This window comes from Mercenaria mercenaria, chromosome 8 (assembly GCF_021730395.1).
Source record: "Mercenaria mercenaria strain notata chromosome 8, MADL_Memer_1, whole genome shotgun sequence".
NCBI lineage: Eukaryota > Metazoa > Mollusca > Bivalvia > Venerida > Veneridae > Mercenaria > Mercenaria mercenaria.
The window spans coordinates 57808992-57953170 of NC_069368.1; the positions used below are offsets into that span (position 1 = coordinate 57808992).

The 144179-nt window shown below is 33.0% G+C and overlaps 1 protein-coding gene across 5 annotated transcripts; it reads right to left on the bottom strand.

Annotated features, from left to right (window-relative positions):
• Window positions 1–43966: 43966 nt before the first annotated feature.
• On the bottom strand, window positions 43967–118818 carry LOC123566289 (zwei Ig domain protein zig-8-like). Of its 5 annotated transcripts, XR_008372071.1 has the most exons (9): window positions 118408–118811; window positions 115565–116141; window positions 58319–58443; window positions 56940–57159; window positions 50501–50524; window positions 48670–48969; window positions 47977–48006; window positions 45239–46832; window positions 43967–45156 (listed from the first exon to the last, which is right to left on the bottom strand). XR_008372071.1 is itself a non-coding variant. In XM_045360244.2 (8 exons), exons 2-8 carry the CDS (start codon window positions 115662–115664, stop codon window positions 46711–46713), a joined length of 918 nt encoding a protein of 305 aa, XP_045216179.1. In that variant the 5' UTR covers window positions 115665–116141; window positions 118408–118818; the 3' UTR covers window positions 43967–46710. The 5 variants fall into 5 exon arrangements, 4 of the variants coding, with proteins under 4 accessions (XP_045216179.1, XP_045216178.1, XP_045216176.1 ...); XM_045360244.2 differs by having other exon boundaries at window positions 43967–46832; window positions 47977–48003; window positions 118408–118818; XM_045360243.2 differs by having other exon boundaries at window positions 43967–46832; window positions 118614–118811.
• Between the last annotated feature and the right edge of the window lie 25361 nt (window positions 118819–144179).

Consider the following 144179-nt stretch of genomic DNA (forward strand, 5'->3'; position numbering starts at 1 on the left):
ACTGTCGGTTGGACTTAAATTTTATGTATCGGACAAACTATTGGACAAAAGGATGATAACACTGACACCCGTCGTTGAGCCTTTATTTATTTGTCTCAATGGAAATTCAGTCTTTGTGTTTTAACAATGACGATAAATTGCTACAATTGATAACAATATTTCAATTAAGCCACTAGCAAAAACATATAAAACTGTTTCAGAATTCAAGCGTTTTTTCCATATCTGCTACAAAGCCATATGTTTTAATAATTAATGCAATGTATATTCATAGAAATAGGAAAACGACACACGAGGGTTGTTTAATTATTCAACCAGCAGTTGATAAAATAAATGTCCGTTTCATCTTTTCAAATTTCATCTATTCTAATAAGCAAATATTGTCAGTTTTTTTTTATTGGAAGGTCGGCGCATGCGCATAAATGAAAACATAAAATTTTAGAGCTATTGAAAAAAATTAAATTTCTTCAGAAATTGACTTTTAAAACTTCATTATTTTTTAACTGCAGTTTTAATTCATCGTTGTAAACACCTTGTCATTCAACGTATGCAGAAAAAGACGCTATTATATCAAAATTGACAGTTTTTACTACTGTCGGTGTAGTCAGGCGTTTGGAAGTATTTTGACAATACGCCTGGGTGATATAGATAATTCTATTACTGGTGTAGATGTTGACAATGGATCCCACTTTTGGTATGAAACTGTGTGTAATCTCCGCTCTCTACAGCGAGAATCAGCGACAAACAGAACTGACTTGTTCTTTTTTGAATAATAAAACTGACCATTTAATACAGCCAAATGAGATCTCTCGGCAGATACAGCAATGTGATAGTATTTTACCTGGTGACTCTTTCGTTCTTTTTCTTTATGATAAAAATGTATTATAATAGGTATTTAAAATATAGAACTTCAAGAAACTGGGAAAAGTTTAGGAAATATAGGAACCTTGTAAATACACTCAAAAAACAATCTGTTAATAAATATTTTCAAGAGAGATGTATAGGTGGTAGCAAATCTGCTGATTTTTGGAGCACAATACAAACATATATGTCTAAAAAATGCTTGTCTGAAAAGCCTAAAATAATATTGAATGAAAATGTAAAAATGGTTTCAGATAATTTGGAAGTTTCAGAATTTTTGAATGATTTTTTTACTAATGTGACTGAAGATATTGGTAAGGATTATGTATTTGACCCAAAACACCATCCAAGTCTAAACAAAAACAAAGAACATTTTTTAAACCAGATAGCTTTAATTTTGAGCATACCAGTCAAACCAAAGTTGCCAAAATTATAGACAAATTTAATAATAAAAAATGCTACTGGAGCTGACAAAATTTCTGTAAAATTGTTAAAATTTGGCAAACAAGCTCTTGTTGAACCTATTACAAACTTGGTTAATTTTTCTATTTCCACTAGCTCCTTCCCAGGCAAATTAAAACAGGCCCATGTAACACCATTTTTTTAAAGAAAAATGATGCTCTACTCAAAAACTAACTACAGTCCAGTAAGTTTATTACCTATCCCATCAAAGATTTTTGAAAAAGTATTATATGAACAGCTCACTGTCTATTTTGAACTTTATATAATTATGCTGACGACAATGCTTTGTCATTCCATTCTCCAAATTTCAGTGAAGTTATTCATGTCCTTCAAAATTAAAGTAATGTCCTTATTGACTGGTTTAGAGTGAACAAAATGCAAGCTAATCCAGACAAATTCCAAGCTATAGCAGTTGGCAAGAATTCCTTCCTTAAAAGCCCTGTTTTCCAAATTGGCAATAGCAGCATAACCTGTGGAGATACTGTTAAGCTCCTAGGTATAGATGTTGACTATAAACTAAATTTTGTCACATTGGTAAAAGAATAGGTAAAAATTTAAATAAGCCCAACAAATTGACCATTTCCCACACTTTTATTTTATGGAATTTTAATTTGTGCCCAACGGCTTCGCATTTTTGCTTTGAAAACAGTACTAACAAACTGGAAAAACTGCAAGAAAGGGCACTGAGATTGTTTACGATGACTATTTATCCTCCTATTCTGATTTATTGCATAAAGTAAAATTGCTTTCCTTACATATAAGAAGAATGCGTATAATGGCTGTTGAAACATTCAAAATTCTAAATGGTCTTGCCCCCGTGGTTTTCTCTGATTTAGTTGTAAAAAAGAATTCTTCAATAAACTTTAGATATTCTAATATTTTACAAGTACATGTACCTGGAGTTAACACTACAACTTATGGTAAGCACTCCTACAGATATGCTGTTCCTGGGTTATGGAAATCTCTCCTAGATGATTATAGATCCTGTACTAACTATAGTCATTTCAAAAATCTTTTACACTCATGGGATGGCTTAATTTGTAAATGTTCCTGCTGCTCCTGTGTTATGGAACTCTCTCCCAGATGATTATAGATCCTGTACTAACTATAGTCAGTTTAAAAATTTTATACACTCATGGGATGGCTCAATTTGTAAATGTTCCTGCTGCTCCTGTGTTATGGAACTCTCTCCCAGTACTAACTATAGTCAGTTTAAAAATCTTATACACTCATGGGATGGCTCAATTTGTAAATGCTCATGTGGGGGCATAACACAGACACAGCATAAAGTTAAGTGCATGTTTGGCATCGTGTATTCTCAAGCTTAAGTTTGCTTTGTTCCGTTTCATTTTATTTTTGTTCTCATGCTTTATATACAAGCTTTGATTTTGATTTTGCTTTTGTAAGTCTGTTTACTGCTGTTGTGTTTGCTGTATATGGTTAAATTTTGTCTTCCAGTATTTGATTCAGCTAATTAACTCCTGCTCTCATTTGCATTTATATATTATACCTTGCTTAAGTTCATGTTTAGTTTAAATTTATGTTTATAATGATTATAAACCTTTGATAAAACTAATCTAACATGTAACTATGTACTATTTGCGTTGAGTGTGAAGTACTTTTATGATAGCAACCTTGCCTATCTGTTGAAAAGTATAATAATAACATTTATATGATTGTGGTTATATGTTTAATTCTTAAACTTATATACTTTTTAATCATAATATATAAATCTGTAATTCTTATTTGGCATTCAATAAATGATTATTGAATTACTCTATGAAAAAGATGCTAATCATTTCATTTCAAATCTGATCTTAGTGATATTCTGATTTTTTAAGATATTTTAAGTATGGCACCTTTACCCCATATTCCTGGTCTCCTTGTAACTAACTCTTCTTTTAAGCAGTTTTAAACCAAAGTTGTTAGAACTAGCATGCTTCTAATAGATTTTATGTTGTAAATTATCCTTTCTTATTTGTAGCCTATTCACTTTTGTTAACCTACACTTGTTATATACTCGGTTAAAAAAGCTCATCAGAGCTTATGTTACTTGTAATTGTCTTGCCAACTCAAATTAAATCTTACCTTGTCTTATCTTGTCTTATTTAACAAGAAAATACTATATTGTATTAGTACTCGCAGCTGGTTCCACGTAATGAATAAATATTTGGAATATTAAGAGTGTGTTTTAACAAGGCCTTGTAATCAACTCAAGGTTTGTCGGATTACATACGACACGCAATAGCTGTTACTAAGCTGCTTTTCTGAAAGTACATGTTTATGTTTATAGACTCTCTGATAACTTGATCACTTTGCAATGTTTTTAACAAATACACGTCCAAACTACGCTGCATTTCAGTGCCGTAAAATATTTTGTGGTAAATAAAAAAATTATACCAGATATATAACAATTTATTGATATCTCAAATAATGTGAATGCTGGTATACTACATTGAAGTGCACGTGCTAGAATGTCCAATAAATGGTATAGTAATTGTGATTATGTAGAAAATAGCATATGTCACGTTTTATTGACCAAAGGCTGGACGGCAAACTACTATTTAAATCAGTTTAACCCCTGCATGCGTTTTGCAGTTTTAACGTTAAACCTTTTAGGTCAAGTCTTAAAACTAAGAGTAACAAACAAGCATTCAAATGTTGTTAAATGGCTGGTCTAATCCACGGAATTTTAAGAAATTACCGATACACTAAATTATATTTTATCGAATTCACATTTACGTCGGTGTCTTGCAAGTGCAGTTCTCTACTCGTATGTCTTGTCGCATTTACACTTTTGGTCTCTCTGCTCATGTTTACCTTGCTTATGATCCTTGATGGCGACCCTAGAACCGAGTACTTTCTTACAAATGTCACATTTGATTTTTTCTGGATTATTTCTACTGTAACGAAAGGCTTGTTTTGTAGAAAAATTTCTTTGAACACAGTCTGCACTGAAACTGCATGATGTCATTGTGTTTATTCATATGCCCTCAAAATGTTCCTTATTCAACATGACCTTTCACATACTGGGCATTTGAAGAACTCTTTACCTTCATGAATAATTTTCCTATATAGTGATAAGGACTCTCACTGGACATGGTTTTTGAACAATATTTACAAATATAAGGCATGTTATTGTGTACAGTACGTAGGTTATTAAGATGTACTAAGTTTTGTCACACACGTCACATGTGAATTTCTTTTTTTCATGCACGGCCTTTTAATGACGAGACAAATGTCCACGAAATTTAGAGGAAAAATCACATCGGTCGCATTTCTACTTTATGTTGATGTCGTATCTACTGGGGGAGCCAATGCATCTTGCAGCGAAGCCGATGCTACTTTGTTTGAAGTCGTTTCCAATTGCTGCGAATACAACACTGTATCAGAGTTTGATTTGGCTGGATTGTTGTTTTCGTCTGCATCCAAGTCTATTGATATGTTCATTGATATGTCTGTCTCGTCCTGGAATGAAACATCCATCATCAAATCCGTATCTGTAGCCTGAAATAGTAAATTATAAAATATGTTTTCTCGGTGCACAATGGGTGGCATTCGCGCTCGTCTATTTATGGTGACATGCGAGAAACTAATACATGTAATTAGGTGTAATGGTCATGCGAGTTATTAAACAAGCTGTACAAAATTCAATAATAAACCTATAGATTAGGTTTGATGTTTGAAAAAGTATTGTTTACTGTAAACATCACTGATATTACCACATAAACGAAATCCGACAAACATTCAAATGAACATTTTGAGGAAAAGCTCAACAAAAATGCATCTGAATGCAATGTATGTATAATGGAGCACCTTGTTTACATGTCTAAATTGCGTAATACGACACACGGAATGACGCATAAAATGATTGGAAAGCTTCCGGTCAAACACAAATAATAAACTGGCAATTGTCAAGAAAAGCAGTGTAAGTTCCCAAAATATGTCAATATTTTCTTAAGACACTTTTACTTTTCTAAACCACACCCCATAAAAAACATAGTAAGACAGTTTTATGTTTGGATTTTTGAAGATTCACACCAGCGTCCATATCTCAACAAGGTCATGTGACATTTTCTTTCTGCGCACCTGTCAATTAGGAAATATCTGTCTGGAATGTGCGCATTTCTAATTTCCGATATTGTGAAAGTAAGTCAAAAATGGATACTCGAATTAAAAATATTTGTAGCAATAATATTTTTGGTTGTCTAGTTATGAAAGATCACAGACTGTTCCTTTATGATGCCTTACTGAAATATTTATTGCAGTTAAGTAAACATTAAATTTTGTGCCAATAAGGAGGTTTTCAGCGAAATACAGAATGAAAAATGAAAACTTCTCTTAAAAACATTATGTTTGTTTTTGTTCCCCACATTCCTTGTATTCTAAACAGAAGTATCAGTTCTGTGGACCTGATGTCCGAAAGAAATATGTTTTGATCGGAAATGATAAATTCCTTTTGATTTTTACAAGTTTTTGGAATATCCTGAAGGTGCGCCATTTTACATTACCGAGGCTCTGGCGTAATATGATATAAGTATGTCAAGTTTTCTTCCAGAAGCGGAAGGTGATTCGATGCTTGTTCCAACAGTAAATACGTATACATATTTTCGCAAAAAAAGTATCTTTTGTTATTTGAAATAATGTTTTATTGCACATGTACGAATTTTCTTTAGAAAAGTCCATTGATTCCATAAGTTCTCCATATTCCGAGGGGATATTTTCTTTTAAGCATACTTTTAACAGAAATCGTTGTAAAAGACACGCACAGAAACATTTATAGAGCTCTACTGGTGGTCTAAACAGGTATTATTTATATAGGATATCAGCCGATTAAAGTGAGTATATCTGAAATGCAGGTAATAAGATTCTCTGTATCTGCATAAGTATAAAAGGTAAATGTTAATAAATTAAAGTAAAATTATGATCACAGAAAGGTCTTCCCCATGGCTTAGTTTAGCTAAATGTGCTGTGTTTGTATGTACTAATTAATTTTGCCCGTGCTGTCGTCACATCTGTCATCTAGTATTTTTCCTAATGCAAAAGTTACGTGTGAGATGTCTCCTGATACTGTGAATTATTTTGCACTGACGTATGCTCTGACATATCGATACCGCCAACAATTAACTTGCTAGTACGTATTAGCTTAAACAGAAACCACATTCTAATCGATCCTTGGCCAAACACCAAAACAAGTACAAAGACTCTGCCTCAAAATTACACCGAATTGAATATTTTCCTTTAGGATCCTCCCTTTCCAAATCCAAAGACTAATGAGGCAAACATCTTTTCAAGGGAAACGCTTGAAGTAACATGAAATGAAATCCAATTAGCCGCAAAACAAGCGACATCACTAATCTAATTTCGTGATTGTTTATCGTTACATTTGTTGATAGGTAAACTAATTTGTACATACTACATATTTAGAGCTTTTAGGCATAAAAAATAGAGAAAAGTGGAAACTTCACAGGTAGCTCAACACGACAAAAACGAAAATGTTGCAGGCTCGGTTTGATTGAGCCTGTTCATGGACGGTAGTGGAAAAGCAGGCTACCGTCGACGCCCTCTAGCCCTAGCCCCGGGTTGAGCAGAACTCAACATTTAAACATGCTAAAAGTACAAAAAGCAATTTAGAGACATCCGCAGATGTATTCAAACGGCGGTGAACATGGAACATTCAATGATACACAAGCTGAGGCGTGTAATTCAATGAAGAGCGGCGTTTGGTCCCCAGATAAAGTAAAGGGTTTGCCCCAAACGAGAAAACAATGGGCAGAACTAAACAAACTGGAATTTAGGAAGGGGATCTGAGGTTATGGAGCCTGCGTATCACAGGAACTGTCAAAAGACAAAATTAAAAAGCAGGCACCATATCCAAGGGGTGATTATACAATATCCAAGGCTATGAAAGCGGGAGTATTGGAACCACCCAGGCCGAAATGGTCATATTGAGAAACTAAACAGTACCAATAACACGACATAAAAGTCGTGCTGAAAGATCTGAGAAGATCGAAATATAACAGCCCTGATTGAATGTACGGGGAGACATTTTACGGCCGCCACATGGCACAAACAACGCTGATGTGATAATAAAATGGAGAAAAGTAGAAACTTCACAGGTCGCTCAACACGACAAAAACGAAAATGTTGCAGGCTCGGTTTGATTGAGCCAACCCTGCAATCATATGCCATTATTATAACGAAAATTGACTCAACTTATAGGTATTTTTTATTTTGAACAGCTCGGCATATAGTGTCAAAACACACACAAGTTAAGCAACATAATGTTTATAGATGCCCGTGGAGCTTATCCGACATTCATATACACCAGTGTGTTTTGGCTTGACGTCTGTGAAGGGTAAATTCCATTTATACTCAGCGGGATATATATCAGCCTGACTGATACTTATCTACGTTGCTGGTGTAAATGTTGCTGTCAATGTCAATGGATTCTCCTCCGAGGCTTTTCCGACACCACCTGGTTTATAACAAAACATTATTAGAGTCATGATACAAATATCGCCCAACTGAAAAAGCACTTTATTCTAAATTAGGTTTTAGAAGAATAATACATATCTTTCAGTGACTATATCGAGCCAAAGTTTAAGGACTATTATGTTTCATGTTGCAAAATATATTTAGTTAAGCATATCGTATCTTTTTAAAGCATTATCTTGTTTGGCAAATGTTCTCCAGGTGAAAAAATTATACAAAGACAAAAGACCAGCAGGAAAGGTCACATTCAAAGATCGCAGGCTCCTTTGAACACTCTCTATATGGATTTCTTGGTGGTTGTAAATGTGTAAACGTATATATAGTCAGAGCGCATGTGACTATTATTAATCATACCATCGAGAAACTTACAGCAAAAACATATATGAAGCAGAAAACAGCCGAGTACCGCCTTGGAACGGTCAGGTGCAATATCACCGATAAGGACTGGAGTCTGCTATTATTTTCTTGGTTGCGTTCTATGTTAAGAGATTTTATCAACTGTCACATCAGCAGTCTTTATCAGCCTTGTGGTGGCTGTAGGCCTCGGACTTGGACGTGTTATTATAGTGTCTGGTCCTTTAGGATTAAGAAGTGCATTTAGATGTATAACAAAATTCGGCTTATAATAAGTGGATGTGGCATTGTTGCACATATCAGTACCTCTCATGAACAGAGAGAGAGTCAAACCGAGTCTGCTATTATTTTGCCTTGCTGTGTTCTTTTTTCAAAGGGTTTTCTTATCGATTTTATTTTTTCAAACGAGTTTACTGGCGCCAAAACTTTATCAAATTCTGCATTATAAGTTTATTCTCTGCCAGATGAATCCCTTACATGAGTAACAGTAACCACACGATTACATTGTAAAACGCAACAATGCTCAAGATATATACAAAATAACAACTAGAAGCGTAAACATTTTACTCGATGATTTCGCAGACTGAAGCTAGTGCATAAACGGAAACGCCATCAAGGACACGACAAAACTGGACTAGGGACAAGTATCAAACTTGTTTATCCAAAGAGAGGAATTGAAGAGCTAGTTGCCAGGGAAGTCTCAACCTGTCCATCATCAAAAAGTGCAGTGACAAAATATGTAAGGGAAGAATACTAAACATGCAGTAATTCTCCGAATAATGTGATCACATCCTATTGCTATAAAAGAGTACTAATTCAGTAACGACTTCCAAATGTTTTTACTATTCCAAGCACAATGTTGACACATAGATTGTCTCAATCAGTATTGAGTACTTCATTATTTAATGAAGTACTTTCCTGATTTGTATTTATTGGAATATCAAACAGGAAGCAAATGTGCAAATCATATGCATCTTTATATAAATGCGTGTTTTATATCACGTTTAATAAATAGTGGGGGATTGGTTTATTGATAATTTCATTAACTGCATTTTTAATATTATAAATAAATGTACATTGTGCAGAATGGTCTTAACTAATAAAGCGGAATACGGTTGAAAAGTAGTATGTAGAGTTTTGTCGCAAAAGGAATGTTTTTATTTCACTGTGATGTATCACTTAAGAGCTCTTTATATGCAAAATTAATTTCGGAATATTCCTTTCGTCTGTCTGCTTACCATTCTAGGTCTGAGAATTTGAATGTGACACATTAACTCTTCGCTCTGGTACGTTTGGCGGTGTCCGCAGAAATCGTGGAATGGTTTGACGTGTTGTAATTGCAGAGGTAACTGAATATGAACAAAGCAGTTTCTTATTAATTAATTTATGTGCGGAACCCGACGAATATGTAAATTTCTTTATTAGAAATTGACAGTTTAATAAACTATAGTTTCATTCTTGTCGTTATCTTCAATTCCTTAATAATTTTAATCATACAGACATTGATATTATACACTTTGTGTTCAAACAAAAATAATTCTTTGTACTATTTGCTAGACACATATTGCACTGTTTCTTAACTTGAACTTTGTAAAGCACCTGTTTACATTTTCTGAACAGTTGTTTTATAAGTAAATCGATTCATTTTACTGTGTGTTGGTTACATCGTAACTTTACAACACCTAATGTGAGAATAGCGAGATTAGGTACAATAAAACAACCGAAACTTGCAGCGGTTCTCTTTATTGTGTAGTCTTCTCCTGCAACTATCATACATTATTTATAACACCTTTTTTGAAGAAGTAAGAAAAGATATTAAGATATCTTTTAGGCTACCATGTTGTTGCTTATTTATTTCGCTTTACATACCTGCATAACTAATATCAATTATTATTTACTCTGTCTACGATGGATTTTGAGCGCTGGTGAGACAAAATAGGGCTTATCCATTCCAATAGTTTAATGTCATAAATGTCTAAATTTGCAATTTATCACCAAGATTATCACACTGATAAAAGAATAAAGTATAGCATGCATTAACTATTACAATTATTTGCACAAACAACAAGTTGGAACATTATTGAAGTTACACGGAACGATAACTTGAGCAAGGTTTAAAATCTTCAAGGTTTCGTACATATCGGATGACCTACTTGTATTTATATTACAAGCAATAAGGAATGATGAAGACAAGAGAATAACTCTTGTATAACTTTTTTAAAAAGAAATGTATATAACTAAAGCAGTAGGTTAAAAGCTAGCTTTGAGTGCTCCTTTAAGATGTCATCTGCCACTGCGGGCATTGATCCAAGCATTGGCTATTACCTATATAAATGACAGACCTGTCACAAGCCAGCTGTGTCAAATGAACACATTTTAAATCTTAAGTGGAATATTGAATAAAAAGAATTTTTATCGGTACTAGTATTATGTTATTTTTGACCAAATGCGAAAACTATGTAAAGCATCCACATAAATAATTGAATGAATATATAACTGTTCTGTATAATGAGCCATGAAGTTCGATCAAAACTTTTGTTCATTTTATAAAACGTGAATGTGTACAAAATATATTTGTAGACATTTGCTGTTTACTGAATTTGATTAATTAGATTTTGATCAATTATCAGCGAAGCGTCTATTTTCTCTGTGACCCTGATTATTAATTATGCAGTAACGAATGTGTAAAATAAATACTGGCATTCAGTGGCTTGAATGGTAGCAAATAAAGGATTTGTGTGAACAATTACGTGGTTAGTGCGGTCAAATTTATCACATGGATCACGTGTTTATACTATAAGTACATGTTACGAAAATAAATATGTCTGGCATTCCCAGACATTATCAATCCACAGTACGTTTTGTGTTCAGTTCAGACATAGAGTTAAATCCTTAAACTGTCATATCTCATCTGACACAAATAAGCAGGAAGGAATCTGAAACATGATGTAGGAAAATGCTAATAAATATATTTTTAGCAACATAAAAAAAAGAACATCTAGCCGTGGGTTAAAGAATAACGTGTACATGTGTTATATGTAGCCATTTTCCTCCCTTGGAATGGGATTCAGCTAAATCAAGTGATTAATTAATAATAGATGATGAGTGCTGGAGGTGCTATTCAATATTATTTCAATCTCTTATGGAATGAGGCAACATATGACAGTGATGATCATATAATACAACTATATACTGATGTGGCGGACAATATGTAGTTGCCTTGACCTGCATGAGAGCAACATTTCCTATGTCAATAATACGTTCAATCAGGTCACTAAACGTTATATTTTTAATAACCAAAATAAAAAAAAACATATTATATTCCTATAGTTAAATGTCCTTTTTCGCGACTTAAAATTCCCTTTTGATGCCGAGAAAAGTCACTATTAGTTTTCCGGGTCGTTATCTGCTTTTGCGGAACCGCGCGTGCAGTGTTCTAGACAAGGGTAACAAGACTATTTCAACAGTAATATAACTTATAATAACGATTAAAATATATGTTGAAAAATTAACAGACCTAATTAGTACATAATTGCCTTCATATCTTGGATAACCTAAATATAAAATTCTGAACGCCACTGTCGGAATAATGGTTTATATCTATATTCTTCTCTTCCCCTCAGCAGCATGGCTTTATGTTTTGATACATGTTTGCTTCAATTGTTAAATTATGTATCTGTTGTAATATCGTTACAAAACTCGCTTACAATTTTTTATTTAAAACTAATGCTTCGCGTTTTCCCTACACTACAGCCGAGTTATTGTGCCCATCAATAATTTAGATGACAAGAAGGAAAATGGCATGTGTTTCTGAAAATATACGAGCGGCAAATCCGATGAACAACTTTTTAATTTGGTGAGGCCTAATCTATGAACAGCTATGCTATGTACACGAGCCGAAAACATACGAGTAAGACCACCGTAATTCACATCGTTTTGAAACAAATTTTAACGCATAAGTTTAAATCAAGTTTTATGATGTGTTACATGTACAAGCTTATTTAAGTTACCGTTACGGTAATCTTGAAAACATATAACTGATTACCTTAACAACAGGGTGTGAAAAACATGCATTTATATACGTATCAATTATCTTTTCATCTATGCGTTAATGACATTTGCTTGTACATGTTGTAGAAATGTTTAGTATTCACATCATGACAAACTTGGGAGAGAATTACGATAAAAACGATATAGTTTAATGAATATAGTAACGTTATACGTAGCTGAGAAACAATTCAATAAATCAGTCAAGTTTTCAGACCATTACATGATTGCTAATGCAATGATCAGGCAAAAGCAGGAATGTATTAAAACATGTTAATATCTCAGTTAACTTCACTATTTGCATACTTTTGATCACAGAAGTTGTTATCTAAATGTAGCAAGTCTGGATTGGAAACATTACTAAGCTTTAGCTGTTACGATCAATATCTTTCTTAACTAACAGTGTTTTCATGTCATGTCTGAGTACTTCGCAGTAACACGAATTATTGTGAACGACAAGAAATGCTGATTGACAAGATAAACACGCCAACATCGTGTACACGACATGACATGGATTTTGTGGATGATTTTATCGCGAATTATCGCCTTAATGATATAGACAGTATACGAAAAATGTTTATAAAAATAAAGAATCTTTTATAAACAACTGTTGACTTTAAGAAACTGTACGTGTCATTGGTCATCACATGTACTTAAATTCAATTTCGTTGTGGATACTAAAATATTACGTTTAAAACTATTCCCGTGACGCAATAAACAAAAGCAAACAAGCTATACGTTACCAAGCAATGTGCACGTATTCCTAACAAAATCGCAAAATCTTTTATCACAATAGGTATAAGATATTTCAAAATTTAAAACAATACCGATAATATGAAATTCAGGTCCGATAACAAGATTGCATACCATTTGACAGTTGATCGTTCGTCGAATCCTGTGTTTATACAAAATATTTATTTATAATTATTGCATGAAGGAAAATATCAGTGTACTACAGTAATCGAACGATAATTTGATATTTGGCAACACACGCAGTCGACCGTACCACTTTAGGTAAATTACGCATAGACGATATGGATTAGTATCTCAAACTGAGACTCGTAAACGAAGAACTGTATTAGCGCAATGCGTTAGGCCGCTAGGTATGACACCCGAGGTCCGGAGTACGATACTGGATTGAAGTAAACATTTTTTTTTACTTTTTGTTTTCAGCATAGATACAATACGGTAGAATACCAGATTTTAAAAGTCATGGACATGACTGTATTCGGTTACCGCCGTATCACGCAGATCTAAACGCTACTGAGTTGATCAGGGCTAACTTGGAACGACAGGTTGCACTTCGAAATTTCAAGTTTAACTTGAAAGAAGTCTCTTCTCTTGTTGAGGAAGCTTTCGGACAGATAACACCCAACGACTGGAAGTCATGCTGCGAACAGGTGAAAAGGGTGAAGGAGAAATTTTGGCGACAGGATGTTGCCTCAGCTGAGATATTGAAATGGAACGGTTGGTAATTTCTGTGAGCTCTGGCAGTGACTCTGACACAGAAACAGCGTATGAAGATGAAAATTCTTAAACGGACAGTGCTGACGATTCTGCAACAAATACAGCGGACGAGCCGGAAATGAAATTAATTTTAAATTGTATTAATTAAAATGTCATTAATATAAAAAAGAAAAAAATATAATAAAAAAGTAATACACATATTAATAAGAAAAAAAAAGAGAAGACAAACTGATAATCAAACTGAAATAAAACAAAAATAAAGCAGGGCTACATAAAACATTTCCTTAGAAAATAAACCTCTTGCGAGTTTCGAACTCGTGCTATTATTCGCAATGCATTTGAAAACTGACAGCTTAGCAACCTGAGCTATCTAGCTATCTTCAAGTAAATGTTAATTTGTTTTTGACAAGTATCATTAGAATGCATATCTAATTTACCGTGATAACTGACCAACCTAAATTATCTGTCTTAGACTCGCCTGACATTTTCGCGCCATTTTTATTATCGTTCGCCGACTGTAGTAACATGACATTGATTTAAGCCTCTGGCATAGTGCAGTTAAAATGAATTGTTTGGGTTGAAAAAAAGTGCAAGTTTGTTAAAATCATTACATATTAGATTATATTTCAACGTGTTTTATTAAGCGGTATGCATAACTGCTGAATTAACCGCTATTTGTATAACCTATTTTCGCAGTCAATAACAATTACACTGATGCCTACCAAAGCTATATAGCTTAGCTCTTCCTTTTAATACACAAGAGCTTTTTTTTGTAATGACGAAAGTAATAACGGTTTGTGCTCAGCATTTACAGGAGTAAAACATTTTGGTCTGGCACATAAAAACCAAATACTATTTTTGTGTATCAAGCTTTAGGAATTAAAAAAAATGGTTTAGATATTGGAATACAAAATCATGTTTCCAGTAAGAATTATTATCTATGGAAGGCCTGCATCTATTCTTCAAACTAAATTTGACAAATAAAAAACTCTCATTTGAATCCGTCAATTAAATCATAGAAAAACTGGCTGGGTTGTGATACATGTACACATTAGGTCAATGCTTCTCTAACAACAGTAGTATTTTCAAATGACCGATTTCATATACACATTTTAAAAATGGTTATAATCCAACATAATTTAGGACAGCACAATATAGTATATAAATCTAATTAAAGTTAAAGGTCCATTACTAAGGGAAAGTGAGTTGGCAATTTTTTTCATAGCCAGTGCATAGACTTCTGCAAGACACTAAATAATGAAGATTGGCAGGTCAAAATTTACAGAAGGTCTTTGGAACTCAAAGAAATGTATGTGTATTATGTTGAAATTTCAATGAATCGACAGAATGACCCCCAGGTCTTTTTAACTTTCTTCATACTTCATAGAAAAATAATTGTACATATACTGCGATTTATTTCGAATTTCTACATACCAACTTTCATTTTCCAATAAAATGAAATAGTTTCTGTGCTTTTTAAAAGAAATTAAAATGTTCACTTTCCTTAGTATTGGACCTTTAAAACAATTTTTTGTTACATATTCTGATACTACAAACATAACTTTTATCTTGAGATATGAAGCCTTCGATAAAGTTTTCTCATATTTAAAATTTAAGAATTACTTGACTGTACTATGAGAGCAATATATGGAGTAACGATAATGTGCGTTTTGCATATATTCTTAGTATATGGATATTTGTTTAGCTCGCAGATAATGTCTTTAGAAAAATATAGTAACTTTCGAAAATGTGTTAAAGCAAAAATTACGAATTTCATTATGGTCTATTCTAAACGGAAGATATGGACACATAACGAGCCAATGTAAAAAGCACTGTTATCTATTTTAGGAAGTTCCAAAGTGTCGTATGCTTCAAAATACTATTGCATATTAGCAAAACAAGTTTAATATGGTTCATGAAAGAACTAAACTCAAGATGATTAAGAATTAAAAACTTCAATCACGATATAATCCTCTTAATATTACATCCAGCAACGATGCAATTTATTGCCGTTCTTATGTTCTTATCGATATTAAACACATGCTGTTTTAAGTGGATGCTGGAAGCGTGTCTGAAAGTGTGAATTTTTTATTTTACGTTCTTATATCTCTGTGCGGTTTCTTTCTAACGTTATCGACATTGAGAGGAAATACAAAATCTAACCAAGCGGAACTAAGTCTTTCATGAACTTTCACCATATGATGTTTCTTGGGATATTTTGTTTTAAGAGAAAGGTTAACGGATAGATGGCGGACGGTCCGTTTTCACAAAGCTCATCCCGAGCACAAAAATTACCCATGCGAGCTCAAGAAAAACAAGATGTCCATATGAAGTATTAAAATGTTTAACAATATTTACATATAGCCAACTGCAGCTTTATTTTGACGAATCTGAATAATCACGCAAAGAACATTCTGTGATCTAATTTCAAAATCACAACAAAATATTTGTAAAATTTAATACATATCTACGAATTGACATGATCTGAAATGCCTTTGAAGGCAGTCACCCAAAAACAATTTATAAAAACTACTTCGAAAACAGGTCAACGGTTTAGGAGGAGATATAGTCTGAAAAAATTCGATATATATTATCTCATGTCATGTTTCATTACGAAACAATAATTCGATCATTCTTGGTTTATCGGTACATAAGGAACGTTTGTATTAGATTATAAAAGGTAATGGTAAAGGTCTTGTTTATTATAGTGTCACCCTATTGAAAGGGCCAGCCAATTTGCTTATGAGACACCTTTATTGTGCGTACAAATTACCTCCCAATTCCTTCCACTATGCCAGACGCCAGGCGGATAGAAGTCGGTAACCATTCATTTAACTAGCTCGCGGCTCACGAACCGGCCTTTTCGGAACGAGCCCCACGACAAACATTCCCCGGACGAACGCTCCCCATGGGGCTCGAACCTTCGACCTCCCGATCCCGAGGCGGACGCCTTAACCACTTTATATTAAAATCGAAAAGCAATTTCTGACAAAATCCATTTCAAATTTGATAAGATGATCACGTGCCTTGGTGTCCTTGTTTTTTTAATAACGCTTAGTCTTACATTGTGAGAAAAACAAATCAAGCAACGCCAAATCATAGAAAGAAAGGATTGATTCACATGAAAATTGAACAGTATATAAAACATGAGTACTCTACTAAACAATTGTCATATGTTTTGAATTTTAGAAAAGAACTAAATAAAGGCGCCCAGTGTTGAAATCGCACATGACTAACTGGAACGTAGTTTTCAGCAATTGTTTATTATTATTTCTCAACAACTGGCATTCATTTTTTCCAAAGGGAGACAAGTTTTTGAGAATATTTTAAGTATTCATCGTATGTGCCAGTACGGTAGAACATGTAATGAACAGGTAGATTGCTTGTACAGATATTGTTCGTTTATCAAATATTTCTGCGTTTTGATGATATACTCCTAAACCTTAAAAATCTAAATAATACGAACGTAACTGGTTGGGAGCCATCCCATGATCATTTGTGTAACATTTTTCTAAAGTCGAGAAAGCAAAGAGATTTTTAAAGTTTGCACTAAACAAAAATACATGTTTTAAACGACTCTGAGTAATCTGAACTAGCTCGATAGAGATCACCCTTAAAACTTTTTTTGTGCGTTTGTTTTAAAACTTGACTACCATTGTTAGAGATGCTGTTTGTAGAGTTTCCCTGTACTATCTTAGTAAAATTTATTCCAAGAATATTTGACCTAGAAATAACATACTTCTTCAAAATAAAGTAAAAAATAACCGGGTTCCATTTCACGAATTCTGAAAGTGCATATCGAAAGTGGTGTAAAATAATAAATAACAATATGAACAATAGCAAGGACAATGATGAAATAAAGAACGCTGTCCCTTTCAACATGAATCCCATTAGCATTGTAGTGTGCGGATGTGTGCTGTAACAAAAGAACACACAGCCAAAGTATGTTTTGACAATATTGTACAGATACATTTCACCTGCTTCGGATGTTTATCGAAGTAAGTACACCTACACCTGTTCGTGTTTCAAATGTTTGGTGCAGCAAGACATACATTCAGCACAATACCACCTGTATCCTTTTACTTGGATTCAATACAGTTCGTGGTGAAAATGTTTAGTAAATCGTTTTATTTTGTTGTCAATGTTCTTTAGCAGTGATGAAATACACAACACACAGTCTGGTAAACTAAGTGTATGACTAAACCTGGCGGTTCATACTGCCATATCTACCGGGTGACTTGCAGCAGTTTAAGTCATCTTGTTTTAAACAACAGAAGATGTTATAACTAAGACAATGATGTAATCCAAAAATCGTCACAACTATTCTAGTTAAACACAGTTGGTTACTCAGAAAGTGCCTATCGAAATAAGTCCTCCATCTAACATTCAAAGACATTATCTATTTGCGGGCTAAACGTATGCATGTTTATGTGTTTGGAGTGAAATGTTAACTTAGAAGTATTGATTTATGTTGTAATAATGAAAAGAATCGTTTGATTAATTAAAAATAGATGTAAAAAATAACGTTGAATATTTCCCAACAGGAACTTTTGATTGATAATTATAACCGACTATAAAAAACATAAAAATACTGGATACTACCAAAATAGTTAAATCAAGCAGGAAGACAGTACAGAACATATAAAACAACTGTGTCAGTCAAGCTATACAGAAGCTATACAGAAAAGGCAACTACGAAAGTCTAGAGCAGCATCAGTCACCGTACCAACTGGCTCATCTTGTCCGGAGTGCTGTCGCGTATTTCATGCACGAATCGGATTGGTAATCCACCTCCGCACACACAACAACCAACCAAGACGACATGCTTCGCAGAGATGAGATGGCCATCTTCGCAGCCGAAGGACGAACATAGATAATAGAGACTTGAATTTAATGCAGTGTCCGACAATATCTTCTCCGATAATTAGTATAGTTTTAAACAATAACTGTCTAGTCCTTTATTTCCAAAAAAGTGTCGTTTGTGCACACACGCATGCGAATGTTATCAAGCAGACTGATGATTTACATATAAAATGGGATTCATACAACAACAATGCAAACATTGTCTGCTCAAGCTATTTCTTCTTCGGAAATCTTAACATCAATGCAATAAATAAGTTCAATTGTCGCCAATTGTAAACACAGAAGTAAATGATCTATTGCAAAACAGTAATCAATTGTAGCAAAATGCAACACATGGACCTGCAGTAACAATCTAACTTCCAAGTAATCATGTTGTAAAAATGTTTCATTTCATAGATATACTGTAACAGTAAAATGTAAAAAAAAAATGCTTTTGCATATTTCTTTTTCGAGAGGTTTTCAGTGTAATTATTTTAAGCGAACATGACAAACATCAAAATTTAATGCTAGATGCTACTAAATTAGTTATTACTTATGATTATATACATTTGACGTCATTTAAACAGAAACCCATCCTGCATGTATTTGTAAACTATATTTACGATAGGTATAGCCGTTTTTGAGACCGATATTAGTTTACAAGCACTAAATATCAACATGGTTATCGCATTACGCAAGATTCAAACGGTTTTTTACTTCCTTTTACTTTGTAGAGCATTTTCCTATAATTTTATATTACAAATGTAACAGAGTGTTTCTTTCACAGATAACTACATTTTTTAAGTCAAACATGCTGTACACTTTTTGTAAATTTGTTTAGGACGGAAACTGTTCTTGAGGAAATGTAGGTATCATAGGGCATGAGTGTGTAAAACGTTGTTTTAGAACGCCGTCATTGAAAATAAACATGTTAAAAATCTTTGATATTTTACAATGAATGAAAGCATATTGCGGCTTTTAAGAGATGAAAAACGAAAATACTTAATTCATTTCCGAACAATAAGCACTGATAATCGGCAGTATAAGCACGATGTCTTAAAAAAATCGCGCAACAATGGAATTGCCTCCTTATAAGCAGGCCCTTCATCTTAAAACAATACAATGAATTATTACCTCAATAAAAAGCGACAACTACATAAAAGTGAATTTACCAATGTGTTTATATCTGATCTTCAAGGGTTTGTTTAGTATTTTGACAGGTAATGTTACATCATTATACTATTGATTGTTGCGCAACTACTTCTTTCTGTAGTAGTGTAAATAGCTCTGACGCCAATCATTTGTTCGCCCGAAGGCACTGCTATGTTATTATTTCCTTGCACTTCATATATTAAGCTCAAAAACTATTGCAACATAATACATAGTGTCGGATATACCGGATATGTCAATACTGCTGCTATTAATGAGGCTGTTTAATTGAAAAGTAAGTCTGGAAAATCTGTTAGGAGGACTTCTTGGCTAAATTAAATGCATTTGTCGGAAAATTACGTACTGCCTTGTAAAGTCCGCTGTGCATTTTCAAAGTTTGTAAGTACTGAGCTAGAGACTACGATAATGCATGTCCAAGACGGTGTATAGGTGCATTGTGATTCGCAAAGTTTTAACACAGCTAGCTTTCTAACATGGGTCAATGATATTAATTTAAACAATATTACATCACATTAGTCAAAAGATATGTTGATATTTACCAAAATACAGCCATTGTACTGAAGCGCATTATATACTTTTGAAACCGGCATAACGTAATCTAATACCACGACAAAAGTCTCTGAGCGAAAGGATAAATCTTCCGTTGCACTTTCAAAGTTTATTTTAAAAGAACGTTTTAGAGGATATTAAACATATACACATGACTGCATGAACATTTAAAAGTAAAAGATAACATCAAGTGAAAATTTGACTTATTCGGAAATCTTCATGTCACCGCAAGGTTTTGTTTTGTAATGGAAAATGAATGGGGATATAAGTGCAATTTTGTAAATCAAAAGCATTAACATAATACATAAAAGTATGCGTATTACTTTTGAATCAATTTAGTAAACGTGTCGCGTGAAAGCTGTTTTTATTTTAGAGTAAATATCTTAAATGCTATCTTTATATATTTGTATAAGTCTACGCTTACCACCATCTTACGTAAAAAACAAATTCTAGTTTGTAAATAATGATTCCAACCACTAATCTTCAATGGGGATTCGGGTGGCTCGTTCAAACTATGGTGTGAAACAACAGTTTACTACTGATAAATTATAACAGAATTGTGTTAGACACACAAAAATGATTAGTTCAGAAATGCTCCTATGTGTGTTACATTTGTTGTGTAAATCATAATCGTCCAATAAATTATGGCATCTCCAATAAAAATGTCAGTGTTAGACAGATATTCATTTGTTTTTGTTACAATACTTTCTGTAAGTATTTATGAAGTGGTTAAAGATGATTTACACGATCAAAGTGATATTCTGATTTTGTAACTTTGTTTTAGTTTTGATGTGTAATCTAGAGCTTAAACAATATGGCAGTTTGAATTTACTCCCTTAGTAACAACAGTTTATATCTCTATTTCTTTGTAGGCACACAAACATGTCTATATTAACTAACACCGAAGATGGAACCCAATTGACTATTATTGTCGTTTCAGTTCCTTTAAATCATAGCTAAAACAAAAAGCTGTGTCTCTGTCATCGTACTACTGGGATACATTGATTAAAAGAATTTCAAATATTGAAGCAAAATTTCTAAAAGAATGGAATGTTTGTGACTAAACACAAGGAATGTCCCTGTACTATATTTAGTTTTGATTAAAAAACAATATCATGCCACAAGGTGTACGGCCAAAGATGTTTTTTTTTTTGTTGAGGTTCTTAGTTTAAATGTTAAAATCATACGAAGGACAAGGTCGTCTATACTAGATCAGTTTGAAGTTTGTTTTTGCAACAAGGTTTGATGAGTGTCAGTAAGAACTAAATTGGGTCATTTATGCGGGCTGTAGGACCACAAATGTTGTTTATTATTATAAAGATCACAACGCGACCATATCTGACAAACTCCTCCCAGCAGATATAAAGCAAATACATTTGTTTTAGTTCGTCTAACATCAACTACGAATTAAAAAAGTGACTTGCACTGTTGTTGTATCAAATTATTTTATATCCTAGATCATGTTTTTAGATGCAAGTTACTTTCAAGGATCCATACACACACTAATGTTTACACTATGTTTTATTCTTATCTAGTCAAACTTTTCAGTCTGGTGTTCGTTAAGGCCAGTTATGCAAACATAAAAGAATATTTAAACTAAGTAACAGCTTTGTATTATTTGCTGAGATAAACATTGAGTATAAAACTTGAAAAAAATCGTGTAAAACATCTCCAGGATAGTTATTTTGGAAAAAAGCCCGCGGCGTTGATAACAACTGGCAGGTTTAGTGAAAATTATAACTTTCAAAACAAAAAACAAAAATAGCGACACCTCCAACTTCTGTTTTTCTGCAAATGCCAAACTTGATTTTTTTCCGGCAAATACCTTTGCCATTTCATGTTTACATCGGTAAGATAGGACAAACAAAATAGTTACAATTCTATTTTTATTTGAAGAATGTATTTTCTGGTTAGCAAATCTAGTGTCAGGATGATGTAACCTAGACAATAATTATGATTACTTCTTCAAAACATAAATTAACGTTTTATTTTTACGAATAGACAACAGTATGTATAACAGAACACTTACAAACAGGTATTACTAGGGCCAAAAGTTCTTCCGTACAGGTTTAAAAATAATGCTTGATACATGTACACTTATCGAAATATATGAAGAAACATGCATGTAACTTAAAACGTTATTTTCTAACACGATTTGATTCAATTTCCTTTCAAACAAAGAAGGTTGAATGTGGTGTGTAATTTTACAAAAATTCATTGTTCTGGTGTCACAACTATTACGTCATAGCGTCAAACGACATATCGGCGCGTTAAAAAAGAAACCAACAAACAACAGGCAAATATTTGACGACGTCGTCAAGGATGTACTTAAAATCCTAAGTAACGTGTTAGAATCGAAATAATATATCTCATTCAGTGATTTGCTCTTGAATAAAATCATTGTTTGTCGTTCAGATGCGCCCTCTCGATATAATTCCTTCGCATCTGAACTCCAAACAATGATTTTATTCATCGACAAATCACTGGATGAGATATATCCTTTCTTAAATAACTTTCTAATAGTTTTAAATAGTAGGAAATACGTCCGGTATTATTTACTGCTGAAATTGTACAGTTGCCATATAGTACTTCTATTTGTTGTAAATGTCTCAGTTAAAACAATTAATTTAATATATATCGGCCTGTATTTTGAAGGAAAAGTTACTTTTGTTTTCTAATTTGTCCCGAAACTATTAAAACAATATATATCGGCCTGTATTTTGAAGGAAAAGTTACTTTTGTTTTCTATTTGTCCCGAGACTATAAGAGGTCACTTTTAGTATTGTTACTTCGTTTGTTAAAATGCAACAGCTAATTTAGAAGTCACCATTAAATATTTAAAGAATGAAACACTATAATATATTGTTAAATAAGGAATAAAGAACAAGGTAATAAAAACGAATAACTTTTCGGAATCTTTTGTATTTCGGTAACTTCGTCTGATGTTTGTTTTCAATTTTAGCCTGAGATAATATATAACATCAAAAAAATATCAAAACTTTCACTGTCAAGAGTTAAAAAGCAATAATGGTGTACCAAATTTTGTTTTGAACAGCCATGATAAATCAGTTTGCTTTATTGTCTTATCGATATAACATATTCAATTGTAAGCAAATACAAGAACATTACTTTCCTCGGTAGAACTTTTTTTAATTTTACCCTCGTGGCGTTATTGACATTTACTAAAAACGCAATTTCTTGTCAAAAGCTAATTTAGAACAAACCTATCAGCAGAATTATGTCGACAGATTTAGACTAATGTTTGAAACAAAACACAGTGTGAAATTTAAAATAATTCTGAACTAATTCCTTCCTATAAATATCTTTTCCATGTCTCGTCTGCAAAAGTATTAGACTTAACAAATTGTACTGATGAAATGAGCAGTCTGCTCATAAAGAAAATACTTCCATCAGACATCACATATGGCTGGCAACCGGGATAGCTGTCTGCAAGTTCAAATTAAGTTTTCATGTTTATCTAATGCTCGCGTGTTGATTCCGTGTTGATATATTTACTTACACACACAATCAGTTCCGATTTTTGCGTTTAACTGTTACTATCAAGATTTTCTGCTAAAGCTAAATGCCCATTTTATATCGTTTTATCTTTTTAAAAGTAATATGAGCCGTGCCATGGGAAAACCAACATAGTGGGTGTGCGACCAGTATGGATCCAGACCAGCCTGCGCATCCGCGCAGTCTGGTCAGGATCCATGCTGTCCGCTAACAGTTTCTCCAATTCCAATAGGCTTTAAAAGCGAACAGCATGGAGCCTGACCAGACTGCGCGGATGCGCAGGCTGGTCTGGATCCATGCTGATCGCACACCCACTATGTTGGTTTTCCCATGGCACGGCTCATATATCCGTTGTGATAACAAAATAAGCAAACTTATCATCAGAAGTACACCTATTGTTGGAACTAATGGTAACATTGAACAGACAGTGCATTTTTTTTTCAAGTACAAAAATATATGTCATGTGTATTCATCTCTGTTTGAGTTGTAACTGATTGATGCCAAAGAAAGGCACTGCTTAACGGTCGTCTTTTTGATTTTACAGGTCGTATAGCTAAGCTATAATCAATGTTAACGTTAAGCTTATTTTGAAAATAAGGTTTCTAAATAAACGTTATTTTAAAAAGATAATAAGGTTTCTATATAAACGTTGCCCCATGTGGTTCTGGGACGATCTGTGTATGAAATGAATTGGAACCACTGCCTTGCCCTTGCATGATCGTAAAGGGCGACTAATAGGGTCTTAACACTTGGTTTTGCTGTAATTCTGAGATTCCAGCAGGTATGCAAATTTTGATTCCATACCTCATGTTTTTATTTCGATGTAAATGAGATGTGAAACCAAAATTTGTAGTCCTGTTTGGCGCCATATAAACTATACTGTGTTGGTGCGCCGTAAAATCCAAATAAATAAATAAACGTTGGTACATTAAATATGTATTACTAAGCGTTTTGCGATCATTTGACTTTAAACCTAATTTACACCTGTAAGCCTCTTAATGCTCCGCCTTTGAGTAATTACTAAGCAACATATCAGTTTTTGCTTTTTTGTCTTAAACGTTTAAACTTAGACTAACTATAAAGCAGTATTTAAGTGTTCCATTTTTCTGTAAGATTGAGGGCTCTATCCGTATGCTCGACTGGGCATTACATAATTTCTTGAAGGAAAATGGTAGTCTTAAAGCATGCAATGAAAGGCAGTCCCAATAGCAAAGAAACTATCAAACAAGACTTTACTATCTGCCAATGAGTGAAAGTGAACAAAAAGGTCAAAAGTTTTAAATAGAAGCCATTATTTTGTAGCTTTGACTCTTTTCCTGCATTTTAGTTTTTCAACCCTATCATTTGATATTGGTAAGTCTTTACAAACAAAACAAATAACAGCATGCATGGTTTCACTGAATCTGTTCATGAGAAAAATGGAAGGTGCGATATCCCTCACGCTGTCTTGTATAGACAGATTATGCACTCGATGGATTCCATGATCCAAACACTGATAAATTAAGTTTGATGAACAAACTGCGACGGTAGTATCGATCAGACATCCCTGTATAAATTACTTCATTAATTCTCATTCCATATTTAACATAAAAATGAATGGCATAACGTGTGATCTATCAGTAGGATTCAAAGAAGGAAATAAAATATCTCAAATGTGACTTGCTAAATAGCCCTTGGCCGGAAAGGAGATGAAAAAAGACAATAGAAACAAATCTGGTATTTTTAAAGTTGAACAAAGATTGGTAGATAACACTTATTAAAATACATGATAATATTACATGAAATATCCGACTTGATTTTTGGACATAGAAATAAATATGTTTGTATACACAGACAGACTTCACAATATAATCATAAATCAATTATGGTTGTATCTTTTACGGACTTAACTCTCCAACGAAAAGTCTAAAATATTAAAATTAGTAAAAGTAATATCTAAAATGTGTTCTGGCAATCATATATTTATTAATATTTCTTTATACTCATCAACTACAAAATTGCATCAACTGTTTCACTGATTTTGTAAAGAAAAGACTAATATAGATACACACCATCTGGCAGAAATGTACATGTAACAATAACAATTTCCATTTGTTTTTACCAACGTTATCTTCACCTGGCTTACCCTTGCATGAATGACTTATGCTTTAAAGCTAAAAGAAGCAAAAGCATATAATTCAAGAAACAAAACAGCGCTGCTTCTGAAGAGCAATGTCTAGAATGTTATAAATCTAATAAAAATCAACTATCGGTATGTCTTATGTCTTGTTCTTCAACAGTAATTACTGTAGGATATTGAACTGGTATTTCAATGTTATTATCAGTATAAAATATCACAAACGAAAGAGTTATGTTTCGATTTTAAGGAATGACAGATTGCTGGAAAACAGTAATAACATCGATTACAATGCAAGGAATTGTTTTAATTATACAGACATACTGGTTCGTTACTTGTTTGATAGAAATAATATTTTAAATTAAACAACAAATTAGAACAATTTAGTTCCCTTGTCATAAAACGATACAGAGGTACGATAGTACCGGTAGTACTAACGTAAAACACAACAACGCAACACAGATAGATCTAATAAGCACCTTTTTTCTCAAAAGTAGTTTATTTTGCTTTACAATACGAATGCGGCTGTTCAGTTGCAAATACACACTTTCGTATAGATGAAATACAATCATTTTACTGTACTGTGCGTTTAAAATTAAGTCAATTTTTACCAAGTTTTCACTATAATAATATTAATGTGAAATGGTTGACATTGTATATGCCAAACATTTCAGGATTTTTGTATTAACGAGATATTTTAAATATGTGATAATGTCACCATACAAACCTTGGGATGTGTAACTTCGGCTCTGTTTTTTAACATTTGCTCTAATCCTTTTTTAGTGGTGATGTAAATATCTAAAATTAAAAAATATTATGTTCTTTTCCGATTGTACTATTTCAGAAGCCTGATAACACCGATAACATTATATGTTGTTGTATTATTTTAAGTTTCGGCAGTCTTATTAATGGAAGATCACCAACGTCTAATGTGCAGACACAGTGCCCTTCTAATAAGAAAAAGCTTATCTGTAATGAAAACAATTACAGTTATTCAAGAATCGCAATTCTAATTGTATTCCATTATTATTGATCAATTATTCTTACTAGACTCATCTGATTTGAACACTTTCGAAGATGCATTTTATTTCTTATAAACATTTATTAATTAAATTTTCCTTAGGACGTTCAGGTTTATACATATATTTCATCAAGGTCTGACTGGAAGGTTCAGTCTTCGTTAAGTCATATCCTTACTTCTTTTTCACACAGAAGGAATAAGTTGACATATTTACATGGTTCAGACTGGTAGAAATAATTAGTCTTAACTGTTTGTCTTTGTCTGAAGTATGATAATATACATCGACATGAAACAATATCCCACGACACATTTGGATTTGCCATGTGTTGTGCAAACATGTCAAAATAATTTTTTATTTAAGCAACTTTGCACTGATACCTTAGACAACACAGAGCTACAGTTACTGACGTTTCATTCATATTGTCATATTGTGTTACTTTTTCCCTTACGACTTCAGAATCTGGTCCTAGTTATTTGTTTATTCTTACCGTTTCATTTATCTCAACAAATCTGTCTATATATCTAAAACATGTCTGCTTATCTTTAAACCTGTTACAGAAGTTCCACTGGAGAAGATTCCATACAGATTTCAACAGGTGGTCTATATATAATGTCCGGTGTATTTAGTCCTAGAATGTATTAGTGCTTTGGATGAAGACAAAAGTTACAGCTCATTTTTCATGTTGCCTAAGTAGTCAATTCAGCTTAATCCAATACAAAACATGAACATGCGTCCGTTTTGAGAACGATTCAGCATTATTAGAACAATATTTTCTGTGAAAGGGTTATCATCCATTCTGTGACCAAATTGGTAGTTTTCTCAATTAACTTGAAAAACATTATTAACTAAAACTCTTCAATAAACAGGAATACGCTTGCCTTCTCTTTCCTCGTGTGATATAGGCTTATGATGGAACACCTACGTTTTTCCAAGTTTTGTTAAGCAAATTTACCGACGTAATCTCTCACAGTTTACAGAAGAAACAGACCGGACCTAACTATGAAGATGTGTTGACAATTAATAAAAATTATTTCCTCTGATGAAAAGTTGACTTTGAAATTTTTCCAAAACATCTTCTTGAGCACATCTAGTTAACGTGGTGCCACTTTGTGTCAATCATCTCATAACTCATTAGAAGTTGACACCTTATATACATAAGAAAAAGAAAACATTGGAAGTAACTTCATTTTAATGGAAACAGGTATCCTTAACCCCCATCCTTAACTTAAATGTTGGCTTGTGTCCTTACACTCCCGTTAACAGACATATGCACTTTACATTAAAGTTGCACAGGGCTTAACAGAGACTATCACATATTCTGCCAAGCGACTGTGGATAACCCCCAGTATTCTGAAAGTTCGTTTGTGTACTTTGAATTAAGTCTCCGTTTCACCTCTGTCAAAACATATTTTGATAATGACTGAATAGACGTTCCTTGTGTTGTATACACTCGAGTTGATAATGGGTTGAAGATAAAATCTTCCAAATCTCCCTGTGCTAAATAGAAAAACATTTACCTTTAGACCCTACTGCCATTTTATGATTGAGAATTTACTAATATTACGATATGAATACTTCCGGAATAACCGATAGTTAAAATCCATTTATGTTAAAATAATGAAAAATTTGGTATGCTAGACTGTGTTCGAAAGCAATATGATGACGTTTCCCTGTAAAGTTTTTTAATATCCAGAGAGCTTTTACGAACTGGATGACTTGAAACTTACAATGTGTTTAATAACATTGCATCATGCTGACATTTTAGTCTAAGATAGAAAGTGCTCAAGGAGAAACGAGGTGTTGAATGTACTGTTTCAATACTGTCATGACATGCCCTTGGACCAAAATAATAGACTAGTAAATTGTAATCTTTACAGGCTTTATGCTTTCACCTGTGCCATCCTTTCTACTGTCTATGACGCCAGTAATGTCTAAAACAATAATAATGATTATGTTTTTATGTAACGATATGCCAACTATTACATTATGTAATTTCGTACACAAATTCCGTATTTCTCATGTTAACAGCTATTCATTTGGCTGTATCAGATGTCCAAAGCAAGTAATACCACAGAATCGTAGCTGGTGTAATAGTTACGGTTCACAGAGATTAATTAAGAAAGTTGGTAACCGATTAATATATTTTCTGCAAAGTGTTTTTGAAACGATATAGAGAGCTGACACACACTTAAATGAATTTAATACATTAAGTTTCAGATACAATAATCAGTATGCGCCTACAACTTCTTGGGGTGCTACCGATAAAAACTGAAGTTTTTATTTTGAACGGATTCCAACATTTGTCATATGGCAACTTTCCAGCTTTGATGGTGGAGGAAGACACCGTGCCCCTCCGTGTATTATTTCATCACGAGCGGGCACCTGCGTAGAACCACCGACCTTCCGTAAGCCTGCTGGATGTCTTCCTCACATGAAGAATTCAGCGCCCACGAGTGAGGCTCGAACCCACATCGAGGGGCAAGTGATTTGAAGTCAGCGACCTTAACCTCTCAGCCATGGAAGCCCCTTCGGTACTTCAAGACTGCAAATGTGGTAGTTAATAAATGATTTACTTTGTATCAAACAAATATTGTATCTTCAAACTTAACCTACACTACAGATAGTCAATACACAACAAATAACGAAAACGCTCATGCTGTTTTAAACTTGCTAACAGATTGTCCATGGTGATTGTTATATATTTTGTAAAAAGCACTTAATGAAATATGTTTAATGCAGTAGAACATAACTACTAGCTATTATTTTTCTTCATGCAAGTAGATCTTACGCTCAAGATATAAATAATTCCTTGGTGATATAGGGCGATTATAAATTTAAGATAGGAAAGCATCTTATCACTGTTAGTTTCAAAACAGCAATTTGCTGGAAATACTATCTACTTACATTTTAAACTATTTGCTATTTAAACCATATTTTTGTTTGAGTTTTATTAATAAGAAATAAATGTTTTACTCATAGTATTTAGTCAATAGGTATTTTAGTTCTTTATTCGAATGAGGTAAAAAGTAAAATGCAATTGTAATGATATGTGTTCTTTTCTCTTTTGAGTTCTGTTTGGGGCATTTAGGTGACGAGAACTATGAATTAAAATGAAATAAGCATAGGCTTTTAAAAGAATATATCGAGAGGTGGTGACCAGTTATAATATCTGGTATATTCCGACTTGTGCTATTGAAATATCCTTAGTAATATACAGTGGCAAGTGTTATCCGGTATTGAGAAAAACACACAACAGACAAACATGCGACATATGTTTTATAATTCTTACTTATTGTACAACACACTTTATACTATTGGTCTCATTGACTGTTTCGGACTATAAATTGTGACACATTTAAGTCATTTTGTATTTCGGGTTTCGATGTAAAGTTATGACTCAATGCATTGATCTATTCCTTCTGTCCAGGCAACTGTGGTGATCACTTGGGTGAATTTGAGTTTGTTAAAAAAAACAACACTGCCAGAATTTCTTTATTAATTAGTAATTATAAATCAACTTGAATGTGATTGACGCGGATTTAAAACATTTCAAATAATTTGTTTAGATATCCTTATTATGGACTCACAGTCAACAGATGTCTTTCCAGTGAATGATATGGGAAAATTAGACCCATCGATTTTTCGCACGAGTGAAAATATTTTATATATCGCAAAAAAGGAGCCCTTTACTTTATTTAAGTTTATGGGAAAAGTATTATAGGTACTTTAGCTTTGCAAACGATGTGGTAATATTCAATGCATTGTCTTTCTTATGAATATTTTATTTTTAAAATGAATTTAAAAGACAATGGGCTTTTTGCGTATACTTTATGTCTGTCTATCTACAATTAGATACATAGTAAAATCTAGATAATTTACTGACATTTCTTCTGTTTGACAAGGAATAAATAGATTCTTATTTGCCCTTGAAGACCATTGCAAACAACTAAGTAATCTATATTCATTTAGCAGTTGTTTCATATTAACTTCAGTTTTCTATGTGAAGATTTGGTCTTTTTTAAGCATTTTGCAGATGAGTATAGGGTTTTTTTTTTTCGTTATCGGAAAGACTCGAACATTCTCGTATATTTCCGTCAATTCTTACGGAATTTAAGCTCCTAAACGGTAAAGATTGATTTCTTCTCACTTGCTAAACTGCACACATGTACGGATTTATAAATTAGTGGACGCTCGATAATATGATTTTGTTTACAGCCTGTAGTCTGTTTTAAACAACTTGAAATTCAAATTTTCAAAAAGAAGAATTTCGAGTTTGCATCGAATTAGGATCTTGCTGGAAGCTCGAAACTGAAATGTTCAGTGTTTTATTCGAGCCAGCATTGAACACAGAGTCTGTCGAAAATGGAAATCAAAAGAAATCATCGAATTTCGAGGCAGAATTGAAATTAGAGCCAGCAAGAAGATCGAAATTCAAATATTTTGAGCTAGCATGAATTTCAAGTCAAAACTTTAAATTGCAGTCTTTAAACTGGCTCTTAATTCAATACATGCCCGATATTCAGATTGAAAATTTGACTTTGATTTTCGAACTTGTTCGACATGCAGTGCTAGATTTTCGAAACATCGAGCACGCTCGCACATAATATTAATGTAAGATCGAAATCCAGTTGTTTCAAAAGTTAATTTCACATTCAATCCCAGTTTTAAATTCGATTGTTTTGAAATTTCGAGCAAGCTTGAAATATAATACCAGGAATAATCTTTTTAGACTTTTAAAAACTTGAATTTCGATATATCGGATCTTGCACGATTTTTAATCTTTGAATTATGATCTGGAGCAGATCGCAGCAAAATTTCAAGAACGATTTTCGAGCTGGCTCGACACTAATTGCTTGCTCGATATTTGACTTTTAAAAAAATCAATATCAATCTTTGAACAGGCTGTTCATTCAATACATGATCGAAAGTTGGCTTTTGGAATATTATGAATAATCGATCATTGAGCTGGCCCGAAATTAAAAGCTATTTTGAAATTCGACGTTTTTCGATCTTCAGAGGTAGCTTGGGATCAAAATTCGACAAGTTATGATGTTGATTTCGATCTTCGAGCTGGCATAAGATTCTAAGCTAGTTGGATACCTCTCACGACGTAATAATAAATTTGCAGTTATTTGATTTTAAAACCTTTATTTCATAATCATGATCATCAAACAAAGTATTATAAAAGCGAGCTTCAATCTGATTGTAAGATCATAGTAGAAATATTTTTTTGCAAAGTGATTGTTCTGTTTAATAATAATGTGTTTGTTGAAAATACCGTTATAACGGTATTCTGAATAATCCACCACATCGGCCTAAAATACGGAGTAGACCGAAAACTAGCGAACAGTCTCGACAGCCGATTTACCTGGCCAAACTTACTATCGACTTTTGTTGTGATTTTCACGATGGGTCTAATTTTCCCATATGAGTACTGTATCAACTGTTTCCAAGTCAGCGGCCTTAAATCCTCTGCCAAGGAGTTCTAAAACTTTTAACTGATGTTCTCTTTAAAGCAAAACACTATCTTCAAAGAATGTATTTAGCTAGATGAAAAAAAACCGCATTTGTTGTCATTACTTAGAATGTTTTAATCTAATAGAGATTGTGCCTTAGACCTTAGCTAGTAATTCAAACCATATAGAACATATAATTACTGTTTCAGATATTGAATCAAAACAAGGAGAGTTGTAAATGTAATTAACAGTTGTCGATATTTAAGATAAAGACATATTGCATCTAAGGAAAATGTAGACTGCGATTTCAAAGCAAATAATTGCTTTAATTATTTAGAAGTCTTATTTATTGAAAAATGAATGATTTCATGATATGCTGGTTTGTTATTTGTTCGACACACTAATCAAAACATTAGTCTGGCAGTCGCATTAGAGTCGCGCAGTCCCATTGTCAATTATTTTCAAGCGGGTAAGAGATACGATGGCGGTTCTTTTCAAAGAAAACAGTGCTAAATGGATTCAGTGCCTTACCGTTCAATCGATTTCTGAAATTGTTGCTTTACTTTAGAAAGATGTCTGATTACGAAATCAAACTGATACTTATTGCGAACAAATTAAAATCCTTGTTAAACAATAAAAACTACCTATATCTATATGTATACCATGTTTCTTGCTTCTTCAGAACATCCTTTAAAATGAGCAGTAAATTAATTACCTGCTACTTTCATTTCGCATAAATTTACATTGTGATCTTTACGACCCGCACCATGAGAAAACCAACATAGTGGGTTTGCGACCAGCATGGATCCAGACCAGCCTGCGCATCCGCGCAGTCTGGTCAGGATCCATGCTGTTCACTTTTAAAGCCTATTGGAATTGGAGAAACTGTTAGCGAACAGCATGGATCCTGAACAGACTGCGCGGATGCGCAGGCTGGTCTGGATCCATGCTGGTCGCATACCCACTATGTTGGTTTTCCCATGGCGCGGCTCATATGTCTGAGATATTTTTACATGACTAAACTATTTTACAAAACAAAAAATGTAAATTGATTACGGCCAAACTTCAGAACAAAATATCAATAAATAAATAAATGAAAAGTATTTGTTTTCTTATTGCCAGTAAAATTAATTGTTTGATTCTTGGATAGGTTAAACTTCAGGACAATCACACCCGACTCTTGTTGCAGAGATAGGTGGGTCAAATAAGTCAACTGATTTGATAGGGTACTACGTAATTTAGATGGTGAGATTTAACTCAGCTATTTCATAGAATTTTGCGCATATAGATTTAGTCTTATTTTTCCATTACAAACATTTGACCTAGAAGAAATACGAGAATATTCTCGTAGATTTCAGTTTGGGTTAACATGAAAAAGAATGTATTAAATGTAACAGTGTCGTTATCTGTCTCTGTCTGTTCTATAAACTACAGCGTAGGCGATTTACTGCTTGAAAATCTATACCTTAAGGTTATGATTATGCCATATGATTTCCCAAAATATCAAACTATTTCATTTTATTGCTTTCTTTATTAACGTATGCAGTTGTCTGATCTACAGATATCGATGTCTACATACACATATTTCGTTCATGTCTCTTTGCAGACATTTCAGAAGTATTTTCATTAGGACTACTTACTAGATAGTCGTTATTGTTTAACTTGCACGTAATGTATCAATCCATGTCGTATTGTTTCTGTCTATATTGTTATGTATCTATCTAATATCGTAATGTATCTATATATAAAATGTGCTTGTCTTAAGATTATACCGATTTATTTTATTTCGATTGAGATTCTTTTTACAGCTCTACTGTCCGCCACATGACCTCAGTGAAGCTAGATCCAACGACCTCAACCCGGCTAGTCGACAGGCAACCTCACCACTAAACAACTGCCCTCCATATCCTCTTCTATTTCGTTTTTTAACATGTTATAGAAACTGTTCAACTAGAGACTGTTTCTTGAAGATTTTACATGTGATAGATTGGACAAATCTGAAGTATGTAGTAAAGTTTTCGACAGACATTGCAACGTTCTTGTCCGTACATGGAGTAACTACCAGTAAATTTTAAAGTCACTTTTATGTTAGCTTAATCGTTAGTGATTATAATACAAATTTCAGAATACATTCTAATAATAAAAGAATTACTATCATATATGCGCATCTTACTACGCACTGGTCGAAATTTTCTTAAAAGTATTAATTATCAACTTTTTAAAATATTAGAATATCATGGACTAAAGTCTTAATTATGATTGCTCTTTATGTTACTGTACAGTCATGTCGATAGCTTAAAACACATGTATTTACAATTTACATGTTCACGGTAAAACAGCTTGTTTTGCATATTTAACGGACGCTCATGTCCATAATTGTTCGGGAAAATATTCATAAAGGGGCAATTCGAATTGAAACAAATTAGACGATATGAACTAAAGACTGGGGAAAGTCAGAAGCAGTCTATCACTTTCTCTAGTAGAAATTTGAATAAAAAATACTTCCTTATTACTATCCCAGATTCTAGTTAGGTCAAAAATTTAACTTTGTTAAAATAATGTAACAGAACCAAAGTTGTTATGCAAGTTGAATTTGTATGAAAAGATAATAAAATAGTATTTGATACAATGCAAATAATTGTGTTATTATGTACAAATAAGCCACCTTGAGTTGTGCAATTTTTGATAATATTTCATAATACTTAAATAGGATGATATAAATACGCGTAAAGTTTGCTACATACTTCAGCAAATAGTTTTAACCTCATGTCTTATTGTATTGTGTTCAATATTCTAATTATTGTCCACAAATAATTTACTATTTCTCATACAAACAGCTGTTTATTTTTTTGGTTTATTTATATGTAATTTCATAGAATCAATGCTGGTATACATATGGTTTAGAAATAATGAATGATGTAACAGAATTAATTCTGATCAATATAGGCACACTAGTGTTTTTTTCAAGAAGGATTGTAGTAGAGCTACATAACCAAGTATATTTTGTACAAAAGACGTTACTGAACGAAACAGAAATCAATTATAACAATTAAATGACTGGAATGCAGGTTTTAGATACAACTAGATCTATAAATAGAGGTGATGATTCGTAACCTCACTAAAAGTCGTATTACTGGTTTGATAATAATAATTGTACCTTTTAAAATGTGTACTCTGTGTACCTTTTCATTCTAAGAATTCAATATACATGGATTAAACGCTATCGAATTAATTCATTTCTAAGTCCAGTTAATGGTATTCTTGATTAGTGGTTAACCATTTTACATCGCAATAATCTGTAGAGACGGTTCATAATAAATTAGAGGGGTGTTTCATTCTCTTCACGTATTTAATTAACTCTACATTCCATAATATTATGCCGAATGTAAACAGCTGTGTATATAAAGTTGTTGGGTTTCATAAATGATATCCAAAGTATGCAGTACGATAGAAATGTAGCTGGTACAGTTATGGTTCAGAGAATAATTTAGAAATATTGTAACAGATCTGACTATGATCAATATCAGCGAACTAGAGTTCTCTTAATGGAAAATGTAGCTATGCTTCCTATCAACATATTTTCAGTACGAAAGCTGTTATATACGTAAATAACTGGAATACACAAATTTGATCGTGTAAGACAAATAGAATACAATTTTCCTGGTTGATTCAGATAAAAATGTTGTATTAATGATACTGTGACATATGAAGTGGCAACCATAAATGTTGTGAAGATAATGAAATATCAGTTTGAAATCATCCGCTGAAGTGAATGATTTACATTACGAAATACACCAAATCTTCATGAAATATCAATTCTAGTGTAGCAGTTGTGCTGAAATAGATCATATGTCTAACGTATGTGTATTTTCTATATAAATTTTAATGAAACAGCTCTTACAAGCATGCTTTCAATTTATTATGATATACAGAACAAAGGTAACTTTTTTTGTGCTAAACATATCCTCGTTCACATTTCTTGAACAAAAGTTATGAAACAACAAAAACATTAACAGTAGTTAATTAATTAATATTAATATTCAGTACACTGTCAGGTTTCTGCTACATATTCAACACATTGTTAAGTTCGTTTGTAAAAAGTACTTGAAGATTTCTAAGAAGGCCAGATTTTGATGGTAAGTGTGTTGATGAACTTCGAATGCATTAAATGAATCGCTTGTCCTTTGTATATCACGTCAGCAATGTTTTTAGTGTTTTTGCATTAATTGCACGATCAGATGACCGGCGAAATCTCGATAACAAATAACGCGAAATTCATTTTAACGTTCCTGTCCTTTTGATGAAATAAGGATATAGACTTCATAAATTTTCTTTTCATATATGTACGACATCCATTATTTATGAAATTAATGTTTTATATAAATCCAGATGGTCTAAAGAACATACTCTTTTTGAACAACTACTTTGATGGTCACCTGTTATTTTTACCCTGATTTTCTCTGAAGTGTTTGGTCTGGAGATAACCATATCTTATCAGTGACTTTTTAGGTTAAAATTATTTAGTACCTGGATCTTCAGTTAACTTGATACTAATTTATTTCAGTCCGACTGTAATTAAAGTCTGAAACTCATTTGAATCACTCTCGAATCCGCTTTCCAATGACCTATGAATAGGCATGACCGGTGTAATGAAGTATTTCGACCCCCATAGAATAACGACCCCCGGTCATTATTTTATAGAAAATGTGACTCCTTTCCTGTAAAATATTGACTCCCCTTATAAAAAACTGACTCCCTTTGAAAACTCTATAGAATAACGACCCCCCGGTCATTATTCTATAGAAAAACTGACCCATCCAAATAAAATACTGACTCCCTAAAGATGACTCCCTTCGAATCTCATAGAATAACGACCCCGGTTATTATTCTATAGAAAAAGTGACTCATTCCATGTAAAATACTCACTGCCGAAATAACTACATTCGAACTCTCATACAATATCGATTCCCGGACATTATTCTATTTAAAAAAGTTACTCTTTCCGTGTAAAACACCGGCTCCTAAAAAGACTTTCGAAGATAATATCTATTAAAAAGTGATCCCCACCAAACCTAATGGACAACTTTACTAGATCTACAATTCTATACCCACCATTGCCAATAGTTAACATTTTGATTGTACTACTACTACTGGTGCCGCTACTTCTATTGCTATTACTACATGTACTTCTTCTTCTACTACTACTACTACTACTACTTCTACTGCTACTACTACAACTGCTACTACTGATACTACTGTATGTGCTTCCACTAATACGTCTTGTACATCTACCTCTTCTTCTCCTGCTGCTGTTGTTGCTGTCACTTATTCCTCTGCTTCTGCTGCTGCTGCTGCTGCTGCTGCTACAGTAACTGCAGCTGCCACTACCACTGCCACTACTACTACTACTACTACTACTACTACTACTACTACTACTACTTTCTATTGTTGCCGCTACCGTACTTTACTGCCACTGCTAAGTATTGCAACTTCTATTAATACTAAGTTCTATGCTAGCAGTTTCTTGTGCAGTTTTCTTCTGAAGAATTACTTCATACCGAAGTTTGCAGGGATTATTGACACTGGTGTGTTTTGTGAACGTATTGTGAATTGTTATTTTCCTGAAAAAAATGTATACACCAAGATACAGCGTCTAGAAATAGAATTCCCTTTTCCCGTTGCGGAATGTTCTGATTTCTGTGTCAAGTGATGGTATCTGGGGCTAATGGTCAAACGGAAAGACGGACGGACGGACGGACAAGGGCAAATCTATATGCCCCCCTCCCCCGAGTGGGGCATAAAATGCAGCAATTAGGCCTTAGATACATGAGTTATCACTAAATTTGACCAAATGACCGGGGGTCGTTTTTTTATGGGAGTCAATATTCTTCGTGAGGTTCAGTTTACTTCACGTGGGGGAGTCATAGTACTATGATCTGGAGGTCATAATACTATGACCGGGGGTCACTTTTTCTATAGAATAATGACCGGGGGTCATTATTTTATGGGGGTCGAAATACTTCATTACACCGGCAACCACTGAGCGCAACTTCCGGGATGAGCGGTCTACACCTTAACCACTAGACTTCCGTATAGGTGACTGTACTGATTAAGAATAATTAGGCAATTTCTTCAAATTCAAATTCAGTATTTCATCCATTAAAATTAAGTAACCAAACTCATCAATTTTAAATAAATAAAAATAATCTTTTTCTATCGAAGCTTGATTTGATGAGCACTAAAACGATTTGAAGAAATTTTTGTTTTCTTTTGTTCATCTTTACCCGGAATGATGTATAAAAAAGTGTTTTGCCTCACACAGATCCAATGTGGTCTCCCACAGTATTCTCCTCTTTACATGATTTTACTTTGTCCTGTGTCTTGTGTGACTGCAAGTCCTTTTCACATCATTGAATAGGGTGTAATTACAGTACGGCTGAGATCTGTGAATTTAGCTATAGGATATTTGTCCCTGTTTTGGAAAGATTTTATGATTTCTGGAATGTTATCAAGGAATAATACAGCATATTACAACAAGTCGCCGTCTTTTGAATTGATATCTAACACACATTGGCATATCTTTGAGTTATGATCATGGAACATTGTATTACATAACCGTCTCACCTAATTTAGAACAAATGCAAAAAATAATCATTTTGTTGCAGGTGTAAGACTACCGTGTCTCCGTTATGACTTCAAACTGTTATATTCGTTTCTATATCATTTCAGGCGAAGTTCACAAATTTATGTATAGAATAAACAATATATGTATAGCGTCTTCAGTAAGTTACCATAATTTGAGCTAAAGAAATTATTGTATTATATCACGCAATGTATGCTAAACTTAATCAGTTGATGAATACCTTGAAAATCATATATGAGATAATTATTTTGGAAAAACGCTCATACAGATAACAGATCGCAATTTGAGTGAAAATCATTAACTTTGAAATAAAACATCGTGACACTATCAACCTCTGTTTTCTACAAACGCCAGACAAGTATTTTTTTCTGGCAATACAACACGCCGATTTTTGTTTTCCTTGCATTTCCAATCACGGTTTTACTTATTAGCGGTTTTAGTTGTTTGTATTTGTAAATGTAACTGTGTAATATCAATACTGTGAATTCGTAATTTAGAATTAAAAAAAACCCTTCATTTAATCAAATACATCATTTTACAACTTGCAGTTCTGTTAGCAGATGACTGTATGAGTAATAACGCATTAGCATACAGCAGCTGTTTCCACGACCGAAGTGTGTGCATACAGATAGAGATTAAAAGTTTGGTATATCAATCGAAGCAGGTTTTGAAACACATGGTCGTTTACGAGTATTTTGTGCTAATTAGCAGTAACACATTCTGAACATTTCAGATGTATCATTTATTGCGTGAGCTAGTATTTGGGTCAACACAGCTCGTGATAGAACTGTTAGAATAATGGTTTGCAAAACTTTACCAGATACTTAAAGATTAAAATACCTAGCTACCTACCTATATAAATATAATATGATGATATGATAGATTTTATACGAAATAAATCACCACCACAATATACCAGACCAATTACGGTAAAGCGCTTAGCATTTCAAGCGAACGCGCAAATTCCACAGCAACTCCACTAACTTCGTTGCTACTTTATATACACTACCGTATTGTACTACACATTCATACTGGTTCAACATTTGCATATATAGTCAAATCTCTGTCTTCATGTCTCACAAATCAACAGTGATATTTTAGTCTTTTTTACTGATTGGGACCAGAGAAGCTATATTTTCCCTCTCTGAAAGTTCACTGAATCTCGATGATACACTAAATATAATAGAGATAGTTTGCGTTAAGGGATATAATTAAATTCAGAACAGTTTAAGATCCGCTAGGATACAAGTTCGCATTATAAGTTATTATACAAAAAGAGGAAATCACGCGCAAATTCACAGCAAGTCCACTAACGCAATAAGATTAGTTTCGTTGCTGCTTTATATACACTCCCGAATAGTACTTCACATTCGTACTGGTACACCATTGACATAGTTATATAGTCAAATCTCTGTTTTCATGTCTCACAAATCAGCAGTGACATGTTAGTCTTTGTAATTGAATGGGACCAGAGAAGCTATATATTTTCTCTCTCTGAATGTTAACTAGAACTTGAGGATACACTAAATATATAGCGATAGTTTAAAGAGATATAATTAAATTCAGAAGAGTTGACTTTCCCATACGCGAGATCCGCTAGGATACAAGTTCGCATTATGAATTATTATATAAGTAGAGATAATTTATATAAAACGGGGCAGTTACCACAATCGGAATGTTCAAATTGATTGCGTTTTATTATTGTCCATTTAAGTAAAAGCCACTCTCCGAACTATATTTTACAAGTTGACGAACAGCAGAATTGTTTTTCAATTGCTTCGTCTATAAGTTACATTTTCTTGATTGGCGTTCTACTTTACCATTTGCATATGACCTTCAGGTTATTTTCAGAGTACTTTTATAACTGATTTTTCGATCAAGACCTTCCAGTAATATACCCTTGAGATGTCAGTGTGTTTCCACGTCTTTACAAATCGCTCCTTATATTGAAGAAGACAAAGTTGATGGCTAAGCACCAAGGATTATCCAAATAAGTTTTCAAAACTTATTAGTGCAAGTAATACATCACAACTTCAATTTATCTTAACACAGTGATCCTGTTTGACAGGAATGAAAAGTCTAGCAATTCATATCATGTCATCGGAATAGAAACTCGTCCGGAGGTTTTCGAGATTATTGCATTATTTTCATTTGATAAGGTTTAGATCGATTGTTTTAATCATCAACTGACTGCATTTATTCTGCACATAGGTAAGTAATAACTCTCTACGTATAATAAACAACTGGATCATCAAAGGCAAACTCGAATTATATTGTGGGAATAGTCCTTATAAGGAACGATTAAAATCGAAAAGTCACGGTACTGCAAGGTTGTCATCTCTTAAAAAAGATTTTGAAGGTTCGACCATAAAGACATGTTAAAAGCAGAAACTTCGCACAATTGTGAAACGACGAACCGGAAATGGGAACTCCATAAGCCGTTCATAATATTAAATCAATTTTAAGATAGTATTTCCATCCTTTTAATATATTTAGTTGTATGTTTTCAAAAAAAGTTCTTCTGGTGATTGAATGCATGTTCTGTCATTTTCACTTTGTTAATTGGTGCTCAGTAGCTTATTTCACAAGTTTAAGAACTTACGAAACAACGGTGCTTAATATTTAGGGATGTTTTAAATGCGCCAATGACATACTCGGTGTCTATTAGCGTAAATGATTATCTAGTAAAGAACATATTCCGAACGGGTACAGTAAAACCTGTCTTAAGCAGCCAGCCTAAGGAGTGGGAAAAACTGGCTGCTTACAGCAAGTGGCTGCTTTATGCAGGTAATTTATAGAATGAATGACCATTTTGGGAAATGAGACACTGGCTGCTTGAGACGGGCTGACTGCTTAATAGCGGTGACCGCTAAAGCAGGTTCTACTGTATATAAGTACTGTACGTCTCTTTGCAAGTATGTTTGAGAGTGTAAACAAACTTCTAGAGGTGATATATTAAGATTCCATCTGTGAATGTAACTGAATGACTTGTTGAAAAATGTATCAATTACTATCTAATAGATAAAAAGTGCTTGGTGCTTAAACATTTTTTTTTGCAATGGAGTCAATTATCATTGTTAACTATTGCTTGGTTATATTGATCCCAGCAAAGAAATAAAAAATCAGTTAGATAGCATATTTATACTATACTCTACAGGTATACGGAGTAAAGTTTACTTGTATGATGTTCATTGTTTGTGAAAACCTTCGTCACACATGCACAACAATGTATCAGACTAAACATTGGCAAACATAGAATCCTATTAAGGATAAAATACAGAATGTTTCTGATAAAAATAAGTTTGTTTTATTATGAACATGATTTGTGTGAAATGCATTCGTAATGTCATATCCCTTAATATATTAGATGGTTCATATCTCTGTATATCTGTTTTATTCTTAGTCATGCGCATATTGAACCGGTTTATACTCCCCAGACGTATTTCTGTTTTAACTGTTTAAAGTACTGCTGTGTTCCTAAATACGTTTCATTCCTGTTTGACTGTGTCTAAACGGAATATACTTAGATATTAGTACTAGACTGACAAGCAATGACAAAAAAACCCGAATGTATCCAATGGCAATATTGGTTAGAAAATAGGAAAACATGTCAGTAAATAGCATATTTTGATAAAACAAAATGCCTTTCAATATTATACATACCAAAATTTATGACAAGAGGGATGATTTTAATTTTAGTATTGTAAATTTTCCCCATTTGGATGGGGATGTACCTCAGGCTACATCTTATGGGGTATATATTTCTCAATTAATTCGGTTTGCCAGAGCGTGTTGTCATGTCAAGCATTTCAATGAACGTAATCAATATATTACAAGTAAACTTCTTCAGCAAGGCTACCGTTATTACAAATTGCGTAAATATTTTACTAAATTTTATTATCGTAATTCTAAATTTAGTTTTAAAATTCAATAGTAATTTAAAGACACTTCTGCGAGAAGGTATTTCTAAACCCGTTTTTTTTTATGGGGATGTGGTTTACAAACTTCGTAAGATCTTGGGTCATGGTAATTTTCCAAATGTATTTGAAAAGATTATCAAACGTTTTATTAAAAGAGGTTACGACCCAACTGTTTTGAGACATACCGCATGTTTAGTGTTCAACCCGTTTACAGTTGGACACTACGCTTCCCTCTTTGATTGCGTCTGACGGAAGAGGGGGGTGGACTCTATGATGAGCAGTTTTTAAATCCTAACAGGACTGAACTGTTTTGATATTTGTCTTCTGGCCTGTTTCGTCGGGCCCTTAAGGGTGTTTCTCTTGTTGCTCTGTCTTCTGAAAAGGCATTGAGTACATACGTTTTTGGTTCTTAAGGTTTGCTTTTTATATATTTATACACGAGCATTTTTGTGTTTTACATGCCATGCCTTTTTGTTTCCATTACGTGTGTTAGAGATTCACCTGGAGGGGATTACTTTTATTTACACTGTCCCATGTCTTTGGAACACGGTGGGGGTAAGAGTGAGGTTGGGTGCGCACCATAAACCGGTTTAAGCTCCCCAGTGGTGTTTTTGCCACTGACCGTTCCAAGGCGGTGCCCCTAACTGTGTTCCTTTGTTTGTTCGTTTTGTCCTTGTGTGTTGGCTTTGTGTGCGCGCGTGTGTGTATGCTTATTGTTCGTCTTGTCCTTATGTGTTGGCTTTGAGTGAGTGTGTGTGTGTGTGGGTGGGTGTGTGTTGTTCGTTTTGTCCTGATGTGTAAGCTTTGAGTGTGTGTGTGGTGCACGCGTTTGCGTGCTGGGGGGTTCGTTTTGAGGAGGCTGCGCTTTTGGTGCGTGGCACTCCCTGTTTGATATTTTTCTTTGTTTTTAGATCAAAACACAATGTAGCTGCTTGTCAACCTTTACCAATGTAGATTGGAACGGTTATCTTTACACTCAGTTTTCTTGAAACGAAGCATTTTTCTCATGCAAAAGGCATAAGCCAAAAAGGTCATAACAACACTTCTTGCATAAACATTTATCTTTATTAACATGATAACAAATATGAAACAAAATGTCTCAATCAAATAAATAGTAGTGTAAATTGTAGGCGGTGTTTCAGTTATAAGACTCCCTAAATACAGAAAGATTCACGATTTAGTAGACGTATGACTATCAAAATCAAGAGTAACGAGTAAGGTCAGTACAGCATATAGATGTTCTGAGGACTAACAATTCAAAGAGTTGTGCGAAAGTGCAAGAATAACTATATAGTTTATTCAGCATGAATAAATTGTAATGGTCTTCTCATCTTCTTATAATATGCATATGGATTACATCAGTGCATTTTTACCTTGCAGAAAAGGCATGGTCATATTCAAGAATGCCAATTTTATACCAGCTACAACATTGTTCGTAAAAATAGATAAATCAGTCTGAATGGTCCGAGGTGTAGAGATAATACAACAAGAGCATGAACCTATAATAATGTGAAAACATGTCTCTGGTAAGTGGACCTACGTATATATGGTAATTTATATTTGATTTTAACTGCCCGTATGCGAAGAAACAAATTTCATATTGTATATACACTGTAACAACTGAAACTGCATCCGTACAATTCTTTTCTTCATAGCTCAGTGTTCAGTTTCAATTCATCGAATCTACTAATGATATATAGCTAACACGAATTTTCTACTCAAAAAAGAATGCAAGACAAATGTTTACATTTAAATACAGGAGTAGACATTAGTAAAAACAAAGAACGATAGTAGACATTTATGAAAAGGTCATTATAATTTTCATTATCCTGTTACTTGCAGTATTTTCGACCTGATATCAGGGTGCCGTATATCTTTCTTGATATACTGTCAGTTGACACGTGACCAGTGATATACGGTCAGTTGATCATGTGACCTTATGATCGATATTGTTGTCATAAGAAATTTTGCATTGAAACCATCACCGTTGTGTTGGAAATGTCCGAACTAAGAAAATGAGTGGTCAAATAATGAGTTTTTATTCAAAAACGAAGAAGTTATTGCGATTTTGTCGGTGATTACGTCATTATATAAGTGACGTCATTACGAATATGACGTCATTAAAACGGTTGTCGTACACTTATTTTTGTAAAATAAATTGCCAAATATCGGAAAATGAAGTAATGACAAGATAAATAGAATAATAGGTTAGTGCCTAAGATGGAGAAAGTTTATCTGGCTCGGCTCCGGACGTTATCAAAGTTCGCCTTCGGCCCACCCGATAACCTCCTCCACCTCGCCAGATAAACTTTCTCATCTACGGCACAAACCTATTATTCTCTATATCGTTTTGCACAGACTCAATACCATATTCTGATATCTGTGTTGAATACTTTGTACCACGTGGTTTGTAAAATGCGTTTGAAACAGATTAAGGATAATATTACACAGATGCCTTTTAATCAAAAGCACTTGCAATCTTTTACTGGATTTATTCTATCAAGGTCCATTCAGCGATATATGCATTTATTCTTAGACTCAACATTTTTAGACACTATCATCGTCGCAGTACTGAGTACTGCTGTAAAACCAGAATACCGCGTTCTTTCTTTTACTTACTTGTCAACTAACAGAAATTCAGTTTGAAGGAGTTGTTTCCATACTGAAAACAAATACTAGCCTTTGAAAGTAGCTTCGTACGTTTTTGCTTTTCAGTCACAACCAAGTTTATCCACAACATATGTATCTACACAACATTAAGGCACAATATTTCAATATGTGAAATATGCCGTTATATTTTTCATAGAGAATTAAACCATGTAATGTTCGAAAGCTGCATTTTTTTAATTTGTTATAGAAGTGATACCATTTAATGAGTAAAATGACATGGGAAGTTTTTCATACCCGATTAAGTGATGCCGTTTTTCAAAATGATTATGGTGCGTATTTTTCCAATATTTTGGGATTGAATTTTGCTTATAGTAAATACTAAATGTGGGCTGTAGAGTTTCGACATTAAAACATTACTAACGCATTCGTTATGATGACATAAAACTGCATCTAAATTGGAAGTTTCAATTATTAAGAATGCAATCTCGTACATGTACATCAGAATTTTGAAATTAATTTCAATAATATTATATATAATTAATGCCATCTGTTGTTTTAATACTCAATGACAAATGAATACAATTCAACGTAAGGAGTATTAAAATACTAAACTGGAATAAACTCGACTGATCCTAACTGATGAAGTCTAGAAAGTTCCCTTGTACACAAATGTTTGAAAGTTTTGCAACTCTCTATACAACATACTGCACATAAACTATGAAAGAGAGCCATAGTACGTTTCCATCATTCCGATCATTAGTCTCAACCGGCTCCAAATTATCAACAACACTATCACTTTAAAATCACAGTTTCAGCAATAGAAGTAAATTCATCTTCAAAACCGTCAACCATCTCTCTGTACTCCAAACGCTCGTTATATTTGCATGTCAAAGCAGACGAGCTTTTATCGACACAGAGGTCTGTGCACAACACAGTTTCAGCGCAGACTCATAATTCAAGATAAATCTTCAATTTAAACGAGAGCACTTTCACTTTAAGGTCGCCATACACATCTGTTATACAACATTCTTATTCCTAGGAATAACATTATGATCTGCAGAGATCTGCTTCTCCAATGAATTGTTTTCTTGTCAAATATAAATACCATCTTGTTGCTCTATAATTAGTTTCACATTATGGTATACCTGCCTGATTACCTACTTAAAAATACAACATATAGATTTCAAGTTAATGCGGTCAACATGAATACATTTATTAAAGTAAATGTCAATGATATATCAGCCATTGCCGCTTTGCTTTTACCCGTGTCTTCCGTTTTCATCATTCCACTTTCTTCACCCGGAGCTGAAAATATAAAATTCATTTGTAAACACCAGGTAAAATCATTTCGAAACATCATTTAAACCTTAAAAAGTATTTTACATATCAGTTTAAACTATTCATTAACCCACACACATACATTGCTATATGGTTTCAGAGCGATGGATCAGCATTTGTTCTCATCACATACCTGTCCACGTTGTTAACATTGATTCAATTCATCCAATCATGCATGCTTTTGTTTATTTACTTTGTTATTTCTGTATATCGAAAGCAATATATCAGTGCAGCATTTCCTCATAGAACACTCGTCTCACCCGTGTGAACTCACTGAGTATATTCAATCATAATGTCCTTTGGTACCACGGAGTTCATTCAATAATTATGTATAATAAAATTTAGTTGGTGCAAGGAACATTTCATTACCTTTCCTGAACAGGCTCAAACCAAACACTGAGTGTGCTATTTATTTTCTAGATAGCTCCATATGCATATTATGCTTTTCATTACTAGTCTCTTAAATATGCATCTTTACAGCTCATTTCGTCTTTTATGCAATGTTGGAATGATAGTTAACAAATACTTTACAAAGATATTTCGGTAGCACAGAAATCAACCAAAAGAGAATATATTACTTTGTACATGTGTCATCATTCCCTGTACAAATTGCTAGAAACGCAAATCTCACCATGGTTAAACAAACCATTGGCATACAGACTAGAATTTAAAAAGGCGTCAGACCATTTATATTATCTTAAGGGAAGTAGACGGGCATCCTTGAAATCAAATAATTGATGAATTGATGTTGGTTACAACAAAAGGAATAATAAATGGTTGGTATAACTATAATAGCCACAGGAACATGCCGGTGTCTATTTCTGGATTGAATTATAAATAAAAATGTTAATGCCATGCAATCTTCGATGTCTTTGAACTTTTATTTTCTACTTTCAATTTTGCCATATTGACGCGCGAATGGTTAGAGTAGATTAATACAGTTGTTATAGAAATTCTTAAGACGTTTGAAGCGGTTTACCAATACATCTCTAGGTGGTGAATTTGATGTGTGCGACAATGTTGTTGAAAAGACAAATTAGAAAAAAATGACAAACTTTAGGTGAGTTACCTGTGGGATGAAAGTATTCTTACATTAAAGCATATTACATACCTCGTATCTTTATTCCAGTTTCTTTATCTGCTGAAATTATAAATAAATGAAAGATGTATATATAGATATACATACATATATTATCGTAGTTTTGCATCATTATTTCATATTCACTAATTGACATTAAATTGACTAATTTGTTTGTGAATTGTAAATTAAATATGGAAAATAAAAAAAATTAAACAGTGAATTTTCTTTACATAAGCTATGAGCCTTAATATCGTCGAAAATGATAGTGCACACATCAAAAACACTCTCTCAAAAGTATTGTATTTTATTTTGATGCGTAACTTAACTTGAATCAAGGAAATATTGAAAATTTATGTATAAAGCTTATGAAATTCAAAGTTATTATTATAATTGCAAAACTGTTTACATACTTTCTTATATTGTCTATTGATATATGTGATACACATCTGTATTTTAAGTCAAATGTGTTGGTATGGAAACCGACAAGTACTTGAGAAAGTGCAAGTTTTACTTGTACTTTTAGGTGTTTTCAATAATCTGACTTTATTCTGTTTTGCAAGATCTGCAGTTACATGTGCATGAAATAACAAATAAATGCATGAAGCGAAAGAACGCGGTGTTTCCTAATCATATTCAATGCGATATTTTTTTTCACCATATAGAAAATAAGAAGCTAAGAACCAATTGATTATAAGTCTTGGACATCTTGAAACATTTACTTACCATTTAAGATATGTACATTCATACTGTTAACGTTTAAATCAGAACTTCGACACACATAGTTTCCCTGGTCTTCCATTGTACTGAGGTGTATAATTAATTCACTTATATAAGAACGTCCAGGAAGAGGTCGATGTTTCACTATTTCTATTCGTCCATACCAATGAGGATGCGATGTATGAATTCTGTTTCCGTTGAAAAACCAGTCCACGTCTTCCGGTGCTCTGTCAACACCTGTTGCATTACACACTAAATGTATGTCATTGTATTGGTTTACATACTGCGTACCCGTAATGGTTAATTCTGAAATGGAAACGCCACCGATATACATACAATTTGATTTTATTACTCTCATGTTCTGCAATATATAACGCTGCTGCCAATTAGAGTCTTCTTTAGTTAGCTGAGATCAACGATTAAAGGAATTTACGCTCCAGCTACATTCAGACAGTTCGACATCAACGGTACTGGAGGTTTATGTGTTGCAATGCATGAATAATACAGTGCAATAAATACAAAAATATCTATAAATCTACCTAATTGAACGTTTTATCAATACACAGCAACGATAGTATTTGTTATACATCAGTGTCAGGTAGTAATTTATGTGCATGCAAAGTAATGGAGTTTATTGTCATTCGATATTCAGCAACTCAGTTTAAATATTTTATGTATTCGAGAGAAATTCTTATAACGACATGATATTGACATTATTTTTATATTGTACGTTCGCTCTTGCTTTTATTTTAGAGTTGCAACACAGGTTCGTTACCCCTTAAAGTGTATGTGTTAAATTCATTCTAAAATACCTTATATGTTTGTCTTTGTTTAAACAGTGACGTCTATTGTTACTTATCGGAACCTTTTGAACCTCATACCGATGTGCTTGTGTCTAGAAGCGTTTACATGTTTGTCATATGAGAAACGTATGCCCTGAATGTTACAAATCTAGCTGCTGTTAGACTTTCTTCGGATAATTAAATCCAAAAATTATGTGTATTATGAAGTTAATCAAGATAGGCATACTGTACTTAATTAAAATATCATAGAGGTATGAAAGAGCCAGTACGGAATTAATGCAATGATTACATTATTAACATCTTTTCTAACTTTTCACCTTCTTTTTGGTTGTTATTTCTGTCAAATGATGACTTATTTCAATCAAAATTGGGCAATCTTTTCAATAATCATTCAATTTAAGTAAACATAACAACAATAACAAACAAACAAAATTCATATTATACTCGTCACATTGCGATTAAGGTAAACCTAAGATCACATAAGTGTAAGCTTTAGCTGCTACATGGAAAAGTAGTGAATGATTAAACAACATTGTGGCCACAGGTCACACTAAAATCACAAAAAGCTAAATGGCGCCATAATTGGGACATGTGAAATATATCGCAGGTTTATATTTATACGTTATCAGATCTGTATCACAAGCCTCAAATGCCGAGTGGTTAAAGCCAGATACTTCTAACCACTTGCCCCTGACCGACGTGGGTTCGAGGCTCACTTTGGACGTATAATTCTCTATGTTAGTAAAGAATATGGCTGGCTCACAGAAGGTTGGTGGTTCTACTCAGTTGGCCGCCCGTGAAGACAAAATGCCTGGAGGGGCACCTTGAGCCTTGCACAATTGGATCTCGTTCAAATTTTAAATTTGTTATTAACAAAATATTTACATAAACATGTGAGAAACTTGTAATGTAAAATATAATATTAAATTGAAGTATCCATCTAAGCTTTCACTGTTTGATCTTAAAAGAAGAATTCTTTGACAAAACTGTTCATAACATAATATCTTCTAACAGACGAGGAAAAATATACTTACGTGGTTTTCTTACTGCTGGACTTTCTGAAGAAAATAATAAGACACATAGTTACTAGACTAAGTAATCAGTTATGTTTGATAGTCATTACAAAACCTGAACTGCATATTTGTAAACTGTTTTTGTGAAATCGATCGGTATCAGAATGTTCGTAGAATAAAACATGTTTAGCAGAGATGCGGAAAATAATAACTTAACTGCCAGAACAACTGAACTTCACCTGTTTAGAAACAATACGGAATCACATGAAACAATCATAGAGCAGTGCAAGTTCAAAAGCGTACGGAAAAACAGTTAAATATTTATGAAAAAGGGACAAAATGACTACAGAAAGCATCAAAATCGAATTTGTCGTTGAATATTTTTGCACGTTTGATTGAACTTAAACAAATAGTATGTCTGTTGTGCAATCGACGCTTTGAACAATTCAGTTTATTGAGCACTTTGGATAGTGAAAGCAACAGTCCACTGCATTTACTAATATTGAAATAATGTATTTACTTTATCGGGTTTAGAAACAAATTTTGTTTACTATTATGATACATGAACCGACTCAATGGTGGTTTGGCAAAAATGTTTGCGACCGCTATAGGTTCGAGACCATTATAAAATATTAAGATAGACTTGTTTTCCTTTCGCGTGTTAATTTTTTTTCTTCAAACTCCATTTTATACAAAGATTTCTATGTTGTATATTTCTTTCAGTGTAGTACATACTTTACGTATCATTTACATTATGATAATATTTTAAAATTTAATTTCTTTGTTTTATTTCATTTTTATAAAAATCAAATAAGTCAATAAAGTTGATGTTCGATTTTTACGTGCTACGCTATGATGAAATGAAATATGTTAGAGATCTTTTGAATTGTATTCAAGGAATTGCTTTAAGTATAATACAAACATTACGCATAATTTATGTGTCAACCATTTTAAAATAATATCCAATTCAATTTTATTTATAAATAAAAAATTAAAACTAAATCGATGAAAATGAATGTTTAGTTATGTACTAGCTATGACAAAATGAAATCTTTAAGAGATCTTTTGGAAGCATACACCGCCACGAAACAAAACAATTTCAGACGCGTTTCAACCGAATCTGTTCTTGGTGGTTCGCGCCCCCTAGCGGCGTCTTCAATGGAAATCTATAATCTAATATCTAAAACTAAATTGAGGGATTGAACGTTTTAAAAATATACACACCGAGACTAGGTACACGGCGAAATTTAACGGCCGCCTCATTACACTTAAAGACTGCATTTGTTATAGTTAACAACACATTTAAAGACATGAATGCTAAGGAACATAAAAAAAAACCCTAGAAAAGAAGAAAAATAAAGAAACCGGAAAGTGAAATCCTTGATGCAAAAAAACCTTGTACATTTGTCAATGTGCTTAATTGTGCAGACATATACTTTGTATTAAAAACGAAGGTCTGTGAAATACATATTGCTCAACATGATGCACCAGTTTTATGATAATATTTTGTGCTTTCCATTAAAAGGTATAAGAACGATTTCATATCTGCATTGTGCAAGAATGTTTCTCTAGTATCTATTTGAGTTTAAAGATTAGTTAGACCCATTTTGGTAGTTTAAATAGTAACGAGCTATCTACCTATGGCTTACCCAAACCTACTGTTTCATAATTTACATAAATAAACCTCTGCCTATGGCTTTCCAACCGTGTATATTAATTCTGCTTCAATATTCTTGTTTTGTATATTCTCTAAATGAATTCTTAAAATCTACTTAAAATTTTAGCGGCAGGTTTTACCCTTTGAAATTAAAATTTAACCGTTCGTTTTATATGTATTTTATGTTTCATGCTGATCAGTTCTTCCTTCTAAATATTATATTGTAAAAACGATTTTGGAAGCGTATAGCACGAAATAAATAAAGCGTAGAGTCCATGACAGAAAATACGTCATACACGATGTTTTAACACCAAAGGGCAGTCTTATAATTGCATAGAAGTTTGCTGAATTGTCCATATTTCTGTCGGTCGTATTGAAAAGGCTCAGGTACACCAAGGGAAAAACCAAAACAAAGACCACCGACGTGTTCTATTAAAGTAATATGTATTTAAACAAACTATTAGGCACAACGATGATAACACTGACATCAGTCATTGGGACTTTATTTATTAGTCTCAATGGATTTTCAGTCACTGTGTTTTAACAACAATGATAAATTGCTATAATTGATAACAATATTTAAATTAAACCTCTAGCAAAAACATATCAATCTGTTTTAGAGTTCAAGGGTTTTTCAATATCTGTTACAAAGCCGAATGTTTTAATAATTAATTTTTAATAAGTATATTCGTAGCGATAGAAAGCAACACATGAGGTTGTTTAATTGTTTTACCAGCAAGAGTAAACCAGCAATTAAAAAACTAAATATTCGTTTCATCTTTTTTAAATTTCATCTGTTTAATTCTATAATCAATGTTGTCAGTTCTGTTTGTTTAACAAGAAAATACTTCATTGTATTAGTACTCGCAGCTGGTTCCACGTAATAAATAAATACTTGGAATACTTATAGGTCTTGCTTTCATGGTAAATGAGCATCACTGTTATTTTAAAATGGCATTGTAATCAACTCAAGGTTTGCCGTATGTTCAGCCTAATACAGTCACTAGCTATTACCAAGCTATTCTTAAAGTATATATAGACTCTCTTATTATTTCATCATTTTGCGATGTTTTTAACAAATACGTGTCAAAATTACACTGCATTTACATTCTTACCTAAATATGTAACGGTGCCGTAAAATATATTTCGTGGTAAATTAAAGATTAACACCAGAAAACATTACAATTTATAGACATCTCAAATAATGTGAATGCTAGTATTATACTACATTGTAATGCACGGGACTGGAATGTCCGATAAATGGTATATTAATTGTAATAACGTAGAAAATAACAAAAAGTTGGACAGCAAAGTTACATTAATTTTATATTAGAATAATCCTTAACCTGCATGAGTTTTGCACATTCTGTAGAAAAGGAAAACTTAAATAATAAACTTGACAGTTTTCAAATAAAGTTGTTAGAGATATTTCAACATTGATCAGATTTTACTTAAAGTTACCGGTATTTGATTTAAAGTTTATGCACGAATGTCTCCTGTCATAAATAGAAATAACAAGTATCAGCGGATATGTTTTATATAGAACCGGGAAATAAGGCACGCTAAATGTATTTTCTTAGGAGTTATAGTACTGCCAATTAAATTTGCGAGAGGATACACAGTAGTTTGAAAATTACCCCACTGAGTAGACAACATATTGTTAAACCTGTCAAAGCTATAGTGTAATGATCTGGAAATGAATACAAAATAATTAATTTCCTTTTCTGATTCCCGGCTTTAACATCCCAGCAGTACAATGTATTTAAAGACTACTCCAAGACGGTGCCTTTTCAAAATTTGTTTGTTTTGTCCACATAGTCTATATTTTTAATTTGTCTTTATGTTTCTGTCATACTAACTTTCTTACTTATATTGTTATTTAGATTGTTTAGTGGTTTGAACGTTGCTGTTTCTCTATTTGACACTTACCCTTGTTATTATTTTCAATATACAAAATAACTACTTTCTGCAGCAACGTTTTTTTCCCCTTTTTTTATTATTAAATCAGCAAGCGTTCGTTGCAACATTTAGAGTCTATATATGACTGTCAATGCGAATTGAGTTTCATGATTATTCTAATACGCTCAAAATTTCTGTATCAGTCAGCTGAAAAAATTTACGAAGTAATTCACGTTAAAAAATGGGGATTTCAATAAAGTGATATATATTGCTTATGTCTTTAAGTTTTCGGAATACGGGACGATCATTCAGCTAAAGTAACTTTTTATGATATTTTACCTAATAGTATGTATTGGATTGTATTCTAAATGCAACATGTCATGTTTTATATTGCGTGATACTAAATCATACTGATTTAATAATACGATATCGATTATATAACATTGACCAAATTTAGTGAGTCAATTATCAAAACTTTAATATATTGAAAGTGACATTTCTCAATATAACGTGAACTGTCAGTTGTTGCTTTTGTCGTTCGTAAACATCTCTGTTTGCAAGATATTACGTATTACGCATTATATATAACTAATCATATTTGGTTAGTCAAATATTAATGATTATTCTGTAGAAATTAACATTTCCCTGTCGCCTATATCTGAGGTGAATTTGAGTTGTTGCTTTGTTGTTCATGGACGACTCATAAAATGACACAAAAATGAAATTATTGTGCAGTGCACAATTATATGAAATGCAGATAATAGACTTCCCTGTATTTACTTAAATAAGACAGGCAAATGTTAATTATGTAAAATGACTATAGCAGAAACGTCTTCTACATGGCCTGATTCTATAGTGAAATGTGCTGTTTTCATATGAACTAATCAATTTTGTCCGTGCTTTCACCACATCTGTCATATAGTATTTTTTCTAATGTAGAAGTTTCGTGTGCGAGGTCTCCTGATACTGTGAGTTATTTCGCAGCACTGACGTATGCTGTTTGACATATCGATATTGCTAACACTTAAGTTGCTCAAATATATCAGCTAAATAGAAACAATATTATATCCTTGGCGGATCACCAAAACGAGTACCAACTCTCTAACTCAAATTTACCCCGAACTGGATATTTGGCTCTCCGACCTCAAGGATTAGTGAAGCATACGCCTTTTGAAGGAAAATATTTGCAGTAATTTGAAATTAAATCCAATTAGCCGACATTATACCTATATTGATTTTCTTTTGATTATCAGTGAAATGGCGGCATTGCTTGCAGTCATTAACAGATGGATTTTATTACTTATAGCGCATGGTTCTTTCGATAAACTCCGCCAAACATCTCTGTTAGAGTTCTACATTGATTTGAACAGGTGTGTTTCAACAGCTTTGAACATGCAAATATTGCAAGTCATTCGCCTGTATATACCACACTATGAAGCAAACATCTTTGCTCTTAATCTCTACTGATATCAGCCTTTATTATACCTCACTTTGTCTACAATGGTAAAATCCCATTACCCGAAAATGAGATATTTTGACTGTCAGAAACATTTTTAATCTTTTTAACACGTGACCAAGCGAAAGTGACTGTCAGGTCATGTGACCGCGCTGATATTTTGAATGTCATATAAGGGCAAATAACTACTTCAGTTTTTTAGCCATATGATTGCCTCCCTTGTACAGAATATCATATTGTAATGATAATGATGTCGCTGTTCAATGTGTACACAACTGATTACCGCGCTAAAGATGAAACTACTGAATTAAATGAATCAAAAACATATTTATTTTTTTTGTGTTTAGTTTTGTTCGGTATAATAAAATAAATACCATATGGCAGCGTGTGTGACATTGATATTGTCAACCCTTGGAACAGAATGTCACCACTCGGCTTTCACCTCGGTTGACATTCTGTCCTCGGGTTGACAATATCAATGTCACGCACGCTGCCATATGGTATTTATATAATATCTATGTATAAACTTATAATGACTGTTTTACATATGTCCTATGTGTGTAAAGTCGGAGCTGTAAAACAAAATTTGATAAAGACAAAAACAGTTTCCTTACAATTTGAACGAAACGGAATCGCAAATTTTGCTTTTCTGTGTACTTTTGATTACTTAACAAACTGAAAATAATTAAAATTCAAACATTCTTCCTGTGTACAAAGTTGACTGGGAGTTTTGTCCGTTTATTACTAACAGTAGTCCACAAAGGTTTCAATTTGGACACATTTCGAAGAAACGGAACGAAAATCTATTGAAGTCATACATCGTTTTACTACTGAATCCGATACTGAATTACATAGTACTCCGAGAATGTCTTTTAGTTATTCAATTGTCATTTTCTTGTTTATCAATAATTGTACTCTAAAGTAAAAACTGAAGGTGAAATCTCTGCTCTAGCCGATCTGCATTTATTCGTTTTCCGAGAAAAACTCCATAATTCTTATATGATGAAGCAATACAGTTGACTTACGGAAGGTCGGTGGTTCTACCCAGGTGCCCGCTCGTGATAAATAATGCACGGAGCGACATGGGATCTCCCTCCACCATCAAAGCCGGAAAATTGCCATATGACTTATAATTGTGTCGGTGCAACATAAAACATAATCAAAACAAAAATAAATGGTACAAATTTTTCCTTGCTTCTAATTTTTGCATACTTAATATGTTTTATTGACACCAAGCGACATTACTAAAATATTTCGTGATGTTTTTAGTCGTAGCATTTGTTAACAAGTAAACTATTTTGTAAATTTTGCTAAGCTAAGCTAAGATTTTAGGCAATATACCCTGCATTCATATGTCATTATTATGCCGACAAAAGACTCAAAATGTACGTACTTTTTCATTGAACAGAACGGCATATAGTGTCATTTACACAAAAAGGTCTACTTACTAAGAACATTAAGGGCAACATAATGTGTGTAGATGCCCGTTGAGCTTATCTGACATTCATATACACCAGCGTGTTTTGGCTGTACGTTTTTAATGAGTAAATTCCATTTACTTTCACCGGGGGATATGTCAACCTGATTGATGCTTATCTCAGTTGCAGGTGTAAAAGTTGCTGTCCCTAATGTCAATGGATTCTCCTCGGAGGCTTTCCTCCACACCACCTGGTTTATAATAAAACATTATTAGAGTCATGATATAAAATTCGACTAACTAGATAAGTACTTTATTCAAAATTAGGTTTTAAAAGAATAATACACAATCACACGGACAGAGGCAAAACACCAGTCTGCTAGTAGGGTTTTTTTGGTTGCGTTCTATGCTTCCTAAGGATCGTTTTTATAGATTTTATCTATTTACACAACAGCAGTCTTTACGTGCCGATTGAAAAAAAAATGTCCCCGTAGTTTAACTCAGTGTTATTATATTTTCTGGTCCTTTAGGAGTGCATTCGATTGTACTATTATACCGCTTAAGCCGGCGCTAGTGGTCGTGGAACCGTTGCACATTTCATTACCTCTCATGACCCAGTCAATAATAGTCTGCTATTGTTATGCTTCAGGTTTGTTTTATGTTTCCACAGTGTTCTCCTATGTATTTTATGCGAGGCGCTTTAACTAACTCTTTAACCCCTATGATTTTCTGCATGATGAGATATTTCTCTGCCAGATAAACCCCTTACGCACGTAACAGTAACCACAGGAATACACTGTAATTTAAAACACAAATATGTTCCATCATGGACACGAGAAATATGACTCAGTACAAATATCAAGAGAGGGATTTAAGAGCTAGTTGCCAGGGATGTCGCAACCTGTTCACTTTTAAAGAATGTAGTGACAAACTATACAAGGAAAGAACACTAAACATGCAGTATGTCTGAGAAAAATACGACCAGAAACTCTTGCAATAAAATCGTACTGTTTGAGTAACGACTTCAACATGATTTTATTATATTTAGTTAATTAAGTGCGTTATTGGTTTGTATTAATTAGAATATTAATTTAGAAATGTGCAAATTTATGTAAATGCATGTGATTTCAGTATTATTTTACGTTTACATGTCATTGGTTTATTTTTAATTTTATGAACGTAGCTGCATATAAGATGTAAATTAACATTAATTGTGCAGGATGTTGTAGACTAATAAAGCAAAGTTTAAATGCAAAAAGGTAAATAGTAAGTAGAGTTTCCTCGCAAAAGGAAAGTTTTCTTAGAACGTGATCTCAAGTTTTTGTTTTATTTCACTGTTTTTGTCACTTAATTAAAAGTTCTTTTAAATTATCTTAATCATGGGAATCTTCCTTTCGTATGTCCACTTACCATTCTAGGTCCGAGATTTTGAATGTGACACATTAACTCTGCCAGTTCTCCGCGATGCACTGTTACATTTGTCGGTGTCCGCAGAAATCGTGGAATGGTTTGACGTGTTGTAATGGCAGAGGTAACTGAAAATAAATCAAGCAGTTCCTTATAAACCAATTTCTTTGTCATTTGTGATGTTCTTAGGAACCAAACACGTTCACAAAAGGTACAATACATGAAACAGTTATATATGTTGTGAAGTAGGGCAACAACAACAATTCATTGCAAAGGGTATCCGAAATATTTTTGCTGCTGTTGCTTCTATGTAAGGTTCACGCCGTCACAATTAAAGTCGTCATAAGGTCAGTTTCTAGCTGTTAATTGTAGGAGATGTCTCAATATACCTCTCCCGGTGGGCATCCGGGTAGAGGCAAGTTTTGGTTGAATGACTTTATCACATATCAACCTGAGGAGAAATAGAACAGCCACAGATGGGGTGGCAAGTGCATAGTAGTCAGCAAAATTTATTTTGACACTCTTGGACCTGACGATAAGTTTTATATTTTGACATCAAGATATTTTATATTTTGACATCAAGATATTTTATATTCTGACATCATATAACATGCTGCACCTTTCCTAAAACGCAAAAAAATGAACAATTAATGCATTTAAAGCCATACACTTCCATATCTGAAGAGAGACAGAAGGCATATGGATATTTCCATCTGTTTGATCCTTATAAATTGTGCGAATTAAACCCTTACATGGATCAACGTTGCCTAAAATATGTTTGATATTAACAAAACCCAATGAATATGTTAATTCCTGTATAACAATTGACAGTTTAACAAAATTTAGTTCCATTCTTGTCGATTTCTCAAATTCCTTGATAATGATTAAACTATAATGCATGCAGACATAGTTGTTACGCAATTTATGTTCATACGAAACTGTTTCTTTGTACCATTTGCTAGACATTACATATATTGCACTCTTTTTTAATTTTCAATTTAGATTGAATATTGCACCAGTATATATTTTCTGAACAGTTGTTGATTTACAAGTACATCGATTCATTTTATTGTGTGTTGCTTACGTCATAACTTGACAACACTTAATGTGAGGATAGCATGATCGGAGACAATAAAACCAAAAAAAAAAAAACATTCTGCTAGTCTCTTTATTGTGTAGTCTTTTCCTTGCATCTTTTATGCATTATTTATAAACAGCTTTTTTGAAGAAGTAAGAAAACATGTTAAAATATCTATTAGGCTACTGTGTTATTGTTTATTTAATTCTCCTTACATACAGCGAGAAATCGTCCTGCATAATATCTATTGTTACTTATTATATCTACGATAGATTTTGTGCACTAGTGAGACAGAATAAGGCTCATCCTTTCCAATGAAAAGTAAAACTTTGATGTCACAGAGAAAATCAAAATTTATAATTTATCACCTAGTTTGTGACACTGACTGACAAAAAGAATAAAATAGTGCCTATATTGAAACTATTAAAAACCAGCTTGTAATTTATTGCAGTTACAAGCAACAAGATCTGGAGCAAGGTATTGGTTCGCATGTTTATATTACCAGTAATAGCTATTGATTAAGAAATGATAATGATTCTTCTTAAAACTTTTAAAAGAAATGTACATTACTTTAGATGTAGGTCAGAAAGCTTTAAAAGTCTATCTTTAAGACATCACCTGCCACTGTAGGCATTGGTCCAAGCACTGGCTGTAAATCACAGACATGTCACAAGCAAGCTGGGTTAAATGAATACATTTAACATCTTTTAAATTAGCGGAAATATTGAAAACAAAAACGTTTTTATTTTTACTAGTATTATGTGCTATTTTTGATCAAATGCAAAACCTTTGTAAAGCATCCACATAATTAATTGAATGAATATATCAGTCATATTTGTAGACAGCTTGTAGTTTACTGAATTTGACTTATTACATTTTGATTGTCAACGAAGCGTCTTTACTTTCTGTGACACTGATTATTAATAATACAATCATGAATATGTAAAATACCTAATGAATACGTAATCGCCTTCATATCTGGGTTAATCTAAATGTGCAATTCAAAACGCACTGTCAAAACAATGGAATGTGTCAATATCATTCCCTAAAGGGCATAGCCATTTATTTACATGTATCAGCATATGATATATTTTACTAGATTATAACAATATTTTAGTTGTATATAGTTACTATTTTCTGCCAAAACAAATTTTAAACTAGAAACATGGAAAATCGACGAAACCAAGTTTTCAAACTTTGCATCACACCAACAGGTTTTGTATAAATAAAGGATTCTGTTCTATTATACGCATTGCACTGCTACCTAAAAGCAAAGATTGCTGATAATATGTGTACCAAAACTAACGATATTGAGCATAAACCATATTTCTATTTTAAGTAACGGTGATCCAAAATACAATCCAAATCCAGTCCCTGATATAGGCTTGCTATACATCAAATCTTGCGACAGCAAGTCAATCCTGAGTGAAAAAGTCTATCTTTTGTAATTATTACCTTTTGACCTTACCCCAATGACATTAAAGTGGCTTTTTTATCACAAAAAAAGGTTCAGCACTCAGTGGGACCAAGACCTATTGGAAGATTTGGCCTAATGCTCTTGATCACTGCACAACGGTGGAATTTTCTAAGTATGCAGATTAATTAAGTTATGCTGACCTTGAACTTGACCTCAGTGATCCCATATACAATCTCGATCTTGGTTTTTCTATACGCCATCTTTTGGCCAAGTTAAATTTCAATACACCAAAACAAACGTTATTCAGTGGAAACCCTTTTTGTTCTAATTCCAGCAACAATCAACTTAACCTTGACTCTAGTGACCTCATACCTCATATGCAATCAAGAAGTGCGTATCTATACAAATTACCTATATACAACGTTTCATTTGAATCAGTCATTCCTAACTCAAGTTATTGTGCGGAAATCAAGAGTTGTCACCACCAATCCGCCCGACATACGCAATCTAATAACCAGCTTTTTGGAAAATCTGGTTGATCAACGAAAATAATATTGTCAATATTTTGTCGTTCAAATCAAAATATGCCTATATGACATTATTACAACAGCGTGTCTTGCACTAAGATTTGAAAGTAATATTCATTACATCTAATACCATTGTACTGGTAAGTTTTATTTATTGAATAATATTTGACGTCATACACCGTCTCTGTCGATATACTTGAAAAGCAATCTAGTAAATATCGTAAAATGTGTAAAATAACGACAGAATCTAATTATATGTCTGGCATAGAACTCACAATGGAAACTGTTTAACAAAGTGACCTCAGTATACGTTAAACATTGGACGCTTTTTGAGTGTGCCCGTAACAGTTTACATTTTCTGCAGTGGTAAAATACAATTTGCATGCATCTAAAACAAATAATATTATGCACAAATTTAGTGACTAAATTGATTGCATAAATTCAGAAATACTTATATTTATTGAAGTGTAAATTTTAGCACATTTTTTTTCTAAAATATAATGCGATGTTACCAAATAATCTATTTTCAATTATTATTAATGTAATTTGTGGAATTGATTATTTTACACTTACAGATGATGAATAATAAATTGGTATTTCAGTTAGTCCGTTATTTCTGGTGGCGGAACTATTTGAGTACAGAAAAAACCCTCGAATGAGCAGATTTATTTTAGCAACTTCATATTTGCATTTGAAATAAATGATATACAAATGTAGACGCTTTTGAATTAAGTAACAAAATAATTGTTCACGGACGAAATAATGTTTTTAGAAATGCCTCGGAAAGATTGTAATTGTGCTCAATAGTTGGTGTAGATTTGTTGAATGTTGCGAAATCAATGATTTAGAAGATATTTTATACTCGCCTTTATGGTATAACCACCGTTTCAGAATAAAAACAGAATATTCAGAAAACTGGTACCGGAAAAACATCATATATATTATAGATTTACTCGACAATAATGGGAATTTTTATAACTTAGAAGATCTTAAAACCATTTACTCGGTAAGAGGAACTTTTATAGATTTGCATCGTGTTCTTTCAAACATACCAATTGAATGGAAAAATATAATAAGGCAAAACGCAAATGAGGTTGTTAAATATAAGACAAACATGTTTTTGAATCCGTATTTAAAAAATGTAATAAAAGATAAAAAAGGTAGTAGTATTTTTTACGATACAATTACAAATACAAAGAGTGTCGTGGTACCAAACAAATGGGTACAATCAATGGGGATTTCCGATGACGAATTTAAAGATGATTGCAAAAACTTAAAGACAATAAAAGAAATAAAGTTAAAAGATTTTCAATTCAAGATAAATCATCATATTCTTACTACAAACTCATTTTTACATCTCATACATAAAATAGATAATAATTTATGCTCTTACTGCAAAAACGAGCGGGAAACAATAGAACATATCTTTTTTTCATGTCCAATTATTTATAATTTTATAGTAAGCATCAAACAGTGGATGAGAAGTGAGTGTGAAATAGATTTGAATATACAAGAAAAACAATTTCTTTTCTCATTTGTTAACGATAACTCTAAAGGAAGCTTTATTTCTTTATTGCTTAAGTATTACATCTTTAAATCAAAATTTAAAGAAAATTGTATACAACTTCTAAATACTCCATCGTTTGTTTTATACTTAAAACAAAAATTCATAACAATGAAGTATATCGCCAAGATAAACAACGATCTTCATAACTTTGAGGAAAACTGGTCAATTTTGTTACAAAAACTTGATATATGATTACTAACCATTACCCTGATTAAGAGAAAGAAATAATAATATCCATTATTGACAAAAAGTTAGATTTAAAATCCAGTGATAGTAGGAAAAGGGCAGCACTTTTTTTCCAGTTTTTTTTTTCCAGTTTTTTTTTTTCGCTTGTATTTCTGTCAGTTTTTTTTTTCTTCCATTGTCTTTCTTGAGGTCCGTTTATTATCTTAAATTAGAAATATCATCAACTGTTTTTATAATTTATTTCCTTTTTTACATCAAAAGCATCATACATTCATCACAAAATTGTTTTTATGTGCCAGAAAAGATACAATTAGTGAATATCATCAACTGTTTGTAAATATGGTATTATGTATGGTACTGTGTATGCATGTAGTAACGTTTATTATTTATCTAAATATTTGAATGTATTGAATATTGTAAGGTTAATAGGTGGATGGTTCTCCGACCCCTATTATACCGGTTACGGAGATAATAAACGGGGTTACCTACAAGGGGCCTCAAAAAAAAAAAAAAAAAAAAAAAGATTGTAAAACGATGTTTTACAAAGAGCTTTAGTTTCAATATAAACAAAGCCTGTTTCGTTATTAACAAAAAAGTATTTACACGTGAGCCATAGAGCATGTTCGCGAGTTTCAAAGTTTCTTACACGATGTTTCGCACTTTTCAAAGTTATGGCAATATAAACATTTACCATGAAGTCAGAATTCACTTACAGTCATCAGACTACTCCAGTCATATGCCCTGACAACAGGATACTTGGTATTTTCCTAATCTATTTGTCTAAAGTGTTATGATGACAATAAAGATTAAGAAGCAATCCCATTGCATTTCAAATGACTATACCAGAAAACATGTCTCGGGTAGGTACATGAATTTCGAGTTATTTATATTTTTGCAGTAAATATCAAATTGTGTAAATGTACATAAAAGGCGAGATATTGTGCAAAGCAACGTATACTATCAATGTCAGTTTTAATCAGTCGTTGAATAGTTGACAATAATTGAAACAACCGTGTACACTAATCGTGAACATACGAATAAGACAAATTAAACAGCACCGTTATTCTCATTGTGTTGAGACAAATGTTCATATTTTATGGCATATATTAAAATCAAATTGTTTCTTGTTGCCATTAGATCGCGTACTTAAAAAGTTAAGTCATTTTTGTCATGAAAACATATATAATTAATTACTTTAATTCAAAGAGTGTCAATATCTTGCATTTATTCTACTCCCATCCGTTCGTTTGTCAGTTGCTTGTACATGATGAAGATATGTTGTCATGCACTATATCGTCAACTTTGACAGAAACTACGACATAAATGACATACATGTATTAAATGTACAAACGCAACGCCTCGTTGAAAACAAAAACAATTCAATAAATGAGTCAAACATGATAGACACTTGGATCTAAGAGATCAGTTATATATCAGTGTTCAATTTAGACTGTTACACGTTTGCTGTTGCTAATGCAAAGGTCTGGGAAAAGCAGGAACATTCTAAAACATTTAGATATCTCAGTTTATTTCACTATTTGCAAGCCTTTGGTCAGAACAGTTGTTTCTAAATAAAGCAAATCAGGATTGGGGGCATCACCAAGCTTTAGCTGTTACGATCAATATCTTTCTTAACTAACAGTGTTTTCATGTCGTGTCTGAGTACCTCTAAACAATATCTGAATTATTGTGAAAGACAAGAAATGTTGTTTGACAAGGAAAACACGCTATATTTCCATCAATTTACACGACACAACATGGATTTTGTAGATGCTTTAGATCCCGAATTATTTACTTATGATATAGACATTATCCCAAAAATGTATTATATAATTATATCATTTAGTCCATACCAAATATTACATTAAAAGATACAGAATTTCTATGTTTTTTTTTTTTAATAAACAACTGTTGACCTTAAGAAATTGTGTCATTGGTTTAATACATGTACTTTTATTTCATATCGTTGTGGATATTGAAATATTACGTTTAAGACGAGATGCCGGGAGGCATTAAACAAAAGCAAGAACAAGCATTGCAGATATACGGTGCCAAATATTATGCAGGTATTGCTAACAATATCTCAAAAACTTTTATCACAATAGCTATAAAATATTTCAAATTTTCGAGAATACAGATAAAATGAATTTCAGACCTGATTACAATATTGCATCCAATTTGAGAGTTGATCGCCAGCCAAATCTTTTGCTTATATATAAAAGGTTTATGTTTACCTAATGCATAATGAAGGATATCGGTGCACTATTAATATGACACTGAAATTGTGATACGAATTTGAACTCCTGGTATATTTCAGTTAAAATGAATTGTTTTTGTGGAAGAAAGTGCACGTTTGTTAAATATTAATTATAATAATATATCCGTTTGTATTTCAACGTGTTTTATTCAGTGGTATACAGAACTTTTGCATTAATCACTATTTGTATAACATATTTTCGTAGTCAGTAACGATTACAATGATGCCTATCAAAGCTGTATGGCTTAGCTTAGCTCTTCATGTTACACAAGGATTTTATTTGTAATAACGAAAGCAATACCGCTCAGTATCTACAGAAGTAAATTATTTTGGTTTGGCACATTGAACCTAATTACTACATTTGTGTATCAATTTCGAATGAAAATACTCCGTTTTTGGCCCAGAATCATTGTCTATGAAAGGTCTGTATGTATACTTAGAACTAAATGTAACAAACAAAATCTTATATGAAGCAGTGAATTAAATCATAGTAATACAAGCTAGGTTACGATACAACTTATTTTGTTGTTAATTTCATTAGGTCAATGCTTCTCTAACAACAGCAGTGTTTTCAAATGACCGATTAATGAAGGATGTTTTCTTATAATACAATGCTTTTTGCTGCATTTATAGTTCAGAGAAAATTATTTCTGAAATATTGCAAATTGCCACTGATTAATACTATCGTCCTTGTTATTTCTTAACCAAGTACAGTGAACTCATAAATATTGGTAGGGGATTTGTATTCGTGGATTTCGTGTTTGCATCATTCTGCGAAATTACATCCCAACGATAGTATAATTCCTACTGTTCTATTTTTAAAAGTGAAAATGCACTAAGTCATATCCTTCGGAAATAACCACTTTGACACAAACCACGACATGTCAAGCACATGAAATTTAATGATTTCACATAATCTAGTTTTCAAGCCATGAGTTTAATGTATGCAAAAAGGTGATAATTAATTGAACTTAAAGTCGCATCAGTACATGCAGTACCATAAGATTGGGCGTTGGCTAGGACAACAGTACGATAGTACGATGTAAATGTAATTAAGAAAAGGTACGATGACATAGATACAATACTACGATGATGATGTGGCGATGTTACGGAAGCACGACGACGAGCACATGATATTATTTCGTGCTAACGTATCACCATTATATTGAGATCGTCTTGTTATATTATCAACATCGTTATACCCTGTTGTCTTGACATCGTATGTACCTAACGTGAGACGTCCATAGTACATACGTATCATATTAATAATGTCATCGTCTTCCTGTTTGACGTAAACAACATCTTTTAGAAATGAACATCATCCAACACAAGTTAGTACAGCACAATATAGTTTTATCTAATAAAAGTCAAGACAATTTTTTGGTATATATTTTGGTACTACAAAGAGAACGTTTAGCTGGACAGACGAAGTCTTTGATAAAGATCGTTCGTGTCGAGTTCAACTGCAAGCATTGCACTAAATTAAGCACGTGCTGATAAGTATATGACTCATAAGTGCATTGAATATTTAAATTTCAAAATTTACCAGACTGTATGAACACACAACACTTATCAATATGGAGTAATGAAAATGTACGTTTTGCATATATTCTTTGTATCAGGATATTTGTTTAAGTTCGCATAATAAGGTATTTAGAAATATACAGTAAGTTTCGAAATGTGTTTATACGAAATTACTAATTTCATTATGGTCTATTCCAAAACGAAGGAAACAAAGAACGAGCCAATGTTTAAGCACCAATATCTTTCCATAATAAAAAACAACAGGAAAAGCCACGTTCCAAAATTCGCAGCCTCCCAAATTGTGTGGACGCGCACACGACCAACACACAAAGCAAACACACCAGTCCAAAGTCTCGTACACTTCAATATACTATTGCATCTTAATAAAACAAGTTTATTTTGGTTCATTGTAAGTATGAAAGAACTAAACTAAAGATGATGAACACAACACACATTAACCAAGAACTAAAAACTTCAATTATGATATAATCCTCTTACTATTACATCCAGCGACAATTCAATTTATTGGCATTCTTATGTTTTTAATGATATTAAACACATGCTGTTTTAAGTGGATGCTAGAAGTGTGTCTGAAAGTCTTGAAATGTTTAGTTTACGTTCTTATTATCAACAAGTTATATCTCTGTGCAGTTTCTTTCTAAATGTTTAAACATATCCTTATATACTTATATAAAACAAAACAGTAATAACGCAGAGGCTTCGTACTAGTTCCATCTCAGCCAAAATGTCTTGACGAGTATCGGATGCATCATTCTAACAAAGCTAATATCACTCTTTTATCATATCAACTTCTATGTACTTGATTTTGGTAAAACCATTCATATTGATTGAGGACATTGAGAGGAAATACCATATCTAACCAACTGGAACTGTTTGAACAAATTTGGAAGAAGGCAATCAAAGGAGCATCCTGCGTAAGTTTCATTAACTTTCATCAAAGAGTTTCAGAGGATATGCCGTTTAAAGAGAACAGTAAATGGATGGGCAGTGATCACAATTAGTTCATCTAAAGCATAAAAATACTCAGTTGAGCTCATGAAACTCATAAATAGTATTAAAATGTTTTAGACAATTTACATGTTGCAAACTGCGGACATAATTTAGATGAATCTAAATAATTTTGATAGGGGGTCATGCAAAGAATAATTCTGCGAAATTATTTCAAAATCAAACAAGAAGTCTCCCACAGGAAGATTTGTTACTTTCAGCTATATTCACAAAAGATTCACCACATGTTTTTGACGAATCAACGTAACTAGAAAACACTTTTTTGTGTGAAAGATGAGATTTTCAAACCATCATTTGTGTGTTATTTTTAAATTGGACAAAATCTTTCTGCCGAAATAATTTTTAAGATTTCCTCTATTTATAAGAAGAAGAAGAATCCTTATTATGTATGAAATCTTACAAGATCTGTGAGCACAGCATGAACAATACATGTATCCAGTTTATATCAAAATCAAAATCACGGCAAGATGTGTATAGGGAAAATTTGCCACGCCACCTAGCGGCTATGTTTTTTTTAATTATCTGAAAAGTCTTAGGAGACTTTTTCGTGTCCGAAAAAATAAAATTGTCAAATCTTCTCAAATTCATTAGTATCGTATGTGCCTACAAGCATGTGAATAAGATAAAACATTTGTAAGTCAGATTATTTCCATATAAAACAGGATTCATACTACAACATTACAAAATTGTTATTGTCCACTCAAGAAATTTCTTAATCGGAATCCTAACAGCTCTAAAACACGAAAGAAATAAATAAGTTCAACTATTGCAAATTGTGCACCTCCAAACATAATAGTCAATGATCTATTAACGAACAACAATCAGTTGCAGCAAAAAGAAACACATGGTTATGAAGTAACAATCTAACTCCCAAACAATCATGTTGTTATGTTTGAAATTTTGTATATTAAATAGATACAGTAAATTGTAAAATGGACGACTTTGTATATTTCTGGCACGAGAGGTCTTCTAGGAAATTATTTTAACATCAAAATTAATGCTAGATGCTACTAAATTAGTTATTACTTATATTGATTATATTCACTGACGTCATTTGAACCGAAACCCATGCTATTAAAATTATTTGATCTTTTCCTCAACGAAACAAGGCATGTCGCTGCTTTTAAGAGATGATAAACGCAGATACTTAATTCATTCCTAAACAATTAGCAGTTTTTGATAATCGGCACTACAGTAACGATGTCTTAAGAAAAAAACGCACAATAATGGAATTGCCTCCTCACTTATACATGCAAGTAGGCCCTTAATCTTAAAACAATACGTGAGTTATTGCTTCAATAAAAAGCGACAACTACTTCGAAATGAATTAACTAATGTATTATATTTGATCTGCAAGGGTTTGTTTAGTAATTTGATAGATAATGTTACATCATTATACGATTATCTCTTGTACAACTACCTCTCTCAGTAGTAGAGTAAATAGCTGTGACGCCAATCATGTGTTCGCCATAAGGCACTGATATGCTATTGTCTCCTTGTACTTCATTTCAGCGCAATACCTATTGCAACAAAACACAAGTGTCGCATATACCGGATATGCTGCTATTAACGAAGTTTCAATCGAAATGATGGTTCGGATAATCTATTAGGTGGACTTCTTGGCTAAATTATGTTTGACAGCAATACATTTGTCTGAAAATTATGTACTGCTTTGTTAAGTCCGCTATGTATTGTCAAGGTTTGTAAGTATTGAGCAAAAGACTATGTAAATGCGTGTAGGTGCATTTTTATTTGAAAACAGAGCTAGCTTTCTATCATAGATCGATGAAATAGTAACGTTAAACTCAACTTTCTTATATTTGCAAAACAGTAGGAAATACGTTCTGCAAAACGCAACCGGCATTCATTATGCTGAAACTATACGGGCATATCATTGCTATATAAAGTATTCCTATATGTTGTAAATGTCTCAATCTGTGTAACATATAACGGCCTGTATTCTGATGGAAAACTTAAATTGAATTTATTTTCTCATTTGTCCTCAGACATTTGGAGGTCCTTTTCAGTATTGTGATTTCATTTGTTAAAAAGCAAGAGCTAATTTATAAGTCATCTCTTAATATTTGAAGAAAGAAATATTATACATAACTGAATCAGGAATAAAAACAAAATAATAAAAATACGGAAAACGTTTCTGAAACTCTCGTATTTCGTTAACATCGTCTGCTGTTTGCTTTTCAAAAAAAAAAATCAAACCTTCCATTTCACTGTCAAGAATATGAAAGGCAATAATGGTACATCAAACGATATTTAAACGGAGAAAATGCATAAGTTTGGTTTATTGTCTTATCGATCAGAATATATTTAACTTTAAGCGAATATAATCACATTATAGTCTTCTGTAAAACGTTTGTTAATTTTACCCTTGTGGGTGGCGTTATTGACGTTTTCCAACAACGCAATGTCTCGTCAGAAAGGTAATTTAGAAAAACATCTAGTAGGAGCACCATGTTCACAAATTTAGAGTGATGTTGAATCAAAATACAGAACCAATACCTTCCTATAAAGATATTTTCCATGTCTGGTCTGCAAAAGTATTAGACTTAAAATGTACTGATGAAATGAGCAGTCTGCTCATAACGAAAGTACTTCCATCAGACACCACATATTATTGGCAACCGAGAGAGCTGTCTGTAAATTCACATTTACTTCATGTCATCTAAAGTCAGTACAAATTTGTGTGTTTACCACCAAATGTTTTACTTAATGTTATGATCAAGATTTTCTTGCATTATACATTCTTCCCTATAATAGGAGCTGTAAATTGCAGAGGAATTGAGAATAGATTACTTTGGTAGCAAATTGCCAACTCTTCACAATTAAATGATATATAATTATAACTATAAATCCTTTGGGAGATACAAATATTGACTGTTATGTAGAGGTTGCTGTTCTGAAGAGGTAAATTTGATGGTATATTTCAGCTCAGGGAAATTTTGATGATGTTGTTATTGAGAGGTTTTTGCTTAAGAAAGGGTCGCTCTGGAGAGGTTGTACTGTATGTTAAAAGCGTGTTCTTTATTAGAGTATAACCACTGTACATCATGTCAGTCTGTAGAAACAGATGTTCAAGATTTAATTCATTGTCTAGGACAAACGTATTTAAAATACGTTATGTATTTCGCATGTAAATAGCTGCTTAATATGTTTTTGTTTGTATCAATGATAGCTGCTTATGTTTTTGTTTGTATCACTGTTATCCATTGTATATTGCGCAATAATCTAGTAATAGTAGCTGGTAGTATCGCGGTTTATAGTTTAATTCAGAAATCTTTTTAACAGATCAAACTCTACTCAAAAGCAGCGCACCATGTTTTCTCAACAAAGTATATATCCTACAAAAAAATATCCTTCCAACATATTTTCTGTGACAAAGGTATTGCTGTAACGGAAGTTATGGCTCATATGTTTATGATTGGAATGCAGGTTTCAGATACAACGAACTTCGGAAAGATGTGCCTGGTCTTGAAAGACAAATAAAAACCAATATTTCTTGTGTGTTTTTGATAAGATAATAATGTGATAATATTTTAAAATATATAGCGTCAGCACAAATGTGAACAAACTTATACAAAGACAAAACAGAGTCCCCTGAAAACCACAGGTTAGTCTCAGATAGTGAAGCGTAGTTTAACTAGCGTAGAGAGGTACAATACACGTTTTGAGCCTCGCAAGCTTGACTGAGTATAGTAAATGCTGTTGCATAGTATAAGTATTATTTGTTTCTTATAACAAGAAAAAACTTAATGCTTTTCTGCAAATCGACATGTCTTATTGACCTCTTTTGCAAGGACATACTGATAAGAAATGGATGCAATCGAGGTACGATTCAAGGAGAATAAAATGCATACGTTTAACTTTAAATAAACAACGCAGATGCATGTAAAACATTGATTTGCATAAAACAAGCTGGATCTCATATTAGATCGTCCAAAAGTAGAACACGTGTGATTTGGTTACTGATACAAGTCAAAACGTTATTAAAACACTACAGATAAGTCATTCATGAAAACTTTTAAGCTTATAAATCGATTCAAAGTAATATCATGAAGTCATTTTGAAAAAAAGGTACTTTGGTAAATTTGGTAAATCTAAAATGTAAGCGTTCTTTCGTATTATCAGCTATCATTATTAGTATCATTTACACATGTCTGCGTTTTAAAAGTCCGAGTTTGAGAATTATATGTTACTGTTATTTTACCCTAATATTTTGAAATATGTCTAAGCTAAAACGCAGTATGTAAATGTTTCATACATACAAGCAATCACGGAAGATGCAAGAAAAGTTGAATGTTCTATCAAATTGTTCGACTGTGCCTTACATAAAGACATTAGGGACAACTCTGGTTGTACTAACATATCCATTGCAAGGAAGTCACCATAGCAAAGAAACGCAAATTAAACAACAATAACAAAAATAAACAACAGATATACACAGCTGCCAGTGAGTGAAAGTGAACAAAAAGTATGTGTCTTTTTAGCATAGCTATCAGCAAAATCAGTTTTGTCTCTGTCACTGTGCAACTACGATACCATGAAAAATGAATTTTTATTATTGCGGCAAAAGTTTTAAAGAATCGAATCGTTCACAAAATAAATGTCACTAGTATGTTTTGAAAATTCTCAATAACATCCACCCTGTGTGTTTAGTCTGTAAATAACCACAAGCTTTTTGACATATCTCAATTAATTTGACAGATGATATACATGTAAAATTTACATTGATATTTAAGTTTGTAATTGATACACGATTGTGTGTCATCTTTATAACCACGATGATGTTACACGAGAGTCTATTGATAAGCCCAAAAAGTAATTAAATGGTATTTGTTCCATTTAAGCAGAAAAGCCTCAATCCTTTCAGAGGTAGATTGATTTGGGGTTTATGCTTAATATATGAATAAAATTCAAAGGAAGGAGCGATGGATAGTATGAGATACATTGCATGACACATCAATTCTATTTCCCTTTGACAAATGCATGTAAAGATCACAAAGCGAACATATCTGAAAAACTCCTTTTAACAGGTATGAATCAAACACAAGTCATTTGTGTCCGTCTAACATCGACTACGAGCATATACAGGAAGTGCCTTTGGACTGCTGTTTTAGCAAATTATTTTATTTTCTAGATAATGTTGTCAGATGCAAGTTACTCATAAGAATCCATGCACACATAACATGTTTGCTGCAAATTACCAACTGATGACTGAACATAAAAAATCGTGTGAAACAAATAGATATTTTTGAAAGAAAACAAGCGTTGAAAACAACTGGAAGCTTTAGTGAAAATCATAACCTAGAAAAAAATAGATCATAACAAAAAATCGTGACACCAACTCTTGTTTTTCTACAAATACCAAACTGAACTTTTCTTATCGGGCAAATACCTTCTGCATTTCATGTTTGCCTTGTATCGGTAAGGTAGACCAATATTTACAATTCCTATTTTTTTAAGAAAGTAAATATAGTGCTAGGAATTTATAACCCAGACAATAATGATTAATTCTTCAAAAGATCAATGAACGTTCTACTTTTATTATTAAATAGCATTTTAAAAAATGTATAACAAAACGAACAGGTATTGCCAATTGCCAGGGCTAAATGTTTTCCGTAAAAGTTTGAAAATAATGCTTGCTATACTTATCGAAATGAATGAAGAAACATGTAACGTAAAGTAAAACGTTTAACACATGTTTCTTATATTTTCAAAATAGTAGGAAATACGTTCAGCAATATGTAAACGGTATCATTTTCTGCTGAAATTACACGTGCAAAAGTTACTTTTCTATTCTCACCACCTTAAAGTAACATCGTCTGCTGTCTGTTTATCATTATAGCCTGAGATAAAATATAACATATTAAAAAAAGTAATGTCAAAACTCCAATTTCACTGTCGAGAATAAGAAAAGCAATAATGGTGCACAAATGTTGTTTTAAACAGCCATGATAAATCAGTTTGGTTTATTGTCTTATCGATTAGAATATATTCAGCTTTAAGCGGACACAAGAACATTACTTCCCTCTGTAAAACGTTTGTTAATTTTACTCTTGTGGCATTAATGACGTTTTCTTAAACCGCAATATCTCGTCAAAAAGCTAATTTAGAACAAACCTAACAGGAGAACCATGTTCACAAAGTTAGATTAATATTTGAAACATAACACATTGTTAAACTTAAAATAATTCAGAACCAATAGTTTCTTATTAAAATCCTTCCCATGTCTGCTAAAGTATTAGAGTTAACACATTGTACTGATAAAATGCGCAGTCTGCTCATAACGAAAATACTTCCATCAGACACCACATTTGATGGCAACCGAGATAGCTGCCTAAATATTCACATTTACTTCAAGTTTATCTAATGTTAATGTGTTACTTCTGTTTTGATATATTAACTCACATATACATTTTATCTATTTCAAAGTAATACAGCCACTGTTATAATTTGACTAAGTAAGAACGGACACCTACGTTTGGAACTAATGGTGAGGCTGAAGAGATATCGCCTAATTTTTAGTGTAAAAATACACCCATCGTACATCACTTTCTGTATAGTAGGAGTTGTAACTCGCAGAAGCCAAATGTTGGAAAGGTACTCTTTTCTTTCCTGTATGACTAGCCACATTTTTTCATGGTCTCAGGACTAAGTAATATTTATCAAAGACCTCTGTTTTCACAGGTCGTAAATACTTAGATAAAATCAATGTTAACGGATCTCCTAGACGGCATAGATTCGAGAATAGATTGCTTTGGTAGAAAATTGCCATCTCCGTACAAATTAAATGTAATGTAATTCTAACCATAAATCAATTAAAGCTTCTTCTATATTATTTAATTAGAGTGCAACCATTTTACATCATTTCAGACCGTAGAGACGTAGACCCCTCGTTTAAGATTTAACTCATTGTATAGGACTAAAGTATTCAAATTACATAATGTATTTTGTATGTTAATAGCTGCTTTTTTGTTTTTGTTTGTGTCAATGTTATCCATTGTGTAGTCAGCAATCATCCAGAAATCGTAGCTGGTACACTCAAGTTGCAAAGATTAATTCAGAAATCTATTTAACAGAAGACCAGACTCTCATCAATACCAGTGCACCGTGTTTTCTCAACAATAAAGAATATATCCTACAAATCATGACCTACCATCATATTCGCTGTGACAAAGGTAATGCTAAAACGGAATATGGAATTACAGCGCATACTTTATGATCGGAATGCAGGTTTTAGATACAACAAACTTCAGAAAGATTTGCCTTGTCTTGCGGGACAGCTGAAAAACAGAATTCCTTGTGTGTTCCTGATAAGATAATAATTCATCAACACTATTCTAAAGTATATAGCGACAGAACAAAACGTGAACAAAGGTAAAATACAGTTCACTGAAGAGAATTATTTGCATTTCACGTTTTCGTTTCGGGGAGAATCCAAAACTTCTGAAATTAATTACATCTTTCTAATTGTTGTGTAACTCAGAAAAAGAATAGTTTACCAGAAATCGCCAAGTGTCTATACATCAAATTAATGAACAATAACTAAATATTGGTAGTTCTATTAGTCTAGTTATGTTCTGTTCGTGTTACAGAGTGCACGTTAACTCAACTTAATGTACATGAAACTGTTGACTGTAGAACCGAACCTGTACTTAAGATCACATGTAAGCAACGACCGCATTCCTCTGACCGCAACTGGTTTATTTAAGATACGTGAAGAGTAACTGAACTGGTGAAAAGTGCTACAAAATACGTTTCCGAACATGACAAGCTTCACTGAGTACAGTTAATTACGTACTTTCCACATATTACATTGATGTTTATTACAAATACTTAATGTAAATTCGCCAGTCAACATGACCTATTGACAAATGGATGCAATCGAGGTACGATTTAAGGAGAATAAAATGCATATGTTAAACTTTCAAACGGCGCGGATACATGTAAGACGTTTATTTGCATAATGCAAAATAGATCTTGTACACGCCGACCTATTAGATCGCCCAAAAGTATAACACGCGTGATCTGGTTTTTGATGCAAGATGAAAGTCATTTTGAAACTAAGGTATCTAAATACAATTTGTTAAATCCCAAAAGTAAACGTTCTTATCATGTAACAGATGCTTAATTTACACCTCTTTGCATTTAAAAATTTGCGTTTGAGAAATTAATAAGCAACATTTCTTTTTTACCCTAGTAATATTCTAAAATTGGTTTATAGTATATGTTTCAAGAAATTACGGAAGGTACAAGAAAGACTGAATGTTTACTTGACCAGTGAGGGAAAACTCTGATCTTCCCAAAGAATCCAATGCAAAGAAGTCACCATAGGAAAGACACAAACAAACAAACAGATATACAAACGGAAACACAAATGAGTGAACCTGAACAAAAAAGTCAAAAGTTTCAAATTGTAAAATTTAATCTGACTCTTTCCCTGTAAGCCCGCCCGCTTACCTCAGTAGGTAAGAGCGTTGGTCTACGGATCGCGGGGTCGCGAGTTCGATCCTCGGGCGGGGCGTATTTCTCCGTGACTATTTGATAAACGACATTGTGTCTGAAATCATTAGTCCTCCACCTCTGCTTCATGTGGGGAAGTAGGCAGTTACTTGCGGAGAACAGGTTTGTGCTGGTACAGAATCCACGAACACTGGTTAGGTTAACTGCCCGCCGTTATATGACTGAAATACTGTTGAAAAACGGCGTTAAACCAAAAACAAAAAAAAACATTTCCCTGCAAGTATTATTCGTTATAGAGAAAACATACATGTTCTATTCCATGATAGGTATTGTGTAGTTGCTTTTGCGGACATTTCATTTGATTTTGGTAGGTCTTTTCAACGCCAGAATATAACAGTATGCTTGATTTCACTGAATCTGTTAATGAAATCTAATGGAATGTGCGATATGCCTCATGCTTTCTTGCATCGGCGGCTTAAGCGGACCCTAAACATTGAATGGACTCCATGATCTCAACGAATTATAAAGTTAACAACACTGATTAATTCACTTTGATGATGAAATTGATCAGCTATCCCTGCACAAAATGCTTCATTAATCTTCACTGAATAATTAAAATGATGAATGACATATTGCGTGATTAATCAGCAGGTTACAAAGAAGCGGAAACTATCAAATGCTTTGTTTTGGTATCACTTTCTAAACATTCCTTAACTGAATGTAAATGAAAACAGCGCTGCTCTGAGGGGCAATGTCTAGCATGTTATAAATCTGTTTTTTCCCTCAACATTAATTACTGTATGATATTGAATTGGTGTCAGTATTAAATGCCACAAACAAACTAGCTTTTATTTCGATTTTAAAGAAAGACGGATTGCTTTACAACAACAATGACATCGATAACAATGTTAAGCCTTTGGAATTGTTTTCATTATACAAGCATCTCATGTACTGAAATATGAGTTTCTGTAACACCATACGCTGGTTCGTTACTTGTTTGATAGAAATAGTCTACTTAGTTATACAACACGTAAGAGTCAAGTAGTTCAACTGTCATAAAAAGATACAGCGGACAAGAGATACTATAGTAGTACAAACCTAAAATACAAGACAGTGATGGATCTACGCACTACCTTTTCTCAAATAGGTTTCCTTTTTTCTGACAAATGAGTTCAGTCGTATAGATGAAACACATTGATTTGACTTCATCCAATTATGATATATTCCAATAACAGTGACTGCACGTTTATGGTAAAATCATTTAACAACTTTTATGAAAGATATAAATGCAAGATTCCTTTCACTAGTAAAATCAGTTTTTTTATTATGATATAAAAGGATATTGTTTGTCAACAAAGTCAAGGTATCGAAATTTCACTATAATGATACTTTACACAGCACGTGAAAAACATTCCGACGTTTTTATTTACAATATATTTTAATCATGTCACCATACCAATCTTAGTATGTTTAACTCTGGCTACGTTTACTGTACTCATCGCTTACATGGTATATTCTCTTACCTTTATGAATTATTTCTAAGTTGTGATGTATTTATCTAAAATTAAAGATAACGTTCTTTCAGCTGTACAATTTTTCACAAATTTTGATAATTCATTGTGGACAAGCATTAAAAAATCATTAGCGAAAACATTACATGTTATGTGTTGTATGATTTTATTGTTCGACAGAATTATTCATCAAGGATAACACACGTCTAATGTGCAGACATAATCTGCTTCTAAAAGGATAATGAAATAATGAAACTGTTATTCAAGGTATCGCAATTCTAACTGTATTTATATTTTATCAATCAATGACTTGTACTAGTATCATCTGATTTTGATAACTTCGAAAATAAACTTTATTCCATTTATGTATATATATTCATTAATCAAATTGTTCATTAGGACATTCAGGTTTATTAATTTATTTTATCAAAGTTTGTTTGACAGGTAGGTTAAGTTTTCATAAAGTCTTATTAATACAAGTATTTCATTCGGTAGGAATCAGTAGATATGTGTGCACTTTCAGAAGTAAAAATGTGTCTGTCCTTGTCTGAACTGATGTGTTGAACATCGACAACAAACTCTTAAAAGTTAAATTCACAAGACACTGTTGAATTTGCCATGTGTTGTCCCAGCATATCAAAATGCTTTTTATTTAAGTTACTTCGCTTACCGCTGAGTTTCCGTTATTGATTTTACATTTATACCGGATGGTATGGTTACTTTTTCCGTTAAAACATAAGAATCTGGTTCTAGTTACTTGTTTATTGTTACCGTTTCATTTATCTTAAAATATATCAGTCTATATATCTAAAACATGTCTGCTTATCTGTAAACCTGTTATAGAAATTGATCCACTAGAAAAGTTTCCTAACATATTTCAACAGGTGGTCTATATGTAATGTTTTAAACAGAAAAACTGATGTATTTTATCCTAGAATGTATTAGTGTTTTGCATGAAGACACAAATTACTGCGTCCGTTATGAGAAAGATTCTGCATTGCTAGAACTAAATTTTTGTGGAAGGGTTATCATCCATCCTGTGACCAAATTACATATTTTCCCAAATAGCTTGGAATATCTATTAGCTAGAACTCTTCAATAAATGGGAACAAACTTGCCTTCTCCTTCGTCGTTTGAGCTAGGTCTATGATGCAACATATATTTTTATTCCGATTTTTGTTATTATAACCATAAGCCAATTTACTGACGTGATATCTTACATTTTAATGAAGAAACAGACTCAATCTGACTAAAGTACTTGATCTTCTAAACGAAGATCTGAGAACGACCCATTCACATTCGTCTTCTGTATACTTTGGATTTCCATTATTGCTATTTTTATGCTATCCAATCAGGCGACTTGTTCGATTGTCAAAGAGTAAGAAAAATATGCAGTTATTCCAGGACTCGAACCCGGGACCCCTCGCTTACAAAGCAAGTGGCCTACCGACTGAGCTAACCGGCTATCTGATACATTTCGACATAAGAATTGTAAATAGCAAAAGTCAATGCTAGAGGTAGATTTGCAAGATGTTGTAAGCTAGGCTCTGATTGGCTAGTGAAAGGGCCGTCAGAACGAGGCAATGAATAGGTCGTTTTCAGATCCTATGCGTAGCGTAATAGGAGATGTACTTTAGTCAGATTGGAAACAGACTTGACTTAGCTATATAGATGCGACAACAATTAGTAAACATTAATTCATGTGATGAAGAATTGACATTGAAAGTGTTCAAAAACATCCAGTCTCGGTGAACAGCTGGTTTACGGGGCAAAACCTTGTGTCAACCATCCCATATTTCATTAGCAATTGCCACCTGATACACATAAGTACAAGAAAACATTGAAGGTAACTTTATTTTTTATGAAGACAGGCGTCCCCGATCCCCACCCCCAAACTTTACTTAAATGCTTACTGGTATCCTTACAACCCCGCTTATAGACGTATGCAGTTTGCATAAAAAGTTGCACACGGTTAACCAGAGATTATCCCATATTCTGCAACAGTGACTGTGGATAACCCTCAGAATTCTGAAAGTTCCTCAGTGTACCTTTAATTGAGTGTTGGTGTTAATTCTATCAATTTAAGCATATTGTTCATGTAAAACACAAGTTAATGTCTGAACAGACGTTCCTTGTGAATGGTCTCTTGTTGATAACTATTTTAGAAGTGCTCTCGGGTTATCATTAACAAGAACTAAAGCCAAAATAGGTCTTTCCAATGAATAGTATTGCATCAACTGTTGGATAACAGTTAGGCAAAAATTACAAAATGTACCATACAAACTTACAGAGCTATAAGTTGTTTTATTTTTCAATTGAATAAAAAGGTATACATTGGATTGAAGGACTGTAAGTATGAAATACGTTTTGTGCTTTTCCCTTTTCTAGGATAACCGCAACGGGGTGTTTATTTTATATCATGGAATAAACTAATCTTAAATGCTTTATTTATTTATTTTGTTGGGTTTAACGTCGCACCAACACAGTTTTAGGTCACATCGTAGCTTTCCAGCTTTGATGGTGGAGGAAGACCCAAAGTACCCCTCCGTGCATTATTTCATCACGAGCGGGCACCTGGGTAGAACCACCGATCTTCCGTAAGCTAGCTGGATGGCTTCCTCGCTTGAGGAATTCAACGCCCCGAGTGAGGCTCGAACCCACATCGGTGAGGGGCCAGTGATTTGTAGCGAGCGCCCTCGACCACCCGGCCACGGAGGCCCCTAATCTTAAGTACAGTGTATAACAAGTGTAAAACAAAAATACAGATACATATACTTAACTTCTAGGGAAAATCAAACAAATGTAAAATACAATTTAAGATAATGATTAAAAAACCATATATTATGCCCTTGACGTCTTGAAGCGATTTCACATTTAATTTATTCTTTACACACAATTACTGATGAATCTTATGTTACAATACAAAACTGAGTCAATCTTTTTGGTTAGATTAAACAAAAAAAAAACGAAGCACGTATTATATCTGACAACTCTTCATTAGTTTCAAAATATGTCCTGTTTATGTACAGATCGTGGCAAATGTGTACAATAAGTGAACTTCTAAATGATTTATATTTTGCTTTGTTGGGTTTGAAGTTTAAGTCATATAGTTACTTTTTACGCTTTTGATGGTGAAGGTAGAGGCTAGATGCCCCTCCAGGAATGGTTTTAGTTATGTTTCAAGTCTTCTGCCACGGAGTCACTGAACTTCTAACTGATATTCTCTTTAAAGCAAAACATTGTTTTTAAGGACTGACTTTAGCTGGATGCAAAACAAACGCCTTTTCAGAGTATCAATTCCTAGAATGTTATCAATTTAATAGACTTTTCAGATTTTTTGTTAAAAAAAACAAAGGAGTTTTAAATGTAAGTAACAGTTATCGAGACATATTGCATGTAAGAAAAATGTAAAGACTTCAATTTCAAAGCGAAAAATAAAATTGCTTTCATCATTTAGACGTCTTATCTATTGAAAAAAGAATGCTTTGGTAACATCATAATTATGCTGGTTCGTTATTTGTTCGTCTAAACTAATCAAGAGTCTCCCAGTCCAATTTTCAGTAATTTTCAAGCGGGCAAGAGATACGATGACGATACCTATCATAGAGAACAGTGATGGATGGATTTAGCGCCTCACTATCCGATCGATTTTTGAAATAGTTGCTTTTATTTTACAAAGATGTTTGATCACAACAATAACCGACTTATTGTTAACACTTACAATTCTTGTAAAATGTTTAAAAATAGAAAATGTGAAAAACACCACAAAACTACATATATCTATATGTAAAGCAAATTTCATGTTTCTTCGGAACATCCTTTAAAATAAACAGTAAATTAATCACCTGTTACTTTCATTTCGCATATGTGTACATTGTAAAATGATTTTAAATTAGTGATTTTTACATGTCAAATATATTTTTTTCTAAACTCGAGGAAAATATATTTTCCTGACAACACCATCTTGCAGAACAAAGATATAAATTGAAAACTTATCTTATTACGGTTAAACTTCAAAATAAATAAATATGAATGGTATTTCTGTTTGGGTCTAGGATATGTTACACTTCAGGGAAACCTCACCAGGCTTTTGTTGCGAGATAGTTTGTGTCAAATTAATAAACTTATTTGTTATGAAACTGAGTAATATCTGTATTCTCACTAGTAACTAATGAACGATATTTAATGTAAAATCCTCAAATACATTTTATTTTATATATATTAAGCATTAATCAATTAAAATTTTCATCTGAAAATCAAAATTTACCCATCTATTTTATTAAAGTTTGCGCTGCCGAATTAGTCTATTGTTTCATTTGTTTCATTACTGTGGAAATAAGAGTATATTCTCGTAGATTTCAGTAAATATATTAGAAATAATAGTAGCATTATCTGTCCCTACGTAAACTACAGCGTAGGCGATTTACTCTATAAAAGTTGTGATTAATATACAAATTGCTTTCCTCTTGATTTCCCAAAATATCAAACTATTTCATTTTTATTGCTTTCTTTATTAATGTATATGATCTGCAGATATCGATGGCTATATACAAATATTACGTTCATGCCTCTTAGCAGACATTTCAGAATTTTTTTCAATAGCACTACTTACCAGATAATTGTTATCGTTTATCTTAAATCATAATGTATCTATCTATATCGTAATGTATTTATCCATATCGTAATGTATCAACATGATCAATACATATCGTAATGGTTCTATAGATATTGTGTTGTATTTATCTACATCGTAATGAATCTTTCCATATCGTAATGTATCTATCTTTATTATATACCTGTATATTCTGTAAAAAATCGGCTTGTATTTCACAATTAAATATGAACAGGAAGAAAAAAATCCGTATTGTACCTTTTAAATTCCGTACTGTACCTTCCATATTATATGCTGTTGGACTATGCATGACCTGACACAGTTCTATAAAAAGCGCACATAAAACTTCACTTAGTTCCATTTTTATATCGATAAACATCGAAGATTTCGTTCAATAACAAAACAACAAACAAAAAGGTAGAGGTACATAATAAAACAATCATTATAACAGTAGCTAGATTTGGGAATTTGTATTCGGCTCTCGTGGATTTTGCAAGGTTGGATCATAATCATGAGATCCGATCTGGTAAAAATCCACTCGAGCCGAATACAGCATCCCAGATCGAGCTACTGTTAAAATAACCCTAATATATCTTAATGTTTCTATATAGATCGTAATGTATCTATCTATATAATTCAACATGTTTGCTTGTCTTTAGGTTATATTGATTTATTTTAGTGCGACTGTACTCTACTGTCTACGACCTGGATATTTTGAAACAGATAGTAGTGTCGGCTGCGACCTCAGCGAAGCTGGGCCTCTTCCCGGCTGAACGACAGGCAACCAAACCACTAAACCATTGCCCCCCAAATCCTCTTCTGTTTCGGTATTAAACTTGTTATAGGAATTGATCAACTAGAGAGTGTTTCTAAAAGATTTTACATGTGATAGATTGGACATAATGTATTATTTTCGACATATATTGTAACGCTCTTATTCTAAAATCAATTAGTGCTGCACATGGAGACAGAAGTAGCTAACATTTAAAGACACGTTTTATGTTTACTTAGTCGTACATACTTATAATAAAAAGTGCACTGGTGAAACATTTTCAGATCTGAGTTTGTAAAAAGTTTGTAAAAGTGATAGATAGGTTAGTGTAACATTTATATCATGTTTTTAGAATGTAAGAATAATCACACTTACGTCAAATATTACCTGCCTCATAAAGTTGATCATTGGCTTCATATTTGACATTTTATGGTGCTTAACAAATAAAAATTTCAATGTTACTGCAAAATGATATTTCTGTGTAAGTAGATTAATGATATGTCTGCTGTTATTTGTTGTTTTTTTTTACAATCGTAAAGTCTGTTGTGTTAATTTCTCAAATGTCAGTATGCAAGTATTGTCACATCATCTTTGGCTTTAAATAAAACAAGGTTTTTGTTTTGCGTTTCTAACTATTCATATACAATTTAGTGAGGCTGACAATGTGTTGAAATTGGGGCAAACATAGACACTACCAAGCAATGAAACCGAATAAACTCTGATCAATATCGTCGCACTAGTGTTCTCAACAAGAACTGTAGTTCGGCTACATATGCAAGTAGTTTGTGTACAAAAGGTATTCATAAAACGAAACAGAAATCAATAACGCATACTTAAATGACTGGAATGCAGGTTTACATACAACTAGAGCTGAAATAGAAGGTGATTCATTACCTCACTAATAGTCTGGTTTAATAAATAATAGTCATTGTATCTCTTACAATATACCATCTTTAACTTTCAAATTCTATCTAATAGATTAATCTACATGGATTAATAGCTATCGTATTAAATTACAAAATGTAAAATAATACGCCTTAAAAAGCCAGATTGTGTCACACCCATGGCTGGCTTTAGATTTATACAATCAGTGAACATGCAACTAAAACATCGATATGATGCTTGTAATCACTTCATTTTAATTATGTGATAATGTCTCCAGGTTAATGTTTTACAATGTATACATCTAAAACTTACATTGGTGAAGCAGGTGGCAGTATTCAAAGCAATTCTCTTCCACATTTCGAAATAATTCCTAGCACATGTAGTTAAATAACGCCACCTGTTTTCTTTTTATTTATTAGGTTAGAGAATTTTAAAACTGAATTTATTGGATGAATTGAAATTGAAAAACAAACAGAACATGTTGACTATCTATATGCTATAAAAGAAAACAATTTCAATATAAGCGTTTTATGAGAAGTTATCAGGTCTAAAACTATTTCTACAGCACATCTAGATCCTGTAGAATAAACAGTAGGAATCATTTGATTTCATTTGGCATCTTTGTACATCGTAATCCTAAATACAGCAAAGCTGTGTGTTTTAAACATATATTATTCAGATTGCTTAATGCATGACAAATGTTTTCTGTGATGTTTTTCCAGATGTGATGCATTTAACTCGTGTATTTTCAGACAATGATGCATATAATTTAAAAAATGATTTCAAGTTTGCTTTATATTATTTCTGACAACAACAGCTCGGTTCTTGTTTAGATTTAACATTAGGAGATTAAGTCCCAAATATTGTGAAGCGATAGCTTTTTCCTAATAAAGGAGAATATTGTTAGGCAAATATATTACTACGATGTTAAAATTCCCAGTCGTCTTAACTATCAACGATATTACCATACATATTTGAAGGTCCGTAATTCATCTGTAGCTTTATCAGCATATATTACTGGTATGGTAGTTTGAGATACAATGAAGTAATAAAGGAGTAAGTCGTGTTCTATGACAGCTGCAATACAACTTAATGGGATGTCTCAGATAAAATGCTAATGTAATTAAAATATTGAAATAGATATAGCAGCAGCAACAATGTTAAAAACATAAAAAGATTAAATAGCATCCTTTGAAGAGAAATGCTTGCATTTCATATTTTCGTTTTGGAGTTATCCCAAAATTTCTTGAAATGTCAGTTTTGCTGAATAAAACAATAAATAACATTTATGGGGTACGTGTATCTCGAGAAATAGTTCTGTAATAAGAAATCGGAAAATTTCGTTTTATATTTAATGAATGGAAAATGTCTCAAACTAGAATATTCATAATGTCAAGACACAGACACTCCGGGGGGTCAGGACCCCTCCCCTTGCCAAGTGTAAGTCAATATCTTTAATCATTTTAAAACGAAATGAGCAATAGTGAATATCGCTACGAATGTTTATTCGACCATTGGAAACATATCAAACATGTTTGTTTTACCATTAATGTTTTGTATATCACAATACGTTTAACTGTAAAACTCATAGTTTGAAACAATATTTAACTAAATACCACCTACCTATCAAACATGTGCCTTTAACCATTCCGTCAAATTACACTGGTCCTAACAAGTGACATTCGAATTTCGTCGAGAAATCAATGACTTACATAAATCAGTTTTTCTTCTATGTGTAAACGGATACCTGCTTTATATAATGTGATAGGCCGACAGAACCAGATTAGGCCTATTTAAGATAGGGCTCGATCCATCAAGGACGTACTCTCAGAAGCATGGAATGGAATGCGCCCCACCTGAACCAAACTGGCCGACCCAGTAAATCTTCCTCTACACTCGTACTTTGTTGGAGTACAGGAAGTAAACCAATCATGATTTTATGACAGATAGTGGCATTTATTCGCCTGCTTTGGATGGAATGGCATCTATTTTGTATACTTATAAAATCTTATACCTTTTAAGCATGCGCTTCAATACTTTTACATACTTTAGTTTGTATGTACCTTTATGGTTACTTGAATATCCACGATTTGGCCTGCTTTTCTCTAGGGACACAATGTATTTGTCATTAATTTATTTCTTTTTTGTACCGTTCCAGTGTTTTTGAAATGTTAGGAATTGCGATTGGAACACGCCTAAAATGTATTAATTCAGATATCCGGGACATGCGTCCAGCGCAAGTTGTTATTTAACGTGTCATTTTCAGAGTTTACCTGACGGTAAAAAATGCATGTTAACATGCTGAAATTGTTTATAATCTTAGCCTATGCTCAATCAGTTATAAAATGTAATAGATACTGGCTAACAACTAGTAGGAGCGGAATCCTGACCCCAAGTGTGTGTGCCAATTATTGAATTACGTAAATTGTTTAGGTTAAATATAATTTTGTTTAAATATCGGCAACAGTATTACACAGCTTCACATAATTCCATACATTCGGATGGGAATTACTTCTTTACTGTAGAATGTTATCAAACCCTGACTTTTTAACACTACAAAATGTACTTAGAAAGTCTGCAATAAAAAGATAGGGTCGTGTGCTTGAATATTCGCAAGACAAATTTGTAAAAACAATGGACCTCACGCAAGTTTTCAAAATGAGAGTATATAGGAAAATCACAATTTTAATGACTCTCACACTCACAGTCGTAAACATACGGCATAAAATACAATGGATCCGTGCCATTAATTTATATAATGATTACGAGTACATGCGTTGTTCTACGTATACATGTTCCGGATAAATAATGTTACGGCATTTCCTCAGGTTTATCAAACGTGCAGGAATTAAACAATTCATGTTTTGAATAAATTTAATAGTTGTCCTTTTAATCATATTACCCAATTTTGAAAGAGTGATTTATACATTTATAATAAATTAATAACAAACTGTTACAGTATTTTAGTTCGTGGTTTGAAAAGTTTGAAAAAGTACATGGCCATTGTTATTTTCCTACTAATGTGTAAAAACTGTTGTAAACGACATTTTATCTAAGAAAAGCAGTAAACACTCAATGTAATTAACATTACATTACTTCGTCTTGTCGTATGTTGATCTTACGCTGAAAAAGAAAAACAACAACAGATATGACGTAACAGTAAAGCGATTTCAATTACGAATATTTTGTCTGATATCTTTCAGTACATACTAAGTAAATGGTGTTTATATAGAAACAAGCTGAACATTTTATCTGGTTACAAGCTGTTATTCTGTAAATCGTGAAGTAACTGTAAATTTCTTTTCTTTTTCGTTAATCTGAAATGTTTTGCTTCTCCATGTATTATATGAAATTAACTGAAATGTTACTGCGTAACTGAATACTTGGCATGTGGTACTTCTCGGGCACATTTGGAAGCAAGCTTACAATATAATACATGTATGATAATGACTCATTCATTTATAATCCCGTTGAATGTATATATCTTTTATCATTTGTTTTTTCTTGGGATAAACTTCAGTTCACGTCGATGCGGGGCAAGTGATTTGAAGCCAGCGATCTTAACCACTTGGTTACAGATGTCCTTTTATGCGTTTTATAGCTATATGTAGAGTGCATAGGATTGTGCATTTCGGGTTTGGGTGAATAATGTGATTCCAATTTAATATTGTGAAACAAAAAAAAAATGTATAAATTGACTATGATAAACACAGTAGTGCAAACAATTTATTTTAATTTAAGTATCGAATCCGGAAACCTGTATGTAATTACTTTGTTAGAATCATCAATAAACAACATCAAATGACACAGTCTGTACAAAAATGTGTTTTTATCAACTGTATCAACTGCATCAATGTTTTGTGGTAGAGTTTTTTTTATGAATACGTTATTAAGATATGAATTATGTAAATACCGAAGTCATAGTTAAAAATAGTAACAGTTTGTAAATTTGTCACAACATTACAAACAGCATGCTCATGTAGTAAGTTCATTGTTTTCATACACAAATTAATTGATGAATGATTTGGTATAACGAAAATTGTGTAAGTAGATTCACTGAATAAATACTAAACAAGAGCTGTCACTAATGGTGACAAATGCCCCCCACAGCACCTTGACCTTTGACCTGGTGACCTCAAAGTCAGTAGGGGTCGTGTACTCAATAAGCACTATCAGCATGTGAAGTTTGAAGGTCCTGGGTGCAGTGTTTCGCGAGTACAGTGCCTTCATGCAAAACGTTAACGTTGTGACGAACGAGCGAACTAACGGACGGACAGTTGAAAACTAATATGCCTCCCTTCGGGGGCATCACAAAACAAATAAATTCTATACAAGGAAACAATCTAATAATTTTCTTCTTATACTGTCGTTCAAGACTGCTGTCATTTTGCACTAATGGGGAACATATAAATGTTTCCGCGTATCTACTGCCTTGGATACAGTTTCGCTCTAAATCAAATATTCCATTGGATGAAAAACAGATTGCGTTAAATCTCTCTTCTGTAGCAGTAAATACCGAATATTTAAATGCTGTTTCAAATTTAGTAGCATAATTCAATTCCACAAAACGAGAGATCTGAAGCTCGATCTTTTAAGCCATACAACTGGAGAACATTTTATACATCAGTAACAATGTAGGGAATTGTTTTTTAACAGAGATAGAAATACTTTTTTTTTTGGTAACATCACTTGCTTGTTCTTTAATTGTGCGATAGATTTAATTCTTGAAATATTTCCGTATTGCATTTCTCAATAATATCCAAATGGCAGGAGATACTCATCCATGAACTATTTACCTACTCAGCGTCTGCCTTAAATTGTATTTAACAACGGTGTTAATTTATGATGTTAGTGCCTTATTTCAAATATGCAATATTTGTAAAATGATCAGATATTATATTTAGAAACATCACACGCGCAAGTTATTTGATATGCGTATAATGGTAGTATGGTTCTAAACCATAAATATTATACAAATACTTCAGTATAGGGCAGTAGTAAAAGGGTTCCTACTATTTTCATATTTATGATGGGTTATAATGTCTTAAATAAACAGCTGATTATTAATTATTCTTCAATAAAAGATGGCTAGTTTTTTTACTTTTAAGTTAGAAACCCTGCTTTAACGTAATAATGCTTAAACTTTTAATACTTGATGTGATTTTCATATGCTTATACTTGAATAGATCCTTTTATATCAGCAGTAGGTAGCACATACTGCTTTCACACACTGTAATCTTTAAGAATATCACACTGTTCAATTTGGTACAATACGTATTACTTAAAAGACTTTCACATTTATCCACACTCGTCGATAGTACACCTTCCAGACAACACAATTTTTATACCGTTTGAAAATTAATTGCGGACCAGCTTTGAAAAGACTATTAAATCTTATGTAATGTCTGTTTTTAATTTCCTGCAAAACTAATTGTCTAGCTCTTGGTTAGACAACTTAACTTTAATACCCTGAATTTTGTGCAGACATGCAATTATAAACAGCAAGCTTATTTATCCCCCCCCGCCAAAGGCGAAGGGGATATTAGAAATGCTCTCCGTTCGTACGTGCGTGCGTGCGTCCGCAACGATCTTTGTCCGGAGCATAACTCCAAAAGTACTGGAGGGATTTCCTTCAAACTTCATACACTGATAGAACACATTGGGAGGAAGTGCAGTGTGCAAGAACAATAACTCTACCTTGCCTATTTTTTGAGTTATTCCCCTTTATCTTATTCTCTTAAAAAATTTTGTCCGGAGCATAACTCCAAAAGTACTGGAGGGATTTTCTTCAGACTTCATACACTGATAGAACACATTGGGAGGAAGTGCAGTGTGCAAGAACAATAACTCTACCTTGCCTATTTTTTGAGTCATTCCCCTTTATCATATTTTCTTTAAAAAAATTGTCCGGAGCATTTCTTCTTCATGCATAGAGGGATTTTGATATAACTTGGCACAAATGTTCACCACCACGAGACAGAATGTCATGCGCTAGATCCAGGTCCCTAGGTCTAAGGTCAAGGTCACACTGAGAGGCCAAAGGTCAGATACAAGAATGACATTGTCCGAAGCATATCTTCTTCATGCATGGAGGAATTTTGATGTAACTTGGCACAATTATACACCATCATGAGACGAAGTGTCATGCGCAGTTCCCTTCTTTAGAATTACCTCCCTTTGTTGTTACTTTAAATAGCTTTTATTGTAACTTTTTCATTACTAGTCGTAGGGAAAAATCGAGACAACTTTTCTGTAGTACAACATGCATGCTACATCCAATTTTGAGGTGTATTTTGACCAATCTCTACCTGGTAAAGATTTTTTTGTGGACTTGCATTTTTTTTTAAGATTAACTCCCCTTAGTTGTTACTATAAATAACTTATATTGTAACTCTTTTATAATTGACCGTAGGGAAAAAACAAGACCACTTTTCTGTGGTACAACATGGATGTTACTTTCCAATTTTACGTGTATTTTAAGATATCTCTACCTGGTAAGGAGTTTTTTGTGGACTTAGAAAAACAAAAGACTTACAATGATTACTAAACAACCACAAAATTAAAATTCCATTTGCAAATACAGCTGCTAGAGTAAAGAAATTTGCTGTGACGGGCATATATTGTGACATTCTGGCACTCGTGTTCCCTGTTAGCTTTCCATTCCTTCTTTTTACAGTAGCCATATAGAAAAACATCATAGCTATACTGTTCATGAAAATTAATAAAATTTAGCAGTAAACCACCTCACCACTGACTTATTCTTTCTTTCACATCTTTAAAACCCCTGATGCGGACCACAACTAAATGGTTCTTCAAAGTTTTCCCCAAAACATACTTTCAGACACTAACTTGCCAAGAACTTTAGCCTTCAATTATAATATGCCCGGCGGGGGGATTGGCCATGTCTAACATGGCTCTTGTTTTTATATTGCGACGGTACTACTTCGCAAATTTAATATTCATTTAGTTTTAACAATCAACAAATTTTACCACATTCGTCTTATCTTCAAAGCTCCATACAAGTATCAATTGATTAAAGTTTCATTTATCTGTTAAGTTTATAATACTGTTGGGAATGTCCAGACTTCATACATTTGTGACTTTACAAAGGTTTAACTCAGTGGGATTAAGCAGGTTTTCTGTGAGAATAGAAATGTTTTATAAAGTTTTCAACAGATACATAATTGTATTTGTATGCCATTAGATTCTATTTCTGTAAGCTTCAGTTGAGTATATCACAATTGCATATCTCATGACAAGCGTATTGCAAATTCTAACCGCCATCACAAGGTCTAGGTTGCAGTGAGCAAAAAATGCAAATTACTAATTAAAACACAATTTCTTAACACTATTCTTTAATATTATAAATGAATTATTAGTAAATCTACAAAGTAAATGCGGACTTTAAACCGTCTTTCTAAAGCTTTCTACGAATAAACATAACCTAATTTTTGGTGTTCATTCCTTTTTGTGCAGTTGATTACCCCACAATCAACAAATTATGACATATCCACATTCTTTTCTCTCTGCATTTCAAAATTCCATTTTCTCTGCATTTGAAATTAGAACAAACGTTTGTTTTTTTCTTAAAACACTTTTATCTACTTTTTCTCTAAATATTCGTTCGAATTATTTGAAAATTGTCTGTAATAATGTGTTTGTCTGTTATTCTAATTGCCTTGATTTTGTCTGCCGCGTTTTATGAAATATACAGAATGACTTATTTTTGGAATACGTGGCGTTCAAACAAATGAAATATGTTTCATCGTGGGCCGTGTTTCAAACTCAGCATGGTGGCATTAACGTCATAAGCCTCACATTATGCCATGTAAACAGCCAAAGAGCTATTAAAACGTTTCCAAAGTATTTCTCTATAATTAAGAAATTAGTTCTGCATTCTAAAATCTATATGAATTTTATGAGTCTTAGAAAACGCTTTCTGGGCAGACTTGAACTGTTCAGAAAGGAGAGAGCGCTGTATCAATAATACTATGCCAGATTATTGACAGGAAAGTACTGTAGAGTACCTCGTGAACATATCTTAATAAAAAGCTCTAACATATACCCGATGGTTAAATTACATATTACATATCAGAGACACCCACTGTATATTTAATTATTTTAAATAGATTTTCAGTACATCCTTTTATCACACTTATCACAATGTCAGAATTTTTCAATTATTTCATCAGAATCAGTTTAAAATTACTCTTCCTAAGTCTGATTAAGTGTGATTGTACTGATACGACAGTAATAAAAGATTATAATTGTTTTATTGAGTGCATGTGCGTCCAGGACATCGCTTCTAGTGTAGTACTCTTCATAGAGGAAGCCGTACAGCTGGCTTACGTAGGGTTGGTAGCTCTACCCAAATGCCCATTAATGCAAAAGGTGCACCTGGGGTCTTCTTTTATCATAAAAAGCTAGAAAAGTCGCCATATGACTTTAATTGTGCCAGTGCACAAAACAATCTATGTTTCATTTCCACATTGTAACTAGTCTACTTAATAACTATTTACTGAGGAAAATGGTTTATTACGTGAACATGATTCCAATATCAGAAACTGGTGACATTTTAAATGTTATTGCAAATCGTGTCTTAGTAGATAGACGTTGTCTACGATCTTTTCTATGCGAACAATTACAAATGAGATTATTCCCGAAATAAGCAGTAAACGACATATATTATTTCGAATACTCGTACGGATTTTTTTTTTCAGAAAAAAAAACGACTTAGAGAAACATTGACGTATGATATATTGTTTTTGATAATGTAAAGGTCATGCTTTAACAATACTGCTTTAAACGGATAATCGGCTCAGTTCATATAACATGTAATTAATTACTTAGAAACATATATAGGGTTTTTCAATGTTCCAGTTTGAGCTGTTTTGCTTTCATCACACTGCTTGTTCTAAAATACTTATTTAACAAACAAGGGCAGTAAAGTTTAGCCATCAGAAAGTATAGAACACCAGCATTATATACACGAGTATTCAAGTTTATAACAGCGGGTGTTTATAACTGGCTGTGCATATCTAATCATTCGAAAGAATTGATCGATATCATGAACGCCTTGTCAGCCTTACGCAATGGTACATGCAATCCTAAAAACAGTGAACATTGTTGATTGAAAATAAAAACAGCTGCAGCTCCTTTATACCATTTTCTCACATCAAATAGAAGAAAACCGTACACAAAAAAGTTTATTCGTCATGTAGATATGAAATACAAATAATAAGCATTATAAAGAGAGGACTTGTAACCGCCGTTATGTTTCTACAAATGCATCAAAACAAATTTATACAGAGTGTTTGTTGATATAAGAGGACACAAAAAATGAAATATTAACATGGTCAGCATTTAACGAGAATTTGCAAGAATTCTCTCCCTTAATTCTTGACTGTGTTAAAGTAATTCCCTTCAAACTTGATTGCCTCCCTTACATTAGCTAAAATGACCCAAGTCAATAATTCTTTGTCATGGATTTTGCATTGATCTGATATTTTGCTTTAGGTAATACACGGAAATTAAGCTCGCATGTTACCCCATAGAAAGCAACAAAACATGTAGCCAGTTTTTGATATAAATCATGTTGTTTTATAAATTCATATAGGAGTATTATTCATGTAAAGATATAAAACGTTTATGTGAGAAACCATTATGTTAGCTTATGATATTGCAAAATCCGTGTTGTCATGTAACAGAAAATGAAAACATTTAAATAAATTTCTTTTCTTTTGAAACTTTGAATCCCTCAAACATTGAAATCTGAAAATTATTTCATAAACGAGCTTTCCCACAAACACATAGATACATAATAGTTTTCCTCGAGAAAAACGAAACTCGTGTGAAGATACATGTATTCCCGTTTTGACTGATTTTTCTTGTCCATATAACGGTACTTTTGTTTAACTTTCTTGCCTAGAAGTTTACTCTTTAAAACATGATAAAATAAAGTAATAAAAACTAAGCAATACTGTATTTGTCAGGCAATGGCAAAGAAAAACCCGAGCAATCTAACAAACTTAAAAACACACACACACACACACGTTTTATTAACTGGTCTTGATCAAAGGTTTTCCATAGAAATAAAAGAAAGAAAGAATCTATTGAATTATGAATCAAATTTCTGATTTTTATGAATCAAGTTTCTGATTAGCATTGGTGTATGTGTATCATATTCTAAACAATTAGCTCTGATTCATCCTGTCTACTTATTTATAGTGTCTATGTTACTTGATTATACATAAATCAAATATGCCATTCAGATATGTGTTTGTACATACTATACAATTTAATTATGAAATCAAATTTATCGTGTAAACTTAAGTCTTTAGCTGTAAAGGTGGCTGTTTTTCATGCTTTCCACGAACAAAACCGTTACAAAAAATGTAGGGCGTACTAAAGAGATAATCCTGCCGTGCAAACTCATGGAAAGCATGCCATTTTTTATTCAAGCTTGGATTTCATTTCTAAAATAGACATGATATTGCGCGTCTGTTAATTTCACCCTTTCTTTGCACATCGTGGAAACTATGCTGTGTCTTTTGTTTAAAAAAATGTACACAATCTCTCCCCACTCTCACCAGCTTTCAATGAGCGCCTAACTTGCAAATTACACTATTTCATTAGAAAATTATTCTTTGAAGTAGTTTTTCTCCTGTCGTCGAATGTTTCAATATTCCAAAAATATTTAGATTTCAGTCGGAAATTATGTAATTTATGTTGATTTGTATTATTCTCATAAACATTTTCGTGAAAAATCAAATCTCTGTTCTATTCTGTTCTTTTCACTTTTTTCTATTTTTTTTAGACAATTATGAACGTTATTATTTCAAAAGACTATATTGAATCGTACGTCAGTTGTTGGTATATGCAGTTCCGTAAATTAACACGGTTTAAGTTACATCAGAATTTTAAGAAATCCACAAGTTTTTTTATTTCTTGATATACTTTGAAGTAAAATGGAAGCAAGAAGCCTTTATCCTATTACACTTAAAACTATATTATTGTATTGTTTATAAAGTCAAAAATACCTACATATGTGATAATAAATTGTCATGCTTTGGAAAATATTATTTATTTGCCTCTAAGGTAAAAGAAATTGAAAAGTTTACCGTTTTCACTATTATGTTCAATATAAGCGACGGTGATACTTTTAAAACAAAGTTGGAAGCAAGAAGATGTTCAGTTAGAATAAATATTTTCACATTAAATTGAAGAGAAGAAATTGAAGTTTACTGACATATCTGGTAAAATATTCAAAAACCAAAAGAAATATTTGAAATTAATCATTAAAAATAAATTTCCTATATAATCTATTGCTCAAAGTAATATCAATAGGGAAAGCAATATTGATTTTCGGATAATTTTCAAGGGGGGCAACCTACTATGATAAGCCAGTCAAATATAATAAAAGCTGGGGATGATGCAGATTAATATGATGACGCTAAAATTTATTCAAATTTACTTTAAATGTTTTTTCTTGAAGTTAGTGGAGAATTGAACATCTCACTCAAATAAAGATTCTTGTTTATACATAGTATTTCATTGCGTGGCAGAAAATTGTGTTTTGTTTCGGCATTGGTAGATTCCTGCGAGTAAGTGCTTTTAACTATTATGATTGTGACAAAATCTATCATCTATCATTTTATTTTTTAAGTATTTTAAGAAGTTCTGATAAAAGTTAAAATTAAAGAAATACATAGTCTAGGCTTGAGCTTAAGGCAGCACATTTCCGCATCACTTATTTCACGATGAATTGCAAAAACGGCTTTAATTCTACGCCTACATTACACACCAACTTGAAATATTTAACAGTTCTCTCGCCTTCGAACGTAACCTGTCATTACGATAGTAAACAATAATTTAGGTCGTTGGTGCTTAGGAAAAATGATGTAGTACAATTTGAATATGCTATTAAAACAACAATTGATTAGTCTAAGATATATCTCAAGCAGTAAAACAGATATTAACTCTCCTTATCGCAAATAGATCTTACGCTGAGGAAATAACAGAGATGATACAAGTGATTGCTTGATGTGTAAAACATTTCAAGAACAGTAAACAGATATTATTACAGCTGATATCTGTTAATAACGCTTATAAAGAATGTATCTAGACATGTTATATGATAACAAACAACAGTCTTCTGAAACATTAAGTAATTATTTATATATTTGTTAGTTAACACTTGAATTAGCCTTTCTGGTTTATCTTAAGTTGTTTTCTTGTAGTATTAAGTCAACGTCAATATGGTTACGTTAAAAGTATTTCTAAATGATAGTGTATTTTGTGCAATATTTATCATGTTGTATTCTCAAACGTCATTCTGGCTAACAGCTAGATAACCAATCTTTTTTTTTTTTGTTTTCATTATAAAAAATTCTTTTATCCTCAGAATACCGACCAAAAAGGGAACTAAATATGAATGAGCGTTTGGATGGAAATCTAAATTGAATCTATAACGTAAGAATCTCCACTTACCAAATTTCTTCATGAAACCAAAAGTAGTAAATATTATCGCCTAACACAAACTGTAAAAAATGTATTCGACTTGTGAGATTCCACCATGTTTAAAAGCACGATTTCAATGCCATTCCATTTCTCACTTTTATATTAGGTATTTACAGATAGGTCGCTTGAAAATAATCAACGCGTATCCTCGTGTATATTCCATGTTAATTAACATAATTTTCAAACTAATGAAATATACCTGAACTGGAAGAACGCCTCATATCAAGCTGGTATAATTTTTGTTCAGTACCTTTATCATTTGTGTAAGTACAACGACTAGGTTAAGCCCTGTTTACACGATCAAAAAATCGATGACTTCTATTATCTGATAAATTTTGAATATTTTCCGTTTAAATATATCTGGTGGTCCTTTTGCACCTATAGCGAAATTTTAAAGATTAATCCTTTATTTATACTTTTAAAAAAACAGAGTTTGTTTGTTTCTCAACACTAATTACCCATTAGAAATACTGAGTTTGTTTTTTCACATTCAGTACTTAATTAAGAATTATATGCCACAAATCAAATGAGTTTCAAACTCGACCTTTAAGAAAGACGTATTACTCGAATGTAGTAAATGACAGCGATTACACGTGTGAAATATATAAACTGTATAAACGTCTAATCTATTAAATCGTAACAGCACGTTCTAGTCTACTGTTAGACTGAAATATACAATTTCACAACAATTAAATAACCTCGTAGTTATAGTTTCAATAATTTGAATTTGAAAGGAGATACAACGCCCCTACCAACCTTTTAAAGGAACAGTGATAACGGTATAAGCGCTTGATGATATAATCGATATTTTAGAAAACAGTACATTTAATATTTAACGAAGCTTGTTTTGTCGTAACAAGTACGTAAAATGAATATATTAACAACTGAAAATTACATGTGCTAATAATGCATTTACGTACTATTTTAATTTCATGATTATGATTAAACAAATGCAATAAATACTCGACAAAACAATTTTGAACAGTGTCACTGGTTTATAATTACAGTTGAACTCCAATGGATCGAACTCGGATCTTTCGAACACACGGGTCGCTCGAACTCTTCGCCCGGTCCCGAATTTATTCCTTCTTTATTATATATGGTTCTACCTCGGATCGCTCGAACTTCGAAAATTCAAACTATCGAACTCATTTGATGGCTCCCTCGGCTTAATTACAATGATAATTACACCTATTCAGTCGAACAGATAATTTGTCGCCGGAATGGCTTGTGTGTACAAAGTTTTTACATCTCTGCCTGGCATTCGAACAAAGTGACTTACGTTCACGAGTATAGATAAATACGAATAATTTTATTTAAAATAATTGAGCAATGTCTGTCTTTAATTTTTCTGCATAAAAACGGGAGATCCGATGTTAACTTTAATACTGCTTTAGCACGGCTGAACAACATAGTAAAGGGCCCGAAAACAAGTTGATAGCTGATATTTGATAATATTTGTACTGGACTATGATTCATAAAGGTTTGTGTCATCATGTCTTTCTATTTGATACTGTCTTCACCAAATTAGTGTTTTATCTGTGATTTTTCGTATTTTTTTCATGTGTTAAAAAAATAATAAAGAACATTTCAGCGTTCGTTTTTTTACGTATCATCGTATCATACACACATTTAGATACAATATGATAATATATTACGATGTAAGGTTTGTAATACATCATGCCCTCGAATTCCAAAATTCAAAATGGCCGCCATTTGGATAGCTCGAACTATGGAAAACTCGAACTAATTTCCACGGGACCCTCGAGTTCGAGCCATGTATATTTATTGAAAAACAGGTTTACTCTTTATAATTAAATAAAAGTGTACCCCAAGAACAACCATTCGAAGTAATTGAAATTACCATTTACTCAGAAATTTGCATTTTATTTGCAATCCAACACACTAGAAGTATGGGTCACAAAAGTTGTTATATCTGCAAAGACACGAAAGGCATATGCACGAAATTCAATTTTGAACACAGATTGGAGCTGTCATGCACGGTCAATATTTTTGTGTTCACACTTGCACATAAAATGTGTTTTGTACAAACTGAAGAAAAGAAACTGTCATGCAAGTACTGAGTATTTAAATGAGGTCCATGTTGGATCCAAATCATTTGCAGAGTCACAGGTAGAATATCAAGGTGTATGATTTTTAGCAATCAACAATTAAATACAAGCATAACTAGAGCTAACAACAAAGGCGATTAATACCCCAAGGCGCAAGTCTTTTTGATATTAAAGACTAACGGTGCTAGTTTCATGAATAATCTCCCAGTAGTTAAGAAGATATGTAGCGGACACAAATTTAAGTCCTCTAAGTGTAACCTTGACCATTGCCTTTGTCTGGAAGAGGTAAAGAACTGATGCAGCAATTTTTATAAAAATCATTGAGACAAATTTAATGTGTAATCTCAATGTGTGGCATGGCCTTGAATTAAGTTTCGTCTTGGTGGGATACAAAATTGTTCCTTTCGATCTGTCTAGAAGATACAAAATGGACAAAAAAATAGTTATTTGGCCATTGACCTCCATGTGCAACATTGTCATTGGACCTAGTGACCAGGGTTGTCCGCTATGCATGTCTTCTTGATTAGGTTTAAAACCGATGCTTGTTTTATAAAATCTTTATTGGGAGTGGACTAGAAGTTGAGCTATTTTACTTTGGACCTTGTGATCCGGACATCGTATTGGTGAGGTATACAAACTGTTCTGGTGAAATTTTACCAGGCGGTTTATGCAAAATGGACAAATATGCGTGACACCAATACAGCCTCATATTCGTTGTATGGGTTATACTATTGCCAGGGTTTATGCTCTTGTTTAGAGTGTTGCTTTTGCTGACTATGTAAGAAGAAAAACTGTTTACTGGGTTTTAAAAAAATATTCAAGATGCCATTATATCATAAAATGGACAATGTAAAAATTCTTTCACTCTTTTAGCGTTTTAAGTATCGTAATCCCTCTTGTTTGAACGTTTATATATTTTTGAAGGACTCTCGGAAGGAAATTCTAATGACATCATTTTATATAGAAAAATATATTTCAATTGCTCAAAGTAGACATTTAAGATGGGTTTGAAATACTATCGGGGTCTTTTTGTCGTTATGTTAAAAGTCCAGCTCCACCTTGGGAATAAATCTGCACCATTTTAAAGTTTTATCCACTCACCACCTGAGATGACTTTAGATGTCAGTTATTTAAAGAAAGTGATTACTGTTGTTTTTTTATATGATAAGATAAAAACTGATATTTTCGTTTGTCTGTAGTTTATAGTCATTCGTTTGCGCATAATTTGTATGCAACAAAAATTCAAGTCTGCAGACATTAGTTAAAAGTTGAAACAAAACACATTCCGTTTTTAAAACGATGAACAAAGATCAAATTTATTATATTTCAAAAATCCAAATTATTCTGAAAAGGGCAGTAATACGTACTTCCTTTCATTAATAATCATTTATAATCATGGAAATGTTAAAACTAAATCAAAGGCGACTTAACATTTAATTCAAGTATTTTGTTTAAAAGTGTTACACCTCACCCCAAGACGTTATCTTGCATCAGCCTGACTATTTCTAAATGTTTATAAAAATATATGCATGTTTTATGTTTCGGCAGACATTATACAGCACCAGATCCTTCTGCATCGACAGTAGTAAAATCACCGATTGCTTTCATTTTGCATCGTTGTACGCTGTAATCTTAAAGATATCGACGCTGATTGTTTAAACATATGGTCTCACGATTACTTAATGCTTAGCAAAATTTTCTAGGCGATTTTTACAGGTGTGATGTATTTATCTAAACTCAAAGATAATGTATTTTTCAGACGGAACAATGTTGCATATAATTTGAAATACCTTGAACACGTTTCTCTATCATTTGATTTCGGGCCAGCTTCAAAAAGAGTTTGAGGCAGAACTGCAGTCTATATATTGTTTGTTTTTAATTTCCGGCAAAATTAGAAGTCTGATTCCTGGTTTTGATTCAGCCTCTGAATAATTCCTTGAAATACGAGGAGACATACGTTTGTTTGTAGCTTATTTCGTAACACCAAAGATACATATAAAAGTATTTATCATTTCAATTTTTATTTGAATATTAAGGTTGATTCAGATATTTCATTTAGATTTATTCTTTATAAAGTTGTCTCACAGCAAATGAGTTAATTGTATCTAAGAGTAGCATTATCTCTTTGTCTGATTTATAATCGATAGTGTGGTTATTTCTAAATATCAAAATCGTAAAATTAAAACACGTATAAACAAATACGATAAATCGGTTTTGCTAAATGCTTTCCTAAATGTTACTTCATGTAGTTGCCTGACCAGCTGGAATTTATGCATCCATAATTATATTTTATTGGAACTAAAATTAGTCACCGGACAAGGTGGCTTGTTAATTTTATGATTTAGTTGTTTGTTTATGATGAAATCAGAATACGGTTTTAACTCGTTTTTATTTCATTTATCTAATAATGTATTTCTTTTATGAATATCAAACACGTACGATTTTATCAAGGAAACTGATTGAGAGTTCAACAGGTGGTATATATCTGAAATATATGATAAAGTCGTGAAAGATACAGCAATGTGTTTTTCTTGAAGTTTTAAATGTCCGGCACGAAGATACTGAAAATCGTGTTTCCACTTTTCTTAGTCATGGGTTATTAAAATAACACGCAAAAGGCCATGTACTTAGCCAATCCGGTATATCATGCATCCATTGTAAGAGATAAACTTGAACAGCCACGTGCAAGCACATGAAACCGTATAACAGTATGTGCATGGATATACACAGAAATAAACAGACATAAAGACAAAGCTTATAGGAACAAAAAATGAAGACAAAATTTATAAGAGCAAAAACGAACAGAAATTAAAGGAACAAAAGGGACAAAGGTAATAAGAACTGCCACGTGCAAGCAACCAGCTTTCCCACAGTTAAAACCATAAAACAGTATGTGTATGGATGCAAACAGAAATACATGACAAAGTAAATCATAGATACAACGCAGTGGAGCACAGGCTTCGGACTGGACTCTTAACAGAATGGGCAAATCTGATTGTAAACTTGAACTTATCTACCCCCTTACCATTTATCTTTTGGTATTCATAAACAGGGTTACAAGAACACTATTGGCTACTATCCACTCTATGCCCAACTTAACACTTTGCTCAAAATGTGATAGTTTTGTTAGATTTCTTAATTTTTGTCTTCTCTTTTGTCATATTACCTAGGGCTATTAAAGAGAACAATTAAAACATATATACTTCTTTTTTTAGAATGTGGGAATCTCATGTATATATTACCAATATGATCTGTAGTTCCCATTTATTTATTTAAGGTTGTTGATGATGATGAAAGTAGTTTGAATCTGTTAGAATCACTTTTGAATCCGCTGCCTGGAAATATATATTCTTAAAGATTTTCCTTGATATCAATACTATTTACAAAACGTAAAATATAACCGTTTGATTTCCCAAGAATTCAAATAACTAGTATAAGTAATGTCCTGGTGTTATTTCAATCAAAGACTTAAAACAACAAGCTGTTAGCTGAAAATACCCCACTCTCTTGGATAATTGTTCTGGAAATTCCCCCGACATGATAAGATTTGACAATCTGTGTTGAAAATGTAACCATAAAATAAAACATAATGACACCGCCAACTTGTGCTTACCCTGCATGCCAAATTGAAACAAACAAAAGCTTGTTTCCTTGCTTTCTGCTTTGCAACCTTTTTCTATTAGTGTTTGAGAATATTTTAAAAATGTATTTTTATTGTTTGTTTTTCTTCTGATTTTACAGGTATAATTTTGTCTGCTAATGTTACATAACATGGTTATTTCCGTAAATAAGTGATATTGGAACAATACACATTTATTTGAATAAATGAGATATGTGGTATTCTGAACGGCACTTCTAAAATAGTATGGCATTTACGACATAAGCAAAAAAAAATATAATGAGCTATGTTTGTGTGGTAATGTGCATAAAAAGTACAGAGAAAATGTAAGAGAAAAACAGCGAGGGCAAAATAAACAAAGTCAGTGGTAGAAACCCTACAAAAGCCCGCTTTAGCAGCCACGTAACTCATAATTAACCCTTAGCCTGCTAAATTTCTATAATGGACTGGTCCATCATTCAATTTGGGCAATACCATTTATTATTCGAAGGGGTGTTTACTGAAAATTTACTAACTGAATAGCGAACAGTGCAGACCATGATCAGACTGCACGGATGTGCAGGCTGTTCTTGGTCTGCACTGGTCGCAAAGGCAGAATTACTGCCGCCAGCAGGCAAATGGTTAAATAAATGCTAAGGCATTATTTTCGAAGTGTTTCATGATGCAAACTCGCCCTGTGGAACATTATATAACTTGAGTATTTGATATTTATTGAATTGCTGTCAGTATAAAAAGAATTCAAAGACGCATTTAAAATGTTCAAACTGAAGTGCTAGCTTTATAATTTGCAGTTTCGATATTATTATTTTACATATATCTATGCATTTGTCATCTTTAAGGCATTTCTATTGAATGCGTTAAAGGCATAGAATTTATTAAACTTGCCACCGGACAGCTTGCCCTATTCCTTGATAATATTGAACTTGAACTACACTGTAATTTATTCCTTTAACCGATGACCTAGTAAAATGGAGTATGTCTGAACTAAAGTGCAAAGCATTATTTACAGTTACATTTTTCCGATGCATGAAAGATGTTCTGTCTAATTTCTAACCCGTAATGTTAAATGAACAATTTGCACAGAAACACTGTCAGATAAAGTAAAAAAAATCTATGTAAATTTTGTTTTGGAACGTTTAGAGTATTACTGGCACAATGCTGGATGGTTTCCTCACATGCAAATTCATCCCGAACTAGGTTTTAAACTTATTTTACTAGAAGCAAATTGAAGTCAGTGACCTTAACAATTCGGCCGCTGAGACTGTATTGAGAAAACGGTAAAAAGAGATTTAGTTGATTTACTAATGTTAAAGTTTGAACAACTGCTATAATAATAATCGATCTCAAGACAAAATATATATTTATGACATGTTAAACACAAGTGTCTTAAATCTGTGTCAAGTTAATAGATAATCATTGTAGCACTTCTGTTTCAAGCAAATGCTGCAGTTATAGCTGACAGACCTATAGATATCAGAGCTAGACAATATATCGCGTATCTGTCGATCATTTGATACGCCGTTTGGTGATTAATAGTTGATGATTTGTGATAATGCTTCTGTAAGTTTTCAGAACTCTGAGAAAAGCACATTTCGTTTTAATGTATTAAATAGGTTAAAATATATGATTGTTTCTTATCTAATGGTCCCGAACGACAGTTTCGTAGAAAACGCCCATGGTTTTCAAGAATGCTTGATGTGTCACTAGCATTTTGATTTATTTACAAAATTCTGTTCCAGTGCGGTACTCAGTTGATTGTATTTTGTTTATTGCAATTCGCATTTTCTGTATTTGCTAGGTGTTTGATTGGTGGGACGCTCAGAAGTTTATTTTATGTTGCACTACCTTGGAATATGTTTTAATTTTCTATGTATTTGCTTTTTTGTCCTAGGTGCTAATCCATCTTCTAACTGATAAAAAACATGCACCTATATAGGGTTACTTACTTTTAAGTAGGTTGTGTTCCTTAAGGTAACATCTCGACATGGATATTTATCCCAGTTTTATATATAATCATAAAAATACTACTTTTTAAGTAAAACCACTACAAAATTAATGTAAGTGGTTTAGAAAGCGTAAAAGCAATTGAGTGTTCAAATTCTGAGGAACGTATCTTTATGGTAATCTGAGGATGATAATAATTTTTGTGCGTCCTGGCGAATATTAATCACATTGGGACTTCTTGCAAATCAATCAATTGCATTAGCGTCCCAATGCGATTCATACCCGTCTTAACGCTAAAAATATCATTCAATCTTTATACTTTGTACATTTGGTTGCTACTATCATAAGCTTTTACTTCCATGAGTATCAGAAGAGCAAAATTGATTTAAGGCTAGCACTTTTTTCAACATCTAAATCAACCGAACAACCCAAAACACCCGCCGATATTAAGCTGTAATTTGCCTTTCAAAAAAATACACCATTGTTTTTTATTTACAGTATTGGTAAAGACGTAAAAATAACACATCATCTTGTCTATTCAAGTCTTATCTACAATTTGATGTTCTTGAATCTTTGCCGTACGGTTTTAAACGACACCGTTTTGTTCTTGGCAATGCTTTTTACTGGGAATGACGTCAAATCGCGCGTGCAATCTCGTGGTAAGGGCCACTGCTGTTATTATTGCATCAATGTTGTTTATACGGATTTAAACTTGTTTCCTTTTTTCCTAAAAAACACATAGCAAATGTAAATATTTTCAATTTATGTACTTAACTGCGTGTACGAGAGCATTAGGAAATTAACGTTCTGTACATGTGCTGTTCAATCAAAATATTATCAGTATCCCGCCAGACTAAATATGTATTCACATTGAATTAGCGGGATTATTAATGTCTGTCTTTTTGCTGACGTACACTTCACCAGACAGTTTGTATTTCGGAAAACTGTTTCAATCAGATGAAACTACAAATGGTGAGAATCTGATACTGATTTTACCTTTCCTCCAATGAAGTCCAAAATCGATTACAAAAATGACGTTGATTAAATGCGTAAAATTAACATAAAGCAACATTTTGATTTAAATAAATGTCTGATCAGCTTATAACGCAGTTTTCGTATATTAAGTAACTATTACGTTTCATAAACATATACTGTTACAGTGTAGATATGATCATTTCATCAATTTCAACAGTATTAACATGACGGTGCACAATGTTGTATATATCATAACTATACGTAAGTTCAGTCTTGTGTTAAATTGCATGTAGATATTTGAAAATCACCTAGGAAATCATCTCCCAGCGGGTATATATAGATTTCTGACGCTAATAAAAACCATTACAAATGGACCATAATTACTTCTCCTGTAAGTTTTATTAAAAAATCAGTGTGCTTAAACGGTCGTTATTTCAAAGTTTAGTTAGTTTTATGTAATTCTTGAATTATTCCAAGATTTTACATATTTTATTTTTTAATTTTAAATTGTCAATTTAATATTATTTCATGTATTTAACTGATCAAAAAGGTAAAATGAAAAAGCGTAAAATCGTTATATATAACCATCCAGTTAAGGGTATTATGCCTCGACGTTTCGTGAAGACATCTCGCTACATTCAAAATGATCTGTCAATTGTTTATTACAGACTCGGAGGCGGGCGGAATGGCAATAAGATATTGGTATGTCTTATAAAGTTACCTGAGTTCCGTCAAGTAACTTCTAGAAATGACACGGCGAAATTCCGCTTAAGCAATACAACAATAGTTGGTACTGCGGGTCAAGATTATGCAGTACTCGGAGGAATTCCTCGTTTTGCAATATTTTTCCTTCGAGGAAAAATTAAAAATGGGTTTTCCGCGTGAGCTGATCTGTTATATAATTGTACACGAGGAGAAGCATCTTCGTCTGTAATATGTCAATCATTTCTGGATAATTCATGTTCGGTCTATGAATTATATTTAATTGCATGTATTAACTTAATAGTTCTAATACCGAGCCTTAACGGTTAATCTATATTAAGCAGTTTAGATTATGCTATTTATTGTCAAATGCGGTGTCCCTTTGCTTTGATGCAGCACAATTATCCAGTTATTATTCTATTCTTGTCGAATATTGCTAGATGTAATGAGTGAACATAGAGTCATGTAAGCTGTTATTACTCGGTTAAGCCTATGTTCTGTTAGTCATTGCCAAATTTTAACGTTTATGTATTCTTTGTAATAAAAACATTGCAGTTTCTCTAAAATAATCGCACAAGCATACATCGCTGCGCTCAAAATAAATGTTTTAATAGTATAATATAAACATGACATGTTCATACCTCTCATATCATTGTTATTAAACTGAATTTAACCAACTATCTCTGCAAGTATTGATCATCCGATACAAAGCTGCATTAACAGAAACAATCATCTAATATAAGTAACTGGAACACAGTAATTCTCCATAATTTACCACAAGAATGACGTGAATTACGTATACAAAATCAAAAGGCGAATATTGAATTTGCGGTTCTAGAATAAAAAGGCGCCTGTAAGGTCTGCAAAAAAGAGGCTGGTACATATATATATATGCATGCGTGCAAGTAAAAATAATATTTAAATCTGTTCGTCTTCTCCTATCTTATGCATTAAATTTAGAAAGCAAATGCGATAAACCAAGCCGATATGTTTCTTTATAAGTGCTAAGAAGATCTTTGGAAGTGTTTTTTTTGTGTGTGTGTGTTTTGGGTTCAACGCCGTTTTTCGACAGTATTTCAATTATTTAACGACGGGAATTTAACCTAATAAAATCTGTAAAAAGATCCCTTTGAAGCATAGAATGCAACCAAAAAGAATAATAGCAGACTCGGTTTAATTAAGTCTGTTTATTAGAGGTAATAAAATATACAACACCTCTCACGCCCCGTAGCACCGGCTTAAGCGGAACTCTATTACACATCTATTGAATGGAAAATATAACAACACTGAATACATTATTCCTGGATTCTATACCAGTACAAACCTGTTCTCCGCAAGTAACTGCCAGCTTTCCCACATGTATGAATTAGTGGTAGAGGACGAATGATTTCAGACACAATATCTTTCATCAAATCGTCATGGAGAATATACGCGGCGTCCGGGGATCTAACTCACAACCCTGCGATCCGTAGTATTGAGCTGAGCAGACGGGCTCTTTGGAAGTGTGTTTGATGGATTGTAACCGATATGTATCTATATCATCACACTATCGACTGTTTCTATTAATACACTTGATGCTACACTACACGACTATATTCACTGAGAAAAAACACGTCTTGTATTGCAGGAAATCCTGAGATCGCCTTGGTACAAAAACTTTTAGAAACCGGAAACATTTGAACCAAGCACAAATTGAGTTATTAAGCATTGTATCGGTTTTCTTTAGCTTACAAATATAAGGCGTGCATTATTTTGTTTCCAGGAAACCTGGCTAAAATGTACTATGTCAACTTTACAAGAGTCAAATAACATCCTGAAATACCATGAAATAAGCATTAAGTGGCGTTTATATTTGATAGCTCTTAATATATGTCTTCTGTCGTCTGGATAATTTTATATCATTCTAAATATAGGAAAGGTTACGAAGTTCTATCATAATGATATGTAAAACTTATCTCACGAATACTGTGTTGTAACAAAATGTCAATTTCAACCCGGATTAGTATTGTTTATTAGTGTTTGCTTTCCATTTTGTAACTTCTTACATACGAAGGTAGCATAATTTTAGCAAAGATAAGACAAAAGTTATATTTCACTCAAATATTGCTATAAAACAGAGGTGAAGAATGAACAAATGGGACTTTGCACAATGTTTCTAAGATAATTGTTTGGAAACGCGCCCGCAATGATAACTTACGATTACTTCGAATGTAATATAATAACCTACCGAATCAATAACTCGTACCATCACTAACTTGTTTTATAAATATAATGAATTGAAAGAAATATGTTTTTCTTTTATAACGATAGTTCAGCCTTTGTGTGTACACGGACGGGCTGTAAATACTTGTTTTGTGTTGCATTCAATTGTTTATGAGCAAAAACGTAAGTGTTATTAGGGAAATGGCGGTTATTAAAAAAAATTGTGTTACGAGGTAGACTGCAATTTCCAAAATTACGCTAGCATTTATTCAGAAGTTCGTTTCTTTCAAAACTGGAGCGATTTCTCAGGGATAAGGCTGAAAAAATGTTTGCCCCCAAAAATATATGTTAGGTAGGCCAGATTAGTTTTGCTTGAAAGAGAGAGAAGTGGCCAAACGTTTGTTGATAAGATTGATAGTTTATCTATCAAAAACCCGGTTGTTGCTTGATACTGAAAATCTACATTAATTACAGTTATATAGCCTGAAACAATAACTAAACAGATTGGTAACTCTGTGCACTCTGAATTCGAGTTTGACAGCACTTTAAAAGGTATATATCGTTCAATGTTTTCGTATTTGCGTTTTTGAAAAAAAAGACATATTATGTAATGGCGCGTGCGTCCATCTTTCTGTCCGCCCTTTGACCGTCATAATTCGTGTCCAGAGCCCTTTCTAGGTACTGACTTCAAACCTGGAAGGTTGCGTGAGGGGACTTAGATCCACAATGCAATGAGTGTGTTACAGCTCAGACGGTACTAGGGCCATCTGACTTGTAAACAAGGGTTACTTATTCGAGCCAATGTCATTCATCTAGGTGGAAGGGGATATCGTCTGGCAATGTACAGATAGCATTTAAGATTTTGCGGGAATTTTAAGCATCAATCTTTTTTGTTGTACTAGCGCCGTTTTTCGACAGTTATTCAGTTATGTGACGGCAGGCAGTTAATCAAACCAATGTTTCTGGAATCTGCAGTAGTACTAACCTGTTCTCCGCAAGTAACTGCCAGCTTCTCCCTCCACATTAATCAGAGGAGGGCGAATGATTTCAGGCACATTCTTTTACCAAATGTTCATGAACAACATACGCCTCAGTCGGGGATCGAACTCACATCCCTACGATCCGTAGATCCGACTCTCCCTATTAAGCTAAGCGTTCCTGGCAAAACTTCCTTTTTATGTATAAACTGATACATTATATACAATCTCGTATCTATATATCTGTTGTAATCATCTATAATTTTCTTAACATTAATGTTTATTTTTTACAAATAAATCTGAAAGTTCAGAAAACAAAGTTCGTATTGTACTGTAAATCTTGCATAGTGTATGTTGTCGAACTTTTATTAATCAATATTCATGAGCTGACACAGGTCTATAAATAGCTCACAAAAATACTCGGTCGGTGATAGACGTTGAAGATTTCGTTCGATATTCATTCGTCTAAAACAAAACAAAAGAAGTGAAGGTGTATAAGACACAAGCAATATAAGCCACTCCGCCAAAGCTATACAAAGCTGCAGTTTGCAAATGATGTTGCAGGATATCACATGAACCTGAAGCTGTATTAAATAACTTTGCTGTTGACATCAAATATGCGTTATTAATGAATTCCTTCAACACTACGGACTTAAATCTTAAATCCTGTGGGGGGGGGGGGGGGGGGGAAAGAGAGACCTCTGGTGAAATTGCAAAATATTTCTCGTTATTAAGAGAAAAAAGTATCGATAAATCAAGTAAATCCATAAGCACTTAATTATAACGGTTTTAAATTTTATGTATCAATTCACAGACAGTGTTGCCCAATTAAAAACGTCTTTTTTGTAATAACTATTCATGTGAACACGTCATTTGCCAGACGTTTATGGTTATTAAGTATTTAGTTTTATACAGAAATGTATCAAGAAAGTAAAAATGCAAAAGAGAGACAAGTGTCTAGTCTGATATTTATCTATCTCGAAAGAGCTTCAAGTATCTAGGGAAAAATTTGATGGATCGGAGCTGAATTTTCTATACATCATCAAATACGAGTTTCTTTTATTTCGACACTCAATCATATGTTTTCAGAAGAAACCTCTTTGAGATAAGTTTTGTACAAACAGGAAAATAATTTGAATAACAAATGGAAAAAGCAAGAGATATATGTACTGTACTTGATACGCTTTTTGATATTTGTATACCACGTTTTTAGACTTAGGGTATTGCAATGTGTGGTTTGTAATCACTTCACAAGAAAAATACTAGAATATATTGATTAAAAAGTCACAAGAACAATACTTTCGCTTTTGATACAATATACAAACTAATAATAATTGCAGAACCACAATATGTTTTACATAAAAAGATACATACAGTCATATGTTTGTAATTATAATTATATGTTGCATGATCTCTTGCGACTTACATATTATGTTTAGATATCACATGTGTAAATCATACTTGTTTAAGGCTTGTTCGTTAACGACAACAAAATAAAACTTGTGGGTTTAAATAGTTTAAGAGGATGTGCGAATCTGAAGCCTAGAGTTATATTTAAAGAAAGAAATACTGTGTGAGGCTACGACTTTACAGAAATCGTTATTTTGATTTGTTCTAATTTCTACATATAGTGTGGCAAAGATTAGCAAAACTAACTTACAATTACAGCTATCTAAATAAGTGTAAGATATCCAGCTTCGAGTTAATTCATATTCAATTTCCACTGACTCGGTTTTATTATATACAAATGTTACTTGTAAGACTTTAGACGGTGTCGCACAATCAAAACAATCTCTCTTTTTTTGTAATAATCATTCATGTGACCACGTCATTTGCCAGACGTTTTGATTATTAAATATTTATTTTTATGCGTATAAACAGAAATGTATCAAGAAAGTGAAAACTTAAGTAAACAGAAAGGCAAGTGTCTAGGGGAGCGTGAGGAGTGTTGCACTTTCCATTACCTCTCATGAACACTCAACCAAATCGAGTCTGCATTATTCTGCTTGGTTACATTCTGTGCATCCAAAGGATTTTTTTATAGGTTTTATTAACTATCACAACAGCAATCTTTAAGGGGGTATTGCACTTTCCATAACCTTTCATAAACAGTCTCAGTCAAACTGAGTCTGCTATTATTTTTTGCTTGGTTGTATTCTGTGCTTCAAAGGGTTCTTAAAGAGCTCATGCAAATGCATCCCACAAAATGTACATTATACACAGGTTCCCCAAATACAAATATAAATTAAGGTTTATAGACCGTGTTAGTTCTACCATAATGCCTTCTCCATAAAACGTGACACAAGATATCATTACATCTCGGTTATCTGCACTCACATATGGACGCGTTCAGACACGCAATCAAAATAGATGCTTTATATTACAAAACCACAATTCTCCTCTCGCGTTTCAGGACCCGACCCCAAGAGAGGAAAACAGCATAAATAAACTTAATTACTTTGTCGATCGTTCATTGTCCGTATGGATAGTGTCTGTAATGTAATAAACCACAAGTGTATCTTGCAGTTGTTCAATATATCAGAGAAAAAATAGAAGACACAAGTTAACAATACTGCTTAAGCAAATTAGAAAGTAGTTTGCCAATGGCATTGGAACAGTATGCGCATTAAAGCGTTCAACAACACACCTGAAAATGTATTTTATTATGACTTTTGTAATTTTGGACATTTTGATAATTTAAGTATTATTTTTTTACAGAGCGCTAGTGACTCTTTTCCGTCTTTTTATAAAATCTCTCAACAATTTAACAATGGGGTTATCGTTAAAACGTTTGCATGCAAACCATTCCCGTTGTGTTGTTTAATTTTAACCAAAACACTTAAGACTATGTAACACTTAAGACTATATACAGAGCTCAGTAAAGCTGAAACAAATCATTCTCACCAACACGTGCCAACGAACGCGCATTTCTTTCTTAACAGTTCCAAAAGAATAGGTTCATCAAAGGCTTAATGATCATATCCACAGACATTGTGTTTGAACCGAAAGCTGTCGAAAACTCAAAGAAGAAACAACATACGAAAACCACTTCCTACAGGATTGAAATAAAGAACCTGATCAGACTGTGAAGCTGAAAAATTATAGTGCTCACTTAACACAACTGATAAATTTCACCACAGAACTGCACTAGACGAAACTGCACACTGTAAAAATACTGACCAACTGATTTTACAGCTGTATCAAAATAAATTGTGAAAAGGTTTTATTGGGTTCTAACACAAAAGTAAAATCTTCCAACGGAAACGACAAAGCAAAAAATAATTCACCACTAAGTCTAATGATTGCCGCTTTTAAGACTTGGTGTACGAAATAGCACAGATTTATGTACCGGCAAGGATAAAAGGAAAATGACGAAAGCAGTTGAATTAAAATTCAAGTCAATGTTTCTAGTCTTCGGCTGTACGTTATTTCTAACTGCACACTCGCGACTCACAATGCCAAAAATAGTACAAAAAGGACTACTGCATTTGTAGAGAAGCCTGGTGAATAAAATAATTTCTTGTCAATATGTCATAATAGTCTGGGTTGGTGCTGCGTTTGGGTATGAATTTGTTTGTACTTCTGAGGAAAATATCAGCGGAAAGCATTAAGGTTATTGGAACAGTATGATTACCCAGTATGCATTGAAATAAACTATATTTATAGAATTAAATTTGCAAATGCCAGACTTTGCAATGAAACACTTGTTTATTATAAATATATGTATGATCACTTACATATTTTATATCAAAACAACGCATCTAAGGAATTTCTGAAGTAGACAGTAGATTGTTTATCAGCCTTACATTTGATAAACTGTTGCCAATCTTAGTTCAATCACTTACCACCTTAAGCTTAGATAATAGAAAGCATTTGTTCTGTATCACATTATTAAATAGGTATATGTGAACGAAGAATAAAATGTAAATTATTGCATTTCTCATTTTGTTCTTTCTCACAAATGATTTTTTCAAATTTTCATGACAAATGTCAATGTTTCTTTTTTTTCCCAACGATGACGATTACTTTGAGATACTGGACATTAGTACAGAAACACGGTCACATATTCAGGCATAAAACTCTATTCATATGGAAGTAATGCCCAACTTTAGCGCCCAAGACAAAATAAAATTGATAACATCATACAAAAGTAACCAGATACGAAAACTAAACACCTATGAAAATATCTTTTATGTTGCGGGGAAGGCTCCCGTGAAAACTAAGTTCCATTTTAATGACACTTGGAAGTGCTGCAGTAAAGCTATGCTACCGCAAAACATATGTCAGACCACATTAAAGTACTCGTTTAAAATGCGTCTGTATTCCTCTGACAAATATTTCTGCGAATAGCTGTTGATTATATGCTTTTAGTTTAATTATACTCCAATCTTGCCTTCGGAAAAATGGAAACAATTTCAATCAATAGATGTAACAAATTGTCAATTATGGCGTCGCTTTGATTTGATACAGCTATAATATTATTCAATCCTGTTTTAGTTTGATGCAGCTTTATGCAAAAGACATAGATAGATCATGCCTTATGTTGTACAGCCTCACTCGGGGCATTGATTTCTTCAAGTGAGGAGGCCATCCAGCTGGCTTACGGGAGGTCGGTGGTTCTATCTAGGTGCCCGCTCGTGATGAAATAATGCACGGAGGGACACCTGGGGTTTTCCTCCACCATAAAAGCTGGAAAGTCGCCATATGACATATAATTGTGTCGATGCGACGTTAAACCAAACAAAACTAATTTATGTTGTACAACGTTGTTTAAGCTAACAATCAGTGTTCCTATTGCCGTTTCTTAAAGTGCACTGGACACATGTTTGTAACACAGACTTTTAATTTCAGCAAATAGGAAGATTTTTGCCTTGTCAAATATAAAAATATGTACTAACCAGGTACGTTCCAGGAGGTATCATTTTAAATAGCGGGTATTAGATGTGCAAGATGTTTTTTTTTTCATTAAAGGCACAATTTAAATATCATAATAAAAACTATTATCCAATGTTTTAGCAGAGCAATAGCTTCGACTATTGACCTGTAAGCCATTTGATACCTGTTTAATTAAATGACATCGGAAATAAATTTTCATTATTATTTTCTGAAAGGTTTGTTTTAGTTCATCAAAGCTGTGTTGAACTACGGACAGGGCAATAGCACGGACTATGGACCGGCGACTTATATAAGTAGTTACGTAATAGCATCTTCAAAGTTTTGTATGATATAATTCAAGTCATACACGTTTCAATTCAGTCCAGCTGATATGATTCACGTAATACACGTTTCAATTCAGTCCAGCTGCATACTAGATGTACTTATGTGCTCTTTACCAATTATAAGTCTATACATGAACCCCTTTAGAAAAAAAACAATTTTAGTATTTATATAATATATTAACGAAGAGATATATGTGACGAAGGAAGCAATTATAAGAACAAAAAGATGGATATCTAGCCTAATATTTGTCTTTCGAGAAAGAGACTAAAGTATCTAGGGAACAGTTTGATGGATCGAAACTGAAATGTCTCTACATCCGCAAATATTAGTTTTCCTATCTGGGAACTTGGCGCTATTCAATTACACGTGTTGAGAAGAAACTTCTTGAAAATATATAGATACACATCATCATCTCTGTATAATCAGCAAAAAAATTAGTATAGATAACTATCAGAGTAAGTTCTGCTTCAATGACTGTACTTCTCTCTTGAAAATGTAATATACTTTTCAGAAAAAAAAATCAAGCGCTTATTATAATTGATATAAGCAAAGGCTGTGGTCTTTTTAATAAAATGTTATGTATCGCTTTTTGTGAAGACGTTTCTATATTGTTTTCGCCATTTATGATTAAAATAATGCAGATAGAATAAGCTATACTTCGTAGAATATTAATTCGCTTAATTTAATGAAGTCGTAAATGAGTCATACATGTAAAACTTGTTTCAAAAGACGTTATGACACATTCAGATCTAGATTTATTGCGTAAAGAAATAATTACCCAGAACACTGAAGTGAATATATCTGTTTCTGTCAATGTGAGGAAGTGTTTCTTTTTTCTTAACAACCTAACTCTGGTTTTGATTTTTTTTTGTTTACTGTTTAAATCATTTGTTTTCTTGTACTCAAACTTTTGTGGTTTTGGCAAAGATGTGGGGATACAAATTCGTACATTTATTGGAATTTTACTGCTTCGTTGGGGTTAAATTTCGTGGTCTGTCTAATCTACTAAATCCACGAAAATGAATTCCCTACAACAATTAACGATTTAACATAAATTCGTAGACATTACACACATTGAAATTAATACATAATTAATTTCGAGCTCTAGTCAATATGCTTCATGTTTGTTTGTTTTTATACATATATTAGGTATTTCAGAGTAAATGAAATTCTTACCGTTTTCTGCACACACAGCAATAAACGTTACAATCCAAACGCTAACTACAGTGGTAGCGATTGTTGCCCTCCGTACATGCTTGCACCATCCTATTGTCATTTTGCTCACATAATTTCCAATTTTATCCTTAGATTTTATCAGAATAAATCATTTAGATACAAATCCCGCTCAAGTTCATCCATAAGTACCAAATGCCTTGTGTGTAAGTACTTCCATTGAACCGAATGGCTCGCTTAAAATTCCAAATTAAGAATCACTGGAGTTACATCCAATTTGCAATCCTCAGAAGCAGTAATTACAAGTTCCGTGCAATCCGGATTACTGTCCTCATTACTGGTCTATTCTACACGAATAAGGTCAGTATCTCGAAAGGAAATAGCAAAGTTCAGAATCACGGAAATTACTCTGAAATTACTCTGACTTCTTTCCTTCCAAAGAATTTTTTTCCATAACGTTACGACTGATGTAAATAATTAGGTAACTAGCACTTCAATATGCTTTTCGCAATTTGTTGCATATGCCAGTAATCAAAAGTGCTACAAACAATGCCAGTTAAAGTAAAGCTGCTAGTTTATGCTATACGAAAAAAAAAACAATCTGATTATTATGTATGCACGTTATGTTTGGAACGAAAACAAACAAAAAAAAAGAAGAAGAAATTTTCAGAACTGATTTGAAATAAAGAAATTTCCTTGACTGAAGTGTCATAATTTGATTCTTCAACTGAAAGGACGTACAGGGGAGGAAAAGAGCAGTAGTAAGTGAAACTACTTTGTCGGTTGTTCAACGTAAGTTTGGAGCATCTCGTCAATACTATATTCCCCTAAGTCATCATTTGGTCGATGCAATTGTGAAAAGAAGGTGGAAGGTGATCAATTTTACGACAATACATAATTCAAGCAAAAACTTAAAGAATGTAAAAAAAATATTGTTAAACCATTATTGTTTGTCAGGACTTTTATCAATAGTACACTCAAAAATTCTGTTCATGGTATCTTTCCCAGATGTCGAAGTCATAATTTGATGCCAACGAAATTAAATATGTTGACAGTATCTCTGTTCAAAACATTCTTAAAGATGGTCAAATATATTTAAGCAACATTTTGTATGTTTATTGTTTTCATACAATTTTGCAGTAACTCCGTATCTTAAAACCGTAATATTATTTTTCTTGTCTTAATTTATTTGTACTTGACAGATACTGGAATGTTTTAATAATCTGAACCAAAGTACAAATTTAAATACCATGTGTAGCGTCCGAATTCATGTTTTTTTCAATTTATATAGTTTGCGCAACCAAAATAGTAAAGGGAGATGATAATAATTTTACAAACCTTCATTTCTAATATAATTCAGCACAATATACAATTGTAAGTGCAAATCTTTGACAACTGTGATACAATAGTTCTGATACATGTGTGTTCACCTCATTCCTTAGAAGAATTACGTTTATCAATTTCATACTTGTGCTAGAATAATCTTATATTGGTTAGGGAACCTGGAAAACATCAGATTTAAGAAATAACTTCATACTTTGCAAAACTAATATGCATAAAACCCTCCCTAAACACAAATAAGTGCATTATTTAACCAGTCTATGTATTACCTTCTTTCGTTTGCATCTTTAGTAGGCTTGTTATATCTACGTATGCTCAAATAGGTATAGAATAAAATATGATGATATAACTAATTACATATAAAAGTACGTCTTATATTTTATATTAGTTTCCAATTCGTTTTAAATGCCATACCAATATTTTATATGGCTTTTCCCGTGCTTCTAGCGCTTTTCTATGCAAGCGTAATATGCAAACACTGATTATAATTTATTTAAATCATTCATTTGATGAATATGAACTCAACAGCGCAAGCATATTTTGTTCTCAGTACACCGCTTCACCTGTCTTCAATATATCTTACTCTAAAAACCTGAATTGTAACGCTTTAACCCGGAAAATATCTGGAATATTTACTTGATAGTTCCAAAAGAATTGATATACTTTTCAGTATTTGTGATTTAGACCTAGGTTTGTCGACATATTGCGTTTCAGCAAAAGGTTGGCGAACATTCAGAGCAAGCAAGAAGCGAAAAGATGAAAACAAAGCTTCTGCCAGCCTTTAAGATAGACACAGTCTGTCAGTATTATTTATTTTAGACTGATTATATTTGAACGATGTTGTTCTTCAATTTACTGTCAAAATAATCATGAAAAATGGAATCTCAAAACAAGTGTTTTCTATGACACCAATTGGCATGAATCTATAGATAGGGGAACTAGTTTTTCATGTTATTCAACTTTCGAAACGAATGACGAAGGCAGGCTATAAAATTGCCGCTTTTATAGTGCTGAAGAATTGATTTACTCCGAAATGACAGCACAGACTTTTATATGTTTAAACTAAATTAATTTGACATGTTTTTTTTTTTTTTTTGCATGGCGGCATTTATTTGTAGAAGTGACTTTCAGTTATTTCGGTTTTTGTCGTGTTTCAATTTAGCAAAACATATGCAAATGTCAATGAATTGCCATTGAAACATTGATTTTGTCGACTGCACCGTAGGTATGCATTTCATTGTGTATCTATAACGCAATAATAGTGCTGCCATGGGCCATTGAATTTCATATGCAAAAAAATCCACTGTAAATTTAAACTTAAATATTTCTTTTAATGGATATACTTAATTATTCCCCGCCTTACTACACACGTTTAAGATACTAAATTGCATGCGGTTTTCCCTTGAAGCATCGTCCCGTCTAGAGATCATTTCCACGCATCACTGATGCGTTGTCACACAACATTTAATTTAATATTAATTTATTCCGTATTATGAATACTTTACCAAAATTTAGAAAATAGGGCTCGGAGTATAACACAATCTATTTTCCACATTATTTCCAAAGACATATGTAATCCAAATGAATCACTATTTACATTAAAAATCATTCATTTAACAAATATTATAGGGAAAGAAGTACACTAAATTCCATTATTTTAACTTCGCAATTTTTGTCGCAACCTGCATCTCAATAAACTATACAAACATACATTATCGTTCACAAATATTTCCACAAATACACTTTTCTCACTTTGTTTTAATTTAATCCTCCTTGAACAACTCCGGTATGTTGTCATAACCACATGCTATCCTCTCTCTGTTCTACCAGTGTTATACTATCGAAGAGAAGTCCAATATGATTCAATATGCTTCTACAATAATGCCAATATCATTGACTGGCGAGGAAACGCCGGCATTCAAACTGTAAACATCGATATCGTCTCATCAAGGAACCCGACTGTTCTTTTCATTCACGCATCGGCTGCTAAAACGTTGAATAAAGGACTTGTATTGAACGATTGCAAGAGCTGGTGATGAAAAACACTTTCACCGCCGACTCAATAACTTCAGACGTGTGCGCTTGACAAAGGAGTTCTGAGCCAATTAGTACAGTAAATACAACGATATTGTCATTTCAGATAACATAATGAATACATGAGACAAACACTTCAAATAATGTAACTAGTAATTGAATAAAGAATGAACAACACAATAGTTACATCTGGAAAGTAAAAGTCAGCAAGTGCGTATCTGGACAAACTTGGCTACATTCCAGGGATAAAATGGCATGGTCAGTTGAAAGAATTACTCAGAGTAGTATTTAGTAGATAAATAAACGAAATGTTTCCTTGTCAATTAGTAATGCTAAACAATGTAATATACTTAGTTGTAAGATGCCTTTCTATTTCAAATGATTTACACCCTTTTAAAGAAAGTTGGGACAATATGTTTTACTTTACGTAGAGATTGTACATAATTTTTTCAAGACATAGGTATGAAGTTAGAAAGCTTTGAAAGCAGACAAATGTCCATATATTTCTCAAAACTAGATGTATTTGCAATATCTTAACCAGAAGTGTATAGTTCTGGGCATTTAATATTTTCATATAAAAGAAAATATTGTGATCAAGGAAATATATCTCTTCATGGACATGGAGAGCAGAACCATCAAAGGGACATAATATTTTAGGTATTTTATATTTGGGCGTATTTAATTTTACATTCAAGAGTGATCTTGGTTGTTAAATAATATCCATTATTCTGTTTTCGCTAAAAATATAAAACATTTGGTACATTCTGATAATCGTCATATACATGCTGTAACATAATACAAATATTCAACGAACCCAAGACCTCTCACACCTGAGGTAAACACTCGACCACTACGCTATAACAGCAGTATCTATGGCTAGGCAGTGTAAGTGCACCCTTTTTCTCTACCCGACAACATTACGTGAACTGGAACAATTCTGTGACAGTAACATGTTCGGAGCACTCCAGATTATTGGTGTATTGACTTTGTTAGCTAACTGCAATTTTTGTGTAAAGAAAATAAAATCTGTCAAAACCGCCAAATTTTCTCTGATGTGTAATTTAGAATATGAACTTTTTTTAACTGGCAGTACCAGTGAAATATAACTTTAACCGAATATTTTTAGTTGCCCTTTTTATTAGCAGGAGATCGGCAAAGACAGCGAGCTTTTTCTAATTTAGGTAATAATGTTACAAGTTTCGAGAGGATTTCAATCGATAGGAACTTAGAGTTACAAACTAAGTACCTTTCTGCATCACTCGAGGTGAATAGCACTCGCTGTTAATCAGTATAATGACTAATATCGACTGTCATTCATTCTTTCCAATGATTTCCATAGACACAGAGTCCATTGTTTACATTTTACTCGTTACCGGTGCACTTGTAATACTAGTACCCATTATATTTACAAAACTCAAACTACGCGGAGAACTCTTGTACGGTCTCTACTTTACGCCGTATTTACTCTGACAACCTACATTGAAACCTTACAAAAGTTTATAATTTCTTACATATGGAAACAAATGTTTGAAGATAATTTATAACATGATGCCAAGTTATTCTGTAACATAAAATCATTTTACGTTACAAAAATACATTTAGTGCAGTCACGCTTCTCTATATGCCCTGTTTTATCCTTTAAGTTATATGATTGAAATGGAACAGAAATACGTTGAAGAAGAAATTGAATCAAGGTAAACTGAGTTGGAAAAGGTACACATTGCAGCCGTCATACTGAAAAGCAACTTCACTGTGTACGCAAAAACTACTTTTATCATGAAACCACTGTGCTAATTGCCCCTTGACATGATATTAAAATTGATCATGTTGAAGGACACATTTTGATATACATTCTATCTATTCCATAATCGATAACATTTCGAAGTTATTTTCTAAAACTGTAGGCCAGTAATTCCAACTGATAAAAGGTGGACTACCACGATGACGTATATATAAGTGCGGAATGGTATGCTAACGGCTTTTTAAGTATAACAAATTGATAGCGTGTCTTAACTTGAGGTTAGAAATTTAGCCTCTTTACGCGTTTGATTTTGTTTAATTAGAATGAAACTAATTCGTTATGGAAGGGTGTTCTCTGAATTCACATTATCATAGCGGAAATGAAGTGCTGATAAGAGAGAGGTTGGACATTTGTTTTCTGAGTCAGGCGCTGTTTGCGGTTGTAAATTATCATAGTCTTAACTTTTTGCATCGTTTGTTCACGAGTGTCCTATTCGCTCAAATGATTTACATCAAACAGAGGTCAAAGTGTATTTAAGGATTTTTTTTTTAAATTTATTTTGAAAGAAATCATTTTTTACTGTGAAAGAAATCATGTTTTACCGTGAAAGAAATAATGTATTTCTGTGAACAAAGCAGGGATATTAGAGGGTTTTTTTCACGAAAAACGAGTAAGATACAAAACTGTGCATCCCTAGGCATTTTGTATGGATTACAAAACTTGCTTCTTCTAGTCAAATTGAATACCGATCTCAACTGGTTCTGATAAAACTGCTATCAACAGACAGTAGCCTTTTATTCTCTTCTTTTGCATAATAAAACTTCTGACTTTTAAATATTTATTTGAAAATGTTATTTGAATGAATATTTACAATATGATTTTCATAACTCGGGCATTAGCCAAATGAGACATTTCATTTACTCTATAAGATTTTATTTTGATTTCCGACGCCAGAAATGTTTAGGCTCGCAATAAATATTTCAAATTTCGTTTTACGGAATTAAATATCAAGATTTCTGTAGATACTATATCTAAAGCCTGATGGAAACTTATCTGTTTAGAAACTTTGTTCCATCGTTGAAAAAAAATAATAAAAATACGCATTGTTACAGAAATGAAATGACGGTTTGAAGTTTCAGGTCTTAGACACAGTTTCCAACAATTTGACTAAAATATCTATTAACTGTAAACATCAGCTTTATAATTTGGAGTATAAAATCTGAATTGCAAATTATTCTTTTTGCTTTGATGCTTCTGTGGAAATAAATGTAAACTATTTTTAGTACATTTTTTGACATAATAACAAACCGTCAGATACTATTCACATATATTTGTAGTGTTGAATGTGTAAACAGTTTCCAACAAAGAGAACGTCTACTTGAACAATATTACATTCTCCTTGTTGAGAAGTAGTTATAGGGTCCAGATTATCAAAGGAACAATTTATTTGAGATTAAGCGGAAATGATCGAGCAGAACTCGCGTATGAATACTTTCAGAGAACTCTTCCGATGTAATGATTAAGCAGATATTTATATACTATTTTAAACACACTTTATTCAGAATAGATTTTAACATATCTTACATTTTAAATATCATATTAGTAAAAAAGGACTGCCAAAGCATATTAGACTGTGATATTCAGTTTGCTATATTTTGTGGAAAAAACAAGGATGAACAAAAGGAGAAGCCTCGTTCCGACAGTTGGGCACCACCTTGGACCTGTCAGAGGCACAAATGACTCTGGGGAGCTTAATACCGGTGTATGGTGTAAATAAAAGTGATTTCCCTAACACACGCAAAGGCAACAGAAGGCATGGCATGTAAATCACAAGCATGCTTGTGTAAACTGACACAAACAGCAAACCTTTAAGGATATTAGTTTGTGTAAACATGGTAAATAGTCCCTTTGAAAAATCAAATATTAAATCAAAAATGCATTAGTTTTGCAGACAGTCAGTTCGACATATGATAATGATTTTCGTGCTTATAGCAATGTTTGCTTGAATGCATATCAAAATCACTCAGTCAGGTAGTTAAGCATTTAATTTGTTTTTGTATGTCTGCAAGCAGCATCTTTTCAAAATTTATTTGATTTGCAGTTTTTGCACTATATTTACTATATTAAAATTTTGTTTTGTGACTCCTTACACTAAATTTCTGAGTGGGAATGCGATAAATCAATATTAAAACATCCTTTGTGAAAGTAGCAAGCTAATAATGTTCAGTATACATATGAGATGTGGTAGAAATTTAACACAGCTTTCACCAGCATATGTATCAGGATTTACGCTCCATAAATTATATCTTACGCATGAGGTATTGTGTGCCGTAGTTTGCATACTTAACGTGATATTATATGTTTAGATATTGCTTAAAATATACCTATACTTGACCTGAAGATTGCCTACAATTTGATGATTATGTCACGGGTTCAACACACAAGAAAACCCGACATAGTTTTATAACATTTGTAACATAAACAATTTCGTTTAAAAGACTATTGTTTCCAGATCTGCATGAATTGTAATAGTAAATTTCCCTGAAGTACTACAAATAAAGATCAATTAAAATCATTTTCTATGGCCATTGCTCAGAATTGACCTTTACTATACAAAGAAAAGCAAAGCTAAAATTGTGCGCATTAACTAAGTACACAATATTTTAAAATGTCGATCAATTCGACAGAAGCATTCCTATTAAAACTGAAAGATCTTTTGCAAATATATATTTTTTAAAGGCTTTATCATAAATTTAGCTTTAAGTTTCTAAAATACATCGTTTTATATTCACAACAAGTTCCTCCCTACATAACATTATTTCGAAGAAAACTCATTAATTTCAGATGATCAGCAATTGGAACAAATGGAATAGCTCTGCCAAAAGTACAGCAATCTGCGTGAAATTGTTTATCATTCCGCAAGAACGATATTGAATACAGCGTGCTGAAACTACATCAGTTTGAATAGAATAGTACAACTAAGATTTGTTATGGTTTCTAGTCTCTTTGAACCATGGACTTCCCTCAGTTCATCTGTTTAAAATAATGTTTAAAGGCGTTGCTACTTGGCACGGAGGAGATGCACATTTCTCCCCGGAACAGACACATGTGCATATCCAGCCCGGATCACTGAGTTGATTTGCTGTTCCATATCCATATTGCTGCACCAAGCTTCCTTTACACATTTTGAAGATTTTATAACAGAGTCATCGACCTTCAACGAGGCATCCCCAATGTACTTTGAATTATGCTTTGATGTGAAAAATATTATCTCTGTTTTATCAGTACTGAGCTTCAGCATGTTACAATGCATGCACGAGACAATTAAAGCTAGACAACCCTCAATGCGGCACAAAGCCTCGCTTCTAGACAAATGTTCTATTGGCTTAAAGGAAAAAGTACTCTCATTTTACCGGCCCTTTAAACCAATAGAAGCATTGGCTAGAAGTGAGACTTTGAGCCGATGCGAGGGTACAACTTCAAACAATAGGTTACATCAGACGGTATCTTACCAGTGATGCCACAAAGACCCTTGTCAATTCCCTGGTTACCTAACGGTTAGACCGCTGTAATGCATTGTTAAGTATTTTAAACACTTGACAAATTGCAACATGCCCAGAACACGTCAGCTCGGGTTATAACTAAAACGTCCCGTCACAATCATATTACACCGATATTGCCAGTGAAACACAGGGTACTTTGAAAGGTTCTTGGCTTGACACAATCAGTCCCCTGCGTATATAAGGCATATGATAGAAGTGTATAGACAGGTTAAAACCAAAGATGACCAAAGATAATTGGTAAGGGTAGATTTCTCGTAAGCACAGAGCACAACAAACACAGCCTCAGAGCCACGCATATGCTAACTAGGCCCACAACTAAAAGAAGCTATAACGGAAAAGTATTACAGACGGGTTGCTTCAAAAATCCAACAAGTACATTTTAATTCTATGCAAATTATAGATAGAGGGGGGAGGGGTAAGGGGTAGAAAGGAGGGTGGGATAGGGGGTTGAAGGGGAAAGTAGAACAAGGATGAATATACAAAGGGAATGCTACGTTCCTTAATCACAGTTACACTACAACGTAAACCACAGTAGCGCAGACATTCATGTACCAGACGACAAACACACACACCCACACACAACTAACTAACATAGGTAAAAAGACAAGTAAGATAAAACAACACTGTAGGTAGAGATCTGGGATTTTGTATTAGGATCTCGTGGATTCTGCCAGGCAGGATTACACTTGCGTGCCTTGTGTGATCCGTCCTGGCAAATTCAACTTGAGCCAAATGCAGCATCCCAAATCAAGCTACTATCATGATAAACCTTATTTTATCATAAGGTCACATTTTTAAAGAAAATATATATGACTATATGTTTGCTCTGTTTGGTATTATCTTTATAATATATGTTCATTGTTTAATACGTTTCCTTATGTGATCGTTACTGGATTATTTATTGATAATGAAGATTTTAGAAAGCTAATGCTACTCTTAGCCAGTAAATTCAAGCATGTTTTTAGACGAACCAGTTTTGTAATTCTAAATAATGCATATGTATATTATGCTCAGTAACAAGTGTTTCCGTTTACAAACAGAAGTCACATTACAGAACTAATATGTAGGCCCCTCATTTTCATCTGCTTGTACTTGGGTTAATATTTCACATACAAATTAAAAATTTTACCAAGGATTTATGTTTATGTATAAGTCTTCTTTCATAACTTTTTTAAAACAAAATTCATTTATTGTGTTAGATTTGACAATTTCCCCCAAGACTTGAAAAGCTTTTAAATTAAAGAAATAAAACAGGTTACCTTTCCGCCATTATCCCCCCCCCCCCCCACCATCCCCACTTTTTTTTTATCCCAGTTGGGTCTCTAAGTTTGAAACAGTAAACGGACAAATTATTTACATTTCTATAGTTTGTGCACTTAAATTAGAAACAATCTAATCACAGAATATTTCTTTCATAACTTGCTGGTTCATCAAGTATCATCAATAGAAACACCAGTCAATTTCTGCATAAGACAGACTCTTACTGTTAACCATTTCTGGATTCCCTCGAGGGTAGTTTATTTCTGAGCTCTGGCTATTTTTGGGCGCCAATAACGAGCCTTCCTTGTAAAGACTAGCAGTAACTAAAACCATACACGAGCGTTACAAGTAAATTCAATGGCAATATGCGCTGATCAAAGACAACATGAATCTGAATTTTATCAAGAAATTATAAACATTTTAAAGGTTACTTCTCTGATTTTGCCTTACGAAATATAAGAGACTTTATAGAGTAGATAAAATAATTCCACAGGTCGGCTTTTGGCCAAAGAAAAGAATGGCTCAGGACAAGCTCAGTATCCCTGTATACCTAACCAACAAATCACTAAGGATTCACTAGATATATGAGTGACTGTACAGTGCAGGAAAAAAAGTCGACGATATATAAACGTTACGATAGAAATCACATCAACAAAACGTTTCATTTTCTAGCACACCATGCAATTAAGGTTTTGGTGGGATTTTCATGAGAAGTAATCATATGTACAGCATCCATCTCGCCTTCAAATTGATTCAAAGAGACAAAATATTTCGTTCAGGCCAGGAGAGATAAACTTTCTTTAATGAGTTATTTGCTCTATAATTTAGTTTGCACTTTTCGTTCGGTTTTTGGTTTCATTTGTATGCAACATGTATTCATTTAGTTTTATGTCTTTCGGTTACAATGTCAGACAGCAAATTCGTCACACGGTTTACTGTTTTGCGGAGCTTTTGTAAATGTGTGCATGTCTTGGTTACTTTCAGTAGATAAAGTTTCGGAAAAGTCAACGAGGCTTGGAAAAAAACTTTGAAGGACTCTATTCATAGTAAATCAGTTTGCCAAGGCTGACACTGACATGAATGATGAAAAGAAACACATAATGATTTTGCTTTAATAACTGAACAGGTAAAAATATCTAGGGATTCCTTAAGAAATAAGTTTATCCATGGCAGATTTCCAGGAGATCATACAGTACAACAAGATAATGTTATTATTATTTCTACTCCTATTATTATTATCATTACTGTTGTTCCTGTTATTGTTGTAGAGTCACATTAATTATTTTATTAAAGCTAATGTATAAATACACCCCAAAGCATCGGCTTTAGCGAAATTCAATCATAGTAAAATTGAATGTACATGTTATCCATTATCCAAAAAGACCAGATAATATTACCTCCGGAAAGTTTATTTATTAATTTTGTTGGTTTTAAGGTCGCAACTACACAATAATAGGTCATATGGCAACTTTCCAGCTTTGATGGTAGAGGAAGACCCCAGGTGACCCTCTGTGCATTATTTCGTCACGAGCAGAAACCTGGGGAGAACCACCGACCTTCCGAAAGGCAGCTGGATGGCTTTCTCACATGAAGAATACAACGCCCCGAGTGAGGCTCGAACCCACATCGATGAGAGGCAAGTGATTTGAAGTCAGCGATCTTAACCACTCGGCCACGGATGTCCCCCAAGTACGGAAAAGACACACGCCACTAAAACAGTGCTGTTTTAATTATTTATAACTATTGTCTAGGATTAAAAGTATTCAATCTACGGTTGTCGCACAGCTCAGTTCGAGTTTTTCGGACGAATTATGACACTTACTACTTGATTACATCTTTTTCCTGTTAAATATGAACGCTATTGTGCAATGTCGTTTGCTAGGAAAAAATACAATTTTACATCATAAATTTCACACTGGAGAAGGGTAGGATTCACGGAACACTTCACAATTAACAATCTCACAGGAGAAAAAAAGACGATCTTTGCACAAGTTTCTTTCTACCCTTTTAAGTATAGGTTTTAAGTATCGTCTATGCAATCAATTTAAAATACATAAGCTCTAACTACCTGTTAGCTAACCGAAGATATCCAGACAGGATCATTTGTATCAGGTCTAAACTACGACTTTGATATCAGTGCTGGGTATTAGAAGATGACTTCAAAGATGTTCATACAAATAATGTATTTGCCATTCAAACAGTAAAACATAAAACTAGCCGTATAAATTATGTTTGCAACAACGAAGAATCTTGTACTGTTCTTGTGTAATTGCCAGACGTTACAATAGCACCTGCAGAGAACGCTATGCTTTTTAATGAATTCAACTGCATTCTTCGTGTTCCTAGATGAATATTAATTAACTATTAGCAGTGTAGTCTCCGACATCCGAGAAAAAAGATAAGTGTATTCAGACATGGTGTTTTAATATACTGTTTTCATTTGAAAATTTTACATATTAATCCTAGCCTTTGAAGCAGGCAATGCTGTCGTACTAGGCAAGATAAACATATTATTAATTATATAATAAGCGATCATTTTGCTTGATTTGAAATATGTATTTAATCAGTCTTAAACAACGCTGGAACCTATACAAATCCGCGATCTAAAGGGTTAGACTTATGGTGTATTACGTAAGACTCAACGCAGGAAATATTCAATACCATCTCTAATTTGTATCAACACGCTGAAAGCTATATATTTTTTCATACGACCAGACATTTACATTAAGTTTTGTCACAAACTCTTGTCTAACGTCGAATGTGTGCGATTCTTATCAACGGAACTTTATAATGAATGTCAAGGAAAAGCTAATGTAAAGTGCTACACTTCTAGCTAAATAGATGGAGAAGCTAGCAGTGTATATCTTACATATTTAACACTGAAAGAGTCTACTGATATCTGAGTGCCAGCTGGTTTCCCTGCATTTAACTAATTTTTTTTTAACCCAAATCACTGTACTCATTTTTACGTTAAAGCAGAAGTGTGAGATATGAACCGTATAATAAACTTTTCTCTCACTGGCGCTAAAGGTAATTAACAAAACAGATATATTGTTTTCTTTATCAAAACATTTGTGTATTTATTATATCAGAATTAAGGTTCGTGGTGATTATGAGATTGTTATTATGAAAATAAAATTCCGAACCGCATTAATAAAAACAACACAAGCTCCTTTATTCTATCACATATTCATAGTTCAGATGGCACAGAAAAATACATAAAACAAATGCCATAGTATTAACAGTAAGTGTTCGTTTGAAGTATCCGTACATAAGGACGATTATTACACATGCGGAAGTTATTGACAGGGTTTATCACCACGCAATAAAATTCCCATTAATATAACGAGAATTTATATACGTTATAGAAACTCTTCATCATTGTTGCACTTATGTATTGTCAAACATATTTTCTCTGTAGAAGTTTGTCATTCCATTCTAGATGTAAGCGACGTTGTTTTTATATTTTCTTTTTAAGTTGCGCACTTCTAAATTGAGCAATGCATTTTACACGCGATATCAATTTGTTTATTTGAGATTTTAAGTTGCGCACTTCTAAATTGAGCAATGCATTTTACACGCGATATCAACTTGTTTATTTGAGATTCTGGCTTTGTATACCGAGATTTTAAACTAAAGTATGGCTGAATTAGATATTTGAATAAATAACTGTATAATGATCAAGTTAAAGTGTTGATTGTTATTAACAATATCGATGTTCAAAGAGTAGAATCTTGCGATATAAAACCACTGTTGAAATTTGTACAAGCGTTGACACATACACCTTAAAATACGATTTTTACACGATTACTTAAGAAATAATAAGTTCCCAAACGTGGTTTATCGTAGAATAACCCCTGTTTTGAGTTCTTATGCGTAAGAATATATCACCAAGGCCGTAGGCCTGAATGATATATTGTTTCGCATAAGAGCGTAAAACTCGGGTTATTCTACGATAAACCACACTTTGGAACTTGTTTTTTCGATTCTAACACGACATCCTAGTATCAACAGTGTTAGAAAAAATGGTAACTACTTTTTACGACCGTGCTACGCACCTGGATCGGATGACGTCATTGCACGCGAGTGGTTTATTGCAGAATAACCCGAGATAGATTTTACTCTACATGTATGTAGGTTATTTGCTGATCGTGTTAGAATTATGATTATCGCCGAAAAATTACATGGAAGATTATTATTTCCTGACCTATGACTTATACACCCGACAAAGACAAGTATTATGAAGTCTGTAAACATACCATTCCTCTCTCGGATATTAAAACGAAACAGTCTGACCTTTATCATAGCAAAGAAGAAATACCAGACACGTCGACATATATGAATAATATCAGTCGTAGTGTAGAGATGTGATCAGCCGATGTGAAAAAAATGTCTCCGTCAAGCGTAATTCGTACATGCTTTTAACGACAACGTCATTTGCGCAGCCGATATTAAAGGTTTGATGTTATATGTTATTCCTAATACAAAGTATGGATGATGGATGTTTGTTGCAAAACTTATGAATGGTCTTGTGATTTATAATTGTTTGATAGTTAAAAGTAAAAGCTCTGTCACAAAGATATATTGCATCGTTGTAGTCAGCTTGACGTCTTAGCTGATTGTGTTTATTTATAAATATACTTAAGTATCAATTAAACGACAGGGCCACTAAGTTAACGTGTTAAAATACGCCATTATAAAACAATTTACATCATATACAGTCACTTTATTTAAATATGTGTTTTTCTAAGATGTGCGATGAAAAATAAATCATAATTAAGGGTATTTTAAGCAGTGTGATTGTCATAGGTATGTATGGCGTAATTAAATAACTTCTTTCAAATGGAACAATTTTTTCATTATGAACAGTAGCACTGCTCTGAATGGGTGTCTTAATTGTATCTGGGTTTATTTTTTTTTTATTTACTATATGGAACATAGATACCTGATCAGTCTGTTAGAAAATGAGAATATTGAAGGAAGTCATGTCATCTGTAAATGACTTAATTGTTTAACAACTGATCAAATTACATACTGATTGAATATATTTATATTTTAAAGAAGACCGTGTAAGAGAAGTTTCAACGGGCGCCGCTATATTCCTTACAACAACGTTGTCCCACTCGGCAATATTGAGCAGTAATCTCTACTATGGTAGCAACTAAAGTACGTTACATCCCGTACATGTGCAGTATCACTTATTATGAAAAAAGACTAGGTAATCAAACTACGCCATTTTTATGAGCTTTGAATGAAACAAAATAGACAATCGTGATTTCATACTATACACACCTTTATAATCTGTTTCATAAAGGACACACTTTATTGTCAATCAAACTGCAATACATTGAACATTCTAATAACTAATGCCAGGATTTTATACACTCAATGTGATGTACCTTTCGGTGCCTTTGTTTCCCACAAAATGTGTTTGCACCGGAATGCTTTATATCAATAGACGCTGACTATTAACAATCGTAGACTAGAACACTTTTTTAACAACGGTAATATTATAGTTCTTAGGCTGGGTGAGTATCGTCTCGCTGTGTACACTGTGTTCCTTTTAATTGCGTTTACCTTATTGTTTTCTAAATTAAACTGTAGGTCTTCACATAACTGGATTTTAAACATAGATCTATACAATGTATGTTTATTCTTAAAAATTTGGTATAACGAATGAAAAAGTTTATCTTTATCAATATTATAATTACACTGCTTAAAACAATTTGTATAAAAAAATTATAATTTTTTATGATCTTTACCCGCCCGTACGTTAGATAACAAAGCGATACATCAAGACATTTGACCAAGAAGATCTCAAAATATTATAATACTTCCATTGAAAAAGTTTGTCATATAATAAACTATCGATTCGGTTCTCTTTTGTTTAACAAACAACGTTACTGGTGAGAAGTCCAATGTAGCACACTAATATCAAACAATGTTATTAAAACTATCTGCTTTCAATAGATGATTTCTTAATTTCTGGTTTACTAGTTATGTACATTTAGAACATACAACAGGACATCACCAAAAGAAACCCCAATCAATTATTGAATCAAACGCTGCAACGTAAACCAGCGCTGGAGGCAAACAAATGTAGTTCATTTCTGCGCTCTGGTAATTTTTGGCGCCATAAATATAATCAGCCTGTCAAACATTCTGTCTTTGTAGCAATTAGTACCGGAAATCATAGGCACCCAACACGTTAATATACATGAGCGCAATCAAGTCGTTTCAATGAAAGGCACAGGTCCTGTTTCTGCTGGATAATGTAAGAAGAATCTCCATTTTTATACAGCTTATACGTTGTTTTTTTTAATTGACTTGAACGGAAGTCAAATGTCTTTTCATGGCTTCCATGAATATGGGCGACTTATCCAAAAGTGTGTTTGTAGTTTTAGTTGAAGGATATTTCAAGATATAGGCGATGCTCAAATTCCATAAACTTACCTGGCTTTTAGCGCTTCTGGTTATGAAGTACACATAAACGGAACTCTAAGTATGTCTGAATGGTACTAAACTTTAATTGGAAGAGCGGGAGCCCAAATTCTTGTTTCATAATCAGAGAGTGTTACCACTGAACGACTGGGTCCGTATCTTTTATGTATGTAAGCATATTTAATGTCGCCACCGTTAAGCCTACCAAGTGTTTCATCACATGGTATCACTGGTTGTTTTACATTTTGACTTAAAAGCCGGATAAACATGTAATGTATACAGACCGGGCATATAGCAAAGCATATTGACCGGCAATTTAGTTGATAAATTGTCTCATCAGCACCGTTGCTAGGGGCGTGACACATTTTCCAATGAACAGACTCAGTCAAACCAAGTCTGGTATTTAATTGCTTGGTTGAGTTCTATGTTTTCAATTGTTCTTCTTATTTCAGTATTTTCCGATATTCTTCGGTTATTGATACCTACTGCTTACTTAACAAAATTGACATCTTCCAACCTGATTCACCTTAGTAACGAAATCAATAAAGGAAAACTAAACTATTGTTTTAATAGTTTAGTTACGAAATCAACGTAACATGACTAAATCATTACAATTCTCCATGTTTCTTTCTGACGATTCACAAACAGTCAGCACTTATAAGCGGTATTTCAGTTAAGGTGTTTTATGCACTGTGTAATTCCTGGAAAAAAATGTGACGCATTCAGTCTCATATAAAAGACAAATCAATCGAAAATTTGATATTCGAAAAGAGCAAAATATTGAATAAAAATAGGTACATAACAATTTACCTTACAAATTGTGAGGAAAAATGCACAGAATTGTCAATATCATTTCTAAGCAGTATATACTTTATTAGTCTAGCTTGTCATTGTGTTTTGCAATTAGATATCTTATACTGAAAGTTTCTATTTTTTTATTTCAGTTGTACATAAATAGGAAGATATGAGCTAATGGAAAATATTAGTGCGACCTCCGATTTATTGATACAGCTAGGAGTGCCTAATGTGCGCATTCAAATACTTTGAAAGATCAAAGTGACATATGTGTGCCAGCTGGTTGTCATGTATTGCATTTCTGTAATAACAAAACGCACAACCACTGTCGTTTGGGTATTTTAAACCAAAGCAATGCACTTACACGCCATTCTCCTGGAAGCTCTTATCGAAGTATGTGTTTATATGATCTAAATTAGGTTTGTTGGGAGATCATTATCATTGTACGAATGATCAATAAAAATCAGTATTGGACTGAAAAAGGCTAATAAATATTAATGTGTCAATTATCAAGGTATAAATATTAAGTGTTCCTTTGAAGTCTACATTACATTTTGAAGATTGAACATTATGACAAACACGGGAGCTGTTGATATGGATAATCACCATAGTATTACAGTAAAACTCTCAACAATAGAATTGTTTCCATATTTCACAATAACTACTTGTTGTAAATAGCTGGTTACTAGTTGTTCGGGCGTAATATTGCAATAAACACACAATCGATATTGTTTTTGATAAATATTATCTGAGAAAATATTACAACTAACATTGCTGGTTGTATTTGTCAATTTACAGTTTCTGGTATTTCATAACATAAATAGAATTAAGTTTTTTTTTATTAAATATCCATGTTCTAAAACAGTGACGGTAAAATATTCTGAATTCTATTTAAAATTCTATAGAATAAAGCTGCTCATTAATATCCATTACGCTTGAGGGTAATAATACTACTGGAATCTCAGAACACAGTATGTGTGACACCGTTGCCTGAAACACTGCTGTGACATAGAAGTGACAAAACACTTTTCATACCGCCTCGTCTTGAATACCTTTCAAATAATGTATTTCACAATTAAAACATTATGTGTGGCGCTAGGTAACAAACACACTTAGTTTCATTCTTACTATAACGGTGTTCCATACGGTGTATAGCTTCGTAATTTTGTTTCCGATGGTTAGACTTGGAATACGCAATCAATATTAATAATACAATTATATGTTCCTTGAAATTTGTGGTATTTACATTCGATTTTATTATTGACGACGTTCACTTTTACACAATGGCTGTATGTACTTTATATACACGATGATAAAGTTGTACTTCAGATTGGTGATTTTACTAAAAATATAACTTTGTACCTTAACAACGGCTACACATGTTGAGGGAAATTAAGCAATAAAATCTGCATAAAGGTCCTTCGGAAGGATAGACTGCAACAAAGCAGAATAAAAGCAAACTCGGTAAGCGGAACTCTATTACACATCTATTGACTGGACGCCATGAACCAAATAACCAGAAAATATAACAACACTGAATCCAAGTATGGGGCGTCTTATTACAGCCGCCGCACCGTTGGGATAGTTGATAAGATCTGTAAAAACGATCCTTTGGAAGCATAGAATGCAACAAAGCAGAAAAATAGCAGACTCGGTTTGACGGGGTCTGTTCATGAGAAATAATGAAATCTGCAACACATCTCACGCCCCCTAGCACTGGCTTAAGCGGATCTGTTGAATGGACTACATGGGCCAAAGGACCAGAAAATATAACAACTTTGAACTGAAGCACGGGGTGACATTTTTACAGCCGTCACACGGCACGGCACAAATTTGCAGTTGTGATAGTTAATAAAATAATTATGTAAAAAAGGTCCTTTGGAAGCATAGAATGCAATTAAGCAGAATAATAGTAGACCTGGTAAGCGGATTTTGCATACGTGATATATATTCGTGAATATTTATCTCTCTCTCTATGTATGTATATATGTATGTATGTATCTATCCGAATAAATCACCATCGCAATATAACAGACCAATTACGGCAAAGCACCTAGTGATACAGACGAGCGTTTTGAGGAGAAGTCATAGAAGCTGACCGGGAAGTATTCAAACCTAGAATATTTAACTATTTTGACCATATCTGGAAGGTTTTCGACCTAGTCCGAGCCCCTACCACCTGAACATACTATACATGTAAATGAAGGTATATATCCTAGATACAGTTTGAAATCTGGAGTAACTCTAGAGACTTTGAGGTAGTCATACATTAATGTATGGAAGTATATTATGTTTAAGTCACTGCATGTTGGATACAATATATGGATGTGTAGATAGATGCTTCCACTTCAAAGAATCAAAAGCCGTCCATTACATATTTGGCCTTTGACAGACGGACAGAAGTTCCAGTTTTGCGGATAAAAGGGCAAGATACGTAACACAAAATATTTTGACTTCTTAACTTACAATTTCGACTTAGTAACTCGATATTTCGAGATACGTAACTCGACATTTCGACTAAGTAACACGAAATATCCAGTTAATAAATAACATACACCCGGCACTTATGCTCTTCCATAGCATAGCGTGAAGGAAAGTGACATTTCTTATGAAAGCCACTGGAATGAAAAGAATAGCTATGCCACCACGGTAGCAACTGGCAATGTTAAATGCTAGATTATATTCTTAATCGAGAAAGGCAAGAATAAAATATTAATGTGATATCTTTAAAACTGTAAATTTATTACTCTAGTGAGAAGATTTGTTGTGTAGGCTGCTGTGTAAAGTAAACTTTGCTACCCTACTCCGACATTCATTTTTAACTTGTTCTGGTTCCAGTAAAAGATATTGGTTTATAATACGCAGATAATAACAAGTATTATATCATATGCAACATTTAGTTTATTTTCGTTATGCAAAACAAAGTAATTTCAAATGGCTTTACGTTGCAAAGAATATGACATGTCTAGCGTCTGTTTATTTCAAAATAATTGCATGATTACTAGTATTACGTGGAATCAAAATACACTTGATTGTTAGAGAATGTTCGAAAGTTATTAAACGTGAAAGAAGGAATCAGTTAAACCGCGATATTACGACGGAATTTTTATCCGTACACTTATAATAATTTACCGTTAAAATTTTGTGCTAAAACGTCTGCTGAGGTATAAATAGCTAGATGGATGACAGAGAGGGCATTCAGTATCCAGCGGTTGAAGAAGACACATCGAGGATTCAACTAATAATTTATCCCAGTACCTTGATAAGGAGACTATTGCAGTTACCCTATCAGGGCGGATAAATTATTAAAAAGAAGACGTTTGAAGTTCATAGACTAAAGAAGAGTTGCAGAATTTCAACAAGATTTCGAGCTATAGGGCCACCGCATAGGAGGTTTACCTTAAGGGTAGTTGAATGCTATAGACAATAGCAGATATAGGCTGAGCATCGGGAAGCTGAGACAGAGACCCAGAGTTTGGTAATCTACTGAGATAGTAGGAGAGTTCCAGCTTATAGACGGTTCAGCATTATTGGCGAAGTACAGCCAAGGCATCGGGGATATACCTATATGGTAGTTGAATGCTACATGTGATAGCATATAGGCGCTGAGCATCCAGGAGTCAGGGCAATCATATAGAGCTGAGAGGACAGAGGCCGAGCATCTATGCGATAGGACTCGTATGTTGTTGATTCAAAGACATTGTCTAACGGGAACTTCAACAAAAAGACCAGTCAAGTATAGAGTCTCCAGTCTATAGGAGTTTGAGCTAATTGAAAATTGTTAGTTTGAAACATTTAGTGATTTGCCTGATCCCTGAAATTGTCTAGCTCATAATAGAAATCATATACGTGCACGAATCATTTAGGCAAGGTAGCCAGAGAAAAATTCTATATATGAGATATTTGGTCTCACCAGCTCCACGTTTTAACAAAGGACATTCTATATCGTTTGTCAGCTAGTCTAAGACATAGTCGCCTTAGCGATTGGACCCAAACCATTGTTCAAGACACTAAAGGCGTAGGCACTTCCCTGGGTCATATAACTCGTATCCTGACAACGTTTTAGGTCGCTATTTGACAATTTATATATATTACTAGCACTTTTCACAAAACAAACATAGAAGAATTGCCAATGCGTTATGATGTTGTTTTGTTTTTTTTTTGCACACGATCTTATTTCACGCTACATGGCTACAGAGATTTAATTTCTTAAAATAACAGTTTCCTTTTTTCCCTCTTGGCGCCATAAAAATAATCAGCCTTTTTAACGTTCTACTTTTGTAGCAATAAGTACAAAACAATCCTTGTTTTCCCAAACATGAATATACGAGCGCCATCAAGCTGTCTAAATGACAATTACCTTTCCCATGTCTGCTTGTAAGTGGTTTTAGTTCTATTCAGTTTATTTATTCGTTGTTGGAATTGTTTTTTACAATCTATATATCTATCTTTTAAGCAATTTTCAGACATCGTAAAGGATCAAATAACAAATAAACTATATGTCCCCTGTCAAAAATGAAAATGAAAAGTAAAACCAGAATTACATTATTCGAATGAAGGACAACAATGACAGGAATAAAAATTAAACTTGTTTATGTCTATAACGTTCAAAGCCACTAAGAAGGTCCGGAATAAGATTATTTTTCCAAAAAACACGCTAATATCGTCAAATACATCTAAATAACTGAAATGATCTGCGCGTACGTGTAATGAATTAAATCTTTTTAATTGCGGAAATTATAATGTAGATTATTTAACAAAAATGACCTTTCCCACAAGGGTCATTTATTTATAAGTAAGGAATTTCTAATATTAAGAAACTGAGGGGCGCGTGATGTTCCTTTATGTGTATTAAAATGACCGCTAATACCGTAATAACATGCGATCTACCTATTGTTCAATATAAATGTGAAAGGTCATAAAAATGAAAAAGAAATAATGTTGAATTTACTGAAACCTGAAAATTTGTTGCTTCAGTAGAAATATTCTGGTAATAATTTGAATGTAAATTCCTGGTGATCGACACTGTCTTTTTTAATATCTTAAATGACTTCTATGTTTAACAAAACTCGTACCTGATGTTCTAAAAATACCTTTACACACGGCATTTGGGGCTTTGATAAAGAATGAGTATCTTATATTTAAGAAATAATCAAGGCCTTCGAGTTGTTTATCGTCAGATTTACCACGGTTCAGAGTTCAGATGCGTAGGGATTGAACCACGAGGGCGTTAGCCCGAGTGGTCAAATACTGAAGCATCTGAACGATGAACCGTGGTAAATTAGACGATAAATAACAAGAAGGCCTTGATTGTTTTCATTCTGACATGCTCATTGATATATTTTAATAAATATTATACTGGACTTAATTTACGCGAGGAGTAATGTATCGGACGTCATGCGGCAATTTGACGTCATAATTGACGTCATAATGCTCTCTTACCGGTCCGCACGTCGACATTTGTTTATCGCAGAATATACAGAGCTTGATTTCCTTCTTTGTTTAACTGGAAATCAAACCAAGTCATGTTAGAATGAGAATATAGAACTGGAAGTAATTAATATACAATATTTGCAAAAATACATTCAAAATATCAGTGTATATTGGCTTTTCTGCTTTTATAATTTATACGTAGAATGCCAAAACTCTTGTTAATTTAGCCAATATAAAATGTTTTATTTAACAACAGTAGAAATGAACCTTATTGTTATTTTAATGAATGACTACATATCAGTTTATCAACGATTTAGCTTTTTTGAAGCAGTTTATAGGTTTAAACTAAAGATGTCCACAAAACGAAAAATAAGCAAACACAAATCCATGTATGAAACAAGGAAAATATTTCAAAGATCCGACGTCCGATGTATGTAAAAACATCAGAATCGAATATTAGTTTAAGTATTAAGGCAATAATAGTCGCCGATTAATACAGTAACATATTGCTATTATTTGATTTTTAATACATAATGTTAAATATACGTACCACGTGTACGACTAAAACTCTATAATGTTAAAGCCTGTTAGAGTATCTAAAGACTTGAACAGTATGTTTGAAGTGTGTATTTACAAAAGTTCGGAAGAACACACCTGAAGATGAAATATGTGTCGTGTCACTATATCTGTCAAAAATGACTAGTCATCACAATATGTAGCTGTCTAGAAGGAAACAACGGGAAATAGATACCTTTCTTAGAATATTTTATATATCGAAATATTTACACTTTAACCCAGGAAAAGTTATTTTACTGCACATATCTCACACGACTGTATGTGAACATTAAGACATTTTAGTCCTGATAAAAACATTTCCTTTGAACAAAAATGTCAATAAGTAAGTATGAGTAAATACTGTACGACCCTATATTTAACTAGAAAAGATACATTTCAGACGATTAAAAATACAAATCTTCAAAAATGGCCGTTAATGAAACCTTTCACAAACTATTAAATAATCTTGGAATTAAATTTAAATGCATTCTTGATCCAAATTTTATATGTGAAAATATGAACAATTGCTACATATATTTTATGAAAAGATCAAATTGACAAATCTTTGTGTATTGACAGTAATTCTGGAAGTTAAATTATTAATAACGAATACACAAAACATGTACATGTCCGCTTCAAAATTTTACTATATTAATACATATTAAAATATATATTTTTTCGCATAGTTTTACATTTTGTCAGCTAAATTACGATTACATTGAAGAGCATTATCACCGCAAATAAAAATTATTTTGCTGTATGAATTCTTTACTAGATGAGTCAAAGTTATAAATCATTTGATTTAAGAAATGACCGTCATCATGATTTTTATATCCTTTATCATAACCTCAGAAACAAATTATCAAATAGCTTAAAGCAAATTATTAAACATTGTATAACTCGTCTTACTTGTGTGAGATATAGTCTTAATAAAAATACTTTTTTTGATCTTCAAAAGATAAAAACTTTTCTATAAATTATTGCCACTTAAATGTGTGCTGTGATAAGTAAACCGTGAGTTTACAGAAGGACATTGAGATATTTAGTTAGTTATTAAATTTGGAAACTCTTCTGTGGCAATGTATTTCACATCATGTAGTTTAGTGTTTTCCTAGTCATGTACCCCATAACCGCTGATGGTTTTACATATGCATAGAGGTGTTTAGTGTTGATATATTGCTGCGATGCCCCTTCACATACATGTTTTTTTCTTATGCATCTTTGAACAAATGATGGTTTAGCAAACATGTGCCTGAGTCTTACTCTGCTAACTTTAAGATGGTTTTTGGTTTTGAATAATCGGTCATTTAAAAACTGCAAGAGTTTTTAACATCTGGATTGTTTCATAGTAACATCACTTTCCTGTACGTAACAAAGTTATTATTACTTAAAGTGAATCGATATTATGTGCTAGTACCGTAAAGCTTTTCTTTGCATTAAATAGGTCGCTTTCACTCTAAAACAATAAATGTATTTTCATTTAATGATATAATTTATGTAAAATATCACCTGCAAAAACAATTTAAAAGAAATCAAAAGAGTGTAATAGAAGGTATAAAGCATTAACAGTACAGTGTCATTATTACTGTTATAAAATGAAAAACAGGGCAGCAATTCCCATGGAAATAGCAATATGTATAAGTATTCTGAGCACATGAACACATCGCACAAAGGAATCCAATAACACATATTAAATAAATAAATGTTTCAAACGTATACAAACGTACATGGTTATTGAACAGGGCAGGAACGGCCAGTGCGACATACACCACTTGGGAGTTTAAACTAGATAACTGGCGCCAAACCAGATTCAAGCGAGTGAATCCATTATATGCGTATAACAGGATGTTATAATATATAATATATCGAAATCCATGCCGTGTACTAAGTTTCAAGCCAGTGCGTCCCTACAGGGTGATCTAAGAGATATGGAAACTCCAACCTGTCTCACCATCACATAATCTAAGTGAAAAACATTCCTAGTTGTAAAAATGCTGAACACTAAACATGCAGTGTGTCTCAGAAAATGTTGAATTATTTTAATAAATGATAGCCGGAAATGTGTATGCTCGAGAATTTTACGAAGTTTGCAACTAACATTTCCATAAAATTAAGGTGTGAAGTACATTGACACAGAAGAGACTTTACATTAACTTTTAATTTATTAAATAAACTAACTACTGTAAACCTAGAAATGTTCGCGGATACTATATTTCGCGTTTTGCAAAACGTAGACAATTTCGCGGATATAAATATTCGCGGAATCATATCCATCGCGAATCCCGCGAAAATGAAGTCGCAAGTGCATATACTAGTATTTAGTATACTAAGGTAAGTATCATGGCATTATTGCATTTATAGTATTATCGAAAACGTACAGTTTTATTGTACCCCTTAATTATAAATCCACCCCAAGCCTTAACGGCAAATCATGTATGCATGAAAAGTTTCCTGAACAGTTGTCACGTACTTCTTACAGTTGGTCATATTCAACGGAGCAATTGACATTTTATTTCCCACGTTGAATCATTACTAATTTTGCCGGCATAATGTCCATACGTAGCTTTTTTACACCTGAAAAATCTGAAAGATCTAGTGATCCTTTGGAAACTATCTTACTAGCACGAGTGAGGAATCTGTGCAGACTGCGAATGAAAATGTGAAGGATGTTATTAAGAAAACTGCCAAAAGAAAAAGAGGGAATTAAATTCATTATGATGATGAAACACGAGCTGAGATCGGAAAATATGCTTTTCAATCAATTGAGTTAATGTCGATTTGTGAACTCATTTTATATCACTTTGGTACTAGAATTCGGGATATTAAAATGGTTTATTTTATGACTCCTGTAATATTTAATACATTAACACTGATAAGAAAACGTAAACTTCATTAATCTATATTATTCAAAGGAATTGAAAGGACTTAGGTCACTGTCCAGGCATGTGTAAGTACAGAACCATTTTGTAGCGATCTATTTAAGCTGAAGCTAGAATCTTTCGCGTTTTTGTTAGATCAGAGTTTTTCGCGGCTATTTAATTTCACGGTTATGTACCACCCGCGAAAGGCGCTAATTTAAAAAGCGCGAAAACATTTCTAGGTTTACAGTAAATCACATTTTGCAGTGTCCTTAATATAAATTTATGATTGCCTTATCACATTAAAGAGGCAGGAAAAAGTCAGATTATATCTATTGACAATCAGAATTTAATATGATCCTTCTTTTTGACCAGTATACTCTGTTTGGATTAAGACAGCTTTAGTTGGAGCAAGACGCGTTCTACTATGCATCTAACTATTTGATATTTTATGTTTCTGGGGTTATAATTGAGGACGGACAGATAAAGCCTGCCAAATGCTGGTCACTTTTTAATAACTATATAACTCAGTAGGTCGTTAGTTTAAACGCCAATAATTTGTTAATGATGTTTTCGCACGCCATCTTATTTAACGCTACAGTGCTAAAGAAATCTCAACATAGCAGATAATTTCAAAGCCCCGTCCCCTCAATGATGCCATAAATATAAGCAGCCTTTAATAATATGCCTTTGTAGCAATTAGTACAAAACCATCACTGGTTTCTGAAACAAAGAATATACCAGCGCCGTTAAGTTGGTTTTTTTGACAATTACCTTTCCCATACCTGCTTGTACATGTGTTTTAGTGCTATTGAAATTCCTTATGCGTTGTTGGATGGGCTTTCTCAATCAATAGATCTATATTTAAGGAAAGTTTAGACATTCTAAAGGACCAAACTGGAAATATAGCACTTACAGCAATGCTAAAAGATTTATGAACACAAATGCATAATATTTGTTATTTGTTTATAAGATTAAATTCAGTTCTGCTATAAGTTTACTATCTGGCTTTGTTAAGGATCTTTTAGATTTATGCTAACGATGCCCATATGATGAAAAAAAAAGTATATAAAAGTCCATGTACAAGAAATGGAAAAGCTCTGATGTACCTGTACAATCTGCGTAAGTAATTCAATATGGAATATATAATTACTAATAATGTTAAATGTTAAATTGAAGTACTACATGTGCGAAAGCTTTAAAATGTCTAAAGGCTCAAAAGTATGTAATGGGTTTGTATTGACAAAGGTTCGTAAAGATGAAAAACGTGTCGTGTCACTATTTCTGACAAACATTAATAGTCATCACAATAAATATCTGTCTAGAGAGAAACAACTGGAAATAGAAATCTTGATCGAATTTTATATATCGGAATATATATTCTTTTATCCAGAAAATGTTATTTTACGTGTCATGTCCCACGTGACTGTAAACATCAAGACATGTTAGTCCTGATAAAACATTTCCTTTGAAAAATGTCATGAAGCAAGTGGAAGTCAGTACGCTACGAACCTATATTTGACTAGAAAAGATACAATGCAGACGATAAGAACAAACTGTAGATGTAATTGGAGGTCAAACATGAGGCTATTGGCAGGAATTTGTCTTAATTTTTGTCGGACTCTCAGACTTATTATATCCGCTGTTTCACACGTAAGATAAATATTAAGCTTTAAAAAAGGCCGTTAATGAAACCTTTCACAAAATATTAAATAATTTTAGGATTAAATTTAAACGCATTCTAGATACAAATTTCGTATGTGAAAATATGAAATAGAAAAAAGCGGAAACAAAATAGAAAATGCTGCAGGCTCGATTTGATTGAGCCTGCTAACAGATGGTTTTGATTGTTTTGGGTTTAACGCCGTTTTTCAACAGTATTTCAGTCATGTAACGGCGGGCAGCTAACCTAACCAGTGTTCCTGGATTCTGTAACAGTACAAACCTGTTCTCCGCAAGTAACTGCCAACTTTCCCACATGAATCAAAGGTGGAGGACTAATGATTTCAGACACAATGTCGTTTATCAAATAGTCACGGAGAACATACGCCCTGCCCGAGGATCGAACCCACGACCCCGCGATCCGTAGACCAACGCTCTAACTACTGCGCTAAGCGGGTAGTGGAAATTGCATGCTACCGTTACAAGTGCCAAAACAATATAGAGACATTAACAGATGTCTTCACTTGGCGGTGCACAAGGAACTTTCAATGATACAGTAGTGTAATTCCATAAAAAGCGGCGTATGGTCCCCAGTTAAAATAACGCGCTTGCCCTTATCATGAAAACAATCGGACAGAACTAACAAAATTAAATTTAGAATAGGGATCTGAGGTAACGCAGCCTGCATATCACAGAAACTGCCAAAAGACGAAACTAAAGTGCAGGCAGCATATCCAATTGGTTATTATAGAATAGTCAAAGCTGGATTATTTGAACTATCAATGCGAAAACTACAAGCTAAAAAAAAACAACATAAAACGATCTGAAAGGATCGAAATAAAACAAATATTTTTAATGAAAATAATTGGCAATGCGAATCAACAGTATTTTTGAATATGTTTTAATATCATAAATACTTGATACATGTACATGTC

Coding starts and splice junctions, on each gene's coding strand:
- LOC123566289 (XM_045360243.2), bottom strand. CDS start 115,664: ATGACAATAGGATGGTGCAAGCATGTACGGAGGGCAACAATCGCTACC. Junction 58,444..115,564: donor TGCTGTGTGTGCAGAAAACG/GTAAGAATTTCA, acceptor ATTTATTTTCAG/TTACCTCTGCCATTACAACA. Junction 48,007..48,669: donor GAATGTACATATCTTAAATG/GTAAGTAAATGT, acceptor TTATAATTTCAG/CAGATAAAGAAACTGGAATA.